The 118,210-nt window shown below is 36.4% G+C and overlaps 5 protein-coding genes, 1 long non-coding RNA gene and 1 pseudogene across 8 annotated transcripts; 5 read left to right on the forward strand and 2 right to left on the reverse strand.

Moving 5' to 3' along the window:
• Nucleotides 1-2,678: 2,678 nt before the first annotated feature.
• Nucleotides 2,679-11,441, forward strand: LOC113063647 (uncharacterized; annotated as a pseudogene).
• Nucleotides 11,442-13,998: 2,557 nt separating this feature from the next.
• On the reverse strand, nt 13,999-42,584 carry LOC113064122 (syntaxin-binding protein 1-like). 2 transcript variants are annotated; one of them, XR_003278776.1, is made up of 20 exons: nt 42,452-42,584; nt 32,000-32,049; nt 31,609-31,690; nt 30,840-30,916; nt 30,521-30,599; nt 27,679-27,782; nt 25,233-25,381; nt 24,967-25,051; nt 24,617-24,747; nt 24,146-24,253; nt 23,971-24,031; nt 23,573-23,638; nt 23,398-23,478; nt 22,743-22,881; nt 22,538-22,647; nt 22,348-22,449; nt 22,173-22,258; nt 20,160-20,314; nt 18,272-18,431; nt 13,999-15,229 (listed from the first exon to the last, which is right to left on the reverse strand). XR_003278776.1 is itself a non-coding variant. In XM_026234707.1 (19 exons), the coding sequence occupies exons 1-19, from the start codon at nt 42,486-42,488 to the stop codon at nt 15,147-15,149; spliced, it is 1,785 nt and encodes a 594-aa protein (XP_026090492.1). In that variant the 5' UTR covers nt 42,489-42,582; the 3' UTR covers nt 13,999-15,146. The 2 variants fall into 2 exon arrangements, 1 of the variants encoding a protein (XP_026090492.1); XM_026234707.1 differs by lacking the exon at nt 18,272-18,431 and having other exon boundaries at nt 42,452-42,582.
• A 1,114-nt stretch (nt 42,585-43,698) lies between these two features.
• On the forward strand, nt 43,699-80,785 carry LOC113064123 (niban-like protein 1). Of its 2 annotated transcripts, none has more exons than XM_026234708.1 (14): nt 43,699-43,913; nt 47,909-48,039; nt 48,977-49,105; nt 49,339-49,444; nt 49,852-50,019; nt 67,864-67,979; nt 74,263-74,367; nt 74,500-74,662; nt 76,709-76,896; nt 76,984-77,139; nt 77,681-77,794; nt 77,931-78,038; nt 78,785-78,896; nt 78,982-80,785. In XM_026234708.1, the coding sequence occupies exons 1-14, from the start codon at nt 43,859-43,861 to the stop codon at nt 79,905-79,907; spliced, it is 2,577 nt and encodes an 858-aa protein (XP_026090493.1). In that variant the 5' UTR covers nt 43,699-43,858; the 3' UTR covers nt 79,908-80,785. The 2 variants fall into 2 exon arrangements, with proteins under 2 accessions (XP_026090493.1, XP_026090494.1); XM_026234709.1 differs by having other exon boundaries at nt 49,339-49,441.
• Nucleotides 80,786-81,406: 621 nt separating this feature from the next.
• LOC113064125 (probable low affinity copper uptake protein 2) lies at nt 81,407-84,731 on the reverse strand. The gene is made up of 4 exons (XM_026234711.1): nt 84,543-84,731; nt 83,275-83,341; nt 82,642-82,912; nt 81,407-82,471 (listed from the first exon to the last, which is right to left on the reverse strand). Exons 1-4 carry the CDS (start codon nt 84,546-84,548, stop codon nt 82,306-82,308), a joined length of 510 nt encoding a protein of 169 aa, XP_026090496.1. The 5' UTR covers nt 84,549-84,731; the 3' UTR covers nt 81,407-82,305.
• Nucleotides 84,732-85,138: 407 nt separating this feature from the next.
• LOC113064126 (ER degradation-enhancing alpha-mannosidase-like protein 3) lies at nt 85,139-94,194 on the forward strand. The gene is made up of 20 exons (XM_026234712.1): nt 85,139-85,733; nt 86,734-86,779; nt 86,986-87,086; nt 87,329-87,368; nt 87,517-87,629; nt 87,807-87,960; nt 88,306-88,440; nt 88,538-88,643; nt 88,771-88,868; nt 88,971-89,096; nt 89,603-89,686; nt 89,827-89,910; nt 90,043-90,167; nt 90,282-90,447; nt 90,696-90,847; nt 90,939-91,059; nt 91,663-91,839; nt 91,927-92,092; nt 92,188-92,379; nt 92,525-94,194. Exons 1-20 carry the CDS (start codon nt 85,588-85,590, stop codon nt 92,710-92,712), a joined length of 2,520 nt encoding a protein of 839 aa, XP_026090497.1. The 5' UTR covers nt 85,139-85,587; the 3' UTR covers nt 92,713-94,194.
• A 1,010-nt stretch (nt 94,195-95,204) lies between these two features.
• On the forward strand, nt 95,205-96,130 carry LOC113063735 (uncharacterized). The gene is made up of 4 exons (XR_003278729.1): nt 95,205-95,288; nt 95,464-95,531; nt 95,659-95,761; nt 95,902-96,130. It is a non-coding gene; the product is annotated as an uncharacterized LOC113063735 (long non-coding RNA).
• Nucleotides 96,131-96,909: 779 nt separating this feature from the next.
• LOC113064127 (neural proliferation differentiation and control protein 1-like) lies at nt 96,910-115,534 on the forward strand. Its single transcript, XM_026234713.1, has 9 exons — nt 96,910-97,279; nt 107,327-107,485; nt 111,380-111,475; nt 112,509-112,712; nt 113,102-113,168; nt 113,867-113,948; nt 114,043-114,122; nt 114,499-114,598; nt 114,699-115,534. The coding sequence occupies exons 1-9, from the start codon at nt 97,174-97,176 to the stop codon at nt 114,777-114,779; spliced, it is 975 nt and encodes a 324-aa protein (XP_026090498.1). The 5' UTR covers nt 96,910-97,173; the 3' UTR covers nt 114,780-115,534.
• Nucleotides 115,535-118,210: the final 2,676 nt, after the last annotated feature.

The raw sequence follows: 118,210 nt of genomic DNA on the forward strand, positions 1-118,210 counted from the left end.
TCTTATTGTGTCTTTATACCAATTGTTTTACCTCAAACAACCCGCTGCCTTTGTTCCTCTGTCTGCTTGCCTCTTGTACAGTTTAAAAAGAAGACTACACAGCTACGGTATTTATACAGAAAGTGTGTATTTATTTTCCAATAAAGATAAAATGCATAAAAATCGACTTTGTCTTCCCTTTCTTCATCTCCCACCAGTTTCTGGTGCTTTGTGGCAGGTACATATCTCATTAACTAATCAGTGAGATGATATATGATAATGTAAAATTAATAGCCCCTTACGTCTCACTAAAATATGAAGTAATCCCCTAGTAGCATGCCTTGATACCCATTTGATCAAACCAATTCATACACAAACAAACACATGATTATCTGGACTGGGGTGCGTTTCCCAAAACCATATTTCCCATTGCCAACCAACTAAGTTGCTAACAGGTTAGCAACATATGGTTTTGGGAAACGCACCCCTGGTTAGTTATCTGCAAACAGAAGGCATCTTGTTGTTTCTCATTCATTAGGTTTCAAAGCACAGAGAAATCCATTAAAGGTGTGCAATGTAAACAGAAAGCCTCATTAACCATGTAGTTCATGGCTGGATGAGGAACACACAGGAAGTGAGGAAATAATTGATTGCAGACTTCATTTTGCATACGGGTTAATATTTTTTGTCTAGTAAGCTGTGTGTTAGTGTTAAAAAATAAACTGAGATTTTTTAAGGAATGTATGAATAAATAAAATGACTATATAAGTGCGATATGAACAAACTGTGGAACCAGTGGGTGGTAATAATGCTGTTTGATCTTTGTATACTATATTCTTGTACAATCGTATTCACACGTACTCCGTGCCGTGGTTATGATACATGGCTAAAATGTGTGGTAATACTTTCTGTCAGCTACAGGTTTAAAAAGTCGTTATATGGCGCCATCGTGTGGCTGATTACTGTTTTATTCGTGCGTGTTGGGGGTGGGTGGTACTGTCATGTAGGCTATTAAGTACAGTAGGATACGTGTTGCTTTTGGCTGAGCTCACCAGAGGCTCGCTGAATGGATGGCGGAGATTCAGACAAGCGTTTAATTAACTTATGCTGCAGAACACACTGCACTCAGGAGACTACGTTTGTGTTCACGCTGGAGGAGGATGTTGACAAGATTGCTACAGATTGTGGTTCTCTGGAATAGTTGCAACCAGCAAAAGTTGCATCCACACAAGTGGGTCTTTAACAGACAGGACGTGTTGACATGATATATAAAATAAACAAATAAACAAACAAATAAACATCAAATATTATAAATAAACTTCAAAAACGTGTGTGCTTGTCTTTTCTGGGTCACTTAAGAAAATTAGAATATGATTAGATCCACATTTTATTAAAAAAATTACTAGTATACACAATTCTGGATGTGGCAGTGACACAATTTAAGGCCTGTAAACCAAATTTAGTTAAAAAGAAAAAATGGAACGGTATTTTCATTTGAAAGTTCTTTCCCATTCATCTTTGCCATGAAGCAGTGTTCTGAATGCTGATTGGCTGTTCCGAGAATTGTTGTTGTGTGGTCACCATGGCGATATATATATATATATATATTATATGTATATATATATATATATATATATATATATATATATATATATATATATATATATATATATATATATATATACATATATTTAATTCAAGGCATTGATGTTTGCCTACAGAACTACCACTGGCTCTGCACCCATTTACCTAAATGTATTATTTCAGACTTATGTGCCCACGTCTAGAATCTGCAAGTGAACGTCACTTGATTGTGCCATCCTAAAGAAGCACAAAGTCATTTTTACGGACTTTTAAATTAAATGTTCCCTCCTGGTGCAATGACCTCCTCAACTCAATCCGGGCAGCTGAGTCCTTAGCCATCTTCAAGAATCAGCATCTCTTCCAACTTTATTTGACCCTCTTACTTTAGCACTCACTATTCTAATAATTACATTCTAATTATATTATATTCTAATTATATGTGTGTGTGTGTGTGTGTGTGTGTGTATATATATATATATATATATATATATATATATATATATATATATATATATATATATATATATATATATATATATGTATATATGTATATATGTATGTATGTATATATATATATATATATATATATATATATATATATATATATATATATATATATATATATATATGTATGTATGTATGTATATATATATATATATATATATATATATATATATACACACATACAGTATAAGACCTCTAACACTAACTCGCTCTAGTCTTTTTCTATTCTATCTGTTTTCTTTTTATTTATTATATTATTTAAAAGCCCTTGCTCACCTCCTTCTCTTCCAGCTTAAATGGATTTATTAACTGTGATTGTAAACAGTTAATGGTTGTATAACTTGGTTTAATTAGTTTGGTGATTCTTTTTTTCTTCTTATATATCAGAAGAGCATGAAGTGTTGTTGGTAATGCATCAGTCGATCAATGGAAATGATGTTTTTCAGGTCATGTTAAATCACCTTAGTGACACTTGAATGGACATTACGCAGGCTGTCCATAAAAACAATCATAAATGGTCAGCCATGAGAGATGACATCAATATCAGTGTGAAGGTGTGGGTGGCATAAGAGCTCAAGGTGGAATAAAAGAGAGCGATAAAGAGCCTGTTAATGGAGTGGAACAGAGGTGGTACCACTGCAGGGGATCTGGTGTGGACACCAGCCCTACTCCTCTCCCTCAAGCCCAGGCGGGTTGGACTTCAGCTGGGATGAAGAACAGGATGAGGACTTTCAAAGCCAGATGGATGAGAATGGCATCATTGGTCTGGCAGACAGTCAAGGGCAGCATGAGGTGAGGACATCAGAGATATTTGATTGATATCTGCCCATTTATTGGTCATTTAGAGCAGTCTCACCAGGACTCTTCATCAGAAAAATCTCATTACGCTTAAAACACTTGCCAGAGTTCAACTGTTTTTAATTAGAAAAAATGTAGTCAATTTAAATGCCCTGGTTCTAGATTAAAACTTGCTGCAACTGTTTAATAAGCATCTTATGATTGTGCCAATCAGGGAGAAGAGGAGGAGATTGCAGAAGGCCTGTTGTGCGATGTGAAGAGCCCTGAGCCTGAGCTCTGCATAAGGGTTCAGATCAGTTAAACATCCAACTGAGTTTAAAAGCATAAAGCTACATAGTAACAGTGTAATAACAGATAGTAACAGTGTAATAAAATAATTTGAATTTTGTATAAACGCATTATTCATCATACTGCTGTTCAAAAGTTTGGAGTCAGTATTCAGCAAGGATGCATTAAATTAGAATAAAAGAATACTTTTACATATTCTATTTCAAATAAATGTGTTTTTAACTTTCTATTCGATATCAAGCATCAAAATCAATATGTTAGAATGATTTCTGAAGGATCATGTTACACTTAAGACTGGAGTAATGGCTGCTTAAAATTCAGCTTGTACTTGTTTGGTACAATTGTATTGTTATTACAGTATCGTAGACCAAGTAAATTCAGCTTTGGTGATCATAAGAGACTTCTTTCAGTAATATAAAAAAAAAATTCACAACCCCAAACTTTTGAATGGTAGCGTAAAGAATCAGATCAAAGTATAAGATCAAAGGGATAAAAGAGGTCACACCTCAAATTACAGCCAGAAGCCCAGTAAAAATCTTTGGGGAAAAACACACCAAGATGGTACAAGTGGAGATAAAGTACGGCTATCCAGTAAATTTATATTTCCAGAATTTAAAACAGCATTTTTGCTAACAGAATCATACTGTGATTTGTCCATGCTTTGAATTTAGCATTATTTTCAGACTGATTATTGCTGTATATGTTTTTGTAGGAAAGAGCAGCTAAATCACCCGTACCTGATTTTTCCAAAGTGGAGCCAAGGCAACATTTGCCGAAAAAGAGTGGATATAAACCTCTTAAAGGCCGTCAACCTCCTCATGATAGAACTTACACCTGGATATTCCTGTAGTGTTCAAGTCCCCTGCTGAGATCGTGAGAGAGGTCCTTTTGAGCAGCTCTGATGGGTCTCCAGGAAGTCCCTCCAGCATGGGACCCACAAGCACCTACACAGCACAATACCAGAGGAGTTCTGCTGCCCCCTGCAGGCCAGCACACTCATGCAGCAGCTACAGCTATATAAAGAGTGAATGGGGAATCACTGAAATGTGTTATGTGCATGTCCATAAAGTGAAATACAAGTATACTATTTACTGCATAGTATAAAGTCTGTAAGATTTTTTTTATTCATTTATTTTAAGTCTCTTATGCTCACCAAGACTGTTTTCATTTGATTAAAACATAGTTACATAATGAAATATTATTAGAATTTAAAATAACTATTATATAATAACTGTTTTCTATTTTAATATTTATGTAATGTTTTATTATTTTAGCAGCCATTGCTCCAGTTTGGAAGTTCAAAAGACCAGAATTTATTTGAAATAGAAATCTTTCGTAACATGATAAATGTCTTTACCGTCTTTATTTTTGATCAATTGAATGCATATTTGCTAAATAAAAAATTAATAATTTATTTTTTTAAAAATCATACTAACCCCAAACTTTGGAACCTAGTCTATAATGTGGAAGTAAATCAAATCATACTCAGTATGCAACCATAAACATTTCAAACAGTAATATTCTAAATATTATACATATTTTCAGTTTTATGTAAAAGTAGTCTGAGATGTTAAAATCCTTGTTGATATTCGTACAGATTCCTGTTCACATTAAAGAGAGAAATTTAAGTGAATTGTATTGTGGGATGGAGTGTCCCTTTGCAGTATGCACTGGTCCTGCACTATGTTTTGACATGCTTTTCATTTTCTTTTTTTATGTAATAATTGTAGCATTACAAACATAATGATACTCAAAATGATGCTGATTTATCCAAGAGGCTAAAAGATGAAGCCATTTGTAATGTTTCTTTATTCCTCTCTCTCTTATTCTCACAGGAGGACTATATCAGGCTGCTTACCAAGCATGCAGAAGCTGAAAATACTATCGATCGACTTTGCCTTGAAGCAAAGGTTGAATTTACAGGCTTTATTTATGGTTTTATGCTTTTTTCCATTCATCTGAAGGTTGACGTAAATTCAATGCCATACTCTCCCTCGTATCAGCAGGCCTGTCTTCTTTCTGTGTGTGCTCTGATGTCGGCGAGAGCTATTTTTAGACTCCTCAGGCTGAGTCAACACAATATAAATGCAGAATCTCTTTTGTGACCGCCATAATCACAGCCCTCAGTATTAACAGCACTGCCATATTCAAGCACAGGCTCATTTTCAAACTGCGGCCTCTCTCCGATTGTGATGTTTTTTCTTCAAATAAAAAGGGCTTATCTCAGACGACACAAACCATTTTAGAGAAACATTAGCAAACATATAAACTGAGACTAAAAAAAAATATATAAAGCATAACTTATATAGTATAAGTCATTATATTATCTGCGTACTTGTATATTAACTCAAATGTACAGTGATGAGCACTTTGTTTTTTTACACAGTTAATGCACAAATTAATTATTACATTTCCTTTAAAATATGTCATACTGGTTATGTTCAGTATGATTTAATGTTTCAGGGGCTTATCATGAGGGTTCAGCCATTCCCCTCCATTAGATTTCAGACAGCACACAAACCCATTACCTCACACACACTGAAATCATGAATGTGTGTGTGGTAAGGTGCATGGATATCAGCTGATTGACAATGTACTTTCATTGTGTTACTCTATCCGTTGTCTAATCTGAAAGTCCAGCAGAGGAAAACACCATTAAATGGCGCTGTTATACGTGAGTCTCCTCTGTGCTCCTTTGTGGTTCAGTCACTAGTCTGCAGTAAATCTGAGGTTCTGTCACATGGGCGGGCAAGACAGGGCTGTATTTCTTTAATGGTCTTAGCATAATGGGTGGCGGCGACACAGTCCTTTTCGTACTTAAGATCAGATATCACCAATTATTATATCATAGTCCAGATCCAAACCTGAGATAATATTAATAAATATAATATAAACATACATTTTTTTTACGTTTTACTTTTTTAGTCTTAATGGTAGAGTATACCATGCAAACCATGAACATGCATTTAAAGACATTCTATGTAGAGCACAGAGGGGATATGCATTTGTTTACACAGAACTCTTATTGATTTTCGAGCATTATAGGGTGTTATGCATAGTGATGGGCCCGTGGATTATTGGCAGAGTAGATTTTCAGACAGATGGTTGCTGATTTCTTTTTTGCTCAAAAAAGCACTTTAACCATCCATTCATAATTGTTGTGTATGTGCTGTGTTTACAGGTGGGTCTTTCTTCTGAACCCCCAAAACCCAGTACAGCTATCCTGTCAGGTGTTATTCAGGAAGGGTCAAAGGTCATGACCCTCAATTTCCCTCAAGCACAGAGAGCAGAGTTATATATATATATATATATATATGTATATGTATGAACTAAGGTGTCTGCCAGCAATCTGTCATGCCATATTAAAGAGTTTAAAACCACATTTGTATACATTTCAAGATGCCTTAAAACAAAAATGTAATTTCAGAACAGTCTTATAATCTCATCTAAAATTACTTGCCAGTCAAATTTAATAATTGTTAAATAATCTCAAAACTGCTTTGATCAAACAGCTACAGGTAACCAACTTTAAAATAACCTATTTGATCAATCAGATTAACAGCAGTATTTTAAACCCAAAATCTTTTTTTTTTTTTCAGGTTGATGATTTTGAGGCACTTCTAAATCATGGGAAACTCAAGCCCTGTGAACAGATAAAAGTATGCTGAGGCTTTTCTTAAAAACATAATTTTTTTAAAGGCATGAAGTCTGACTCAGTCTGAATCATCTCTAGGGTTTCTCTACCTTGGCACAGGGGCAGGGGTCTCTTGAAAGGGCTTCCCTAGATGCATGAGACCAGTATCAGATGCAGGAGCAGCAACAAGGCGAGCATGTTACCTTTGACCCAGACAGGTAGCCTCTTTTTATGTGTACTGTATGTAGTGTATATATACTCTACCATTGCAAAATTATTTTAAATTAATGCTTTTATTTAAAAGAATCCATAAATTTGATCAAAAGTGAAAGTAAAGACATTTAGAATGTTACAAGAGATTAGTACTAGTAACTAAATTCTGGTCTTTTAAAATTTCTATTCATTCAACTCTTTTCAACATATCACCAGCATATTAGAATGATTTCTGAAGGATCATGTGAGACTGAAGTCTGGAGTAATAGCTGCTGAAAATTCAGCTTTGCCTCACATGAATAAATTCTATATTAAAATAGAAAACGGGTATTTTAAATCGCAATCATATATTGTTTGCACATAGATAAACTTGTCATTGTCTTTTGTTGCTGATGCAAATGATGATGCTATACTTCCTGTGTACTTCCTGTAATAAAAAGTAAGTTTGTCACAGACACAATAATGATATTTCTGTGTTTGATATCTAAACATCAGCTGTAGGCCTTATGTGGTTACCAGGTTTTTTAAAAGTAATTGAGGGTAACAGCAGTTCAGTCCACTCCACCATTATCAACACCTGGCTGTTTGCTCTTTCATTCATCTCTCCATTCTCTCTTTCTTTGGGCAGGCAGCAGCAGCAGAATGTGTCCCTCCCTCCGGCCCACCTGTCAGGTCACAGGTGTGTGACTCTATGGAAACTCACCCAGAGGCTCTGTTGCCAGGTAACTGTGCAGGGAACGGAAAGCAGCAGGAAACAGGAAAACTCAAAGCAGTAGCCTGACCAGCCTAGCAGAGAGCACAGAACCCAGAACTACGGGCTTAAAAGTAAAGGCCAAGACTGGATCTCCTCTGGTCAGTGACTAAACTTCATTTGTGATGAACAACACCACATATCATATTTGAAGGATTATTTCTTAATGTGCATGAATAATAGAATTTTTATATTATTTTAGTAGAGCTGTTACTTGTATTAATAATGCTGAAGGATGGGGGACGTCTCCAGAGACAGACAGTGGCTTTATGGGCTCTGAGAGCAGTCAGCTCGCTCCTGCTGTACACAGTCTCCTCCAGCAGAGGACAGGGGTGAGGTATGGAGCGCCTCCACTGTATACAGCACTTGACCTGGAATTTAAAAAATAAAATAATAACTGAACTTTAAGGCAGTAGTTGTGTTACGGCATATAATTAGGGTTAGGGAATCATCCTGCACTGTTTGTGCTGTGGACGTCCATGATACCTCAATTATTTTGGCTTATAGAGAAGACTCAGGAGAGGTGTGTTATTAATATTCAAGTATGACACTTAGGCCTAAATGATAAAATAGGAGAAAAAGTCTCATGAAAACAAAAACAAAAACAAAAAAAAAACACTTAAAGTTTATTCAGAAAATATGAAAATCTTGTTAACTGTTTTTTTGCTATCCTAGGAAATGTAATCTTTATATTTTTCTCTCTCTGATGTCTGAAAGCCAAGAAAGCTGGCATGGGGATAAAACACACTTTTCTTGAATAATGCTGATATATAATGGTGAACACTTCATTAACAGTGGCCATGAATTTCTCTTTTCATCCTTTCTCTCTCTGCATCCTGCTTTTATTCATCTTTCCATATTCATTTTTTTTTTTTATCAGAGGATGAAAAAGCACAGGACGGCCAATATCCACATTCAGCCAAACAGCAGATCTGCTCTCCCAGAAGCCCTTCCCTCCATGTGCCTCATCACCACAGTGACCACCTTAAAGCCCAAAGTAACGTTCCGCTAACAAATCAGCATTGAGTTTCCGAAAGGCTGACATGGCCACTGCAGCACAAACAAGCAGAGATTTATGGCTGCTCTTTTGAGCCAGGGCTCTACTGTAGAGGAGTTCTGGGAAAAACTCCAGTGGTATTAAGTGGTCTCTATGAAATCATTTTTTTTTTTTTGCTTCATGACAGCCAGAGTTCCATCTGGATAATTAGATTGAATTTTCATTCTTTCCTTTCTACGATTCAGCAGGAATATATCTTTTTGAATAGACTAGCTGAAGATTGTGCTGGTATGTACTCAGCTCCTCATTAAGAGGCCAGCATTAATCACCATTAGCTCTTAATAAAACGCAAACCCTGAGTGTGTATTTGAAATATCAGGCATCCCTACGGACCGCTAGGTACCTGAAATCTATTGTTGCCATTTTGATCTTAGATTGTCCAAAATGATATATGTTGGCTAAAAGTTTTAATTGATAAAGTGATTTTATGATGTTCCTCAATTCTTAGGTCTTCAGACAGGAGAAGGAATGGAGAACAAGAGAGAAGAAATTCAACAAGACCCACTCCGAGAGCAAAGATCAGTGTCTTTACCTCAACATCGGCCTCAAACTGGTCTGGGTACGTTTAGCTACACATGTACATTTTTCAAAGTTAATAGTAGAATACATTTGATTGCAAAGAGATTTTCTTAATGTTCCTCAATGACAAAACACTTGGATGTCATATTGGTTTTTTGAATCTGTTATGCTCGGATAGAGATATTAAATTACTTTTGTTTCCCCTTCTTCAGCAACTGATTCTGAGCTTTTCCAGTCTGAGCCACGACCATCAACATTCAGACTTGTCCTGGTGTCCCCAGTGCCATCAAGAGGAAGAAGACAAACCAGAGGATTTGCACATCACAAAGAGGACAGTACCTGTAAGGAAAGATCTTTGATGTAACTCAACATGACATGACCAGGTTTTGGTATAATGATCAAGAACAAATTGTGGTCATTTTTATTGAACATCAGCAGCTGGATCCAGCAATAGTGATGAAAGTTAATCAAGCCAAGGGCCAGAACCTGCCTGCCCACATTGCATATCAGACTGCACTGGTACTTCGACACGTAAGCATCTTATCATGGTAATTGGGGATAAAGTTTACTAAACTTACAATTTCATGAACTTTCCTCCTGTCCTTTACACTTTGAATAAAAGGTCCAGTGAGGAGGAGTAGGAGCTCTCCACATCTCACACAGCCTTCCTGCAACCATTGCCCATTGTGTGGTGCATTGCAAGCCAACCAAAAAGCCTCTCAACCAGGTTTAATAATTAATTAATCTATAAACTATTTTTTTTATAGTTCGTCCTGAAGATGTGAAGTATTCGCCTAATACAACAAGAATCATGTTGACTCTCAAATATGTGTTTTTTAGCCAATCAGATGCCATTCTCGACCCCCAAAGTGAGTCAGCCAATGAGATCCTTAAAGAGAGACAAAGGAGGTGTAAATGTGACTCCTCCCCCCACAGTCCTGGGTGGTCCTGTCATCCATCAACTCTGTGAGTACCTCAGGATAAAGTGGCTATTAGTTTAATTGACTTGCTTCTTCCTCTGCAACTGCTTTGATCAATGAATCAGACTGATGAGAATGAACGAGAACAACCTCCTCTCAACGTAATATCAACTGATGAGTTTTGCAGGCTTGATTAAAACGTGTCTGAGGAAATCTGGGATTCAAAATCTAATTTAATCCTGGAGGGAAGCAAAGTTTTACCATTTCAAAAATTAACATTAAAACAAAACAAAAACATTATGATGTAAAATGAAGAAATAATTTTAATACAATGAACTATTTTTAGGCGACAAGTTAAAATAAAATGTCAGATTTAAAATAAATCTGATTCATGATCCAAATACTTCTGAAATTCAAGCTTTAAATTGATTTTTCACTTATGTTAATAATAATGAATAATATTTATTATAATAAGATTTTTTCTTCAGTTTTCTTCAATTTTCTTCAGTGGCGTCAGACATTGAATCCTACTGTTTTTAAAAGGAATCTCAAGCCGTTTCATGTTGACATCAACATGAAACATTAGCATATTACGCGCCCACTTGTTGGTCTTTCCGAATTGGTCCAAATGAAAATGCAAATTCATTATTTGCCACTATGTGCTATTTTTTGGAGTTGTAAAAATAGTGGTTTCCCCGGTAACACTGTACAAAAAGCAGCTAACAAACACCTTGACTGCTGTTGTTGGGGACCCACAAAAACTTAAATATGAACCTTTCATTAACCATGATAGGGGCACTTTAAAAATCTTACTGACCATGATCTTTTGAGCAGTATTAATATGATTTATATAATTCTATATTTCTATTATATAGATTTATTAAACACTTTTTTTAACAATTAGTTTAAAGTAACATTCAACTAACTCCTCTGATGTAACTGACCTCAACAGATTGATAATTCTGTGTCATTTCCTGCAGTTACTTCTCCAGCCCTTCGATCACACTCTTTAACTTCTCACTCAGTCCTATCAGAAATGAGAGGCCAGGGGTCAGGGGTGATCACAGATGCTTTTTCTTTATGGGCTATCAGCAGTACTCTCTAAACAGCTCTCTGACCCGCACCATCATGGCAGCTAGAAACATGAGAGAGGGCTCACATCGCATGGCTCCCTCTCTGGCTAGACAGCACTAGCGTCCTCACCACATCCTGCACCTACTGACACCAGTGTTTGCATTTGTTCTTTTGGCACATTCTTTTATTCAAAGTGACTTTAAATGAGGAATTATACTTTTCTTCTGATGAGCTGTGAAGAAATTCACATTTGTTCATTATTCTTAGTTTACAAAAACAACACATTTTCTTATAGCGATGTGACTAATGCAGACATGCAACACTTCAGTATATATATATGTGTATATATATATATATATATATATATATATATATATATATATATATATATATATATATATATATATATATATATATATATATATATATACACACACACACACACACACACACACACAGTGCAAATAATGTAACAGATTTATTTGTACTTCCACAGTGTGAATGTGGACCCGTTCCCTTTCGATACTTCACTCATAATGCGTATGGGGAAAAGCTCCTTTTTTCCTCGATACTGAAGCCTTTTTTCAATAACGCAGTGCAACTGCACTGCCATTGGTTTAATCTGTAAACTTTTTTAAACCAATGACAGCGCTGCGTAGCTGCGCGAGCCTGTGGCGATGCAGCGCGCCAAAGCCCGCCAGAATGGGCGGGGCGAATGGCTATATAAGCAGGCAATCGCCAGAGGAAATCAGATCTTACTCCTTCAGCGACGACTTCACTTCGTTGGATCTCTGCTGAACGCTGAACCATTTTAAAACCCAGGCATGGTTACGTACCTAAAGTGCTCTCGACGCCATTCAGAGCACAGGTAATTTCCCTCTCAGCTCTGCCTCCGTTGTCAGGTGAGCGAGAGCTGGATTTACTCTGCCCAGTGAGGGCTTTGAGAATTTACATTGAGCGGTCTCAGCCGTTCAGGCAATCTGACCAGCTTTTTGTCTGCTTTTGTGACCGCACCAAAGGGTCTTCGGTCTCAAAGCAACGCCTCTCGCGTTGGATAGTTGAAGCTATCGCTCTATGTTACTCCTCTATGGGCCTTGAGTGCCCCATAGGAGTTAGAGCCCACTCTACTAGAGGGATGGCCTCTTCATGGGCCTGGTCTAGTGGTGTCTCTATCAAGGACATCTGTGAGGCGGCCGGCTGGTCCTCGCCGTCCACTTTTGTCAGGTTCTATAACTTGGATATCCCGACCTTGCATGCTCGGGTTCTTTCGGTTTGATACGACAGCCTCTAGCAGACTCTGTCATCATACCACCTCCAGGGAGCTAGCTCCCTCTCAGCAGTGTAGCGTCAAGGGTTCGATGGCTCCGGCCCTCTCACTTATCCTCTGGACCCCAGGGTGTTCAAGTTAAGTCTTGTCGTTCCCTACCATGGCACGGCGCGGTTGAATTTGTTCCCCATACGCAGTATGAGTGAAGTATCGAAAGGGAACGTACTCGGTTACGAACGTAACCTCGGTTCCCTGAGATACGGAACGAGTACTGCGTTATATGCCGTGCCACGAGGCTGCGGGTTCAGTGTCGTCGCTTCAGTCGTATGACCTGATTTCCTCTGGCGATTGCCTGCTTATATAGCCATTCCCCCCGCCCATTCTGGCGCTAGATCGCTACAGGCTCGCGCAGCTACGCAGCGCTGTCATTGGTTTAAAAAAGTTTACAGATTAAACCAATGGCAGTGCAGTTGCACTGCGTTATTGAAAAAAGGCTTCAGTATCGAGGAAAAAAGGAGCTTTTCCCCATACGCAGTACTCGTTCCGTATCACAGGGAACCGAGGTTACATTCGTAACCGAGTACGTTTTGTTTTTAAATATGCCAGTGACAGTGATTTTTTTATTTCTAACAGAGAAAATAAATATAGTTTTTATTTACATTACCATACATTTGTGCTATGTTTACCTAGAATTTCCAAACTGCATAACTGCACACACACACGCATGCACACACACACACACACATATATACACACACACAGCAAATTTAATGTCTAATAATAATACTTGTTTTTCTCTAATGTGTTCTGTATTTATAGAGCTGTACTTTTATATTAGATTTACCGCTATAAATGTTTCCATAATAATAAGTGTTTTTGAACCCCTTTATATATCATACTTTTCCATATAAATCAATGTTAATATAACAAAAAAGGTAAATCAGAGATTTTGCAGACTAATGCAGTGTAGAGGTGCGATCGGAGGCCGAAGAGAAATCATGTACGGACCGTGTCGCAAAAATGTAGTGATTGCATGTTTGTAATGGAGGCCAATTTATTAGACAAGCTTAGTACATCGGTACACATGAAGTATACTTTAGTTTGTGCTTCAACACTCGCAAACATAGATTCCCATAAGATCGACAGGTTTAGGACAAACTGCGTTCTTATTGATATTCTCTGAAAAATCAATTTAAGAGAAATCAATCCAGTCAACAGCTATACAACAGCAAACCCAAAATAAGGTAATAATAAAAAAAAAGAGAGAGAACCATAGAAGCGTTTGCATCACAGAAAACATGTAGTGCAATATACAACCTTTCTGCCAGAACAGATTAAAGAGATTCAACTGAAACCCAAATATTAAAAAGGGGTCTGCGTTTCATTGCAAAGCCATTCACCAGTGAAAGATATAACAGAGAGTAATAAAGAAACTATCAGACGGACAAATGAAAGATTGATATTACCTATTTTTTCCCCAGTTTATCACTACAGCTACAGCTAATACATCACAAACACAGTGGCTTCACATTGGCAAAGGAAAGTTTTACTACTTCACAGTCAGAAATTTGCACCAGTCAACAGTGAGACGAAAAAACAGTAACATATGGCATACAACAACACGCTACTCAGTGCATGTCCCAGTTAAACATCGTTTACTAACCAATGATAAGACAAGATACAATACTGAAATACAACTGGCCCTTTTTTTGAATTCCTTAAACATCTGCAAGCAACGGCCTTCTTCACACTAAACCATGAGGTCTCTGTGGAAGGAGACGTGAAAAGAAAAGTATATGGAGAGTAAATGATCCCGGAATTTAGACTGACGGAGGGGTGACGTCCGCTATCTATATACAGTGTCTCTTTCACTTTTACAGCTTGAGGCTTTGATCTGTTACTCCTTTGGCCTCCTTCCTCTTCATCACTGGAGTCCCAGAAGATGCTCCGTTTCATTTAGTTTTTTATTCTTTTTTCCCCCCAGTGTTTTAAAACATGTCAAACGGGCCACATAGTAGCGTGCATGGCATGCACATCTAAAATGAGACAACAATTAAACCCAAGCATCTAAACTGGACGGCGGTTTAGCCTTCAGATTAGGAAGTGATATGCTTTATTTTGCCTCACTGGTCTATACAATCCAGTCCCTCCCCCAACCACTTTTAAACCATAAAAAATTAAATAATAAAGCACAGAAAAAAAAAACACACCAGGTTAAATAAAGAGCGAACACAAAACATGATCTACCATTTACGCATTCTAGCAGATTCCATAACATACAATATTACATTTGGTACTTTAAAGTTTATAAATGGCAATTAATAATGAAAACTCAGTTTGACAGTAATCATTTGCATCCATTGTAAAACAGAAGAATACTTATATATATTTAAATATATATCAATTTATAGAATATCCTTTTAACTTCACCAATTTTTTTTTTCTCAAGCAAGATGCATACACAATTTATATAGCAGTAGGTGTGATTTACAGGGCGACAGATGAAGGGAGGGAGAGGGTAACTGGGCGATGGGGTTGGGAGGGAGGAAATTGTGATTTTAGCTTGTCTGCTCCTCGTCGGGTTTGTTCATGGCCTTGAGAGCATCCAGAAGCTGGGTGGGGGGGACGATATGGGTCGAACCTGCATAAATGAGCACCGAGGAAAGAAACAAAGAGGAAAAACTCATTCAATTTGTACATTAACTGTAAAAATGTTAAAGGTGTTTTCAGCTGTGTATCTATCTGTATATAATATTGTTGAAAATATATATTATTAATAATATATATATCATTTATACTGCTGTTCAAAAGTCAAAAGGGTCAGAAAGATTGAGCAAAGACACTTTAAAGTGATCAAAACTTAGAGTGAAGAACTTTTCTATTTATCGAAGAATACTGAAAAAAATATATATCAGTTTCCACAAAAATATTAAACAGCACAACCATTTCCAGGTGTGATAATAATAAGAAATGTTTCTTGCAAATGCAAATCATCCTATTAGAATGATTTCTGAAGGATCGTGTGACACTGAAGACTGGAGTAATAAATTCAGCTTTGCCATCACAGGAATAAATTACATTTTATATATTCAGATAGAAAACCATTATTTTAAATAATAATATTTCACAATAGTAACTGTAGTTTTAATCAAATAAATGCAGCCCTGGTGAGCATAAGAGACTTTAAAAAACATAGACAAAAAGAAAAAAGAAAACTTGCCAACCCTTTTTAATGCTACTTTATGCACATATATTTAATTGTTAAGATTCTTCTTTGCATCTAAAAATAGAAAACATTTCAAAATAAGGAAATATTTAAATTTGATCAGATATTTAGCTGAAGACACATTTTTAACACATCAGAAATACTGTACATTCAAACTACCCAAAACGTTTGTGCCACAGGGTCACCTTTAAAATAAAATAAAAACACATGGGTACACACTGAATTATTTTTGGTACCCTGTGGACCAAATGTTTATTCCACTCCCTGTTAAAATACAATATTTTTAGCAAAGCTGCATGTTCACACTTATGCAAGTAGTCTTTTCCAATAAAAAGTGACTAAAAATTGCTTGATAATGAATGTCACATTAACTTAACAACCAGTGAGGTTTGCCTACAGAAGGAGGCAAATGTATCTTACATTGCTATGCAAGTAGAACTGAATGTGTAGTTGCATGCTCAGCTTTGATTGGTTCTGAACAGATCTTATATAATCTACTGGGCCAACTAAATGCAAACATGCAGTTTGGCTAATCAGATTCACAATGTGATTTGTAGCTCTTCAACTAGATGAACGGGTCGGAACTAAAGATCCATGAAAACAAAGCATATTATTGTTCAGTAATGGCTGGAACAGTCAATAAGTTTTTCATGTTGCAGTATGGGTTAGGACTGGCATACTGCTTATGGTGTGATCATTTACGAACACGAAAAACCAACAGAAAAAGGGGAAGTCAAAAGGGATATAGCTTTAGCAGCCTGACACTTGAGTGATGGATACTTGATAGGGCTAAGCAATGATCATTCTTCTACAATGGTTTAGTCAGTAAAGGTATTTGGAAGGACGCTTTGTGTAACAGGACCTCCTCTGTGTGCATTTGTTGGCTTATAAATGTTATAGTTACTCTTAATTCTTCAGAGAAGATCATAGTTGGGTTAAATGAATATTCCATGATCAATACATGTTTATCTCTATCAATAGCATCTTTGATTACCACAGAAAACAACCTGGCGCATCCATTTCTGTGTCAAAACCTGAACAAATTTGTGCTGTAACGCTCTTACATGGAAGTCTATGGGGGAAGGTATTCCTAAAGGTTTAAAAGACTAAAATAAGGAACTAAAATATTGTATGTAAACACAGACAGACAAGGTATACATATGATGTTCCAATCTTATGGCTGTACTTAAAGAACTGTGTGTACAGTATCTGAATATTATTAGAGTACTATACCCCACAGACTTCCATTATAAGAGCATTACTGTAAACATGAGTTTAGCTAGTTCTTCCAAACAATCAAATCATTTCCTGTGGTAACTGAGAGCATGTCATAAACTTGTATTTAACCCAGAATATTAACCCTTTAAGAGCTAATGGTAGGTTTTAAACAAATTACAATGAGTAATACATTACATTTAATGTAACCACAAGCCTTACATTACAGCCTTGTAATATAAAGTGTCTTCAAAACATCTTTTATTTTTAAGTACCAGTCATGAACCACAAATTGCATTGATTTACTAGCATGAGGCTGTTGTGGTCAGCTTTATAATCAACTATTTAAAAGTCTAGAAAGCAATTTTTTAATGCCAAAAAAAAACAGGACCTGGGGTATAACATGTAGGGTTCTGAAAAATTATGTAAAGGGCCCAAACAAGTTAGTTTCAAAAATGTTAGTGTTTGGGAGAAGCGTTAGTGCTAAAGCATATCTGAAGAACACAGCTACATTTCAAGCTTTGGCATCTGCAGAAGAATAATAAAGAAGGAAAAGAGCCAGTCACTCTCTGGCGGAAGTCATTTAAGCATATATTCTTTGCAGACGGCCACTTGGTCATGTAGACGTGATGTGAGGTAGTTTGAGGAACTAGATTAAAAACAAAATCAAATGATCCTGCAATTGGCATCAATTACCTCTCCAGAGTGGGGGGGGGGCAAAGTTAATATGAGTGATTATTATGTTATTCAGAAATAATCGCAATATGGTGAGTCTTAAGGGTAGATTAAATCTGCGGGAAAATGAAGCTTTAAAAATAATGATATTTGGGAGGGCAAATGGAGGAAGCCTTTCCTCGTCGGAAGAGGAGACTCCATTGAATTAAAGGGCGCATTGTGAGGAGAATGCAGTTTAATCCACCCAACTGAGAAGATGTGGTCAACTAGGGATGGGGTCAGGACTCCTACTGCATCTGTCACTCAGAAAAGGCTCCGCCCACTGCAGTTCTGAATGAAGCATTGAGCCGGCCAATCGTTTCTCATAAGTGGAGGCATGTCATTATTGGCAGGTCCCAGTAGAAGGCGGAGCCTGAGTGAGACTAGCCGATTGGAGGCAGGAGCCGGACACTCATCCCTGAGACGTGGTGGCGCAGTAAAACGGTAGAGTATGGTAAAAGGAGCAAGAAAAGAAAACCCTTGTGCTGTGGGGGTTCAGAAAGGGTTTCTTTGTTCGGCTGCCTTTACTTTGTCAGAGTGTGATTTCTCTCTCCCACCCTTCCCTCTTTCTCTCTCTCTCACTCGTCTGAGGGGTCAGGGTCCTCAAAGGACCCACTAGTGGATTCTCGGAAGTCGGGGTGCCGCAGGTCCATTAGAAATTTGGTTGGGGTGAGCGTGTGGGTAGAACCTGCGGAGGAACAAAGGTGGCTTCACGCTCAGAATGAATCTCACACTGCACTTCACGTTCTTTCACCACCATTAATCTTTATGGGGACAAAAAGATGGTCAAATACCATTTCCACCATCTGTAGATCGTGATGTTTCAGAAATATCATCCTAGAACCCCGACAACAAAATGATGTTTGGAAGCTCTTGGTGGATGTATCAGTGATGGAAAACTCAATAACTGTTGGGACTCCTTCAATCAACTAAATGTAAAATATTCATTCCATGACGGTTCACAATTAGAAGTTCAGCCAATTGACCCATTGAGGTCCTTCAGATGCATTGTTCATCTCTAATAGACCTCATGCTTGGACAAAATTGTCGCCCAAATCCACTAGTACTAAATTCAGTGTTATTGTAAAATCTTCAATGCTCAAATTGTTTCTGGAAAACAACAGACTGATACTTTACTTTACTATGTACTTTAAAATTCACTTCTAAAGGGGCACTCACACTGACAGTAATTTGCAGCAACAACGTGACCAAAAGTCCATAATCTTAATCAGAACTTGTCATTCCTTTAAAATAATAGTTCACATAGTGATGTTTTTTTTTTTTATTTGCTCACTTTCATCAAAGATTTAGCATTACATCACTTGCTCACCAATGGATCTTCTACAGTGAATGGGTGCTGTCAGAATGAGAGTCCAAACATCTGATAAAAACATCACAACAATCCACAAGTAATCCAATAAGACTCCAGTCCATCAATTAACATCTTGTGAAGTGAATGAAACAAACAAGTGTCTGTGAATAGCAAATCAATTGAAGTATTTTCACTTTAAATTGCTTTTGGCCAAAATAAGCCTAAAATCCATAATAAAACTCCCTCCGGTGAGAAGAACTCCATCCCCTGTTGTCCTCTCATCAAAAACCACCAACATATTTGTTCAGTTCTATTTGAGACTGATTTGCTTGTAAACAGTACTTGAACTGTGCATATTTCTATCCAGACAAGACAGCTTTTTCACTGAAGAAAGCAATATTATGGATACAGGTCTAGTGTATTAAAAACATCTTGAATAATTTGTTTCTTAAAAACATGCAGCTTTTTACTTTACAAAATGTTAACTGATTGACTGGAGTCCTGTGGATTGCTTGTGGATTATTGAGTTTTTATCAGCTGTTTAGACTCCTATTCAGACGGCACCCATTCACTGCAGAGGATCCATTGGTGAGCAAGTGATGTAATGCCAAATCTCTCCAAATTTGTTCCAATGAAGAAACAAACTCATTTACATCTTGGATGGCCTGAGGATAAGTACATTTTAAGCAAAATTAATTTTTGGGTGAGCGATTCCTTTAAAAGCAATGTGAACACTCACTTGTTTTTGCTGCCATAGGCCTTAAAGGTAAGTTTAAAAGACAATTCTAAACACAAGTGCACATCTTAAACATACCTTATCACACGCACACAAGACACACACAAAGAAGAACTTACGAACATAGACTTATGAACACAGCAGAGGCTCACGACTGCAATTTAAAAGAAGTTAAAACATGACAGGCACAAAATACTGTACAAGACAATAGCACAGGAAAAATATACAAGACAGATTTGCCAGTCTGATTAAATGTATCATAAAACAAAAACGTATTGTTAAAGCTAAAGATACCAATCTTTAAAGGGTGGTTGCTTAGTAACTCTTGAATTTACAGTGACTTTTAGCAGTATCCTCTGCAGACTCACCAATGATGGCCTCCCATTTGCCATTGGCCTGTGTGACCTCATAGGCACAGCGCATCTCGCTAAAGGACACGCCCCCAAGGACGAAGACAATGACGCGAGGTCCTGTACGGTACTCTCCAGGGGTTTTATTCTTGTGCCAGTGGCCATATCGGGCACTGCCATGAAAAGAACACATGAATGCATGTCAACTTCTTTTTCAAACCAAAAGACTGAAGTATCTTGGACGTTTTTGCAGGGTCATTTGAAGGTATTTGTTGTTGCATTACCATTTATGGCTTTCTAGTGGCAACAATAAGAGACTACACTGTTTTACACAACATCTTTTTTCACTTGGCCACTGAAGGCAAGACACCACAGGCAAAAAAAATTTTATACAATGGTCTGTTTTGAGACTTAGGGCTATTTAGCTTTGCATAATGTGTGTTTCAGACTAGTGAAAAGAAAACATCCAAACTACACTTTATAAAAGTCTTTATATGTTTGCATCTGTAGATTTCAATTACAGTAAATATCTTTACAGGCTTTTTTTATTTTATTTTTATACTACACCAAGTATTAAAGTTTTATTCCTATCTATATTCGTAAGTTTTTTACAAATTGGTTTAATCATAAATTATTTGCTTTATTTTATGCACGTTTTATTTATTTTATATTTAGTATTTGTGTGTGTGTGTGTGTGTGTGTGTGTGTGCGTGCGTGCGTGCGTGCGTGTGTGTGTGTGTGTGTGTTGATGATAAAAATTGATTTTTAAAAACATTTGACTTTGATAATATATCAACAAAATCCTTTTGCATGTTTAACTGTTTAGAAAACTTAAAATACTAAATTATGGCATATATCTAAGTACCATGTTATTTGTATATGATAAAACCATTGTAAATTTTATCATAAATTACTCAGAGACACATTTGAGGTAGACATTGACTTCCATAGTATGAAAAAAAAATAAAGAATACTATGGAAGTCAATGGCTACCGGCAGCTGTTTAGCTACTGTACCAGCATTCTTCAAAATATCTTCTTTTGTGTTGAACAGAAGAAAGAAATTCATACCGGTTTGGAATAACTTGAGGGTGAGTAAATGATGACAGAGTTTTCATTTTTGCTGGAGCATAACTTTAACGAATGGCAGAGCTATTTGCTAGCATAATGAGAGGGGAAATCAGTGTGAAGTCTAGTGATCTCGAATCTAATCAATAGCTGACCCATCAGCTCCCAGCTCTCCCTCTGTGGGAGTCAGGGACATCCTGCTTTGCCTCTGCTTCTGTTTAGCTTGTTTGTCATGAAAGCAGAAAAGTGCAGTGGGATCATTACTGCTGACCCTGAGGAAATATACCAGTTTCCACTGCTTCTGAAAGAAACTTGGTGTTCGCCCTCACCCCACGTCGCTCCACCCACCAATCACGGTATTGATCTTAATGTTCTCCTTACCCCTTGGTACACAAATGATTATTGATCCAATTTGCTTCTATCTTTTGACTTGTGCAATACAAAAATGCATGAATACATGGGATTGTGTGTGTGTGTGTTAGAGTTGCCTTTGAAATTCAAATTAGAATTTGAATGTAATGAATTGTAATTGAAATGGTTTGATATTTAAAGTCTTTGGTTCTTTTAATTGTGATGCTTTTGGCTCACAATTAACAAAACCCCACCAATTAATTATTTCAACAAATACTTCATTGTGCAATGTGCATTGAATTTATTTAATACACGAGTTTCACAATTTGAGTTGAATTACTGAAATAAATGAACTTTTCCACGACATTCTAATTTATTGAGATGCACCTGTATCTCTAATTCATAAGTCATCAAAACAGACCCGAATAAAAAAAGCAGGTTTACAAGAAAATAAAAAAAAAACCCTGCAGAATAATCTTTTTTTGCGCCTTTTGTTCAGTCAACATAAACATTTTTTTGTAGTTGGTGGATTCCCCTCCTGTAAGTGTGGCCAATTCAAATTTCTCATTATTTGAAAGGGATCCTGAAAACCAGAGTTGGTGAGTGTGTGTACCTGACTGCAGAAGTGCTGAAGGAAGAAGACGAGCGTGTTGAGATGTACGGATAATATTTAGTGTCCAGCTTGTCTTCGATTACATCCTGCAATCACATTCACAAACAAAGTAAAACCACACATTTCCACACAGTCTGCACAGTTTCTCTGTCAAATTCTATAGCTCAGGTCTGACCTCCATTATATCTTTGACGAGTGGGGTCCAGCGAGAAAGCTGGTAGGTCTGCTCGCTCACACGCTCTTTACGATCAAGCTTCTTGCCTCTGCGGAGAGTAGACTGCAGCGTACAGAAACAAAGCAGAAGTGTCAGTGGCAATGGCCAAGCAGACTTAACCATTTTGTAGGACAAGAATCAGATTGCGTACATCGGTGATGATTGGGACACCCAGGTGAGCCATATTGGTGATGATCTCACTGTCCTCAGGAGGGATCTGGGCATGTTGAATTAGCTTGTTAAGGTTCTCCTCCGTGATCCCTGTTTTGCAACACATGCACACGCAAAGCCACATTACAAAAATGCCTGTTTAGGGCAATGAAACCCAAACTGAGATGTGCCAAAGACTCTCTAACCGTTCTTCAGGAAAATATAGAGCAGGATGATACGGATCTTGTCGTAGGTGGTGACGTTGGCGTCCAGCAAGATTGGAACGATGGCCCTCATGGGGTCTTTAATCTTTTCGCCCTCTGCGTCTGTTCCCATAGCGAGATCCTGCCGGGTGACAGAGCACAGGAAGCATTTGCATGAATTTACCATAGTTTTTGAATAGTCTGTTTTTGTCACCAAAGTTTAGCTGCTGGTAAAACCATGGTTTGCCTTTCATTATCATAGTTAGATCGAGGCAAGGCACCGAACCCCCAACTGCTCCCCGGGTGCCACAGCATAAATGACAGCCCACTGCTCCGGGTGTGTGTGTGTGTGTGTGTGTGTGTGTTCACTGCTGTGTGTGTGACTTTGGATGGGTTAAATGGCTCGTAAAATACACCCACGGATATACATTTGCAAGTTTAGTAGGTTTATATATAATATATATATATATTATTTCACGTATCTTGGCAAACCAACGAACTAGTTAGACCATAGACACATATTATAAATAATATAATACCACATTTTGTGAATGTTAAATGAAACATTGGTGCATACACTACTGTTTTTCTCAGTCTTTTGTTTTGTTTTTCACGAACCCTGTATCCTGCAGCAGTGATGTCTGTGGTGAAATTGTACCTGCTCTACACGGCACAGCTTGTCCACGGTTCCCTGGTAGTTCTTCATGCAATCCTCGGCCAACTGCAGATGGGTCGAGTACTAAGGCAGAGATTTTACGTAACAATTAGTTAAATATCGGAATTGCATATCCCATGAGGAGTCCTGACAGCACATGCGTTTTGACCTCTCTCACCTTGCTGAGCTCTTTCTGGTACTGTGGCATCTTCTTCAGCATTTGAGACAGGTCCCTCATAGTGGTCTGGAAGAAACACAGGACTTTCTCAGAAAGCAAAACAAAACGGGTCAGATGCTGCCTCAAGACATGTCTCAGATCCAGTAGGCCAGACTATTTACTATTGCAAATTGTACATCACAGCAAAAATGTGTGTGTTTGCTTGTGCTGTGTCAGTAAGTCAATCAATACTAATCCCGCTGTAGCCTTGGAGTGCTTTCACATGAGTCAGCCGACACAGTTTGGATTTGGCTGCCGACGACATAATTTCATCTGCCAAGGTATGCTCCTTCGCCTACACTACACTATTCTCTCTGTTCCAGTATTTATTCTTTCCTCCAACCCCCCACCCAGCGTACCTTCTCTCCAGTGTTCATCCGTTTACTAGCAGAAAATTCCTTCAGGGAGCGCGTCACCTCCCTGCCAGCAAGGAAAATGAAAAAGGAGGGAGAGAACAAGGATGTCACTATATACAGACACAGAATATTACAGAAAAACCATAGCTTAAGGCCAAAAATGTTCGGTTTTACTCACTGAGAGACCTCAGCAATATGTTTGTGCCGTAGCGCCACCCAGAGGTCATCGTCTTCATGCAGTAGCACTTCTTTCTCACGAGAGTCTCCCATCCCACTAGTATCATACCTACCAGACACAAAACAAACATTTATATATTATATATTTATATATGATATACAGTACTCTATAAAACCTTTGCAGATTAATGAAATGATTTGCTAATAATGATTTTCTATAATATAATAATAATTATTATTATTTAATTACATAATATAAAATAATATTATAAGTTTTATTTTAGTAATTATTATTTAAGAATATTTACAATTATATATATAATATTTTACATATTGTATGTATTGTAAATATTATTTTACATTGTACTTTATTATAATATATTTATAGGACATAATATCGTATAATATAATAATTGAATATAGTAAATATTATTTTAAGAAAAGTGTAAATATTTTCATTTATTTCACTCACTTGTAGACATCATTCTCAATGGGCAGGAGGTCATAGGCCATAGCCTGGAAGGTGAGCTCGTGCAGGACAGGAGAGGCAGGGTCGAAACCTCGGTCCAGAATAATGAGCTGGGAGCGAGCCTTATCTGGGCCCTGCATAGTGATCAAAAAATCTAAAAATGTACTCCATGATCAGCACAAACCGTTCTTTGATTTATAAAGCCACCCACATACATAATATTAATGTGGGCAGGAATAAGGCTGAAAGAAGTGGCTTTAATTTCTTAATATGGAAGTCTTGAAGTCCTTTCAGAGGAAGAATAAGTTATTAAATTTTTTTTTGTACACATCAATAAGTGATGTGCCGCTCACCTCCCCCATTGTGGGATCATCTGCCTTGTAGGCGTCCAGTTTGTCCTGAAGAAGCTGAGCCAGAGTGGCGTTATCTTTATACTCCCTGTACATAGAAAATCAGTGTATTAGACAGCTCTGTTGATCCTGATGCCACTTCCTGAAATCTGATTCAAGGATTGCATATGTGAAACGGCACCGTCAAAACAGATCAGATAAAGGAACAGAAGACTCTGCAAAATATTAAGGGGGAGATGCAGTTCCATCGTGGCCCCTCATTGCCTTACCCTCTGTATCGGACGGCAGGGTATTCCTTCAGTGTGGCACACAGAGTTGCCAGCTGGTCGGCCAAGCGTTCCATCACAGGGTTCTTCAGCTGTGTCTTATGAGGACTGTAGAAACTCTGGAAGGCATCAGGATTGTCCAAAGAGAACACCTAAACCAAACACACACACATTCATACTTCTAATAGAGTAATAATGTGGACAGGCAAAGTGATCAGCTGACATTTTGAGTCTTTTTGCTTTGTTTTTATCTAAAACTGTTATCATTGTTGACTAAAACTATAATTGAAACAAAATTTAGAACCATAAAAATTGTTTTACTTAAAATAATCATTAACTTAAAATAAATGTTGCCGAAATATACTGTTCTAAAATATCTCAAACTAAAACCGAAATAAAATTTATAAAAACGACACTGTAAAAAATTTCTTGTTGTTTTTACAAAAACTTTTTGGCAGCTGTGGTTGCCAGAATAATTTTGTAAAAATACAGAAAACTGTAAACACATTTACGTCAAAAACTGTTAATTTTACAATATAAAGCTGTAATTTACAAACAAGAAAATGTGAATATAAACCAGTAAATTCAACAACACACAAAATTAAATCTGTTTTGTACCTTGAAAATACTGACAACCACCATAATAATAAAGATGGTACTGTATAAGAGAAAGCCACATGAAGTATCAAAGCTCATCACAAGTAGCTTCACCACAAGCAGAAGTATATATTAACATATAGAAGGTGCACATTTATGGAAACACAAAACACCATCATGGTAACACACGTGATACTTAAATAATGCAAAACACTTTCATTAAGCAACAGAAGATGTAACATAAAGCTCAAATGTACATAACTGATAACAAGAACTATTTAAAAACATGATTATTTAAACAAAATACTTTCAAACGTGGAGTGTCACGCAGGGAATTCTGGGAATATCAGTTTACAGTTTTAGACTGTAAATTATACATTGATTTGTTCTTTTTTTACTTCTAAAAGCTGTATAATTAACAGAATTTTACTGTAAATTTACATTAAATGCTTTGTTAGATCTTTAACAGTTTTTCCCTGTATATAGTACGGGAACTTACTGTTAACCTATTATCAGTTTTTTTCCGTAGCGTTTTTACAAAATTTTACAGTTAAAATTACACTTATTTTTTACAGTGTATATAAAAAAAGAACTAAAATTACAAAAACCCAATAAAATTACTAAAACTTTAACATTAACATGAACGAAAAACTATAATAGTATATCAATTATACTAAATTTGCACTGTTATAGTAAGCAAATCTGATATTGGTCCATGATTTGCACAGAAACCGCCAGAAAAAAAAAGCAGAAAACTAAATAAATTTGATATGGTAATAAATAATGCTTTTTCTTTTTTTATAGTTTCTAAGTTTTGTTTTCTATGTTTTAGAATTTGCTATTGTATATAGAAATCTGTAATACTCACCAAGGCTGCATTAATTTGATCGAAAAATACAGTAAAACCAGTACTATTGTGAATTATAACACAATATTAAAATAATTACTTTCTGTTTGATATATTTCAAAATGTCATTTATTCCTGTGATGCAAAACTGAATTTTCTGCAACCATTCTTCCAGTCTCCACATGATCCTTCAGAAATTACTCTAATATGCTGAAGAAACACTGGTTATCATGAGCAGTGATCAATAATGATCACTTTTGATTAATTAAATGCATCCTTGCTGAATAAAAACATTCTTTTCTATGTAGTCACCCAAAATCTTTGAATGTTAGTGTATGTTTTTCCATATTTTTCTATGAATTAATAGATTATAAATTTCTATAAATAAATACATCTTTATGATTTTGTCTGACAGACAGAATGTGACAAAATGTGTTCCTCTCTACTTCCTGTTTCCAAACTAGCCTGAGGAATGAGCCTTGAGTAAGTGAGTTGTCTCCAGTCTGTACCTTTCCTTTCTGCCTTTGTGTTTTCTGTGACCAATCCGTGCTATATCTCTGAGTGTGTCAGACAGTCTATCTGTATAGGTCTTCACAACCTCCCCTCCCCACCCTCTCTCGGCACACACAGGGTCACATGACCATCCTTCTGTTCAGCAGATGGGTTCCCCTTGATGCTTGTTTCCTCTCGTAGGCTCCTCTGATTGGTCGAGGCTCTCTGTGGATGATGCGTCGACCAATTACGTGTGAGTCTGTGAAGCATTGAGCTGCAGCATCACACCAGGAGAAACACACTGCTCCTCTGACTCCACTGAATTAATCATTGCAGACAGCCTAAGCAGCAAGGCATTGTGGGCCAGACTGCATCCCCCCAGCATCAGAGCTGTTCTGCAACACTCTATTTCTGCATTCGCTTAGTTGCTTCTAGATAGTTCTCTATACGGATAGTCATTATTCCGAATTTTTTTTTATCTCTCCCTTCCTCTCCCGTCCTGAAATGGCTCACCTGGGACTCGTAGGGCAGGAAGGCGATGTTGATCTCATTTAGGGTTTTAATGGTTTTCGAGGCACGGCTCTTCACCACTTCATTAAAAAGGGGGTCCGGGCAAGCTGGAAGAAACACATTGGTAGTTGGCATAACATTTCGAGCAATGATGGCAGTTTACTGAAGTTTTGACATGTTATACATAAAATATTTCCAAAATCACCTGCAACACTTCAGCAATAAAATCTCCAATAGACAATCAGCTGCAATATTTATTGCATATTTACACTTTTATATACAAAATATTTTTAGATTTTTATTAAATGATATATAAATGTATAAATAATTTATACATTGTGTGTGTGTATATATATATATATATATTGTGTATATATATATATATATATACACAACACACACACACACACACACACACACATATGTGTGTATATATATATATATATATATATATATATATATATATATATACAAACACACACCCATATGTTGCATATTTACGCTTTTAGATTTTTTTAATGTATATATATATATATATATATATATATATATATATATATATATATATATATTAGTGCTGTCAAAATTAGCGCGTTAACGCATTCGATTAATTTGAAATATTTAACGCGTTAAAAAAAAAATAACGCAATTAACGCGGTTGCAGTTTTTTTTTATTTCTGGTTGTGGCCTATGTGTGTTCAACGTGCAAAGAAATATGGATAAGACCAAGGAAGGACTTTTAGACGGAAAGTTTCAGTATAAAACTCTGCCGGATTACTCTTCAGTCTGCCACAAGAAACATTACTCTTCATTTAGTCTGCCACAAGAAACAGCAACATTAAAATCATGAACTCAAATGTCACTGTTTAAAAAAAAAAAAACAATGACTGTTGTAACAGTGCGTAAATCAGACCTTTCTGTAACGCTAACGTTAATAAGCTTAAACGAAAAAAACGAAATAATTGTGTAGCGGAGTATTTTTTGTAGACAGTGCCGCGAACTGTCAATCTCTCCTGTACGTGTGCATCACTGTCCTCCTCAGCTGCAGCAACTTGCGCTCTCTCTCTTCATCAAGCTTTAAAACAAAAAGGGGACAAAAAGATCATATTGTCTTTGTGCATAGGCTATAGATTAATTAGATAAATGAATATCTAAATTTGTGCCTTGCCGTCTACGGTATTTTTTTAGAACTTAGAAAAAAGATGCTGCAGCCAATGAACAGCCAGCTGGGGCTGCAGGACGACTCAACCTCCGCAGACAGTTTTTAATGTTTATCAGACAATAAATACTCAAGATTTTGCTTTAGTATAAGTTCCGGGACAATTAGGGCCAGATTCGAGAGTCGGGACAACAGTTTAGATTTCGGGACTGTCCCGAATTTTTCGGGACGTCTGATCACCCTTCCTGAAAGAGCTGCATTACTTAATTAGCTTGAGTCTGACCTGCAGTGATAGGATTCAAATTTGGTGAGGTGTCAGTCAGCGAATCATCAGATTCTGGTCTTGTTCTTGCAGTATTCAGAGTCTGAAGCCAAAAAAACATATTAAGTGTTGTTGTTAACTGTATTTGATTTTTAACCGAACCGAGCGTTGTGTACACTCATAACGAGTTTCACACACCTTCTCCGGCCACGTTGAGTTGTTGATACTTAACAGTGGGAAAAGCGACACATGCGCTATTCACTTGTATAACTTAAGGGTGAATGGGTAATGTAGTTTCTGCTCTGGGTGGGATGAATTAGGAAGCTTGCATTGTGAAGGGCGCTCTGAAAATCGGCAGTGCAGGTAAAAGATTAAAACCTCTATTAAAACAGATGCCCAAATGAGCGTAGCGGTACGCTACAAGCACGTTCTGGGCGCACAGAGAGGTGGCGGTACGCTCAAGAGCTATATTTGGAAGTGGCGGTACTGAGTACTGGTGCATACCGGCCCACTTAAAGCACTGGCAATGACTATACTTTGGAATTTTTTTGCAGTCCACTTAGAATTCAACATGGAAATCATTTTTGTTTTTTATTGACATTGATTGTTTTGAAATTCAAATGGTACTTACATGCCTGTGTTTTTATTTCTGTAATAAATATGGCTTTCAAGCCAACAGTTAATTTGGAGGATATTGATGGTTTATTGCAGGTATGTTGTTTACATGAGAAAATCTGTGTTACAAGTTAAACAAAAATTCCAATAAACAATCATATTTTGAATTTAAATAGTTTCTTTGTCTTGAGTTTACATTAATTATTTACATTTTACATTTACATATGCAAAAAGTTTCAGTCTTTTAATTGCGATTAATCACGATTAATCGGGATTAATTTTAAAAAATTGTGCGATTAATTAGTTAATTTTTTTTAATCGATTGACAGCACTAATATATATATATATATATATATATTTTTTTTTTTTTGCTTTTTTTTTTTTTTTTTTTTTTTTTTTTGCTTATACAACATATTATATACAAAATATAAAAAATACGTATCATGGATGCAGTTTTTTATTTTGTGTATGTATCTTATTAAGGGCTTCATTTTTTTATTTTATATATTCCTCACTTTTTTTTCCTTTTTATTTCTAACAAAATCATTTGTCAGACTAATTGTGACAGCACATTAATTTATGATTAACCACAAAATAAATCAGTTAATTTATACTTGTCATAGGAAAGCGCTGATTTGCCTTTATATCTGATGTTACACAGCATTGTGTTTAAGTAAGATTCATTTAAAACATTGTCTAGCTGATTGCTTGTGTAGTAGTCTAGTTTTGAGTGTGGTCCCATTAATACTGTAGTGTGTATTATGCTTGCAGGGCCCTTAAAGTACACTGGAGTACCCTCAGATACTCACAGTCAGTAAAGAAGACATGAGCCGCTTTATATTTCGCTGAATGGGGATCTTTGAAGTCATTGATGAGAGTCTGCACAGACTGGTAAGAGACATACAACAAGCATTAGATAACACTGTGTTTGTGTTTTGTGTTGTTATAGTAACCACAATGGTCAGCAGAAATAACAAGAGTTTCAGGCTGTTTGTGTAGGCTGTGTCAATACTGTGTGTAAATATACAGTTTATATGTGTGTGTTAGTGAGTGACATATGTTTAGTGTGAACTGAGAGATGAAGTCTATTCTAGCATCTTTTTAGCATCTTCTAAAATCAGTGAGTACCTTCTCAGTTGGGGTTATCAGGTAAATGGACTCCAATGAAGGGAGAGGCTCTCTTCGCTTGTTAATGTCTTCAACAACTGCAGAGATAAGAGTAGAAACAGCAATTCAGTCACAGAAGCAGCTTCTCTGATACAGGGTTATATTCATTAACCTTTTGGTTAGTTGAAATAAAGCTGAAATAAAATCAAATATAATTAAAATATTTTAAATGTTGCCTTGGCACCTAACTGAAATCAATCTGTGTTCAAAAACCAAATTATTAAGTCTAAATAAAAACATTATAATAATAAAAAAAAATACATACATACAACTTAAAATAGTAACATAAAAAACACTTAATGAGAGTCAGGAGTCAAGTCTCCCATGCATTTCTTTTATAACGATGGTCATTAGATATTTTTGTGATGTTTATGATTTAATAAGATATTTTTTCACCTATTGTTAATATATTCAGAGATGAATGGGGTTGCAACTGTTAACACCTTTTACCCATAATATATTCATAATATAGCAAAACATCTTGTAACCCATTGCTAAATTAAAGCTAATATGATGCTTTCCAGATTTGTTCTTTTGCAGACATCTCATTGACATAAGTGTGCTTAGCTAGGTTGTTGATATGAGATGTTTATTTCCATCTGGTCACCATTTTCCAGCATTTATATGAACGTTTCAGGTTTAGAGACGAGTGCTGAATTGAGATTTTTGTTTTCTGTCCTTTTCTGTCGTTTTTACTTCACTGGTGGTCAAAACCTGTGGATTGACTTACTAGTGATGCCCTCTGTCATGATATCAGTCATTTTGCAGCAAGAAGACAACATCCTCATGCTGAGCTGGTCCACTATCAAAGCCTACAGAGAAAAACAGAGAGCAGGAATAATGGGAGAGTCTCAGAAACACATATTATTGCAACAGTAAGGCCTGCGTTTCACCCACAGTACCACGCTGCTGATGCAGGCAGTGTGAAAGCTGTCATTTATTAATATGGGTACCAAAATAAATATGCATGTGGTGTGATACAGGCAGCATATGATGGATGAAATAGTTTGGCCTTAATTATTTACACGGATTTCCTGTGCTGACTCTATGAAAGAGTAAAACTGAGGTGACCTAAGGATAGCGTGGTTGCTATGATGGCGGCTTGAATGATTTTGTCTTACCTTCCATTCTCCCTTCTTCTTCACCTTCCTGATGACATCATTCATGATCTCTGCAGAAAGAAGAGAAAAGTTCATCAAACATCTGATATTGATGATTCATACACATCTCTGTCATTTCCATATTTAAACATATAAATATATTTTGTAACATTGTAAATTTCATTTTGGATCAATATAATGCATTCTTGCCAAAAAAAAAACAATAATTTTTTTTTTTTTTACTGACCCCAGATGTTTGAATGGTAATGTATGTATTTTATTTTAGATTTAGTGTACATAGCCGCTGTCTTAATTCTTTGTCTGTTTAGAACCACTCTAGATTCAGCATAGGACATAAAATCATAATGCAATTAAGAGCTGCATATGTGTCTGAATCATACACAACAAAACACTGCATTATATTTACATTATAAGTGTAGGAGGCAGATCAAAAATATGAAGGTATTAGTGATGACACAATGTATATCTCTATCCATCAATCCCGTTGTCATCTCACCCACCTGCTCCATGGCAATGCAAAGGCCTCTAGCACTGTTGTGTGTGTGTGTGTGTGTGTGTGTGTGTGTGTGTCCGTTCTGTCCCCGTCACACCTGAGCATGACTGTACGCACTCTCTCTTGCTTTTTCTTCAGCAGAGATTTTTTTTGGTATATGTTACATCAAAATTCATAGACACGCCTCTCTATAAATGGACACTCTGACTGCTGAAAAAGAATCATATTTAGTTTATTACCTGCATGACTTTATCTAGTCATGCAGGTAATATTAACACTGATCTGCCATGTAACTCCAGGTGGGCAAGACTGGCTGAGCTCCATCCAGCTGGCTCTTATGAAACACTACCCATCCAATCACAGAAATAACTCAGTGTTTGGAGATATAAAGACACAATTAAGAAAAAGGCTAAATGCAATGCAAAATGTGAAATGCAAAAGTCAAATTCTCAAATATAATGTCAAAAGTGCGAGATCTTCAATCCCAAAATTGAGAAATAAAGTCAGATTGCCAGAAATAACTTATTTTTTTAAATGGCAATTTTTAAATGGTCAATACTAGAGAAAAAACACCAATTATGATATAAAAATAATGTAAAAAGAGCACTGACTATGAAGTATAATCAGTAATTGCAATTGTGAGATATAATCACAATTACAAACAAAATGAAAAAATATGCCATTTGTGAAATATAATGTCAGAGACTGGCAATCTGACCAATTACATTGGATCTGCCATTTTTGTCAGACAATAAGCCAGACAGGAGAGTAGATTAATGTCGGTGGACTTGAACTTGACAAATGGTGTGTACTGACATCTTTCTGCAGTATAAACAACATACCTTCTGATTTTCATTCATGTTTATTTCGTGCTATAACTAGTAACGGAAAGAGATGATCGGTTCACATGCTGCTTGAACTGAGGCGCTACAGCGATCTGTCACCACACCAAACGGTATTTATTGTTTGAATTTATTAAAAAGTGACAAAATCTGAAAGCTTAGACTTTGTTTCATTCCAAAAGTAAACTGTTCTGTCTTGTCTGTTGGCGCACTGTCAGTGTCCTCTTTGCTCCGCAATGTATTTTTCACTGCGTGAGAACATAATGTGTGGCATTACAGCGAAACGTCTTGTCCGCCATAGCAACAGTAACTACGGGGATTATATTTTGGTTATAAAGCTCTATATTTACATAAAAAGGGAACTTATTCGGTGTGCACCATTCCCTGTAAAGTGCATTTGTTGCAGATTGGGAAGTCGGGGAGCTATCAGATGTGAGACAGAGACAGTTTTTTGCTATGGCAGCACACTTAATTAGTATATCTTCAAAATCTCTGTTCAGATGCCAAGATTGTGCTGCTTACAGACTATGTTAAATGAATGTAGCCAATCATTGAGAATTGAATCTCTATAGACCAATGTTTCTGCTCTGTGGCTGATCTATTTTATTCACTCTGATGTAAGTAATCCCATCAAACAGGGATTGGGTGGAGGCGACCATGTCAGTGTGTTGGAGCCAAAATTAGCATGATTGCAATGCTAGCCATCTGGCTGTAGTGTCAGAATAAAGGCGCTCAGGGTGATTTGGTAGTTTTGACATTTGTGCTGGAGCAGTCATACAGAGTTAAGCTCCTCTGTGGATGAAAACACTGAATCCTGTCTGAATCCAGATGGATTATGCCTGTTTAAACAGGGGGTATGTTTTAGTGAATCTCAACAGATTAGCGGCCAGCTAACGGGAGATTAAGCATTGATCCAACAGTAATTTATGTGAATGAGGGTCAAAGCTAATCAAACTGAGAGCAAACCAAATGTGCCAGTGAAAACATATTTGTCATATTTCTGATATATTGGAAAGGAAAATGTTTTTTTCATCAAAGACACGTAAAAAAAGTATGACTTTTATCATAGAACATGCAAAGTCACAGATTCAAGCAAAATCTACCAAAAATTGTAGGATGTTTCTCTTTGTAGCCAGCAGAGTATCTTACGTCATTCAAATTCTTAGCAGAGCTTCATTAATGTCTCATTTTAACCTTTTTTTTTCACACAGAGATTATACTTGGTGCTGTCTAGAATAGAAGGAGAATTGTGGCAGATTGTGTTTAATATAAAATAAAATGTAGCAAATCAATGATTTTTAAATTCCTAATTTATATATATATATATATATATATATATATATATATATATATATATATATATATATATATATATATATACGTATATATATATATATATATATATATATATATACACGTATATATATATACATATATATATATATATATATATATATATATATATATATATATATATATATATATACATATATACATATATATATATATATATATATATATATATGTATAAAACATTTTTTACATTATTTAGCTTCAAAATAACCACTTACTGAGCAGTGTTATATTGTTAAGCAAAGCTATAAAAATTACAATGTAGAAATGTTACTAAACTAAATCTAACTAAAACGTTTCATTAATTGAAACAAAGTTTAAATGAATATTAATAGGCTATAAAAACACTATCTATTTCTCTCTTTCCACTATTATCCATTAAATAAGTTTTAATAAATATGTATGCTTTTTTGTGTCTTTTGTGTTTTTATAATATTACTTTAACAGAAAATGACACCAAGCGCACACCCTTTCAGAGGTGACCTTTCTGGGTCACGTCTTTCTCAGCTGTCTCCAGAGGACTCTTCATCCAGTCATGTGACATCAGCACAACCCCCATTGGCCTCGGTTCACTACTGCCATGTTCAGCCTCCAGGACTGAGGTAAAAACCATTTTACTGTACAAATTAGGGTCACTGATGTGAACGAAATGGGAAAAATACAGAGAAGGATAAAATGAATGTCAAACTGCCTCATCCAAGGCTTCTGCAATATGCATTTAAAAATCATCAGAAATAAAATCACAGTTTCCTTCATGCATTTTATAAATTCCCTTACAGAGATTTCTCAATGTATTGATTTTGTTTCCTCGCTGATCTGTAACCTTTTCAAGAGATTAATTCTTACAATGCAGTAGAAATGTACTGTATTAAATCATACTGTAAACAGGCCAGGTCTCAGTTAATGAACTCCATTTATTTATTTTCCTCCTCATATTGGGTAATAAAATGTACTGCAGTCTATCAGCTATTTGTCACTGCATGCTGGATCGCTGGAATGATGATTTTCTCAGAAAGATGCTGATAATGCGTTTGGGTTTAACTGATTTGGGATCAGTCAGATCAACTAGATTGGAAAATGAAACTAATGCAAGATAATTGTTATTCAAACAAACAGTACATTTAATTTATGTGCACTCAATTAAAGGTCCAAATGGGGTTTTCTCCAAATGATAATACGTACACTGTAGTTAAAGGAATAGTTCACCAAAAAAGGAAAATTTGATGAAAATGTAATCACCCACAGGCCATCCAAGATATAAATGAGTTTTTCTTCATCGGAACACATTTGGAGAAATTTAACATTACATCACTTGCTCACCTTCTGGAGTGAATGGGTGCCGTCAGAACAAACAGCTGATAAAAATATCTCTACAATCCACAAGTAATCCACACAACTCCAGTCCATAAATTAACAAGAGAAAAGTGTCATGTTTGTAAAAAAAAAAAAGAAAAAAAAAAGAGGATTTCCATTTTAACTTTAAATTGTCGCTTCTGGTCATAATACAAAGCCATAATCCATAATAACGCTTCATCCAGTGAAAAAGTTCATCCCCAATTTTCCTCTCATCAAAATACACTGACTTATTTGATTGGAACTGTTTTGCACAGTTTTTGCTTATAAATGGTGCTTGATTCATTCATATTTCTCTCCTGATTCAGACAAGATGACATTTTAACTGGAGAAAGCAATATTAAGGATTAAGGACTAAATTGAATGATTGGATGATTTGAAGTTAAAAATGTCTTGATGAATTTATTACAAACATGCAGCTTTTCACTTCACAAGACGCTAACTGATGGACTGGAGTCATGTGGATTATTGTGATGATAGGACTCTCATTCTGACGGCACCCATTCACCGTAAAGGATTCATTGGTGAGCAAGTGATTTACAGCAGCCTAAACAGAACTCTGTTTAGATTAAAACTGAGCTAGACTTTGAAGCAGATAAACATCATCTTCTGGTTCATATCAGGCTGATCTCTCCATCACATCACAAAGACGGTAAAGGACACTGCAGATGCCCTCATACTGTAAGATCTCTCATTATATTGCACCCAGTCTGTCTCATGCTCTTTCACTTAAACTCTGAACCTCTCTCGAGTGCACCAACTAGAGTCTCATCTCACTCCAGGACTTCACTCTTCATATTTAACCTTAATGTGGATGTCTTAATTAAGCAAAAGCTCTAGTTTGAATATTAAAGTAGATGTTTGGTTGAATGAAGCTATATCTTACAGCTGTAATCAAAGGTGGCTTGAGCAAGGACATTTTGATATGATACAATCACTGTGTTTGACTGCGGGTTAAGTTTAGGCAATATACTTGTTCATTCACAATATATTCTTGACGATTTTGCTGACAATATTCAAAAACAAGATTGTGAGTGATGTTAATGTGAATGAATGCATGACTATTTAAATGAATAATCAATTTGTCGAATCACTCACAGATAGACATTTTTCATTTATGTTGTCAATTTTCATTTTTATTTTTCATGAAAAATGTCATCTGTAAACATTTTTGAGCATTTAAATATATCTGAATTAACTATGGATGTACAATACATGAGCATCATATTGATTATCAGTTGATATTGGTTATTGGTATTGGTTGATATTGAATTTTTAACTTTTACTGTATTTTACTTTTGAATTGTACCAGCTATTTGTTCAAAATGATGGTTCCTCTATTTAAAAGATCTCCCATTAAGGCCATTTCAGAGCAAATACATTATTAGATAAATACTGCAATCAAAACGTAATATCACCCAGATGTGCTACTGGTCAGTACAAAAAACTGTACAACTACACATCGCTGCAGATTTAACCCTCCATATTCCTAGGCTCCCTCAGGGCACTCTTTCATGACCCACTTTTACGCTCAGTCTTTCTGGATTGTTTACGACCATTTATCTTAAAGAGACAGTCTGTGGTTTTCCTTCTCCTTGTGGATCTGCTTTGATTTTCTGATATAAAGACTAAACCTAGAAACCTTTTTTTTCACGATTTATATTTTCTATTTATGTTGCTTCACTTGGTTGCATCAGTGACCTTGGTGTTTGTCTATTATTTTTCAGCCAGGGTTTACTATTAATATCTGCTGCGTAGGACTGCACACAGAAACCATTTATTTCTTATTGAGGAGTTCAATATTAATAAATATATAGAGCCTTTTTGAAGAGAACTGGTGGTGTCTGAGCATCTCATCCATACTGCTGTGCGATCTATGTGCAGAGTGTCAGATAATATCCAATATTGTCCTTGTGTAACAGACAGAAGATGCTCTGCTAAACCCCAACCCAACGTCACAGAGTCCAAGGACAGAACACACACACACACACACACACACACACACTGACTTGAATGCTGTCTCGCTGGTATAGAATTTCAGCATGCTGACTCACTACACAAAAATACACCCGTTCAATGAATGCACATAAATATCCATATTAAACCGATACCAATAAATGCCCAAAATTCTCTAATATCCATTAATAATGGCCATGGCACTATTATAATCCCTAACTGAAAGTAATTTGATACATATATATATATATATATATATATATATATATATATATATATATATATATATATATATATATATATATATATATATATATAATTATATATTTTTCAGAAATACACACTGCATATGATCTCTAAAACATATACTGTGGTTTGCTTGTAAATTTGATCAAGTAAGTTTCAAAATGAAAATGCATGCTTTATATTTAACAGCATGTCTTGTACTATTGTACTTGTACTCAGCACTCCGTTTGTCTCATTGGGACGGCATCTTTTATCTGGAGGTCTGATTTATCTTTCCCAGAGCCCTCCACTCGAGCTCATTTTCATAGGAAAGCAATAAACCCGGGGCTGAACTGGGGGAATTCTGGATAACGTATTCCTGGAGACCCAGCAGAGAGCTTGAACTAAACATTATCTTTATGCTTTACAATTAACTTAAATATAAAAGCATCCTAAACCAGATCATGCCATTAGGAACCACCATGGAAAAATTATATAAACTTCATGAATTGCAGGCTCATGTCTGATCTAAACAGAAATCTAGAACTCATTTAGACTGTTGGTACATTGTGCATCCGCCGGCAGAGATTGGAGATGTTACACTGGTCTGTGCACCCTTGCACAAAGCTAATGCAACACCCAAATGTCAGGGCGAGTGTAATCATGGATAATGACAGGCTAGTGGTGCATTTCAGATATGGAGACAGCCATGCTGGTGTACAGTAGACTAATAGACAGCGTGATTTATTATTCAGCAATGTCTTTAACACATCTCACGGCTTGCCAGAATTGGTCTTTGGGATTAAAAATATTAGAGTCATTGTCAGCAAATATCAAAAATATCTAGAATACTACAGAACCCTATTTCTTTTGATAATGCAAGCAATGAATTTTAATACTTTTCCACAATTGTTCCCTGACAGGTTATAAAATGGAAGGAAAAACAAATGTAAAGAAGCAGAAAAGCAACCTTTAAAACACAGTTTTAACCAACCTAAGATTGCTTGCTAGTCTTACTTGGTCTAAAAATCGCTCTGGACCACTCTAAAATCATCCTAGGCTGGGTTAAGATGTTCTTAGAATATTAACGATCCAGTTTGTATTGCTGCTCCTTTTTTAATTTCACTCTGCCCTTCATTTAACCCCTCATTATTTTTTTCATCCACACTAGAATTAATCATCATTAAGTGCTATTTTTATCTAGGTGTTTGTCTGTTCGATGTGTTCTTTACGTGTATATGCTATGAAGGCAGGTTTGCTTGTGTACTGGATTGGAGGAGAAACCTTGATCAGTTGTTACTGAATGCAATTCTGAAACAATAAAGAGCTACATACTGGATCCATACAGTACTCCCTGGCTCTGTTAATGAAGAGCAATAAACTGTCCATTGTCACAAATGTTTCTTTATACATACCATGTCATTTACGCTGACGTGAAAGGCATGGAGTTTTGTTTGAGCTTTAAAGGATTTATAAATGTCCTCCGCTCAAGCTCAAGCATGAATCACACACTTACAGTTTGCTGCAAGGCACACTGACTGTCTTCACTGGTCATACACAAGTATACACACTGTGATCAAGGACTCTCATCTCAATTTTCATGTTTGTGCGTGTGTGTGTGTGTGTGTGTGTGTGTGTGTATATATATATATATATATATATATATATATATATATATATATATATATATTCCCTGAATGTTGAATGTAATTTGGCTTAATCTGGTAAGTAGGGCATAGTATACGCTCAATTCATGAAAATGGATCAACAAATAGGCAGTGTAACAAAAGAACTGGTTCATTCAGAGGCAGAGCTAGACTAATGTCTATGAAAGAGCCTCTAGACGAATACTATCATTCACAGAGATGCCGTCCATGTGTACTCCTGCTGTCCCCTAACATTACATCCTACAGCGCATACGTACAACTTCTTGTCAATATTGCATATTTTAAAGGTGAAAACAAATCAAAGCAGACAATGACAATGCAAGCAATGATGTAAGTGTATATGGCTAGTCTTCCTTTCATGGCTTTGCTCTCTATTTGACCCTGTGTTTGATCTTTATTATGTGTACTAGATTTCATATCCCTGGAGAAGACAGTGAAACCGACACACACACACACACCCACGACACGTCAAACCACAGGAAAACCAATCCATCTTCCTGCGTGTGAGGAAGACAGAATCCAGCGCAGGTGTTCGAAGCGTTTATGCTTTTAAATGATTGGGTTTCAGTCAATATTGATTATGCGCATGAGTGCATATTCATTTGGCCTAGACAATACAACTATCATTATCACTATTGTTGTTCTTTCTGTGCTTTCAGTTGGCAGTTAGCATAAGGTGTTTCAGCAACATTAATATATTACAAACAAACAAAACAAAAATGTTTAATGCAGTTCTGTTGAATGATGTGAGCATAATAAGAGTCAATGACAAATAAGGATATTCAATATGATGAAAAGGATAAATGGTTTAGCAAATATTTAAATCATTTTAGTTGAAGATTTTTCTCAATCATTTAAAAATATATATTTTATAAATATTTTACTCCCTTTGACCTTAACAAAATGACCCTTTACATAAAAGCTCAAAATATATGATTTCAAATTCCTTCTTTTATTTGAACTAACTTTGATTTAGTGGACAAAAAAAAGTTTGGGCCTATTAAGATATTTTAAAAATAAATTGCTTAATTTGCCATTGGTTATTTAAAAATAATAACAATATTGTACTGAATTTTATGATGATTTAAAAATAATATGCTAATATGGCACACATTTTTTGAATTGGACTTTTTATGTATTTATATAATTTTTGTATAAGATTAAAAATTACTTAGGCTATATACTTTTATCTGAATATATATATATATATATATATATATATATATATATATATATATATATATGTGTGTGTGTGTGTGTGTGTGTGTGTGTGTGTGTGTGTGTGTGTGTGTGTGTGTGTGTGTGTGTGTGTGTGGTAAATGGCAGGAAAATAACAAGTATATTTAAATGTGTTAGTCCATTAATATGAAAGAATATGCCTGAATGGGTGTTTGCCATGATATTTATTCATTTATTTAAATGATGAAATGCTTTTTAGAAGCATTTCGTGTAGGCAATAACACTGTAAAATTTTAAATAAAGTAAAGTAAATAAGTAAATAAAACAAACATAACTGGAAGACATTTTACAAAAAATAATAATAATAATTAAATAAAAAATACTGTTTCAATCTTAAACAATTCATTTAATTATGTAGGCTATTCCTTTCCTTTTTCTTAATTAATTGTGAAATTTACAAGCAATTTTTGAGTGAAAGTACAGCCCCCAATATCGAAAAGACAGAGTTCCTGTCGTAGTAATACATTTCATTAACCTTTCAGAATCTCTTATTAAACAATTCTCTCCATATAATGCTGCATAAGCAAAATGTTTCTCTAAAACGAAAGCACTACAACCGCCATCATTCTGCTTTTACTAAACGCTCTTCTGTTCCTGGACGCTCTCTGTACTAGTATGCACTACACATGACAGATACAGCTGACCATCAGAGAGATGCGCATTCGGTGCTCTCCTTTTCCCTTATTCAACCGAACGTGAACCACTTCGCCATTTAACCATCATCTGGAGATGCGAAGCAGCTGCATTCATGTTAAAAGCACGGGCACTTCCTGGGCAGATCAGTTCACCAGCTGGGGCTTAACACTATTGAATATTATACACTGGTGATCAATCACAGGGGTGAGGCTTTGCCAAAACGCATTTATTAAGCTCATCTCTAGAACTAGAAGGAAGAGTTATGCAAACGTCCCTCCAATTCTGTTTTCATCACGCATATAAATAACAAACCGAGCAGAGTAATATAAAATCGCAGAAGTCTGTCGAAAAAGCCCTGCGTAATTCCTCAAACGTCCGTGCAGAATAAGGGCGTTCCTGTGATGGACCAGCTTTACCTCAGTGCATCAAGCGTTTTTTGGTGTTAGTCTAGTTCTCGTGCCACCTATTAATAATTTAAACAACATACAATGAGAATACCACCTATTCGTGTCATGAAGCACAATGCGCATCCGCAACATCCCGAGAGTATGTCCTCCCCGTTCAGCGCAATGGCAGGGAAACAACCAGGATGAACACTAATGACACATGTAACGGGAATGTACCATAAAATAGCACCTACATATGAATATTAAACCTCAGTAGCCGAGGGTTAACATTATGGTCTTACTTTCGCCAACGACCGCCTTTAATCCAATTGGTGCCATGATGCTCCTGAGTGTTCGCCCGTGTGCTGTATCTTCTCCTCCCTCTCCTCCTTTTGCTGTCTGTGGCAGAGTGGTGCTGCGCGCTCACAGCAGCTGACTGCGGAGATTCGTCACTGCACCGCCCCTCCCTCGCATGCGCGCGTGCTGACCGCCAAACACAGAAGCACAAGTGAAAGCCTTTCTTGATTTCACGCTGATTTGTTCATGCCATGATCAGTGGAGGCTGTGAAATATCCTTGCAACTGTTCCCACTGTTCAGGCCGCTACGTGACAAAAAAAGCAGGTCGCTCAATTAGAGCAACTAAAGATACACTTAATTATAATTTCACTACCAAACAAAACAGATTTAATTTAGTTAATAAAAAATTGAACATAAATTGTTGGCATACTAAGTATACATTTAAATCAAATAAAGCTATACACTGTAACAATATTTTACATTTTACTGTTGTAACAAGTGTGATGAAACTTCTGGATCTAATGCAGCATTTAGTCACTTTGACCGCATGAGGGCGATAGACGTCTACTAATCAAACCCTTTATCGAAATGTAACTTTTGCCATTTAACTTTAAATTAAGGTAGTTATTTATAAATAACATTATTTTATGCAACTTGTATTTATTATTATGTATTATTATAGTTGTGAAGTGATGTATGCAATATAAAGTGTTGTTGTCATGATTATTTGTATTGTTTCTGTTGAGCCTTTTGTCTAAGGACAATTTTCTACCTCATTTTGGGATAATAAAGCTTTTGAAATTGAAATTGGAAACAGTAATCAATACATAAAAATATTTTGGAATGTATTCATTTTAAAACAGTATTTTAGGAAAGTATTTTTTATGAATGATATGTAGGCTTATGTATGTATTTTAAACTGTTGTTTTAATGGAACTTATATTATTTTAGCAAACAGTTGTGACAAACTTTAAAACAATACAGGCATATGAATATAAAATATATAAATATAATAAATAAATAAAAATACTTCATTAAAGATTTCGAGACCAAAACGGGTTCCCTTTCTATAAAATAAATGAATACATCAAGGAAAGCCCATCATATAACAAAAGCAAATCCCTGATCATATCATACTCTCTAAAATTAGCCGTGATTAAAAATACAACGGGGGTTTGTTGTGAAGTTGGGTGTGTCAGGCGGTGTAAACCACGCCCTCTGAATGTCACTCATTTGACTCAACAGGTTTAAATGAACCTTGTTTCTCACACAGAGGGCGTCACGTCAATGCAAGATGAACGCAACACTCTGAAGTGACCAGGGATGGTTTATTTGGAAGACACGTTTCTGTAGTGTTTCAGGTCTAGAGGAACTTTCTTCAAAAGCTGTGACTGTCATTTAAATCGCTATTATGGGTGATGTTATTTCTTCCAACCTGGACGAAGGCAAGCGGGATATGATTACAGGTAAAACACGTTTGTATTATATTTAAAAGGTATAAAGTCATTTTCTGCACAACAAAGCTAAGGTACTTTAAACGTCGATGGTTTCAAGTAAAAAGAGGGTTTTAGTCGACGTGGACAAAACACTTTAAAGAATCCTGGACGCCTTCGCGCGCTTAGTTTTTCACTGTCATCATTTACTCAGACTGTCAGTTCATAACTTTCTTCCTAACTTCTTTTAGGTTCCACGGAAGGAATAAAGAAATCCATACAGTTTTGCGCAAGTACATGAGGTTGAGTAAATCATGATAATTTTTTTTTTTGACACGGCGTCCTAAAAAAAAAACGCGACGCAACACAGACGCTCGCATGTGGTCACTAACCAACAATTAAACATAACTCAGACTGAACCTAAGAACGCGTCGCGTTTAAACGCCCCCTTAAAGACACGTGCAGGCTTTGAGGCAGAATAGAATAATATTAATCTTAAAAACATTTTTGATTTTGCTAATCCTCTTGTAAAATTGATATTATACCATTCTATAAAAGTTTCTAAGGCTTTCAACGCGTTTTGCCTACTCCTAAAAAAATCATGAATTTTGTGTCCACAAATTATATTTTCTGCTATAATAAAACAGTAAAATTTGAAAAATGTCCTTCAATTTTGTGTCCATGAAGCTTCAAGTATTTGGGCTGTATTATGGCTCCTCTAGTTGATTTGGAGAACTGGTTATATCCTCTACCTGTAAACACCCATCCATAACCATGTATAATTTCCTCTCCAAAGCATGATGGGTAATAATCACATTCCTTTAAAGAAATACGCTTTTGTCATTCTTAAAGAGCTTTATTCTTTGAGGTGTGGAATACCAGAATTTTATGTTACAAAATTTGCTTTTGTTTAACCAGGCTTTTAGAGTTTTCCTAGAAACTTCCAGGTGCTGCCGAACTAACCCGTGGGAAATGTAACCAGTCCATAACTTGTGACATCAGTAGTGGTTGTGTTTTGGAGCTGTCTTATCTTTTTCTGTCTTTTTTTTTCTCTGTTCTTTTAGAACAATTTTCAGTTGTGGAAAACTGTTGAAAAACCAGTTTGAGTGAAACAAACAAACATTGTGAGATAATTTCCAAAAAGTTATTATGGGAAAACAAAAGCTCTTTTGGCTGTGACTGGAAATTTTGGATCGCTGTAACCACACATACTCTAAGAACAAGTCAAGACTAGTAAAGAAATATAGGCTTCATTGTGTTTTAAGTGCCAGTCCGGATCTCACTGATGATAGACTTGAGTCACTTGATGAGTTGGCACTTCATGAAATAATTGTCTTGTTCTGAGCTTTTTTTGGAGAAATATTTCTGAACTGAATGGAGGTGGATCTCGTGAAGACGCATGTGCTGATGTCATAAAATACTGAGTAAATTTGCTGATTCCGTGCTTTTGAAATTCCACCATTTAGAAAGGAACTGTGGGAAGATGTTTAGTCTTCAGAAGAGAAAGCCGCCCTCATGGACTCTCTCTTTATGAAGCCCGGAGCAGTTCTGAAGATGTTTGTGGTAGATGGACATGAGGTCAGGAGGTTGAAGGGAGATTTGAAGACAGGAAATTCCTCTAGGGATCTCTAGACCTCCCTCGCGAACCATTTAACTAATAAGGCTGGATGTTTTCTGAGAGAGTGAGAGCAAGTATGAACATGTCTTGGAGTAATGGGGAGGATCTTCTCAAGGTGTCCTCATGCTCTCACTCAGACTTTTGTTTTATCTGTCTCCCCCTTGTCTTTCCCTCCCTTCCTCAATTTCATAGACAGTGAAGAGTTCATCTGCTGACTGTGCATGCAGGAGAGAATGTTTTGCAGCTTTTGGTCATCATAGTCTATACTGTATGGTCAGTGGATAGATAGCTTCAACTTGAAGTCAACCTTTTTTTTTTTTTTTTTTGTCTTTTTTTTTTTTTTTTTTTTTTTTTTTAAGCTAGTCACTAAGGTAAAATCTTACAGGCAGTTACATTTTTGTTGAAATTGCCAAAATGACTTATGGCAGCGTTGGCATCAGTAAATGTTTTATATGACATAGTTTATTAAAAGTGCCTGAATTATGATACTCTTGGTGTCTGGTCTAAAAAACTGTTATTATTTAAATTTTTGCAAATGTTCTTTGTAAAGATTAACAACTAAACCTTGGGTGAAGAAAAAAATGACATGCAAAAATCTAACATTTAAAAAAAAGGCTAATCGATCTATTGTATGTATATAGACCCCATTTATACAATAACATATGGAAGTGTAAATATTATTTGGGAAATATTGTTTCTATTATGTTACATTTATTCAAAAAATATATACTTACTATGTACTGTGTGCTGTTAGGGTTAAGTACTTTATTATTTTATTTATTATTATTATTATTATTATTATTATTAGTTTTTCTCAGTTTTTCCATGGACTTCGTAGCATTCTCTTGCAGCTCCCTGAGGGTCCAAGTCTGAAGACCCCTGCTCTAATTATGCGTTTAAACATGCTCCGAGTGGAACCCATCTTAAGATGTGATGAATGATGTAATGTGCAGTGTTCACAACAGTGTTACATTTCTGAGGTTATGCTGATAAGAAGTTTTGCAGCGAAGCGTCTCCAGCACCTGTTCCACCTGTGCTGACTAAATGTCTAGAAACACTTTCTGCATATACATGTGAATGAATACAGTGGAATATTCAACACCGAGCCAAAGCAAACTGAGTCTACAAGTTATTCTAGTTTAAAACAATAGTGAGTCTGCTAGAGAACGGTCTGCCCTCATTCGTGCAAACACCACAACATGCTTTCATGTTCAAATGTCCTGTAACAAGAAGCTTCTAATCTGATGGATTGCTTGAGAAATGAGGTGTAAGTGAAGAGATCCTTTCCTGTGGAGACCTACAGTAAATTGGAATACCCAGAAGGCCATGTGTTCTTAGAGTGCTGTACTGGAACTTCAGTTGATATCAGATGTGACCCTTCTTTCTTTTCCGTTCCTGTCAGGTGGTTCCTTCCTGTTTTTATGAAAGTATATCCTTTCACATACTTTCAAACGCATGCCAATATTCACCAGCATCCATGGATAATGTTTGCAGTAAAACCAGACCAAGATGCTTTGAATATGGCATTCAAATGTGATTGCCTCCGATCATGTGTCACTTTTTCCATTTATTGGCCTATTTATATAAGCAAACTATTCGTAATATCACCACCACCTTTTCATAAAGCTTCGATAAGCCTGCAGGCTCCGGCCTTTTCATTTTTAATGTTTATTTTGATACTGTGTCCATGTGTTTCTGTGTTTCCACACTTGGCTGTTTTTGCAACTCTTTCTCTTTTTATCAAGAATTCCCGTTGATTGTTGACCACCTTTTGTGTTGTAGCCCTATTGTTTTCAGTATCAGCATTTTCACAGATAATAACTGTTACAATGGAAAACATGGTTATTTCTAAAATATATTTTATAAGAATAGAAAATGTGCATTTATTATTACGATTAGTTTTTTTATAATAACATTTTATTAGTAGTATTGTATAAGACTAAAGCATGCTGACTATATATTTTACATAAATTGCATTGAGATTTAATAACCTCCCATGACCAAATCATGTTTTCCATTTGAACTTTCATACCCACACATGATGTGCGGTTGACCGTGGACTTTCACTTGTTGTATTTCACACTCTAGTTCTACTCAACTGAAAATCTTGGATCAAGTTACAGCTCTGTGTTGTTTGTTGCTGTAAGAGGCTAGGTTTTTCTGTGTTTGCATGTTTGTTGTTATCTTGCGTAATTGCTTTTGGGAACAATTCTCAACTAAAATACTAAAACTAACCAAACCGGTTTATAATATTTCGTGATAGTGATTAAATGTTTATATTTGACTTAACGTAACCTCTAAATGCAGCCTTTAATTTGCAGTGTACTCTGCAGTTGTAAAATAATCATTTCATTCCTGTGCTGTGGTTCTTCGTTAAATCTAACATTCCTGTATCTCTGTTCCAACTTAGCCCGCACCAGTGCTGTGATGGCAGAGTTTGGGAGGTTTTATGAGCAGCAGTATGCCGTGGCTTTGTTCAACAGTGTGCGCTATGAGATCGAAGGAGGAGGGAATACCCAGACACAACTACTACACCGAAAGGTAAAACCCCCTATATTTCACCTTTGTCTGTCCTGTGATGTAGATCCCAGAGGGATGGGGAAATATTATCAAAGAATGGAAAAATAATGGGAAAGAATATTGGTCACACCAGGTTAAAATGAGATCAGAACTTAGCATCCATCAACCGAATGCACATCGTCCAGAGCGTTCCCAGTTTAGAAGACTTTGATTATAATGGAAATTATCTATTTGTTCTCCCACCCTCCTGGCTTCTGAAATTATTTGCTTCTGGGTTGAGAAGTGGAAAAAATCTGTCAAACAGTTCCCGATCAGACACCAGCACGTTGTTAGCGGCAGTGGTTTGATTCCATTAGGTTTGATAGATGTCCTGTGTCCACCGGATATCTTGGTTATCGCAACAAATGCATAGAATGTTAAAAACTCATCAGCCTTTAGTTGTGAACACTTTTACTTTCTTATTGGTCTCCAAACTCTCCTGGTCTCCCCAATTATCAATTGTCCATGAAGTCATTTGATCTCTACTCAATGTAGACCAAGGCCAAGAAAAACGCTTGACTTGTGCACCCTCCTTTTTGAAGTCCCTCAGTAGTTATTATCCGGAACAGCTGGACTTGAAAAATATCTGTCTGTATTTATTTGTATTTAGTTTCAAAGATTAACCGTGTTCAAAGGCATGTGCACCCACCAGTAGTAAATTCAGCATCCATTCGCAGAAAACGGTGATTTTGACTGTAGACAAAACACAAGCTTGAATGTCCTCTATGTACCAGTTGCTTCACCCATTTCTTATTTTAGGCTGAATCGCTCCGATTTAGGTTATATAAACATGTCTCAAGCTGACCTTTTTGTTATTCTAGACTTTTTATTATTTTAGTTTTTTTTTTTTAGTCTTGCTTTCATCTAGTAAAATGATTTTGATTTGCATCCATTTAAAATATGTTTGTTCCCACCACAGGAACCTCTGAAGAACAAGTCCATCTTCTCTGGAAGTCTGTTTCAGTATCTGGAAGAGAGCAAAAAATGGAGGAGCCGCTTTTTGTACGTGGGCGACTCTTACAACATCAGCTTGTTTGAAAGCAAAGCAGTAAGTGTAAACAACTGAGCATGTTTTTATATATATGTATATGTGTATATATGTATCCTTTCACCACACACAACCCCAGCTGAGATAATTAAATGTAAACAAACGAAAAATGATCTGAATGTTAATCTTGCATTACTGGACCTAACTGAAATCTAAAGTGTTCTGCTGATAGTGGACAAGCTTGTCATTTCCTCAGCTGCAGAGTGATTCTGAGCTGTGTGTTTCCTCTACAGGCACATGATCGAGGGCTCCACTCCAAAGGGGTCATTAACTGTGCCGGGTACAGAGCCCTGACCTCTATGGAGGAATACCTGGGACTTCTCAACAATAGCCTGGGTGGTGAGAAATTAATTAATACGATAAATAAATGGATACAAAAGTAGCATCGTCAGAAAATCCTACTGGAATCCTGATAGATCCCAACTGAAATGTAGTACAATATTATTGTAATAAAGTCCAAATATGAACACATTATATCCATTTAAGAATAAAAAAAACATGTAATGTTTAAAAATGTAGTATTTCACATTTCAGTTGGTTATTAATTGTATTTATTTTTAAGGTTTTTGTATCTCATTATATCATTTTTCAATTTATTTTTATTTCATTTTATGTCTAGAATAGACAGGATAAATGTAGGATGATTTCTCTTAACACTGTATACAGTGGTATATTCTGTATTCAGTCTAAACAGTGTAATTTGAAATAGTTTGTAATCATGTTCTTGTATTATCTGTTGTTTATAGATACAAAGGCCAAATCATCCAGCGCCCCGTTTCTGAAGTGCCCCACACAGTTTCCCCTCATCCTGTGGCATCCATACGCCCGCCATTACTATTTCTGCGTCATGATGGAGAAAGAACAGAAGAAGTGGCATGCTGTCTTCCAGGACTGTGTGAGACACAGCAACAACGGTGAGTCAAGGGCAAGCATTTGTACTGTTTTAAGATTGATGTGTACTTCATCTATATCACAATCGCAGGAAACAGTAGATCACATGTTCATTTGTTGATTTGTGTGCACACTGCCATGAGAAAGTTGCTGTAGCTTTTCGACGCAAAGCCGTTGGAGGAGTAGATTTTGCCTTGTATATTACTTTCCTGTGATGTTAAATAAAACGGAACTCCATTCCAGAACATTTGCTGCATAATCGTTTCTTTTAGATTCACTCAAACATAATCTTAAGAGCATTTCTGGCTAAATTTGCTCAGAAATCTCTGCATGCGTTTGTAAAAATTCATAGTATTGAATAACCTTCAACTCCACCCTCACATATCACTTGTCTTCTGGCTTATTGCCATATTTCAAATCATACAGCAGGGTGTGTGTTTGTGTCTCTCTGTGTGTGTGTGTGTGTGGGGTGGGGGGGGGGTGGGGTGTTTGTCACATCTTAAAAACTTGAATGCTTTTGAAATTAATTTAAGGAGTGGAGGATGTTCCTTTTGTTATTTTAACTGATATCAAATATCCCATTCAAGAACCGTGAACTTTTAATGCTCCTTGATTGACATCTGTATAATTAATAATATTCTGTCATTTTTAATTCCTCATTAGAATCCATTGATATTGTTTTCTAGGAATTTTACTTAGAAATCCATTTCCAAAATGGTTTAATGAAGTCAAATTTAATAGAAGGTACTATTTTTAGATTGATTTCTGAAGTATCAAGTTATACTGAAGACTTGAGTAATGGATGCTAAAAATTCAGCTTTGCCATCAAAGTAATAACATATGTTTACATTACAAAACAATTAAATATATTTAAAGTGTTACTGTGCTTTTGATACAATACATGCAGCCTTGGTGAGCATAAGAAACTTATTTGAATTGTGCAAATAAAAGAAATAGGATTATTAATAAAAAGAGCTAAAGGTAATTACTGCATTTGCATATTAAGTTTAAATCAGTGTTAAAAGAGTGTCTGAAGAATGTCACTATAGAAGTTGACAAACAACAGGAGGTATTGTATTTATTGGCTGATATAAGAATTGCGCAACTTGCAGAGCTGCATAGCTCTCAACATGTTGCCAGTTGTTGACTGCTAACTGAACATCCTCTGACCATGTCAACACCTTCCCATGATGCCTTGGGGCACTCTCATTTAGGCTTGTCAAGGCATGACAGCAAATTACTAGTTTTGTGGATCACAAATGATATTGACGTAAGGTTTCAATAACTAATACCATTTTATTAGGGCTGTGTATTGCCAAGAATCTAGCGATATGATGCATATTACGATACACAGGTTGCAATACAATATTTTGCAATATACTGTAAGAAAGGCAATATATTGGGATATTTCTTATTTTAGGAATAGTATATATTGTAAGGAATGCTGTCATTAAGAACACTACCATATGCAAACCTTAGTAATACATTTATTTTTTATTTTTTAACCAGAACACACTGGGATCTGCTTTGCAATAATCAGTCCCTGTAACATTCTGTTATAGAACCACTGTTTGTGCAGTATGAGTAAAGGGGGATAAATTAAAGTGCTTGCAGGATCCTTTAATAAAATTAAAACAATATAAAAACAAAGGCATAATCTGAAAAACCAAGCCTTGTGCATTGTACTGAATAATATTCTGAATAGATTACAGTTGGTTTGATACCTTTGTATCAAATGGTTTTGTTATTTAATGGATTTGTTATTGCATACATAAAAATTTGTAAAAATTATAAAACAGTAATACTTTTGTGCAATAACAGGGATGTTTTTCTGAACATTTTAGTATTCGTTTTATATTATAATGTCACATAGTTAAATTGTTTAATTTAAATGGTTAATTTATTTTACTTTTTAAGCCTTGTGCAATGTAAAAGGCATATACCATATTTTTCGGACTATAAGTCGCATCAGTCCAAAAATACGTCATGACGAGGAAAAAAACATAAATCGCACTGGACTATAAGTCGCATTTATTTAGAACCAAGAGAAAATATTACCGTCTCCAGCGCCCTCTCTCGGCTGTAGACGGTAATGTTTTCTCTTTGTTCATGTCTCTTAGTTCATTTCTCTTGGTTCATGTCAAATTAATTTTGATAAATAAGTCACACCTGACTATAAGTCGCAGGACCAGCCAAACTATGAAAAAAAGTTTGACTTATAGTCTGAAAATATGGTATTTATGACTATCTGATTTAGTTTGGGCTCATAACATAAAAGCCACAAAGAGTTTAATGAAAAAAAGAAGAGAAAGTCTAATGAATGTCAAAATAACTTAACCGCCGTCGGAAACTGTGATTTCTGTTTCTGCACAAAACGCCCCCAAAATAAGAGAAAGCTGCAGCCGCGGGTTTTTGTGACATAAACTGGAGAAAATACGTTGGGTTGGGCTTGATTCTATCCATTGGAAATTGAAAAATAGGGTTTTGAAGACTGAAGTTTAGCCTAGAACAAATGGGTATGCTTCTGTTGGTAAAGCACAAACACAAGATTAAATGGCTGTTTCACTGTTGCTTTATATTAACTGATCATCTTGTGACATCACCAAAAACAGAAAAGAGAGGTGAATCAAGTACATTTTGATGAAAGATTAAGCTATTATTTTCTTTCAAATATCTTATTGTGCATGAATTATAATTCAAGTTGAGTAATGTGCTTTAGTTAGGGTAAAAGAAGTGCTGTTCCTCAGTCTGCGTTGCATATTGGTTTAAAATGAACCGGTAAAAAGGGACTTCATTCCAGGTCAATATGCACAGCAAACATTGTGAGATCTCTAGTTTGCCTCCAGACTTTTTAAGATCCTAAAGGTGAGATATAGTGCATGACTTGGTAACAGCCCAAAACAAAGTCACAAGTGCTAGAAGTTATATTGGGGAATATAATTTGCCTTTTGAGGCAGCTGGGAAAGGCACTGCAGAATCCATGAGACCTGCCTGAAGCCGAGGGCAGAGAAGACATGAGGTAGTTGCTCCACATGCATGAGAACGCAGATCTGTGTTTTGGCTAGAGGGTAACCAGAGGGCAAAGAAAATAAACCACATGCAAAGCCTGTGGTATTACAGCAGGTGATCAGAGTGCTTGGGTTTTATTGCATTGGAAAGTAATCAAGATGAATTATACACAAAGGCCTTTCATAGAGCTGAGATAAAGCAAACTGCAGATACATACTGTTAAGCTATTTGAATTTGAACTAAGGCTGTGTATGAACTCAGTGCATGTTTTAATTGATCTCTTAGGCTTCTGGAATGGGACTAAACCAGTGGAGAGATTCAAACTTTGTTTGGAATGCAAAATGTGCAATCAATCACCATTTTTGTTAATCTAGTAATTGTATTAGTCATTGTTTTGACAGCCTGTGGTAATGGTTAGTCATTTGATCCTCTTCAGGAACTCAAGCTGCGTCGAACACTTTGGGGAAACACCTTTGGCAAGACCGACTCTGAATATCATGTGCAATCTGTCCATTGGAAGGGCGTGACGTCACGGGCGGGGTGACATAGACCAGGAAGCTATAAAGGCATGTGCCACGCAGCTGGCTTCAGCTTCGCGTCATTCAGCAAGCTCTCTGTTACCCCAGTATGAGGAGTTGTTGGAGGTGGTTACTCATGCAGTAGACAAATGTTGCTTGCCGAGAAACATTCTGAGCCACAGGTTAGACGAACGCTTTCTGCAGCCGAGGCAACCACCTCCATGCCAGAGCCTTCCCTTCTTTCCCGATCTCCATGATGAAATCGCGAGATCGTGGAACCACCCCTATTCTACCCGCCTCTTTGGCCCCGACTCACAATATTACGGCAATATGACGGGGCTCGAGTGGGGTTATAGAGCGATGCAGAGGCTCAGGGACACAGAGGGCAGCCCCTACTGGGGTAGAGCACGGTCCATCTCAGTATACGGTGCCCGCCTCACCTCAGTGCCCTCTGGAGGCCGGCCTGCCAACCCTGCAAGAGTTTCAGGGTGCAGCGGTCTCGAGCAAGTGCTACTCCCAGTTATTTCCACCCGTGAGCATAGCAGATCTGGGACGCTAGCCACTCCTTTAGTGGCCTCTTACACCAGAATGTGCAGTATCATCAGCTCCTTGGTTCTCGAATCGGACGCGTCCAAGAAAAACGGTTCTCGGTTCAGTGTACTGGTGATCCGAAAAACGATGCAACCGGTTCTTGACTCGAGAACGAGAAACACTCTGGCAATGGGCGTGTACGTTCGTTATCTGGCTCTGCTGCACAAATTTTCCCCGGCCTTTATTCGTCCGTGTTGACCACGCCCCTGGCCACTATAAGAGGCCTGCCGTTTATTTGACTACTGGTTTTTATTTGAGGAATTATGGTAATCAGTAATAGTTAAAGGTAATAGTTGTTACTATAGTAGTTAAAAGGGTCCTTTTATGCCTTTTCTCTTTTTGAATTTTAGTCATTGTGTAGAGAGTATGTTTGGGTATAAAAAAGATCTACAAAGTTACTAATCTCAAAATCTATTCCAAAAGGAGATATTTCGTTTGGAAAAAAAAAAATCCCTTTTCAAGAACTACAAAAAACAGCTCGTTTGGACTACAGGGTTGTTTTCCAGGTTTTGTGAGATTACAAAGTGGCCCATAAGAATTTAATTAATTCCCACCTATGGAAATTCAAATGGTTGGGGGGTGGGGAGGGGTGAGGTCATGGTTAGAATGATTTCATCAGACAAGACTATGGTGAAGAAGTGCTTCATGTTTTGTAATACATAAATCTTTTGAATTTCTGAATTTTTGAAATAAACAATACATATTACTAGGGGTGGGCGATATCTCTATTTAAAATATATAGAGGTATTTTTTAAACACGATATGGATTTTGACATATCGATATATTGTTTATTTAATTCTGATTCTGCCACTTTGCTTGTTTGTCTTCTCTGTGCTGTGCTCGCCCCCGCCTCCTTGATTTTGTTCCCCCTCCCCTCGCGTTGAAAATGGCGTCGTCCTCAACCAGACCGGAGGCTGCAGAACTAGTATGAAAAAAAGGACAACTGGCTCCATTATATGGAGATACCTCGGTTTTAAGGTGTCGGGAGAACAGCAGGCAGATGTCTACTGTAGGGCCCTATGATTTCCGCGATGTAGAAAACGCGGACAGAATCGCGGAATCCAGTCATGAAAACGGAATTTAGTTTATCGTGGAATGTCACAGAAATTTTAAATGAATTAATCAAAAGTAGGTCATTGCACTCACATCAAATCGCGATATGGACTAATATCTGTAAATATTAAGCCGGAAAAGTCTATTTAGGGCTCAAGCCCAAAGGGCGAGAGGCCTATTGTTTTCCTTAGGATTATTTTTTATTATTATTATTATTATTATTATTATTTTTTTCCAACGTCTCGGGGGCTTTTGGGGCCCTTAACGTGCTTAAAAAGTCTTGAAAATTGGCACACAGATTGGAACCTGCGGCCATTAGGGCCGGGCAGAGACTGATACACGGGCGTGGCACAGGGGCTCTACAGCGCCCCCTGGAATATGGAGGGCCATATATCATACATTCTTGCTCGTAGACGTATGAAACTCGGTACACATATAAATCTCATCAATCCAAACAACTTTTGTATTGCATATCATGGGCTCCGCCCAACAGGAAGTTGGCTATTTAGGGTTTAGTATTCAAATTTTTCGTCAAAGTTGTGGGGGCTTTTGGGGTCCTTAACATACTCAAAAACTCTTGAAAATTTGCGCACACTTTGGAATCTGTGGCCTTTAGGAGCCTGCAGAGGCTGGGACCCGGGCGTGGCACAGGGGCTCTATGGCGCCCCCTGGAACACAGTCAGAAATGTTGATGTATAGCTCACACATACTTGCACATATTCATATGAAACTCAGTACACATATAGATCTCATCGTGCCGAACAACTTTCGTATTGCATGTCATAGGCTCCACCCAACAGGAAGTCAGCTATTTAGAGTTATGTAAAAAGCGCATGCTCTGGAATTTGAAATACTTGTCATAGGTTTTTTTCTCGATTGCCGCCAAACTCGGTCAACATGATCTCAAGACATTGGGGATGAAAAATTGCCAGGGGATTTTTGATATCTCGAACGGTTTGCTCGTGGCGAGGCGTTGAAATTATGGCGAGAAATTAGAAACAGGAAGTGTCTAATACCATCCACATACATTTCCTGATTTTAATCAAACTTCATCAGATTATTCGTTGTATAATGTCGATCGCATATATGTGACTATTAGGAGTCAAAGTTATAGCGCCACCAACTGGCAGAAGGAAGTGTGTCATTTTCAAAATGATTTTAATTCAGCATCTTATTATTACTCGATTTGCTTCAAACTTCATCAGAATAATGTTAAAACACAGCTGATATAAATCTGCAAGGGGGATATTGATATCTAAAAAATTGTTGCCGTGGCAACATGTCAAACTGGAATACTTCTCAGGTGATTTTGAGGCAAATAACATACTTAGAATTTCACAAAACTCTGAACACACATCAGTATTTCTGATAGGAACTTAAATTGTGAATGGATTTTGGATAGCTTGAATGGTTTTGCCGTGGTGATTTTTTTAAATGACCTTACAAAGGGAATCATTATTGTATTTTTAAATTGCAGCTTCCAAACACGTCAAAGAATTTTTTCATACAGATGAAAAAGTCATTCTGAGGAAATATGCATAGTTTCACGACTTTACAACACTGTATGGATAACAGAAAATTAAAAAACTGTCAGACATCTCATCTCACTCTGTCCCTCTGTTTGAGTATATGTGCTTCAGACTTCCATTGTCTGAGAGAAATAGCGCCCCTACAGGTTCAATTCCCGGACTTTTACTTTCACTTTTAAATCGGTTAAAAATACAAACAAATACTTAGATTTACTTCACACTGACAAGCTAAACCAACATATCTGATTATTACCGGTTCAGGGCTCATGGATAAATTATTTCTGGCCAGAGATACGTGAGAAATAGGAGAGATGAATCACCGCTGTGATCACGAGCGTCTGGAGTAAAGAGCTCAGAGAAAACGAATTTATTCCTGTTTTAAAGCTTTTAAAAATAAATTATTACAGCGATATCACACAATCAACCAATTAGAACACACCAAGAGCTAAATTCAGATGTTTTTGAACTGTTTGTGTGAAAATGAAATATTTGTGGCTGCCTATCTGAAATCACCGCTCCGATCAGCGCGTACAGTGTCCAGCTCAAAACAAACGAATTTATTCTTGTTTAAGAGCTTTTTTAAATAAAATATTACCACAAATGCACACAATAAACCCACTGTAACACAACAAGAGGTAAATGCAGGTGTTTGTGACCAGTTTAAGTGTGCAAGACTATTTGAAAGCGCGACTGGCAGAATAACATATATCTCTCGAGCTGCAGGATTCTGCCTTTCGTCGTACGAACGAACACATCACGGACAAGATTATTTCAAAATACATAATAGCTTGGCGAATATAAACGAAAACAGCCACGTGAACATAAACTGGATCTACTGGATTTGAATATTAAAGTGACCACATTTACCACTTGCTTCTGTCTTCAATTTTAATCTATATAAAAAAGGAAACTCATTCGACTTGGCTGCTTTTTTAATGTGTGCGTATTTATTTATTTATCTTTTTATACATTTTGTATAATTTCATAGTTTGTGTATTACAATTATAAAAACAAAAATAAAATTAGCCACTCACATAGAAATAGCTTAGGCCTTAACCTTTTTCTGACAGTTTTAGGGATTTTTAAAAATCCTAAAAAAAACCTTATTTGTGCTGCAAATAATAATTTCAAACTCATTTGATACTGACCTATGACATCCTGTGACATTATATTTATTTTAATTTACATAATCTCATGGATGTAACAGTAAATCTGTTCAGCTCACAGATCAATACTAAGCTGTAATGCAAGCAGAACTTTCACAAATGCTTATGAGTCATTTAAGGATTTGATAACACTGTAAAATAATGTCTAATTTGTTAACATTAGCAAATTCATTGATAACACTTTATAATAACTGCACTCATTATTAAATAGTCAGTTCATGCTTTATAAAGCCTTGTCCCAATATTAATAGTCAGTAGTAAGCAGTTTATAAATACAGCTATAAATAGCTTGTCCTTGGTTTATAAGCACATTTATTAAAAATGAGAGTAAGTTATCTTCCTATGAAAAATAAAAGATAAAAATAAACAAACAACAACACAGATTGATACAGAACTCAGAAATTTTATTGTGGATTTATGATAAAGCCTGCAAATGAATTCATACTCCTACTCATACTACTCCATACTCCTTTTTCAACATGATGCCAATATACTGAGATGTTAAATTGTGAATGGGTTTAGGATAGCTTAAATGGTGTTGCCATAGAGATTTATTAAAGTAACATAAAAAAATACAATAGTTATTTTACTATATCTTTACAATTTTTCATTCTAAATCTTCATAATTTTTTATATAAGTAGAAGTCCTCATTTGAAGGAAGCACAGTAAGTTTCATAGCTTTATCACTTTCAAGAGCCAGCATAAAATTTAAACTATCATAACTTATAAATCAAGCTTGCAATTCTTAGTACCTATAATGGCCACCAGAGGGAGCTATAGGATTACTTTTAAATAATTATTGTAGAAACGAGTATGATTTAAATCATTTATAGAAATCTTTCAAAAAAAAATGAATTGTATATATTTTACTGATAAAATGACCCTCACTTAATTAGAATAACAAGCTGAAGTATTTTGAACTGTATATTAAGAATAATTCTTTATAGGCTTTATGGACAGATAACGTTTTGAGTGACTCTTGAAGGTTCAGCACCACATCCTCTTTTACCACTGTTTAAAGAATTAATCTTACAGAATAGTTGTGAATGAATTTTGCATAGCTTGAATGGTTTTGCCGTGATGTTTTTTGAAATAATAGTAAAAAAGGAACCAGTAAATGTCTTTTTATTTTTTTAAAGTGCAGCTTCTAAACACTTTTAAAAAAAAAAATGTACACATAGAAGACCAGTCATTCTGAGGCATATTTCCTCAGAATGACTGGTCTCATGACCATAGTTTCATGACTATACAACACTATATGGATGATAGAAAATTAAAAAAAACTATCATACATCTGATGTCACTCAGTCCCACTGTCACTGTGGGTAATGTGTGTGTGTGTGTGTGTGTGTGTGTGTTAAGTGAATTAGGTGTGAAACTATCAGGGTGCATTTAGTCTCCAGCGCCAACATTTTACAGAACTGCCACTTTCCTGGAGTCTCCAGAATTACTCGGTGTCAGGCTCTGAGAGACTTAAGATTCCAAAAAATGATTTAATTAGAATACCATGAAGTATTGTGAAATACTATATATTAAGTCTTTATATATAGGCTTTATGCACAGATTAGAGTGACTAGTGAAGGACCAGCACCACCTCCTCTTGTTCGATGGTTTGAGGAATATATCTTCCAGAATCTGGGATTAAGATTTAGGAGCTCATTTTTATTCCACCTCCTTTCCTGAAAAGTCTGTCTTGCAGAATTGACTAAAAATTAATCTTCACATTAATTACTAATTATTTTGCAATTCTTTTTGTCAGTTCTTCTTGACCTGCTTTTTTCTTCTTCTTTTCTGACCTCATGACCCAGTCAGTATTTTTTGTACAATGGTCAAGTCTTAACTTATCCATTTCTGTATTGCATTTGTGTTTGATATTTCTCATGGGTATTTCATAATTTTCGACTTTACAGTTTGAGTTAAAAGTCTATTTTAGCACATTTCATCTGTAAAAGAAAACATGCCTAATAATTTTGCACACATGAATATAAGGAGTTTTTCTCTTCCAGCTTTCCTGGACTATTGTATAGCACTCATAAATGATTAAATAAAAAAATAATGGTAGTTATTAAGATTTATATGGTTAGGAATTGGTAAAATGTGCTTGGAAAAAAATCACAATAAAACAATGTTTTCATGTTTAAGTTTGGAATATTAACTGACATGAATGAATGCTATATAAATATTGTTCATGTTAACATAATGTTTATAAATGAAATCTTATTGTACAGTGTTACTAATATATATATTGTTCTGTGAATGTGATTTTAAAGTCTAGATGATTCGGATTAACCCTTTAACTGCCGTATCCTTTAAAACCTCACTGCCAGAGGGATATTGTGAATGCATGTGCCCGCTGGGCACAGTTTACCTGATGCCACCGGGGTGGTGATGGCATTGGTGGCTTGAGCCCGCCATCGCTGCTTGCAGCTATATTTAGGGCTCAAGCCCGAAGGGGCGAAGAGCCCTATTGTTCTTCTAAGGATTATTCTTCTTCTTATTATTATTTTTTTTATTTTTTATTAAACCTTCCGGGGGGGTTTGGAGGCCTTAACATGCTCAAAAACTCTTGAAAATTGGCACACACATTGGAATCTGCGGCCATCAGGACGCCACAGAGACTGGGACCCGGGCGTGCCACAGGGGCTCTACAGCGCCCCCTGGAACACAGTCAGAAATCTTGAACCATAGCTCACACACACGTTCATGTATTTATATGAAACTCAGTACACTTATAGATCTCATTGAGCCGAACAACTTTCCCACTCTATGTCATAGGCTCCGCCCAACAGGAAGTCAGCTATTTAGGGCTGTTTATAAAAAGCATGCTCTGGAATTTGATATACTTGTCATAGGTCTTTTACTTGATTGCCACCAAACTCGGTCAACATGATCTCAAGACATTGGGGATGGAAAATTGCGAGGGGATTTTTGATATCTCGAACGGTTTGCCCGTGGCGAGGCGTTGAAATTATGGCGAGAAATGAGAAACAGGAAATGTCTAATAACATCCACATACATTTCCTGAATTTGATCAAACTTCATTGGTTTGTTCGTTGTATGATACTGATCGTATATATGTGACTATTAAGAGTCAACATTATAGCGCCACCAACTGGCAGCAGGAAGTGTGTCATTTTCCAAATGCTTTGAATTCAGCATCTTATTTTTACTCTATTTACTTAAAACTTCATCAGAATAATGACAAAACACGGCCGATGTAAATCTGTTGTGGGGATATTGATATCTGATATAGTGTTGCCATGGCAACGTGTCAAACTTGAATGTTCTGTTATGGTGAGTTTGAGGCAGACAACAAGCTCAGATTTACATAATACTCAAAACACATATCAGTATTAGTGATAACTAGACAATGGCAAAAGCTTTTAAAAGGGCGTGAAGGAGGCACTCTATAGCGCCACCTTTTGTCAAAAGTGGGGGGGTTAGTTTTAGCTACAGACACCAAACTTGGTACATAAATTGTTCTTTTCAAGACGGACAACTTTCTAATTCACAGTCATCAGCTACGACCAACAGGAAGTCGGCTATTTTGATTTGAATATTTAAATTGAGCTCTGATTTAATGCATACTCCTCACAGGGGAAGTACACTATACACACCAAACTTTGTCTACATGAAGAAAAACCATTGAGGAACTTAAATTGCGAACGGATTTTGGTTAGCTTGAACGGTTTTGTCGTGGTGAATTTTTGAAATGACAGTAAAAAGGGAAACATTAATTGTCTTGTATGTTTAAATTGCAGCTTCCAAACACTTCAAAGCATTTTTTTATACAAAGATCAAATCATTCTGAGGAAATATGCATAGTTTCACGACTTTACAACACTGTATGGATAAAAGAAAATTAAAAAACTGTCAGACTTCTCAACTGACATGATCTCACTCTGGCCACCCTGTCTGTGTGAGGGAAGGGAGGGGGAGAGGGAGGGGGAGTGTGAGGGGGTTTGTGACTGTGACAGTGTGTGTGGACTGTAGGGAGGGGCTGTCTGGCAGAGAGAGAGAGAGAGAGAGACCTAATCATCCCTTTAATAATCAGGAAAAAAAAAATCTGTATTTTAAATTGTTATTGTTTTTGTTGTTGCTAATGGTGGTGTTTTTTCCTTTCATTACAGGTTAAGAAATCTCTTAGGCCTTATCCTTTTCTGACAGTTTTAGGGATTTAAAAACATCCTAAGAACCCTAATTTGTGCTGCAAATAATAATTTCAAACTCATTTGATACTGACCTATGACAACCTGTGACGTGACATGACATTTATTAATCTCATGGATGTAACAGTAAAACTCTTCAGCTGACAGATAAAGCTGCAATGCAAGCAAAACTATTTCACAAATGCTTATAGGTCATTAAAATCATTACAAAACACTAATACATTATTTAAGGATTTGGTAACACTGTAAAATAATGTCTAATTTGTTAACATTATGCAGTATAACATAGAATGCAGTCTTCGTAGGGCACCAACTCCCAGAGGGGGCACCATCCCAGTTGCTCAAAAAAAAAAAAAAAAAAAAAAACATGCGCCATTCTCCCATCCGCGCTCGCGACCGCTCACACCTCATGTTTGCGGCTGAATGTTCGTAATTGATGGATGGACATCTATGCCTGGGTATAGGACATCAGCAATCCGGCACAGAGAAAAGAAAACTAAAGAAAATAAAACAGGCATAAAGTTGTCTTGACATTGGACTTTCTAGAGTCTCAAATTTAGGGCCGGTCTCTAAAGTTACATGTGATATTGTTATACACTTTTCTAACGTCAGTAGCATTTGAAGAGAATGACTTACAGTCATAAAAACAACTGTAATTGTTCATCTAGGTGACACCTATAATGCACAATTAAATTGAATGTTTGATATTTATTACAACAAACTGTAAGTCATATGTAAATTATGCAACTTTTTCACATGGGCTCAAATGCAAATTTGAAGCTCAATAGCATTTGAGAAGAAAGACTTGCAGTCACAAAGCAATTGTAATGTGTTCATATAGGTGTAAGCTACAATGCACACCTTATACATTTTTTATAAATATTAAAATAAAGTGTTACTAAAGTTATATATATTGTTCTGTGTATGTGATTTCAAAGTCTAGATTGGTCGGATTAACCCTTTAACTGCCGCATCCCTTAAAACTGATTGTCAGAGGGTTACTGTAAATGCTTATGCCCGCTGGGCACAGTTATCCTGATGCCACCGGGGTGGCGTTGCACTGATGGCTTGAGCCCGACATCGCTGCTTGCAGCTATATTTAAATATGAATCCCGAGTGTCTGTGTTATGGATGGCACAGAAGCGCTTCTTCGTTTTATTACACACACGGAAGCGCGTGTGACGCTCGCTGTGATTTCAGTGTCTGTCTTTTCACTTTAATGAGGATGTGAACACATGAACGACATCTCCAGAATTCCACTGAGAGTCACTTCATGAGCATCTGAACATTTGTTTTCAGTAAAACTAGCGTCATATCACATCATAGACTCTAGTATCACATACACAGAACTGTAACGGTAAACCAGTCAAAATAAAAGTATTTGCCAGAAATCTATTACTAGCCTATTGTTCAGCAGAATGTACATAGCCTACTACTACCATTATGAAACGAACAAAATTTAAGGAATAATCACACAACATTTCTTCCATGTATTATTTTTAACAGTAAATCCCCTTTTGTTTACCAAAAAATAAAGTTTGCTTAATTTTCAATAATTAAAAGATAAATTGAATGTTTTATGCCTTCATTTGATAACCAGAAAAATGTGAATACACAGAATTTCAGAGGGGAAAAAACATTTCACATGAGGCTATTTTAAGAAAAAAATCACAGATGCTGGCTCAACATTGTGATGTCTATCAGCCATCGGTGACGGATGATGCCATCTTCTATCGGCCCAACCCAAGTTACCACTAATGTCTTGTAATATCTGTGCATGCAAAGGTTCTTGTTCAATATTCTCGGGGTCTGAAACCGGCTCAAATTGATATGTCAATATTGACACCATCCTTAACTATACCAGAGCAGACAGAACTTGCTGCTTTGGCAAGGGGCGGGGCAGTACTGAAACCCCATCTAAGCTGTTCACCCACTACAACGTACAGCTAACCAATCGCATCACATTCCATTTTTGGCAGGCCTTCATCAATCCTGGAATGAATTGAGCTGGTTGTGCCAGGCTGGGTAGAAAGGTATAGTGTAAATTATGTGAAAAATAATGAATTTTTTTTAACCACCAATCATGAGAGCATGTTCTAGTACATCCTCAAAACAAAAGACTTTTGTAAAAGAGCATAATTTTTTATTAGCTAATCATACTTTTCTTGAAACTTGTGTAGTTCTTAAGCTTTTAGCCCAAATGGGAAATGCTCCAGTGAACGGAACAATAATGGTAAGAGTGCACACATGCGGTGACAAAGGAACACTGGGAACCAGCCATCCCAAGAGTCTTGGCTAACCACCGTGCAGCCCCGTGCCAGAGGCGGCCCACACTAAACTCTACCATATGTACTATTTTTGCTCCAGACTCTCACATTGAGTTTCTCAGGCCTGCGAGAGAAAACGAGTGCTGCTCTTTATTTTTATTTTTATTTTTATTTATTTTTTTTCACCTGGCACTAAACACACACACACACAATGAGCCACAATCAAATTAACTTTTGATGTTAGCGGTCTCTAGTTTGTTAGGACTGCTGTTGGTAATACTGGTGGACGTGTTCGAGGACAAGAGGTTTTAATACTGATTTGAGGTTATTGTTATATTGAGCACAGAACTCTAGGGACTTTTTCCAAGCAGGCTGCTGACAAACGTATTTGGTGTTTTCTCATGGGGCTCATGCCAAGAAAAGCTAGTTATTTTCTATTTTCCTCCAATCTGTGTGTGTGTGTGTATCTTTCTCTCTCTCTTGGAAATGGACGTTGAGTGGATTTCCTGTTCCTAACAGACTACTACACTCCATCATTCTATCTCTGCTGATTTCCTGTCTTTGTGTCGGCCAATCTGAAACTTACTGCAGCACGCAGATATACACAGCTCCGGTTTTGTGAGTGTTTGTGCAGCTTGCCATTGCTCATGTCCATCATCCTCTACATGGCAAATTTGAATTCTTTCATCACCTCTAATATGCAGCTTTTACACAAACAGTCCGACATCGAGCACATTATCCATATTCACTGCAGTGCCATGTAATTATATCTCCATTTAAGTGTTTTTTCCAAAAAGTTAGGTCTTGTGGATTCTCTGTTTGAGTGGTGGTAGCTGTAGTTTCCATCCACAGACTCTTATTGAATGTTATTGACAGATCTCCAATTGAAGATGAGGTCTTTTTTGGTACAGGTCTTTTTCTTGAGCACAACTTTTTTTTTTTTTTTTTTTTTATCTATTAATTTTCCTTCCTGAAAAAAAAAAAACAGGCTGTGCCAGCTTTACATGATTTAAAGCTGGTCCAAGTTGGTATACAAGTCGTCACCAGCTTGGACCAGCAAGTAAAAAATCAAAAGCTGGTTAGGATTGTTCAGACTTCCCCCTTAATTGTCTTGAAATCAAATTCAATGGCACAGACCAAAATTTAATTAAACAAAAATAATATTGTTAGTGCAAATTTTAGATGGTTTAGATTCTATTTAATGTTTTTACATTAACGATAATAAATCAAAGTATAAATCTCAAGTTAGTGTTTTTAAACCTTTTACATTTATTCCAAAGTAATAACTCAAGGCAGTAACAATTTAAACCAATACATCTATAAAACTTCATCTATTCTTTTTAATAGCTAAATATTTTCTTCTTTTTTTTATCATCAGTCATCAAAGCTCTGTAAATATTGATCACAGACACAGTTTTTTTATTTTAAATTTCACCAATTAAACCAAGCTGAAGCTACTCACTAAAAACTCCCACAGATCATGTTTTCAGGCCATATAAAGTCTCTTTTAACAAAGTGTTTATATCTAACTGTGCGAGTTGTTTACTCATAACTAATCCTATATCCAATCCAATTCCTATCGTGATGGAGGCATTGCCTGAATTTCCCCCATTCATTCTCAGTCACCCCCCACCAAACTCAGTGCACACTTGAGGAGGTCTGCTGGGCTCAGGGGAGGCAAGAGAGAAACGGACTCCCTCTGTAACTGTATCTGCTGTTGTCGTTGTTGGACCGTGTTTCTTTAGGAAAAACAAGTAATGTTTATACAGGTGCCGGTCATATAATTAGAATATCATCAAAAAGTTTTTCACTAATTCCATTCAAAAAGTGAAACTTGTATATTATATTCATTCATTACACACACTGATTTATTTAAAATGTTTCTTTTAATTTTGATGATTATAACTGACAACTAAGGAAAATCCCAAATTCAGTTATCTCAGAAAATTTGAATATTGTGAAAAGGTTAAATATTGAAGACACCTGGTGCCTCACTCTAATCCGCTTTTAACTCAAAACATCTGCAAAGGCCTTTAAATGGTCTCTCATTCTAGTTCTGTAGGGTACAGTAGTCCAAAATACGATCATTGACACCTTGCACAAGGAGGGATAGAGACAAAAAAGGTCATTGCAAAAGAGGCTGGCTGTTCACAGAGCTCTGTGTCCAAGCACATTAACAGAGAGGCGAAGGGAAGGAAAAGATGTGGTAGTTTTTTTTATTTTTGACATGCAATAGGGATAACCGCACCCTGGAGAGGATTGTGAAACAAAACCCATTCAAAAATGTGGGGGAGATTGACGAAAAGTGAACTGCACCTGGAGTCAGTGCTTCAAGAACCACTATGCACAGATGTATGCAAGACATGGGTTTCAGCTGTTGCATTCCTTGTCAAGAGACTCTTGAACAGCAGACCATGTCAGAAGCGTCTCGCTTCAAAAAGGACTGGACTGCTGCTGAGTGGTCTAAAGTTATTTCCTTTGGAAATCAGGGTCTGGAGGAAGAGAGGAGTGGCACACAATCCACGTTGCTTGAGGTGCAGTGTAAAGTTTCCACAGTCAGTGATGGTTTGCGGTGCCATGTCATCTGCTGGTGTTGGTCCACTGTGTTTTCTGAGGTCTAAGTTCAACACAGCCGTATACCAGGAAGATTTAGAGCACTTCATGCTTCCTGATGCTGACCAGCTTTATGGAGATGCAGATTTCATTTTCCAACAGGACTTGGCACCTGCACACAGTGCCAAAGCTACCAGTACCTGGTTTAAGGATCATAGCATGCCTGTTCTTAATTGGCCAGCAAATTTGCCTGACTTTAACCCCATAGAAAATCTATGGGGTATTGTGAACAGAAAGATGCGATATGCCAGACCCAAGATTGCAGAAGAGTTGAAGGCCACTATCCGAGCAACCTGGGCTCTCATAACACCTGAGCAGTGCCACAGACTGATCAACTCCATGCCACACCACATTTCTGCAGTAATTCAGGCAAAAGGATCCCAAACTAAGTATTGAGTGCTGTACATGTTCATACTTTTCAGTTGGCCAAGGTTTCTAAAAATCCTTTCTTTGTATTGGTCTTAAGTAATATTCTAATTCTCTGAGATACTGAATTTGGGATTTTCCTTGGTTGTCAGTTATAATCATCAAAATTAAAAGAAATTAAACATTTGAAAAATATTGCTCTGTATGTAATGAATGAATATAATATACAAGTTTCACTTTCTGAATGGAATTAGTGAAATAAAAAAGATGATATTCTTATTATATGACCAGCACCTGTATACTACTTAATGTTATATTTTGTAATATTTGTGGTGTTTGATTTTTGTACTACAAACGTTTTTGTCACACAATATTTTGAGGAGGCACTGCCTCCCTTGCCTACTTGGAGAAAAAAAATCTCTGGTGGACAGCCTTGAATAGTTGAGCAATAGCACGATTAGCAGTGTGATATCGCTCTTCATCATCATGGCTGTGATTTGGCCATAGGCATAAGGCACAGACCAAGTGCCATAGGTTATCATATGACACGTTTCTATAACTGTCATGTTTCTTTTCCTCTCTAGGACTGTCAGAAGAGTGCAAGGTAGCTACACCAGCTTTCACAGATGCCCTGCGACTCTACAGACAGGCCAATGGTCACTATGGCACCTGGGACATGATGTGTGGAAACCAAGCACAGGTTAATTCATATTCATTTGGTACATCTGACAAATGTCAGAATTATAACATAAAGGATTATATATATATATATATATATATATATATATATATATATATATATATATATATATTCTTATATACGTGTGTTTGTAATATGTGTGTGTATAATGTTCCATTGTTGCATTTCGTCCTACCACTACAGTATATTTAGTCATTGCACAGTCTGAAATTTTCGCATCCGTTTTTTCGTATTCGTGATCCGAAAAATTTCACACACAGAGACCTTGCACACGGAGTTCGATGCGTATTAATGAATGTTATGAAAAAAATGCAAAACAATACAAAATGTTGTCTTCAAGTAGTGAGGATAATTTTTTTCTCTCTCTTCTTAATAAGAGAAATATTGTGTCCATCCACTTCTGCGAAAGGAGAGTTCCACCTCCTTATCAAGGAGCTACGGGATTATCAAGACGGATTAAAAAAAAAAAAAGTTTACTTTAGAATGTCACAATTTACAGGAACTTGGTGTGCTATAATTATAATTAATATTGATACAATAATAGTTGTATATAGGTAGGTATCTGAGGTGTCTCTAAATTGTCAAAACGTCTCTCTAAATCTGTTTTTATACAATCTATGGTTTTTACGGATGTGAAACGCAGAAAACCGAACCTTTTCTGAACTTTTTTTTTTGACGTACGAAAGTAACGGAAGCAGTGTGAAGCGTGATTGACATAACGTGAGGTCGAATTTATTTTTTGACATGCGAAAAGTTCGCATGCGAATTTCAGAGTCCGTGTGCAAAGGTCTTTAAGGTGCTTCTGCTGCCATCTAATGGGCCTCAGACAATGTGGGAATAAGTATGTAGTCTAAACCACAGCTTCCCTTAAAAACAAAGCGACGGAGAGGAGGAAAGAACAGTATATACATTTATCCCTGTGCACTTCTGTTTTCCTTGAACATTAGTTTTGAGTTTCCTCTACATCAGTGGTTTTCAAACTGGTCCTGTGAGCACCCCCAGCACTGAACATTTTCTGTGTCTCCCTCATCTATCAGACCTGTTTCAACTCATCAGCTCATTAGTTACAATTGCAAGACCTGAAATGGGTGTGTCCGATATAGGGAGGCATACAAAATGTGAAGTGCTACGGGTGCTTGCAGGACTGGTTTGAAAACCACTGCTCTACTGGTCCTCAATCCAGGCTTTATTCTGTGTCCCAGACAGGTGGAAGGGGCACCCAAACTTTGGCTCATGTGTGGCTAACACTCTTACAGTAACAGTATTAATTTCACTGAGAACTTCGGTAAAAAATTTAGGTAAAAAAAAATCTTTGTGGTCTTCCAGCCTGACCAAGATGTTTTACAAGGCTAAACTTGACCCACCAGCTTGTATTTGGCCCTGGTATTTTGGCAATTGGCTATTTAGACCAATTAATGACCATAAATGATCATCTTAACTAGGGATGTCAACGATTAATCGATGATCGATTAATTGTCGATAAGAGATGCAATCGATTAAGGCTATCGATGGTCGGTTAACCGATTCAATGTTGGGCTGCGTGCGGCTCATGCGCACTCAACACGTGCGAGCGGCTGTGAGTGACGGTGACGATATATAAAAGCATCATCATTCATTCACAATGTACAAATTAAGCTTTTAATGTGATTTAAACTTTAAAGTACATTAAAAGAGAAACAACATAAAAGTTCTTCAACATTAAATGCAATAGAAATGTAGTTACTAATCATTTCATCAGATAACTGTTTTATATCGTGCGCTTTGCAGGGCTGCGGGACACAGTGACAGGACAGGTAGTCTATTCATTCCTACAACTTGTTAATTCATTCCTACGAATTATTATTGTGGCAATTGTCCATGTTTCATTAATTTTGTTCCCTAAATAACCCATGATTTAAGTGAAATAAGGGAACAAATTAATAAATCGAACGAATTCTTAATTCATGAAATCTTTAATTTCCCTTCCCATGTTTACCACAGTAAGAGATGCGAAAACAGTTGTTAAAAGCGAAAGATAATAAAATAAACCTGGGAAATTAGAGGGTTAGACTATAAAGATTTAGGAAAAGAAACAATGCCTAAATATACTGAATTTGTGGAAATTCGTGACCAACCGGCAAACCAGAACAAAGCCGCGTAAATGAAGACTATGGGGTCCAAAAGCATGGTTGCGCTCTAACATTTTCCAGTTAACCTATTATTCCTCTAATAAACAAAGCTTTTATACCACACTTGTCATAATCCGATCTTATCATTTCTAAATAAATAATTGCTGGATTCAAAACAGCGATTAATAGGCGCTGTGACCGACACATTCCTGGAGCATTCAGTTTAAATAGACTGTAGTATATCGGTCCACTCTGCTGTTATGCCAAGGACGTTTTTGCTCATATGAAGAGGATCATCTTTTCCGTCTATATGCGAATGCGTGTTAAGTACAAGCCTAGTTTACATTATAAATAATAGTTTAACATTCAAATACATTGCGAATATGGAAACATTTCGATTTGTGCCGAATGAGACATGAGCAATAACCTCCAAATAAATCTAGCCAAAGCCGCGCTCGCTCATCCTCGTGTGCACGCATGCACTGTCACGATCTAATGCGCTGTATGCCGGATTTTTAAAAATCTGGGACAGATTTCTAGGACAGAATCCAGCAGGATCAAATTAATGTGAGCAACTGTGTTTTGGTGCAGCAGCGCCGATGTAGTTCACTTAATGTGCAGCGCAGTCACACGCGCTCCACATTTCGGATAATTTTATACAATAATGTCAGTTGAAAACATTGCAATTGTGCTTTAAAATACAACAACGAGCACCACAAAACCATTTAAAGATGCGCGTTCAGCGTTCTCCGTGCGGGATTGGAAACTGTCAACAAAGTAAAATGACCTCAAAAGTATGGCGCGCTCTCTTCATTTTATCAAATGATCATAATCGCATCTATTCATTTTATAATCCTGCTACTAGCATCATTTTATTCAGACTAAAACCTCTTTAATTCAAGTGAGAAAGCGTTTTGTGTGTGTGTGTGGCTTTTGCACATCCTGTCATACAGCTGACTGCATGCCTGCAATAGATGCATTTCGCAGTATTATGGTTAACGATTAATCGATTAATTGATCGTTAATTTAAACGACGATCGATCATGGAAATAATCGAAATTTGACATCCCTAATCTTAACCGTGGCTAAACCAAAGGGCCAACCCAGGTGCCACTCCAAAATTTAAAATGGTACTATCTTATTTTCTTTGTTTAGTCGTATAAAAAATCATTTATTTTAGACTCTTTATCAAATATGCGATGAAACTGGTGCTTCATCATGTCCGGTGTACCTTTCAGCCACTGCTATCTCTCATGTATGAGCGCTCATGTCACATGTTGGACCCAAAACGTGCTGACAGTCAAGACCGAGAAGGTTACTTTGAAATAAACATGAATGAACATCCGATGACATGTTCAAAGGCAGACTACAACTTACTGAATGTATAGTGTCTCATGTAATCGCTCAATAACTCTTTCAACCACAGAAAGACAGTAGCTTGAAAACATTGTCCCATGACCTCTGAAAATCCATTCAGTGTCCATGAACTAACAAGAAAAATCTACACTAGAAAGGAGATTTTTGCAAAAATTACATGTAGTGGTTTTTTTATTAACTTTTTTAACATGTAGTTTTTACTCCAGTACTTTTTATTTTTAATAATTAATAAAAATGAACTTGTATAAAAAACGAATTGTTTAACCTTTAACCTTGACATTAGAGATCTCTGTATAATTTAGTTTAGATGTACTTAATTACAAGCTTTTTAATTAGTCCTGAATATTTCACTCCTGGCTGAACTCAATTGTTGGCAGCCAGCCTTGTTTGAAGTAAGCTGAAGTTTTAGGTTTCCTGAACAACATTTACAGATTTCCCTGTACAAGTTAATGTTAGATGTTTTGCTTCAACCACTGGTTAGTCAGATGATAGAAATTAGAGAAATAAGTTCTAATAGACTAACATTACGGTAGGAATGTGTATTTAATGTGGGGTAATATGAAATAATCTGAGATTGTTTTATTTATTCATACTTTTGTATGCTAGGTTGGAATAATACACTGACGGACCGCCTGAATTAGCTTTTTCCACCTCATGTATAAAACTTTAGCTCCACCACTACATCTTAGAAAAGCTAGAAAACATGCCAAACCAACTTCCATCAGGTGTACATTTAGGCTGTTTTTAGAAGGTAAAGTCGGGTGGAAGAGTATCAAGATTGGCTGTCATTTAAGCTCTTAAATAGACCATATTGTAGCTTATTATTTGTCTTTTATTTACACTGTTAGTCATGTCTTCATGCACCAATAAAAAAAATATTTTCCATTTTATGAGCCTTAGAAACTCTGTGACTCTTAAAGGGATAGTTGTATCTAGCTATTTTAAAGCTTTATCTTGATAAATCAGACTGATCACTCTGTATTTAAGCTCTCTACTGTGCTGGAGCAGCACAAACCCTCAATAATGTCTAAACCGCAGAGCAGAGAGACAGCTGAGAATGTGTCATTAGAGGGGTGAGTTATGCTCAGGTCTCTGTGGTTTATCCTGACGTCTCATTTTAGTCCTAATGTGTTAGAAATAACTTTTAGTTTCTAATAGATTTAGGAATTTATATCTCACTCGCTTTCCTGTGTACACACACAGATTTGAATAAAATGCAAACAGGCAATCATTAAAATTGTGTATTAGTGAATATCTACATGTTTTTTAATTTCACTTAATTCAAAAAAACTTTTGATAGCTTTCAGTGACAAACTGACCAAAATGTATTAAATACTTATGTAAATACAAAGTTATTAAATACTATTGAATTAAACACTTTTTTTTCCCCTCCTCTGCTCTAGCTTTGAAATCCCTTTTATTGTGTACATTTAAGTGTGCATAAATATTAGGGACCTTAATTGTTTTTTTGTTTTTTTATATTGTTGTTTTTTAACCAACTGAGAGAAGACATAAAATGTATTTTTTATGGTAATCAGTGGCATCAGGAGTGTTACGTTTTATAGCTTAGGTTGTATTAAACCAGGAATATTCCTTCAAAAGCAAACATAAATCATCATAATAAATTGTTTGTTTTGGGCTTTAATTCCTGGAGGGGGCAGGTTTGCTTCCTTCCAGAACACACCCTGGTAATGTTTCTTATGAATGTGCTTTTTGTGTGTTTGCATGTGTATAAAGCAGATTAATTTAACCAGGGAAAAGTACTACGAGTTGTATATAAAGAAAGTATTGAAACTGCATGTGTGAGAGGCATGGCCATTCCTCTTCATTCTACCCTCAGCAGTCTTTTAGGGCGTCACGGTCAGCCTGGATGTGACACCACACTGGAAACGGCTGCGTGGGCTGTTATTACTGCTGGGTGTGGGACGTCTGTTTTTTTGTTTTTCTGTCATAAGGTCTGCATGATGTTCCTGCCCACCTGGCCCTTGCATTGCTATGGAAACTGGGCAAGGGGAGGGTAGAGCAATTCGGTGCTATTTACCGTCAGAAGCTCATGGATTTTAGAGGAACTTGAACTCAATTGTCACTCGCCCAGACAGCTTTAAATTAACTTCTTCATATAGTTATTGATACCAGTGTGTTCTTCCAAGCCTATAGCAGCATTTGAGTTCAATTAACCACAACTCACATTAATTGGTGTGACCTAGAGGTGCTTGATTGTATGTGCTTGATTGTCCCCAACCCCCACCACCGCTCTCTCGTTTTTTTTTTTTTTTTTTTTCTGTTCAACAAACACGTTATTTGATACAAGGCAACATTAAAGTGTGTGCTAATCCTAATATTTAGACAATGAACCGGTTGTGGTGTGGTATTTATGCTAAATCAATTGTCTCATCCCTAAAGACACACATGAAAAGAGCGGTCTTGTTCATGCAAACACGTTTCTCACCATCAAAGGTTGTTTCTGTTTCGGCTGTCATTGCATGCACTGCAGTGAGCATGAACAAAGCAGCCATCTGTGATAGGCGTCTATGTTGTGGATTTGAACGATAAAGCATTGTGCTTCGGGAGTTTATAGTTTTGACATTGTACAGGCAGCAGTCGGTGATGGTGTAGAACCTGAAGAAATGCATGCAAAACCACTGAGCAGCAGGCATTAAGTTAATGATACTCTCAGAGCGGACTTATCAGTTTCTTAAGCACTATTCAAATACTGCCATCGTTATTTAAATGGTACTTCCAGTTTCTGTGTGAACACTAGCTTTTTCATCTACATGTGTGTGTGCTTGTGTGTCTAGATTCTTGCTAACCTGGTGATGGAGACTTTGCACCCTGAACTGAAGAATCTGATCGTACCTCGGCTGAAAGGAAAACTCCAACAGAGACAGAAGGACTGGATGCTGGTTGGTTCTCATATGTAAATTCTGAAGCTGTAAAAAGAATCAAAAAGAGACATTATTGAATTGCTTTTGTCATTGGACTAATGAGTTAATTTATACATGTGTGTATCTGCTGTGGTTTGTTTATCCGGTCAGATCTCCGATGCAGTATACAGACAGGTGCTGTCACAGACAAAGACTCAACACGAAGCTCTGGCTCAAGTATGTGAGATGGAGCGCCCCCGTCTGGACTCTACTCTACGCACAGATATGGACCAGATCATCACTTCCAAAGAGCACGTTTCTGGAAAGATCCGTGGTAAGAGAAGAGCCAAGCAACCTTCTCTTTGCAGATTACAAATGTTCCCACTAGCATCTGTCCTTCACTGCCAAACACTTTTGATGTTGCTTAAAAAAAAAAACTCTCAAAAAAACAAGAGCAACACATTGCCTGATTCATTACAGTTAAGTTCTTAAAGGGGGGGTGAAATGCTCGTTTTCACTCAATAGCCTGTTAATCTTGAGTACCTATAGAGTAGTACTGCATCCTTCATAACTCCAAAAAGTCTTTAGTTTTATTATATTTATAAGGGTAAGATAGTCTGTACCGATTTTTTCCCGGAAAAACACGAGCCGCTGGAGGCGTGACGTGTGGGCGGAGCTAAAGAATCACGAGCACGAGTAGGCTTTTGCATTGAGAGCGTTTGGAAGCTGTGACATTACCGTGAGGGGAAAAACCATCATCCAAAACAAACCATGGCTAACAGTCAGATTCAGCGTATATTTATGATCCAGAATCAGATCCAGAATCAGATCCAGAGGCTGAAATTTAACAAGAGCAGCATCAGCAACCACGTCTCTATGTGGTATGTACTGAAACTGTATATATTTGCTTAGCGGTTTTGGAAAATGACTAAGTTCCACTTTATGTCGTCTTTTTTTGTTTTGTTTTTGTTTTTTAAGGTGTACATGTGGAAAGTGCAGTTTGATGACAACATCACATGTTGTTTACTTGATGTTCTTACGCGCCGATAGCTAAGTTAACAACACCGAGATATTTGAAGCAGTTTTACTCACCGCATGCGGTTCCAACACACGATCGTGACCCTTTTTCGTTGGGACTGCATTATTCTTAAGAAATAAACAATGTGCAAATCCGGCGTCAAACTGGGCCTTGTTTGTAAAACAAGCATCTTCGAAATGCAGGGAACAAACAAAAACACTTGCACAACTCCGTTGATGCTCTGTAAAAATAAACTCCATCCACTGGTCCCTTAATGCTGTTTCTCTTTTGGTAATCTGTGCAGGGTTGTCTTACCCTGGCAACCAAAAACACACTTCTTTTGTGACTTTTCGCTCTCTCTCGGATCAGTGAATGTCTGTTGTGCTCCGAGTGCTCTGCTATACGGGAGCGCGCGCTCTTCCGGGAGAAGTGCCCTTAGGACCCATATAAGGAAATTCCGCTCCATCTAACGTCACACAGAGCCATACTCGAAAAAAACTTTCCGAAACTTGTGACAAACCGGAAGAGGTTTTTTTGGAACAAAAATACTCCTTCAAACGTACAACTTAATTTGTACGTTTATCATCAGTGTTTTTATTGTGTTCAAATGATTTAGTATTACTGCTACTTTTCAATCTGCACAGATTATGAATTCATTTAATCCACAGATTATGGCAACATTTGAGTTTACCCTATTCATAGCTGCACTGTTTCAGTCTTGCATTCTTCCACGTGATCATTTTTTCATTGGAATTCAGTCTCGCTCAACATAGTTTGGCTTTAACCTAAAAAGCTCAGACCGTCCTGCCCTAATGTAGGTTTGGCAAAATTACTACATTTTTCCTGTGTCATTTGTGGCTAGGATTGTTCCACCCATAGCACTTTTCAAATAACATGAGCAAAATGATCTTGATGGCATATATTTTTTTTTTTTTTTTAGGATTTTTTACAAATCTCTAAATTGCTTTAGAGTCCATTTGTGTGTTTGTGATGGCTCCGTCTCTGTTCTTACTGAATAATAGTGGTTGTTTTGACACACAGACAGGTGCTTTGCTACAATCACTTGTTCAATGATACCAGGGCCCATTATGTGACCTAGAGTCAATGTGATCAGTCTTAAGCTTAGAGTCTTTTCTAGAGCATTAATTTGTTTTGAGACACAATTTCTGGAGTGAGACAACCTATGTATACATAATAGTCTCTAGTAGATCAGGATGTCTCTCACAACCTGAAAACAAACACAAGTTTCACATGTGAACTTTCACATGTGCTCTAAATATTTTACATATATTTAAAACTCTTTTCCCCCTATAAGAGTGGGTGTTCTAGTCTGCTAATATTTGTCTTTTCCTCTTCTTGAAGCATTGGTTTTACCCCGCATTGAACAGCTTGTGAGAAGCAAGGTTCAGCCCTACATCCACTCCATCCTGGAGGCCCTCATGGAGCCCACCAGCAGAGGATTCTCTGAAGTGAGAGAGATCCTCTTCCGTGAGCTGGTGGAGGTCAGCAAGAACACAATGAACGATAGCAGCAGGGAGAAACTGGGAGAGGTGAGGCAGGACCTTGATTAACAATGTTTGCAGAGCCTTTTTAAAGCAATAGTCAACTCCAAAACCTCTCTCCATACTCATTCCTAGCATATGGACAAGATTTCCATGTTGGCCTTCCATCCGGTGAAGATGCAGAGTTGTTATGAGAAGATGGAGGCGCTGAACCTTGAAGGCCTCCAGCAGAGATGTGACGTGTCCAGTCCCTCGGTGTTCATCCAGAGAGCTCAGATCCTCATGAGAGAGGTGTCTTTCATTAGACCCACACAGTTTTTGTCATTTTCTTTTTTTTAATATTTCATTTGAATATCTAAAACTTCTTGAAGTTTTGCTGTACTTGGTACTAGCACTTGAAATTGATTTGATATTAATCATTCCATAGCCTAGATTCATTTTTCTGGTGCCTACCAACAAATTAAAACAAGCATTCTCATTGATTTAGCTGTGAGATCAAGAGCATCAATCAATGAGAAAAATTGCTAAAGAATATTAAAGAGAAAGCAATTTATTGTTAATGAGCGCCACCCAGAGGTAATAACTGATATTGCAGGTATATTTGTAATTGAGACTCAAACTTAAAAAAACTGAATATCTATCAATCTATCTATCATCCCATGGTAATCTGGGTATTATTTGCATGCAGAAAATGTGCATACGGAGTACTTTTACGATGTGGTATGTTATTCCGAAATAGCCTTTGTCCTTTTAGAAATACAGAAAATGTACAAATAAACCATTAGAGTTGATGACGATCTGTCCTCTTAATGTCCTCTGTTGATGAATGTAGCAAATGGACAACGCAGTGCACACGTTTGAGCAGTTGGTCCATCAGAGTCTAGACGGCCACAGCGGGGAGGATCTCTGCAAGACCATCCAGCACTGTCAGGACCGAGTACTCAAAGTACGTACGTTAGTTGGCTCTTTCCTCTGCCTTGTAAAGCTGAAACAGGTTTTGTGACACAGCTCCTGGATCCTTGATGTATTAAAGCATTTTTTAAGACTTCTTGGTTTTAAATCTGTTTGTTTGTGTCCTGCAGAAATATGACTATGACAGCAGCACAGTGAGGAAAAAGTTCTTCAGGGAGGCTTTGCTTCAGATTATCATACCGTACATGCTGAAACAGCTCTCCCCATCATGTTCACCGGTTGGTACAAGGAATCAGCCTTTCTTAGTGCCATTGTTCTATTGTTTTTTTTTTAATAGTTTTTATGCTTACAGGTCATTTTTACTACGGTGTTGCTCTTTCAATATTTCTCAGATGTTAATGGGGCTCAGGCCAAAAGATGCCATGAGAAGAGATAAAATTATAAAATATATAATATTTGTAACCAGATAATGTGAATTTATGTAACTTGATAATGTATAATTTGTAATTAATCTATTATTTAATTTATGATCTTGTTGCCAATAATAATAATAGTAGTAGTGGTGGTGGTACTAATAGTATTTGTAACCAAATAGTGTTAAATATAATTGTTTTTGTTCATAATGATACAAATAATAGTAATAACAATAATGACTTAATAATAATAATATTATTATTATTTGTACTAAAATGATTATAGAATTAAATAAATGATATGATGACTGCAGCTAATAATAATAATTATAATTTTCTGGTATCATCTGGTTGTAAATATTACAACCACCACCATTATTATGTTTATTATTATTATTTGTAATAGAATATTTATTATTATAATTTATTAATTTATTATCTTGTTTCTGATAATAATAGTTGCATTAGTCGTTAATGTTTGTTCATTTACAGATGGGTTTTAAAGATATAGCTTAATTATTAAGAATTTATTTTCATTGATTGATATAAAAATGTCATAAAATGAGGAAACGTTGTTTTAAATGGGGGGGGGGGGTGTCTTTGATGCCTAGGATCTGCCCAAGTTCAAGGAGCTCATCTTTGAGGACTTCTCTAGATTCATACTAGTAGAGAACATCTTTGAGGAAGCCGTCCTGCAGTCAGTAAGCAAGGACATCATGATGGGTGAGTGTCTGCACCCCCTTCAGCACAACAGAGCAGTCTCAACACCTCACGGTGTGTTTTACACTCATTCCTTTTCACTTTTCAGCTGTGAAGGAAGCTGCGGTCCAGAGAAGGCACAACTTGTACAGAGACAGCATGGTCCTGACCAACAGTGACCCCAACCTGCATCTTCTGGGAGAGAACACCATCGACTGGGCTGGCCAGTTAGGAGGAGTAAAAGGAGAGAAGCAAGGTGGCGACAAGACAAACAGGAAACGCAAACAGATCGTCTCCATGATCCACTTGGACGGGATGCCTCTACCATACGAGTCCTGCCAGGAAGTACCAGGAGTGGACGGCATCCCAGAAGAATATGAAGGACAGGAAGGACAAGATCTTGAATCAGAAAAGCCTGTGAACCCACTACAGCACGTACCTATCGAGAAAGTGCCAGGTTCTCCTGACAGCATCAATGAGATCCGAGACCTAATAAACCCAGTGCTGGAAGTTGTCGAAAAAGACAGCTCCCAGTTGACCAATGGGATCTCGCCTTTTGAAGAGGGTGATGAGGTGAAGCACATCACAACAGTAACAGAGATTGTGTCAAGGGAGCCGCCAAAAAAGGTTGACCGAGAATTAGATACCAAACAGATCGAACAGTCTTTAGAAGAGCAGCAGTGTGTATCCGCCATTGAAAGTGCCATTCAACAGATCGAGATCGCCATCCAGGAAGACCCCGGCGAGCACCTGAGCCAAGGCGCCATTGACTCCGAGGGGGAATTCGCTCAAACCTCTACCAACTCCAGCCCTCTTCGTCACGATGACAGTGGGTTTCAGTCTCCAGCCAATGAGAATGTAGAAGAAGTGGAGCCTCGGCCTGACACGGGGGACGAGGTGGTGGACGCAGAGCAGGTGATGTTCACTCTGGTGGAGGGAGTGAAAACTAGCATTGATTTCGACGCCAAAGCTCCTTGCGATGCTCCACAAAAGAAAGCGCAAGTTGAAACCACAGCAGCCGGATGCTTGCTTTGAGTGAGATCTAAAACATTTGTGTTTGCCGAGACACTTTTGTTTGCTTTCCATCAGCAACACTTTATGGTTGATTTTTCAGCCAATTCATTGTTAATTTTATTAGAATTTTTTTTTATTCGTTTTATTTTGTTCTTGCATTTAATGTAGACATTTTGTGAATATTTTCATTAAGTATCTACACATTTATATGATCTTCTGTGCCCACTTTATTTTTTTTCTTTACTCACGACTCCCACACTAATTATTATGTGGCATAGGTTTCATAAACTTACTGTCATGACTTGGACCGTTCCATTTCATAGGGGCCGTCAGAAACGTTAAGTCTTTTTTGCGTTCCTTTTAATTGTGGAATATATTCAAACACTAACTGTACATGTATTAATGCAGCGTAATTAAGCACTTAATAACTCTGCAAAATCCATTCAAATAATTTAAAGCTTGCTTTTTAATGCTTGCACACTTTTCTTTGTGGTTTTAAAAATATTTAAAGCTAGCTTATTTCTATAGAATGCATTAACAATCTGTAATGTGCGTTTAGTGCTCACAGACATCCTCCACCTGTCCGTGTGTTATGGAGGATGGAAACTTCATTACCATTTCCAGATAGATCCTCAATCTTCAAGGCAAAGCATTACAGTAGGTGTAGAAAAAAGTCAGTTCACATCTTAGTTCAGTAGCTTTGTGGAGACCAGAGAGGAACACTTTGGGAGCTTAACTCATGATGCTCAACATATTTTAGCTCCATACATATTTCACTGTTTTTTTTCTGTTATTTATTTTAAAAGTGTTGATTTTATTTCCTGCATCTTCTGTTCTTTTTGTAAGGCAGCAATGGATAAATAAATGACTATTATTTTGAAATGTGTATGTTGTACAAGTTCAAGACCTTACTATATAATGTGTAATAGCATTAAAAAGTTTGGAGTCAATTTATTTTATACTTCTACTTATACATTAATTTGATAGTGACATTTAGGACTTGCATTGTTCTTTTGAACATTCAACTCAAATAATCAAAAAGTATCATGGTTTCCACAAAAATATTAAGAACTTTTTTCAACCTTGATGATCATTTCTCAAGCATCAAACCAGCAGCTTAGAATGAGTAATGATGCTGACAATTCAGCTTTACCATCACAGGAACAAATTAAATTAAAATTAAAGTAAATTGTTACAAACTGAATATTTTTTTAATCAAATAAATGTAGCCTTAAGCTTAATAGCTTAATTTTTTTTACTAAGTCTAAACCTATAACCCTTGCATGGTTTACATAATACATTCCTTTCCATACTAAATGTTTTGTCCTCTAGCCTTTATTACAATTGTCTAAACATTTTTAATAATTTAAACCATTCTGCAAATATTTTATAATATATATAAAATTACATTCTTAAATATATTAGTGTTTGAAAGCCTTTGGCTAAAGTGTAAACTCCAAATTTATGTGGTGCATCTTGGTATTCATCTTATTAAAACACAAAGACAATTGACAAAGCTGTAGACCGTAATCAAAACCTTTAATACATTCTGCAATAAAACTAATTCATCTTAAAAACAAAAAAGAAAGGATGCCTGGAGGAACATTAAAAATAGTGCATTTAAATTATTGTGTGAGGATTGTAGATCTCTGATTTCTGTTCTCAGTTCTGTTCTCAATCAGTCATGTGTCTGTATTGCAGGTGAACATTAACTAAGGCCACATGATTTGAATTTCTATTTACAGCCAATAGTTTTTCAAATCATTGTTTGTTCTGCAATTCAGCAGTAATTTCCAGCATTACACAAGAACGCCTGATCTCGACACATGCAGCAAGTTTCCAACGACCCATCGCAAAGGTTTAAAACTAGTGATTTCCCAAAATGACAAAACCACCAGCTAACCTCAGAGAACAGAATTTAAACATTAATTGTGTAACCGAATATTAGCTTATTAGTTACATCAGTAGTTGTAGAAAGTATAAAACTTGTCAATAAGACACATCTCCATTTTGGGGAACGCTGACTGTTTGAACAAAGTCACGTCATGCAACCTCAAACGTAAAATCACATGCGTTAAACACACCATTCTTCACGTAAGATATTGTTTTCCCAATGAGGTTTCAAATCAAACCTCTGAACACTTCTGAAAGCTGATTTTAACCAAATCGGTTATCGCCAAACTCCCATTAATTAAGATTTCATGCATGATCTTTAAAATACAACCTTGAACGTTAAAAATGAGAATCATCCCTGTTCAGTCCACATCACAACATCTCTCGCAAGTCTTATTGATCATGGTCACACAAACCTGCCATCATAAAATCGAAAATGTTTCCTGTTGCTCCTGATCTAGAGTCCAGTCAACTTCAATGAACATTTCGACATGCCACCTCATGTTTTCGTTCTCTCATATTCTTCTTAAATGTGCTTCAGTAGAGGAAAAGCCAGAAAGTATCCCAAGACGGATCCCATGATAACCCCCAGGAAGATCCACACGTTGTAGGACATGACGCAGAGCATTAGCATGTAGCCTAGCGTCACCTGCAGGATGTGTATAGCAGTCTGGAGGCAGTGCAGAAGCCAGCTAAAGACAGAAAGAGATCAAATGACATTTGTTGAGGGCAGAAATTCAATAAGCTACAATGCTAGAGCCATACATGATCAACTCTAGCTAATGTTGATATGATTGAGATCATAACAGTTCTTGGAAAACACTTTACCGGTCGTGTGTTATTAGTCTCTTGTGAGCATTACCTCTTCTTAGCAGCGGTGGCGGTGTCTGCGGTAGTGGCCGTATTCTCGGTGGCAGCTAATGAGATCTCAGAGGGGCTGCTGGTCAGAGAAGAGCTTCCCTCTTGACACTTCATAACGGGGGCGAAACAGGATGGTTCAGGTGAGAATGACACCGGAGCAGATGGTTGTGGAATGAAGGATTGCTTCTGTTCTCCAACAGTGATCTTCCACACTTTCAGAAGCTCGTAGATCACGGTGAGCAGTAGAACTACAAAGACCGACAGCACCATTCCTGTTCACAGAGAAATCAAGGAGACATTTAGGCTTTTCACACTTTAAATTGCTAACCCAACTTTTAAAATGAAAGTAAAACAATGCCAGGATCAAAATGTTCATATAAAATATAAACCCTGCAGGTTTATATAGCTAAAATTAGTGGTTAAAGGTATTAAACAATATTCAGCAAATAACATTCAGATATTTTTTTTACATTTAAATGAAAATAAGAGCCAATTATTTAGATTTAATCAAATTGTTATATGATGCTTTTTTGCATCTAGCTGATAAAGGAAAGTAAGATTGTCTGGAGGGACATAATCTGTCATTCTGCAAATGTATGCACATGTTCAGACTTGTTCGTAAAACCCCATGTACCTGCAGGCCCACGTACATCCCAGAAATTAAACAACAGCGTGACGCTGCTGGAACCTTCAAAGTGCATCTGCAAAACACAGAACACAAGAACATAATAAGCAGGCTTGTAATAAGTGACATGTTTCCATTGAGGGTTGACTGTTAACCCATCCCATGGGAAGAGTGTATATACAGAAGTTAATGACACTTCCATTACCTTGTCAAAACAGGTAATACAATCCTACCAGTCTATGATGTTCAATCCTGGACGTCTGATTAAATACGATCATCCAAATTGAAAGAATCCAATGCCATCAAGCTTTGCTTTTTGCTTGAATTGCTTAAATAGTATGTCAACTGCTGTCAGAAGACACAATACCTCAATTCTAGATAAGAATCAGAATGGAATGATAGCTGACATTTTGGTCTTGGCTTTTCACAGTACTTCTGCAGGTGTTTATGTAAAAAAAAAAAAAAGTCATAAAAGGGTGGAAGAGGAAGCCTTGCCATTTACTCGTGACTGTCACATTACGCTAAACAGCACCTTAAAGACTGCCTGACACATTAAAACTTGTACTAACAAGTGTTCTACAGGAACTACAGAGGGAAGAAAAGTATACAAGGAGGTCCCGGTTACGCTCCAGAACAACATTTCATGACTTGCTATAATCATGTGTAAATCTGCTGTCCTGTCTTCAGACGCTAAATTTAAGAATTCCATCCAATCTATTCCAAGCACTGTGAAATGCTGTGGCCTGGTCAACTTGAGTGGACAAAATAGGTCAACAGAATCATTTTAGACAATTTTACTAAAGTGTACTACTTTTATTCTTGCAACACAAAAGGATATGTGATAGAATAACAGTTAGTAGTCACCTTCCCTTTTATTTTAAGGAATAAAAGTAACTGCTGAATAAGGCTGTTAGTTTCCAATATAGAGGTTTGGACCAACAGGAGGATAAATGTAATTTCCATGTTTTGAAAGAACTTTCCTTTTAAATAACTATTAATATAACACGCCACTGATGTATTAAAATGAAATCTGCATGTCCATGTATGTAGTAAGAAACAGAAACAATTTTACTTTGTAAATATACAGTCTTAGAATACAAATGCATTTAGTTAACGTTATATGTAAATGACAGCATAAAAATGCAAGAACAATAAAAGTAAAAAGGTTATTAACTAAACAAGTCCAAACGTTATTTTGAAGTGCACTGCTAAACTACCTATAATTTACATGCATGAAATCAATAAACTTACATACATGTAGATAGAGTCGAACTTACATTCATGATGAAGCCGCGCGCGGTCCACTAAAGATGAGTTCAGGGAAATTTAACACCGGTAACACGACTCGGTTGCGGCACAAATACAACTTTTATTACCACCTGCACCTCAACAGCCAAATTCGCCACATTTTAATGTCCCCTTACAGCCCAACAGCTGAGAAGATCTCAGCCCAAACAAAAGAGAGTGGCAGTACGTCACGAGGCTTTATTTATCCAACGAAAAGGATTCTGGGAGTTGTAGTCCTCTCGATGCGATGCGGAAATGACCAAAAACTAGATTAGAACTACATACCAATCTGAATTACTTTATAAATGCAATTTATCGGGCAAGAAGACGGAGTTCACAAATATAGAGGGTTTGCATATTTACATTAAAGATACAAAAAAATAAAAGCTAAATAATATAATACAAATTTTGTACAAAATATCTATTTGTTTATTTTGTACAATTTTACATACAATTTTAGTATAATACAATAATACTAAATTAATAAAGCAATAAATAAATACTGCTTTAATGAGCGCTGTGCCCATAGACAGTAAAAGAAAGGCTGTGCCCGACGGCTCTTGGTGATGATATCATCAGCTAGCGCCCGGATGAGATCAGTCGGCTAAACCAAACTCCGTCCGCGAAATGAGGGGCTAAATCTAGGTGGGATGGAGTTTGTTAAGAACTGGACGCAGTCAGTTCGACGGGATATATGTCCAGAAATTTCAAGAGGGACTAATGAGATCAACATTTGTACATCCTTGGGCAAGTTTGCTAGTTAGCCTTCGGTAGCTCGACAAGTTCAGTCAGTGTTGTAAATAAAGAAACTGTCTGACGCTTATATCCCAAGTACATATTCACTTGTTTTCAGTTTTTCTGGACATTGTTAAATACGACCAGTACGGTAGGACAATTAAATCAACTAATGTCAACGAACTGCACAGGAAGAGATAAGAAGTGATTAAACATTGATAGGCCTGTTGTTACATAAAGTGTTAGTTATATTGTAAGGGGACTTAAAAAAAGCAGGTTTCGAAAACCATACCTATTTAAATGGGGGGAAACTGGATCAGGAGAGAAAAACATCGTTGTGGTGGATTTGTCATGGCTGTGGTAGCTGTGATCTTGTCTTACATTCTGATTGGAGTCACTGGTCAAGATGGACAGACAATGACTGCAGAAGAAAAGTCCAGAATCAGGTGAGTTAACTGCAGTGGCTAGACTAACATTTCTGTTGCCTTATACTCAAACTGTGACTTACAGATGCCCAGAGGATGATGACAGTCTGTAATGCTTTATGTAATGGTAAACATTATCCTCGTACTTTAATTCCATGTTATTTTGGTTTTGTCTGACACTGATTTTATTAGTACACCAATTATGTGTTCTTGGATTGTAATTCTATACATGACCTCATTGTTTCAGTGGTTGTGTCTTGTACTGTTTGTAATGGGAGAAGATCGCTTCAGAACACAAAGATGCTGATGGAAAGGATTACTCAATTTAACTGATTCAGCCTAATGTCATGCTAATTCCTGTTTTAAACCGCTGAGGTGTGGTTCGTCTTCAACCAAGATGAAATACCGTTTTCGTAGCATCAGGGTGTTGACATACAGTAGCAGACATTGGGTCTTTGGGTTCACCATATACATATATCTACATTTATGTTTTTTGGGGTCTATAAGATTTTTTTTCTTTTTCTTTTTTTTAATGTTTTTTAAAGGAGTTTCTTTAAGGGTGCATTTTTTTTTTTAAATAAAAAATTCAGTAAAACGTCAATATTGTAAAAAAATAACAACATCAAGTGTGTGTTTTCTGTTTCAGTGTTTTAACCAGTCTTCAGCATCACGTGATCCTTTAGAAATCATTTTAATATGCTGATTTGCTGTTCAAGGAACATTTCTTATCATTATTTCTTATTATTATTAATGTTGATAACAATTGTGCTGCTTAATATTTTTTGTGAAACATTTTTTATTTATTTATTTTTATTATTATTATTATTATTATTATTATTATTTTATTCTTCTGTAATTAGAAAGTACCAAAGAACCACATTTATTTGAAATATTAATTTTTAAATGTCAAACTGTGGGGGGAAATTAACCCAAATTTTGAACTTCATATGCACATATGTTCATAAACACATCACACAAAACAGCAGTGAGATAAATTGATTTATTTAATATTTTTTTGTAGGGACCAAATCCTAGAGATGTTTGATCATGCCTATAACAGTTACATGGTGAGTAAATACCTATGCTTCAGAATTGCTTTGAATTAGTTCACTAATTAAAAAAAAATAAAAATTGCATTTATTGGACCTAAATAACTAACATCAAAGTAACTCTTGTACCATAGTTATTGTACTTGGAATTGTGAGAATGAACATGCCTGTTATTAATCTGCTATCATTTGAGATGCATCTTTTCTTCTCCTATCCTCTTTCAGGACTATGCTTACCCAGCAGATGAGTTGATGCCCCTCAGCTGTAGAGGAAGGGTGAGAGGGCTGGAACCCAATCGAGGGGACATCGATGACTCTTTGGGAAAGTGAGTCAGGCTCATAAAACCTTTACCATTATTATTAAAACCTTTGCTGCACATGACCCTTGTAATGACATGCTAGTTAGATTCTGGAAATATGACTAATAATCAGTTTGCTATACTTCCTTTCAAAGATTAATAAAAACATTGATGGGACATCTGAAAAGTCTTGGGTCAGCTTTTCAATAAAGATGTTCTGTGTTGAATCTTCGGGATATTAAAGGCAACCTCTCTTTCTCTCTTCACAGGTTCTCTTTAACATTAATAGACACTTTAGATACTCTTGTGGTGAGTTAAGTCTTTAATATAAAACTTTAGTATTAACTTGATCCAAAACACTAGTGATTTTTAAGCAGCCAGACATGTTAAGCAAGCTTATTCATATCAATACAAATAATAAATGCCTCTAAACTGTTGTTTTGTGTGTTTTGAGCAGCTGTTAAACAAACTGGATGAATTTGAGGAGGCTGTGAAGAAGACCGTGCAAGACGTCAGATTCGATAATGACATAGTCGTCTCTGTCTTTGAGACCAATATCCGTGTGCTGGGGTACGGATCATGATGTTTCTCTAGCTTTGGATGCGTTTATCTCGTGTTAAAAGACTGTACATTTTGGTCAACTGGTCATCTAATTAGGTTTAGAGGCTTTATTCTCTCAAGTTCATTGTTCTTATTGACTTCCTCTATGAAATGCATTGTTGATTAAACTTCTCCCTGTTCTTCCAGTGGTTTGTTGGGTGCACATGTCATGGCAGATGTTCTAAAGCAGCGTGGAGAGAGGATGCAATGGTACAGAGATGAACTGCTGCACATGGCTAAAGAGCTGGGCTACCGCCTCCTGCCTGCCTTTAACACCACCAGTGGCCTTCCTTATCCTCGGGTAACTCCAACAGTGTTAATTTGAATATTTCAAACTCTCCTTCTATTCTATTCACAAAGTGCTAATTCACCACTGGCAAGAAAGTGAGTTGATTCATTTTGCCGAAAACTTCAACACACATAATGCACTTTTGATTTTGCGCTGCCTGTCCCTCAGTCCACCTGTCCATTAGTGGAAATTAAAAAAATGCAGAAGTATGATTTGTAGTTTTAACAAGTACACCGTGTTCATTTACATATACTACTGACATTGTATCGATACAGCTTACATCACAGTCAATTAGCATTTTTATGCTAATTCAAATGTTGTTATTCATATTTAAATCATTTTCGTTTTTCTCTCCAGGTAAATTTGCGCTATGGAGTCGTCAACCCCCTTTCTCGTACAGGAACGGAGTCAGACACTTGCACTGCTTGCGCAGGCACCATGATTCTGGAGTTTGCAGCTCTCAGCCAACTGTCCGGGGACCCAATTTTTGAGGTAAATATCCAGGATGTTTTCTGACTAATAACCTATTTTAAGACTCCGACAATGAGAAATGTGTTCTAGGAAGTTATTCAACATGTATCCTATGTAGGAACATGCTAGGAAAGCTATGGATGTCCTCTGGGAGAAGAGGCAAAGAGGAAGTGACCTTGTCGGCACTGTGATCAACATCCACAACGGAGACTGGGTTCGCAGAGGTGAGGCTTTGCACTGGTGCTTCGATGTCATTTACACAGTAAAAACTTTCCCACACAGCTATTTTACCACATCTAATCCGACTTTGACTCTTACAGAGACTATATTAATATATGTTTCTCATTACAGATAGTGGTGTTGGTGCTGGAATTGACTCGTATTATGAATACTTGATGAAAGCTTATATTCTTCTTGGGGACAAGGTGTACCTTGACAGATTCAACACAGTAAGGGCTCTTTATTCTCCAGAAATAATCAAGCCTCTATTAGTCAAACGGAGCTTGTTTTGCATCTATTATCTGCACATGTGACTTTGTCTATTGTAACAGCACTACAGTGCCATTATGAAGTACATCAGCCAGCCTCCTCTGCTGCTCAACGTCCACATGCACAACCCCACCGTAAACGTGCGAAGCTGGATGGATTCCTTGCTCGCCTTCTTCCCTGGACTACAGGTTCACCTCTTCATCCACGTCGCCTCAAAAAATAGAATGTGAATTTAGATCAGTTTAAGTTGGAGTCAGGATCCAAAATTAATTTTGATTGAGGAAAAAATGGACATTGTTGGCCAGTTAGGTGCTAAGTTCTTTAAAATTACATCATTGTTGTTAAAAACCTAATGCTATATGAATGGTATAACGAGAATAGAAGTCACAATTTAAGGTTCTTCTGTGATATATTTAAATATACAAACATTAAGAAAACAAGAAGCTCATTGATTGTCAAATGACTTTCAAAGCTAGGACTTTGTTTAGCTAGGAAGCCAAATGTTGTTTCATTTTGTAGTATGAAGTATGAAACCATTGGCTGGCAGGACAAAGTTACATTTGAATTCAAGATTAGATTCTACTCACTTTAAAATAAAAGAAAAGAAAAAAAAGACACAAGCAGCTGTTTTTAAAATCAAATGTTCAATTTGAAATTCAAAATGAGTAATGAAATATACCATAATGTCTTTCAGGTGCTGAGAGGAGACTTGAAACCTGCTATTGAGACGCATGAGATGCTGTACCAAGTGACTAAACGGCACAATTTCCTCCCTGAGGTGATTAATGGATGACTACATTGACCCAAGTCAAATTAAACCTAAACACCCTCAATCTGCAGAGAACACTGCCTAATATTACAGTATTTTCAATACTAATCCTCCATATAAATTGACTACCAAATGATGTTGTCCAACAGGCCTTTACCTCTGAGTTCAGAGTTCACTGGGGCCAGCACCCGTTGAGACCAGAGTTTGCTGAAAGCACATATTTCCTTTACAAAGTAGGTATACCACCTGATACAGCCGAATATGAACGCCTCCTAGCAACCAGCAGCACAGTGTGAACAGTGCTTAAGGTCATCATTTTGTCTGTCCTCATTGTTTTTAAATAACATTTTCCGCCTCATTTCTAGGCAACAGGTGATCCTTACTACTTGAAAGTAGGCCAGTCTATAGTGGAGAAGCTGAACACTCACGCCCGGGTCCCCTGTGGCTTCGCCGCCGTACAGGATGTGAGGACAGGAACACATGAGGACAGGTGAGAGTCCTGTTCGTAATTCTTCCATATTGTTTGCATCATTGTATATCTAGATTAATTTTGAAAGGCAGCACTAGTAAAATCATTTTTATGTTTATGTTTGTTCGTTTTAAGGATGGATTCCTTCTTCCTAGCTGAGATGTTTAAGTACCTCTACCTGCTCTTCTCAGAGAAGAGCCAGTTGCCTATAAACATTGATGATTATATTTTCACTACTGAGGCTCATTTGCTTCCAGTATCTCTGTCTACGATCCAACCCTCCTGTCATACCAACAACACGGTAAGAGTTGACCTTATTCTCCCTCCGGAGTTATTTTCTGTCTACGACTGAATGTTTCTCAGACTTTGGTTTTGAAAGATTTAAATCCCCACAATGTGATCATCTCTGCAGCTGCAACTTGTGGTGTTTATTTTTTTGTCTGTAATTGTCTAAAATAGCGATGTTTCTATCCAAAATTGGAACATTACATAAAACATTTGCGAATAAAACTGTTTCAGACGGTCTCATGATCACTGTGTATCTTTCAGGAACCTCAAGCTCATGAAGACGATTTATTTTCCTACTCTTGCCCTAGTGCTCAAACCCTGTTCCCTAACAACCCCACCTTTGCCAAGACTATCAGAGACGGTTATAAATACCTCACTGGTTTGGGAAGAACGCAGCAGCCCTCATCTGTCAGGTGGGTCACATGTTACAGGTTTATCATGGAGCAGCATGTATAAGAGAAAAAGACCTAACTTCCTCTTTTTTTTTTTTTTCTCTCAACACAGGGGGATTGAACTGCCTCTTCATGACACAGGCCTGGAGCCAGTTGAGTTTCTGAAAAGCATTGGCATCTCTTTGACGCCCCTTACTGAGCTGGTCTCCGCCAGCCTAAGCTCAGCTTCTCCGGTGAATCAGCGAGAACGATTCCTTTCATTGGACCAATCAGTGTTATTTTACTATTATTTATATACCGTATTTTTCAGACTATAAGTCACACAAGTATAAGTCGCATCAGCCAAAAATCCGTCATGATGAGGAAAAAAAGTCGCACTGGACTATAAGTCGCATTTATTTAGAACCAAGAACCAAGAGAAAACATTACCGTCTCCAGCCGGGAGAGGGCGCTCTATGTTTTCAGTGTAGGCTGCAGGAGCACCGAGCAGCATAGAGCGCCCTCTGATGGCTGTAGACGGTAATGTTTTCTCTTAGTTCATTTCTCTCGGTTCAAGTCAAATTAATTTTGATAAATAATCGCAGCTGACTATATGTCGCAAGACCAGCCAAACTATGAAAAAAAAAAGTGCGATTTAATAGTCTGGAAGATACGCTACTGTTTTTATACTTATACAATATTTATATGTCCAGAATAACAATTTATTTTACAGTGTCCTTTTTACTCATTTCATCTACCTAATTATTATTTTTTTAATAATAGTTTCAAGTGACACTGGGACCACCCGTTGAATACCTGTGATTTATTTCTTCTTTCATCTGTCTCTTTCTCCACAGGACTCTCAGAAGGGTGTGTACAAGTTAAAGCTAGTTGCTGAGGTGAGCCAAACACCGGAGCATGAGGAAGTGGTGCCACTAATTGTGCAGCTCATTTCCCCTCCGTTTTTGGGTCGAACTGTCCTCACGGCTGGTCCAGCAAAGTTTGGAATGGATCTTACCAAACAAGAGCATGGGGTGAGCAACTGTATGGAATCTGCTTGTGCTGGGTATGCCGTACATTTACCACATTTAATTATTGTCTCTTCTGTGTCTTTCTCTAAGGTGAAAGGCAGTATTGTGAAGAGTGTTCCATATACAGCATGTGGCCCGATTGAAAACGCAGTAGAGATGCAGGGACACATAGCTCTGGCATTGAGAGGAGACTGCATGTTCGCTGTCAAAGCTCGGCGCCTGCAGGAAGCAGGAGCCACCGGAGTCATCTTCGTTGGTGAGATCTAGTTTAGCATTACTTGCAGACTAGGCATATGATTTCTTCCTAACCAACTTAAAAACTGGATCCTTCTTTTTTCAATGTTCTCGTAGATCACAGAGAGGGCAGCAGCAGTGCTGAGACTCCATTGTTCCAGATGGTTGGAGACGGAGAACCTACAGATGACATCACAGTTCCCCTGGTGTTCCTCTTCAGTAAAGAGGGAGCTACACTTAGTGCCGCTCTGCAAGAACATCACAATGTGGATGTCCTTCTGCTGCCCAAAGAGAAACAACTAGGAAAAGGTAACTGACTTGACCTATATTAGATATATATATTAGATTATAGCATTTGCACAATTTATAGATTAAACATGCCTGACCATTTTTGAGATGGTCTCCAATTTTGAGTTTCTTCAGTATATATATATATTTTTTTCTTTCCTTTTAGAAAAACCTGAGAAGTTAAATATTAAGTTCCGTATAGCAAAGGACGAGTTTGCGGAGGGTGAGATTGAAAGCACTACCATCCAGCTGGTGCTGGAGCAAAGCGAGAAAGACACTGAGGCTGCATCGTTGACGGGTGAAAACCAGGAGACCTGCAGCTCTCTGCAGAAAGAGCCTGAGAGCAGCCCCTGACTGCGGGATCAGCGGTGACCACGGTCCCCTTCACAGAACACAGGGCTGTTGCTCCCTGTCACCAATCTCAGATCAGAAAATGCGGATTGTGCTAATGAATATGTTTCTGCTAAGCCTGGACTGTTCCACCTGAGCTGTACTGTCAGTCTTCCCCTGGTTAAGATGGTCTTATCTTGCACAGTTGGAATTATATTGATCTGAACAGTGTGAGAGCTCCTGTCTCGCTGATATTATGGTAGTTGCAATACATTCTTCTCAATTGTCTACAATTGAAAAGAAGTCGGTTTTGGGTATTAAAGAGGTGTACAAGAATCTCTCACACCACTTTATGTGGATTAGACTTTATTTAAATGTTTTTCTTTGTCTTTTTCTTTCGGATCAACGGTTTTCAGTCCTGTGCATTTTTTTTTTTTTTAATTATTCATCCTTAAAGTGTAAGTGGCTTGAAGTCTACATGACATCTTTAACACAGGGCTCCTATGACCAAACCCCCAAAAAACAGTGTTTAAATGAGGGAGAATGGACCAGTAAAACACAGTTTAACATGTTTTCGATACATAAACATCAGGGAAATCAATGATCTATGACTTGAACATGTATGCATGTGTATGTGGAACGCATGGATGGTGGCCTTTATCATTATGTCAAAGACTCTGTGCATTTCATAATGTGCCTATACTAAATCTGTGCATTTGTGTATGTGTGTGCATATTTGCAGCCAATGCATTCATCCTGCTTTCAAGCAGTGACTGACCAAGGGATGATTTTGAGAGAGTTGCCCTTTCCTTTACCAAAAACATGCAACTGTAATGAAAGCCCGGGATGCAGGCAGATCATATAGTGATATTTACATGTTTTTGTGCAATAAATAAATCATTTGTGCTGTCAGGGGGATGATCACTATTAGTTATACATACATGTAAATTAATTTAGCAATTTTTGACAGCCTCCATTGTCCCACGTACAACTTCAGCATCACACTAGAGGTGCTGCTTACACTAGATTTGTCACTTTCGACATATCATCTGAGAATATTTCAGATGCCTCAATGTTATTAGTCTAGCTTCTAGTGTCACACAGCCATAATGTAGCTCAGAGATGAATACAATCTGTCACTTTATAGCATGCTGTTGAATGATTATATCAGCCCCAAACCTTTCCATTTCAAGTCTTAATTACGATGTACACCTTGTATTGTGTCGCTGATGGCTGTTTTCAAACGGATGTCAACCTGTGTACCTCTTGTTTCACAAAGGGCTTATGACTGATTTACTTCAATATGTGGGCATAATACAGATGGGATTATATTTATTTCTTAAGATATTTTCTATACATTAATTTGAGATGAATCTGAAGAATTTCTTGAGGGCCAAAGTGATGTGATATTCTGTTTCTGTAACAGAACAAGATTTTCATAGCATCTTTTTGATAGCTGTTTTGTATTGACTGACTTGCCATTAAAATCAAGTTTATGACCCTAAATTGTCTATTTTGCTGTGATGTAATTTTTTTTTTTTTTTTGATTATAGATATAACTAATATCTAATCTAATATATATATATTAGAGATTAACACACATACATAAATTATAACAAAGTAGCATGAACAGGATTTTAATCAAACATTTAATGTATTTTCCCTGGTGTCTTCGAATAGATTTTTTACGCTGAGGTGACGTATTCAGTTACTGTGGCGTCATACATAATTTAGAAGCACACATTGTCTTGGTTGTAGTTTATCTGAAGATTCATATTTTTAAGATTTTGTCTTTGTAAGTCTTACAAAGTATCCGTATACAGCTTTTACTCAATCACACAAACCGCATCAGAACATTTTGCTTTTTTAAGAAACAGTCGGAAGTTCAGGTTAGTGTCTCTTCCTGATTTATTTATTTTTGATTTATTTATTATTAACTTTTAAACTGGATATTTAACACTTAGTTCGATTAGAAATATATCAAAATCTAACGTTATTTATCTATGATTCTATGATATACGTTTTTTGATAACTGTCCCATCGAAATCGTGTCTTCTTGCAAACGAGTCCATCTATCGACTCATGCACATCAGCTCATACTCCATATCAAATATTTTTTTTCAAATTGTACTTTCAAAGGAATGATTTGCTACGGAGTTGGTATCAGAATTCCTGGTAAGTTTTTTTTTTTTTCTTCCTGTTTTTTAAGGACAGTATGTTAAAATTTTAACTTGTTGCTTTTTTTTGTTGGTTTAGCTTACAAAAGGCCTGATGTGGAGAGAAGAGCTTGCAAGGAAAAGGCAAGAAAGTGTAAAAAAAAAAAAAAAAAAAAAGGAAAGAAATCATGCCCCTCTCCAAGTCAGAGGATAATAAATTGTGTAAATATAGTTCTAATGCTGTTAGGCTGAAAGTTGAACTTAATATATAATTACTGAAATAGACGATTACATTTATATCGTTGATATAAATAAACATGTTTAGAGTGAATCCTCATGAAGTAATCATTGTGCTTTTGCAGTTGACACTCCCAGAAACTGTCAACAGAGGGCCACAGGCCTCCACTGCGCGACCTTCTTTCCTGAGTCTGCATCAAGTCAGAGGTGATGGGATCCACATATCTTATAACACATATATCTATAACATTCAATTTTAACATCACTCTGTTAGATGTCACTGCGTAATCTTACATGCCTCCTTAAAATTTAGAGTTGCACTTGGTGCAAACAAACAGGCAATTAACTTCCTTTTTTGTCTTGAATCCATTATGTTTTGTAGTGGCTCTTCCTTTTTTGGCCAAATTCCGACCATCCAGACATCTAACATCTTGTCCAAGCAAAACAGAGGTATCTTGAAACACTTGTAGGTCCCACTTTGGTGGTAAAAATCTTTATTGGTTTATCAGTGAAAGTTACAGTGTTTGACACCTGTTTGTCTAGCATTGAATTTGTTTCTGGCGTCATGCTTTTGCAGTTGACACTACCAAAACTCACCATAGAAAGCCCTGTAGAAAAATCACAGACCTCCTATGTGCATCCTACCTGTCCTTCTGTCCCAGGACCGGATCCATCCACAGGTAAGCAAGCGGCACAAATCTCCTTACATGCTGAATGTTTCAGCACTACAACATTTAGTTTTAACCTCACTGAGATATCAGAATACAGACACCTTGTAAGTTTTCCTGTCTCTATTGTCTTGAATCTCTTTGGTTCGCAGTGGCTCGTCCTCTGTATAAATTCCCGCCATCCAGACCGCGCACCTTAAACCCAAGCAATTTGAAGAGGTCTCTCAGATCTGATGTATCTACTTCTTAAAACACTTGCATGTCTCACTATTAGTGTTACATTTGATTTCACCTGAGTCTCAAAGGTTGTGGATCTCTGAAAACGATGGTGATCAAAATAAATAAATAAAAATCTTTACAGCATTTAATACCTGTTTATTATTTCTGTCAGTACTCAGGTAAGGACATTGAGCCATTTGATGGCCCTGGATACCACAGATTGTGAGCAAGAATATGATGCATAATAAACAATGCAGAAAAAATTTCTTTGTACCTGTACATTCAATTCGTTCATTCATGTCATCAAGAGGCAATGCATGATGGAAAAATGAACAATTTGCATGTGGAAACTTTAGCCACTAGGTGCCTCTATCAGTAAGCATGAATTAAAAAAAACATGAAAACATGATTTCTAAATTTCCTTTTTATAAGTTCATTTTCCTACTCCTAATTTATTTCTAATGTTATAGTCTAATACAGTAAATTGCTAAAAAAAATTATGCCTCGGGTTTTATATTATATGTAATACTTTATATTTCACTAACTAAAGTTTAAGGACACAAAGCCCAAATTGATTTTAAAAAATGTGTTCTTTCTAGCAGTGGCTTTGATTAAAACAGAAAGTTTGCATTTCTCTCCTGATTCAGACAAGATTACTTTTTCTTTTACTGAAAAAAGCAATGGATGTGAACATGGAACATGAAATTTCCAGCAAATATTCATTTTGGGGTAAATAATTCCTTTAATGACAAGTTCCCACTGTGACCATTTATGATGACATATGCCCTTCTATTATTTTTTTTATGATCAAATAAATTATTATATAATTGTGTCGTTACAAATAATTATTTATTTAAAACTTAAATATATTTTATTGCGTTACAAACAGAATGTCCCCTCACCTGAGAGAAGAGTTATCCACGTCAGCGTCATTGCGTCACGAGCTCATTCATCCTCGCGCTGCTGCATGTAGCTGTTCTAATCTGTCCTGTAGCGTGTCTATCAGCCTCCTCCCTCCTGCCGCTATCTCCTCTATCTTTAGCTCTGTACAACGCGGGCACCGGTTTAACGCTCTTCTTGAGTTAAAGCTTGCATCTTTATTCGGGCCGGTTTGTCTCTGTCGGTCGTGTACGACCCACACAGATGTGAGAATGACACTCCGGAGCTCTCATCTGGTATCCTGGACTTGAGAAGCGCGGTGAAGGATGTTGTTTTGCCCGAGCCGGAGCGCACGGCGAGCCCGGGCCTCCCTCATTCTGCCCGGGGTGTTGATCTGCGTAAGCCTCGCCGCCGTCGGTGCGACTGTGCCTGGTAAGATCATCCGTCTATCTGACATATGGTAGTCGCTCAGCAGCTTTTGTGAGCTCCTGTTTATCATACGCCTTTTGTTTTTAAATATTTATTATGCATTTCATAGAGTGTGATGTGAAAACACTATTTAAAGTGGTTCAGATTCTACTATTTAAATGTTATCCTTGATTTCCAAAGCTGATTTTGAGTTTATTTATATCACGGTGAAATTTTTTTGCTTATGTATGTGGGATATTCCTTATTACATTTTGCAAATGATATTTGCCAATTAGAATAAACAAGGTTTAGACTATGTAAACCCTAATCCGGTTAAACAAGTGGAGGAACAAACATGAAAATGGAATTTCCATGTGGCTGATTTCCTCTCCTATTAAAGTGTTGTTTATGACTGTTTTAAACTCAGGGACCCTTTTATGGATATAGAAAGTTACACTGTCCCTACCACGTGTTAAATTTAATTACGTAAAATGAAATGTCAAGTGCAAGACTCTATGTTAACGGTTGTTGCATTGTAAGCATCACATAATGAAAGCGTGTAAATGGTGTTTTATATCATGCAATAATTGCCAGTCGCTCATCCACCATTTTTCAAATTTATATTTTATAAATTTAGAATTTAAATCAGCTTGTGGTGAGTGTGACCCATTACATTATTAGAAATATGACTGAAGAAAGTCTGTATGATTACATTTTGTTCCACGCTCGTCGAGTCAGTGTCTGATTACTGGATCAAAAGTTCATTGTAATAGCCTGACAGGTTCATAGTTGGCTGTGTGAGCTGGATTGTGGGATGTGAGTGCAGTAATTATGAAGAACACGAGCAGAGATTGTCTTTCCAAGCTTCTTTTTCAGACCCCTGTGGGAATGACAACAGCTGGACACTGGCACGACACTCTCAAAGTTGAAAAAAATATAAAAATAATTATTTATTTATGTGATAATTTTGTCCTTTATTACCTGCCATATTGCTCTAAGGGTTTTTAGTGTTCAGAAACATTTCCAGAGGCTGATTAGTCTCTCTCTCTCTCTCTTTCTCTCTCTCTCTCTCGCCCTCTCATCTCATATCTCAGTGCCTAAACATGTTTATGCATTTTTCCATTGTAAAGTAGATTGTTTGTTGTTCTCTAACGTGTGACTTCTGAAAAGAGCTGCCACATTGAACTCCTCCCTCAGGCTGTTGATCTGATCGCCGCAGAATAGCAGGTTGTACTCACAGAGAAAGACCGATCTGTGGCTAGAGCTGCTAGCCTTGCAGTCGTTTCACAGATGGTGAACAAAGCAACCTGTAGACTGTTTATGAAAAGTAAACCCCCAATTGGTTTGTTTGAGGAGCGCATTTATGAAATGTATCATCATAATCTCAGTGGTGGGTGACGAACTTGGAACATTGTTCTGACTTTGGGATTTAGTTTTTTTATCCAAAAGAAATTCAAGTTCCATTTCCATTAGATGTTTTCAGTTTTCCAGTATACAAAGCCAGTGAAGCAGCATTTAGTTAACATTTAGGACAATTAACAAGTACCGGTAGCTAAAATTATAACTGTTTATAACATTTTTAACTTTCTATTCATTAAAACCAGGTAGAAGGTCCCATCAAGTGTGTTTTAAAACATTTTTAAAAGCATTTCCAACAATAATATCTACAATAATATGAAAGCAAAATATTTATTGTATTTTTAATGTGTTATTTTATTTAGTTTTCTTATATTATTACATAGTATTTATTTTACTATTAATAGTCAATAATTATTTTCTGTAAATGTTTTCATTGTCATAAAAGTTGCAGTCATGAATGTTCATCTTTAATCTAGTCTTTTTTTTCACCAATTTTCCCAATTCAGGCTGATTTGTGGACATTATCACATACAGTGTTATTCTATAAGCTAATATAGTCTTTATTAATATTTTGAATTAACTTTTTTTTATATGCTTTCCTTTTTCATTTTTATTTTAGCTGTAATAATTTTTTACTTTAGCTTAAAATGATTTCTTTCCTTGGGTGTCAAGGCAACAATTTCTAGTTGTAAATCTTTTCAATGTTTTTTTTATTATTGTTATTTAGGGTAAACGTACTTATTAAGCTCATGTACCCATTAAGCACACTTCCATATTTGAGCTCAGATTATAAAAGTAAAAAAGTTATGTATTATTATACTTGATGTCTAAACAAATCGATGTGTTTGTTACTACATACCTCCTATGATTTCAAATCAGTCGCATCATTGCACACTGAGATATGAGTCTCCATGTGTTCACACTGTTATTTTTAATAACACATGATGTGAGCTTAATGGACCAGGGGTGTGCTTAAAGGGTACAAACATATTCATTAAGCACAGCCAGACCTTTTGCATTTAATTATGTATATCTTAATTGAAATGCTTTTGTCATTTAAAATAAAATTACATATTTTTGTGTGAGAGATTAATCTTTTATTTTAACATAACTTTTTGTAGTGAAACCATCTTTTGCTCTAAAATGTCTCCATGTAGATTTTGGTGAGCTTAATAGGTACATTTACAATATTTCATTTATTTTATTTGTATTTCATTTCAGGTTTATTTAAATTGTTAGTTAATATATACCCAGGGTGTATATTTTGTTCCAACTTGTCCTGCAGTCATACAACTCAGTCAGAACAAGGAAATGTTTTGCATTTATATGTAAGGTTTGAGGTACAACAGGGCTAGGTCCTGAGCCCTCTTTTATTTTGATTTGTAAGCTCTGGAAATTGCTGCCTTTTGAAGCTGCTTTGGCATAATCAAGTGGTAGGCTTGAAAATAGGTCTTTTAGTTTGTGCACTATAGCATACCAATCTGAGAAACACTTGAGTTCTTTAAAATGCCACCTTAACCCGGCTTCTCATAAACCACAGGGTAAAAGAGATATAACAAATGGACCCTGCTGTTTCACATATAGGGAAATTCTCTTTCCATTACGCTGCAGTTCTCATCACTGCTCACTTTGTAATGCACTTACATAAGAAGTGTTTGGGTAGTGTGAGGTGTCTGAGTGCGGCATTGCTCTCTTCATAGGTGATGGTATGGATTGAGAAAAAAGGTTAGCATTGTTGCTGTGGTAACCGCACAATTGAACCCTGCACTTGTTGTCTCAGGGGAACATGAGGATCTAAGGCCATACAGAGATCTGGAAACAGCTTGTTGTTACTTGCCACAATGATGATTTTGCAGAGCGCACTTTGAGAGCGACGGCTTATCTCTGCATCCGATCCCTGAATCAGTCCACGTATTGTATACAAATCCCACCATGTGAGAACCAAGCAGCTGCGGCCATGATAAGTTAAGGCACAAACAATCATGGTTTACATGTTTAAATATACACTATAAAATACAAACACACCCTTGAGAACTTGAGCAGCTTGTAAGCAAATATCCACCCTTAAGTCTTCCCACATTGAGTACACAGGTTGCCAGCTTGGTTGCAGAAGTTACATCTTGATCAGCTGGGACTTACACAGGTACTTTCTGAACTGTACGGAAGCTTCCTAAACCAAAAGGGTGGTTTCATGGCAGGTCTTTTTAATGTCTTAATGTGGCTATTGAAAGATGTGGGCGTAATATTTACAGGGTTCTTATTTCCTGTGCTCCACTGCACTTCTCTCACTAATGAGGGTGTTTTTTATTTTTATTGGTAATTAGGATCCAAGCCAGGCAGATTAGAAGAGACCCTCAGACACTTGAAGCACAGTCTGATGTAACAAAAACTGTGTGGCTGTACTTAGAAATCCCACAATCAAATATTTTATTGCTGTAGAAATGAAGTATTAAAATGATCCTACAATAAACTGTTATCAGTTACTCTGTGCAAATGAAGAGTGAAAGCCTGCCTACTACATTTCTTCACTCTCACACATTCATTCAAATTATTAATTGAAATAATTTAAAGAAACTGCATGAATTTTCTGTCAACAAAACGTGTTGTGATGTATGTTTAATTAGGATACATAGTATGTATGTAAAGTGTGTGTAAGCATGTGTGTGTGTATATATGTATGTGAGTATAATGCTCATTACTGTACAAATATTTGGGTCAGTAAAGAAATTGCTTATTTCATTCAGCAAGGATGCATTAAATTAATTGAAAGTGACAGTACAGACATGTATAATGTTCTTTTGAACTTTACATTCGTTTTCATTGGACAGTTTGATAATATTAAACTCTGAAAACTGTTGATGATATCAAAAAGACCAATCAGCATATTCGAATGATCTGCTGAAAATTCAACTTTGCCATCACAGGAATTAAATGCATTTTAAAATATGTAAAAATAGAAAAATGTTGTTTTAAATTGTAATTATATTTCACAGTATTCCTGTTTTGATTGTATTTTAATCAAATAAATTCAGACTTGGTGAGTGTAAGAGTCTTCTTTTAAAATATAAAATAAACAATACCAAACTCAAATTGCTATATTAATTAATATTAATAAAAAAAAAATAGATTTAGTACCACATCAGAGTGATGCAAACATAATTTTTTCTTTCTTTTAAGATATACCATTATATATACAATAATCATATTCTTGTACTATGATATTTACATTTTGCATTTGAGTGTAACAGTGTGTTTGTGTGAAACTGAACCCAGTCATGGTGATCGTTGTGCGATCCAGATGTAATTTCATTAATAACTTGCAACATGGGTGTTAGCCGGACAATGTAGTTTCCACAGCAGCAGGGATTGTAGACTATTCCCTGAAGTTAATAAGTGTTGAGCGTGAGAAGGAGCCAGATGGATGGAAACAGGTGAGCACATTGCCTTTAAAGCTTGGAGTGTCTCAGAGTCAACTCTGGAGGTCTATTTTCAGATCAAAGATATAGGATTGAGTATTTGTTTAAGCACAATGGCGCAAATATTAATGATACATCACATTGTGTGATATTACTGTTTTAAGTGATGAAAACAGGTGAAAAAACTCCCAAGCTGTATTGAGATCTCTGACTATCATCAAAACTTGACAATGTGTTTGTTAGACTTGGACCAGAAAGCAGCCACCTAGTAAACCTAGTAACTACATAGCAGGGTGCTGAAAAGAAAAAAGCTGCAAATGCATTATGGTGTCTAAACACATTATGTGTTTTGGCAGAAACTTTTGCATTTGCATGCATTTCATCTTCAGAGAATGTAAAGAATAGGTTAATAACATGACTACATCTGAAACATGGGTATCTACAGCCATGGAAGAGGGCCAAATTAAACAGGCAAAAGAACTGGCACTCAGCTTGACTTTAAGTGGAGCAACAGGAAATCCACACAATGAGAGTTTCCTTGCAACCACACTTTCCTGTTCATGGATGGCATCTCCTATCACAACTGCAAAATTTTTATCCAGTTGCAACGTCCTACCTCACAAAGTAAATGGAAACGGTCAGTATTTCCACGTAAGCGTGTTGCTGTTCTGCAGTTCTGTGCTGATGTTGGCTTCCTTCCCGCTCAGAGTTCAGTTAATGATTTCTGAGCCAGCAGCAGATGGTCAGAAATAGGGATGCTCATATTGACCGTTTAACCGTTAACCGAAAGTAAACATTTTGACCGATTAATACTATCAGTTAAACGGTTTAAAACGTTTTTTTAAGGTTCTTTTTTTTTTTTTTTTTTTTTTTTTTTTTTTGCTGCATGGTTTAAAAATAAAATAGCCTACTATATAGCTTATATTTATTAACTCACGGAGCGCGTCGGCACCCGAGCAAGGGAAGCAAAATGAAGCGAGCGAAAAGAAGCACTGTGTGGGATCATTTTAACAGAAAGGGCGACAATGTTACCTGTAAATTATGCGGCGCTGTATTAAAATACAGCAGTAGCACAAGTACGATTTACGAAGCAAACACCCACGCGCTTCGAGTGATGAAGGGCAACAAACACTGCCCTCCATGTTATCAGGGAGAAGATGCGATGCACGGCGATCTGAGGAGATAACGCACTGATTATCCAGAAGCAGAGGTTGACATCTATATGAGAGATGATCCTCCTTCTCTGGATATTAATCCTCTTGACTGGTGGAACGCAAATGAAAGGCGCTTCCCGAAGCTGGCCACTAGCGAGACGTTACCAGTGTATTCCCGGTACAACTGTCCCATCGGAGAGGGTGTTTTCTGCCGCGGGTCTAACTGTCAAAAGGCTGCGCTACAGACTGACCCCACATCACATTGATATGTTGCTTTTTTTAAATAAAAATTAGACAAGGAGTTGAGGTAGGGCTGCTATTTTTATTTAACGATAAATCTTAGTCTAACGAAAAAAATTCCCGGTTTTTGAAAGCTTCATTCAAACGGATTCAGTGTTTTCTTTTTGTCATCTTAATTTGTTAATTATTTAAGTTTAAAAAATATATTTAGTGTAGGCCTATTGTGTTTTTTATTTGTAAATTTTTTATTCTATTTTTCTCACTGTCAGAAATGCTGCAGGTGCGTGGACATTTTAACTGAAACCGGTTCTGTATGCTGCTGCTGTTTGCACGTTAAAATAAACCCTTTTATATATATAAAAAAATGTTTGTATTTTTTTAAAGGGTCACAGATACGCGTCAATTTTATTTGTATTTAATGCCAATTCAATATTATAATCTTATCAGTTAACGGTTAATAATCGATTAACGAGCGGCGGTTGTCGGTCAGGAAAATTAATCGAAATGAGCATCCCTAGTCAGAAATATTCATTTTAATCCACATTTATGATATGCTGACCTTCCTGTAATTGTGTGCACCTTTTCTTTGGCCGAGCTAATGACCAGAGATGTTTGGACAAAATCTTTCTTCATAGCCAACTTGGAAGATTTGAAGTTTTAGTGTTATTTTAGGAAAATTACAGATGTTTTGAACGGGTGACAACAATGTGTTTACAACCAGTTTTATTTCTTATTTCTAAGTTACATGATGGTATGTCTGATTGTAACACAACAGCACAACCAAAGAAGAATTCACCCATTTCTTTTTCTTGTTTAAATGAAACCAATTCACCTATTCTAAGACCAAAATCCTATACTACATTTAAAACCATGGTAAAAGTCTGTTTTGCAATCTAGTTCATAATAAATATTAGGAAAAACATCAACCAAACATATTTAGTACATTACATAACCATGTAGGAATGTTTTATTTATTTATTTTTTTACATTTTGTTTTATTTAATTTTTAAGTATTTTATTTTAAATATTTTACAAATAGAAAATACCGAATCACATTTATTTTATTTATTTATTTTTTATTTTTCTTTTCTTTTTCTTTTTTTGTGCAAAGTGCAAAGTTGATTTAGCTTCAGTGCCAATAAATGCACTTATGTAGCATATTAGTTTGTTTAGTTTTATATATTATATTATTTTATATGTATTTGAGATATATACATAGAGAGAGAGAGAGAGAGAAAGAGCAAATGATACTGTAGTCAAGTAGTACTTAAACAGAAGTATATTTACTGCAGTGTAGCTTGAAAAACCTGTTGCTTCCAAATTCCCCCTTATTTCCAAGCGCAGCTTGAGCTTGTGGTTAATTGTGTAAATTAATGTCCATGACCGGCTGGAGGTGGGCGGCCCAGCGGGGTGTTTAGAAGAATGTGCATCTCTCACATGCACACATACAGTTGCACCTCATTAGTCAGTTAATCTCAGTTCTCATGACTCCTCGTCCAGATTTAAAAGCAATCTGGTGGTGTTTTATAAAAACTAATGAGAGAAGAGGTCTGTACCCTGTAACTGATGAGCAGAAATCAATGCATTTTGAGCAGCACAATGGTGATCTAGTCAAAACTGATGGCAAGATCCTTGCAGGAATCAATAAAAGCTTTAACGAGTATGTCACACCACCAGCACACAAGATTTATGTATATATATACAATGTTTCATATAAACATTAACGGGGAGACAGAAAAATGTTCCCTATTTTTTGTCAGTTTAAACTCTATCATATTTTTGGCATGAATTCATCTGTCACTTGGTAGAAACCTGCCAAAAGCCAACAAGGTGTGTGACAGATTATGGTTGTTTTGGGCTTGTGCAGTTTATGCTGATATTATATATTTCAGTTACTATTTTAAAGACACTACTAGTCAAAAGTTTGGGGTCAGTAAAAAAATGAATAAAAAATAAATTTATTCTTCAATTCAGTGAGGGTGCATTCATTTGATCAAAAGTGACAGTGGAAGGATTTATATTGCAAATAAATGATGTTCTTTAGAACTTTCGATTCATTCATTAAAGAATTAAAAAAACAATTATCACGGTTTAAACAAAAATATTTAGCATGCACTGTTTTCAACATTAATAATAATACATTTTTCTTTTGCAGCAAATCAGCATACTAGAATGATTTCTGAAGGACTGTGTGACACTGAAAACTGGAATAAGGTTTTAAAAATTCTAAAAATTAGGCTTTGCCATCAAAAGAAAAAAATACAATTGAAGAATGTATTGAAATAAAAACTGTTATTTTAAACTCTAATCATATTTCACAATATTACTGTATTTTTGGTTAAATAAATGCAGCCTTGATGAGCATAACTTATTTTTTTGATTTTTTTTAAATCTGACCTCATCTTTTCAAAGGGAGTTTCAAAAATTCTGGTGTCTGTTGGGTCACCAATTGAAATGAAATTGTTTCTAGTTTATTAAAATGTCTATTAGAATACAGAGTGTGTGTGTGTGTGTGTGCGCGCGCTCTTGTTTTTGTGACATCAGGACACAACTCTGTATAATGACATGGGTATGACACAGGTATTACGAGGGTGACTTATGAGGATTTAACCCATGTCCCCATTTTTCAAAACGCTTATAAATCATATACAGAATGAGAAAGTAACAATGCACAAAGTTTCCTGTGAGGGTTAGGGTTAGGTCTAGGGTTAGTATAGGGCCATAGAATATACAGTTTGTTCAGTATAAAACCATTACACCTATGGATGTCCCCAAAAACAAACGTGTGTGTGTGTGTGTGTGTGTGTGTGTGTGTTTTTATTCCTGCTGTGGTGTACAGAAGCATAAGCCTTGGCGGGCACTGCTATGCTTTCATAACAGCTTTTTTTAAAATACGTATTGTTGCCTGGAAACACATCGTCCTCAAGGAGGCCTGTGAATAAAATGCCACTGCAACAATAAAAACAGTTTTTGTAAGCCATTTGAAATTTAAACAAGTTTGTCTTAGACCATTAGTCCAGTTAAGCTTCATTCTCCTTTAGGAACTAGCCGTCAAATCATGAATGATTGTTTGATTTAAATTCTTCCGGATGGAACATTTGTTATTAGGTTGACACTCGGCTCTGAGTTCCTACTGACGTCCGTAATAACACTACGGACGGACATAGTAACACTTTAAATATAGTGTTAATAAAAAAAATAACCCTTAACCAGAATGAAATCCACAAGCACTATCACGGCACACACACACACCTGCTGCTGACTCCGTCTCCTTCTGCACCCCACAGTGTGAATTACACAGAAAATGGAGGGATTCATAGAGAATAGGAGCACATATGAAAAAGTATCATTGAAGAGAAGGAGCTGAGATTATGATTGCATCCGTGGACCGATTTGAGTCATTCAAGGGTGTTTGTACCGATGACTGATTTTCGAGTCTCTCTGGTTGAGAGTCAAGAATATGAGGCAGACTCAATTCAATAGCATTGATATCATTTGCTACTTTCTACAATTGAATGTTTTCAAGCCTTCAAGGAATTTTCAGGTTCAATGCAAGGAAAGCTCTATATCAACAGCATCTGCGGGAGGCTTTTATTTCATTTCCTTCTGTTCTATCCTTATACATGTGATGTGAATCAGAAATAAAGAAACAGCAACACCAATAAAAAACATTAAAGGTGACTATAAATGCAAGCGTGGTTTCAGAGGAAATGATGACTTTGAATAAACAACATTTTCTTCACCTGCCTTTAACACCTGGTGCACTTCTGCATAATGATTTTAAGGCACATTAATATTCAAACACATGCCACGTGACATAGCACTTCAGGGCACTAGAAAAGTTAGACTGTGTCATTTGTTTTAATTATTATTCTTTCAACATGTCTTTTCTATTTTCTCAGCAAACAAGTGCCCCGATCACATAGACTGTGCCAGAAAGGGGCGGCACTTCTGCAAGCCCGGCTCCTCCTGCTGTGGCCCCTGCCTCACCCCGTTGGAGGAAGATGAAGCAGGACGTTGTGTTTCTCACCGTACACACTTTCCCCGGGACCACCATCACGGTACGAAGACTAACCCTAACACTACTGTGTCAGGATTTACTTAGCAACTATTGTCTAATCTGACCTGCACTTTGGTGCTTGTGCATCAACAAACTGTGAGTCAGGTGACACACACCCGTTTTCCTCGAGCTGAATACTGTGCATTCATTAATCGAACCCTCAGCTGGAACTTAAGCCACTGTGAAAGAGGAGATGATGTTGATGGTTTAGACCGCAGATCCTCCCATTATCTGTTCTGTGCTTATGCTCTCGTTTCGCTCCTCTCTCACTGTTTCTTTTGGTTTTGTGGTGAACATAATGCTTAATCTCTCTCTCTCTCCCCCCGTGTGGTTGAAGCACATGGCTGATTTTAATCAGATTGCTTGGAAGCGTGCACGCGTGTGTCTGTGTGCTGCCTTGGCTTTAATGTAATTCCATGTGAGAGCTGCTATAGCATAAAGATAAAAATAGCACTGTTTTTTTTTTTTTAAGTCTATTGCAATAGGTTTTTCTTTTGTGCACAATATTATCATTTTTAGCAATATATTATTCTTTTTATTTTTATTTGTGTATATATATTTTTTCATTATATATATCAATTATAATTTGTATTCATTTTTTTTATTTAATTATATAATATAATTATAATTTAATAGTGCATTTTACATCATTATTGATTTATAGATATATTGATGAAACATTTTCCGCTCTGTATTCTCAAGTAGGATAGTTTACCTTGATTATCGGAGCAGTTTTGTCTCTTCAAAGAGCGTAATTAAAGCGATAGTGAATGTTAGACCAAGGTGGCACCTGCTGTTAAAGAGTTTACTGATCAAACAGTCCTGTGTCACAAGACTCTTTGCTTTAATATTGTCATGAGTATATAACACTTGGCGTTTTTAGAGTTTTAAAGAACAGTACAAATTCATGTGGATTTTTATGCCCCATAATATATTTGAAATCCTGATTTATAAATTTTTTTCCAGCCATTGAGTTTGGGCCACATTGGCAAGGTATTTAACAGCCATCAACTAAACCGAAGCATCTGGGACTAATCGTCATCGGTCTATGTAGGTCAGCAGTCTCATCTGATTGGACGGAGAGAGATACCAGAGACCAGGATAGCAGTCAATAAACACCTTCCTGATTTTAATCACATTGACTGAAACAGACTGTCTGGTTGTACAATTTCGGTGTTAACTTGCATTTCAGCGAATCACACAATACATAATAATTGTGCCTTTTTTTTTTTTGATTTGAGTTGTATTGATGTGTCATCACTACATTGTTTTTTATTTGAACAGTCAATCCTCTGTCAAAAACACTTAAAAAATCTCTGACCAATGCACTTAGCGAAGTCACAACTAGATGGCAGTATAAACACGTCCAAAACTTAGATAAAACTAAAATAGCCTTTTTTTTGCCGTTTGGATTTAGATGAATGTCAGAGCTTTTGTATGTATAGTTATTGAAAGCTGCATGATAAACTAACAAAACTCAGGAGTCAGACAAATTCATGCATTCTTTTTATTTCACGTTAAAATGCTTGTTTTAGCAAGTAACACATTGACTTAAACATGAAGTTTTGAAGTAGAAAGACTAAAACAGTGTTTTCCTGCGAAACGCACTCCAGTCATCTTTTAGTTTTTTTGTTTACAGCTTAAAAAACCGCTTTTTTAAAAGTGTGAATTTTCCCATCAGTACATTCTTGTAGTGAGCAATGAAAATCGAATAATGTAATCTTAGTTTAAAATTAATCTTTATTTATTCACTTTTCACAAATACTCATTTGATTTCATAAAAGTTTGATTCATTGTGGTGTTTACAGATTAAATTACATGTAAAATTGTGAAAACAGTTGCTTTTTTACATCTAGCACCTGCTGAGTCTTTATGAAATATTTAATTCTGCTGCTCGTACATCATCTCTAGTCAGGCTGGACTGTTATGTGTAAATCACAGATTTACAGGTCCACTTGTCCCCTCATAACAAGTGCAGATGGTTTGATCCCCCTCCTTTGACACCTGCTGTGGAGACAGTGATATGTGCGCTTCTGTTCTGTCACATCAGGCAGATGGCCAGTCTTCTGTAGACTAAACACAAACCTGCCTTCATCACAGTCAACGTTCTGCTTTCTAGTAGCCCCGGTCTGTTAGCTCTCTGTGGTACAGTGCTGAGGAAAGTTTGATGTGCATGGTTGATGATCAACATAATGTTGCTGTATGGAAATGACACTATTTTTTTCCCAGCTCTTTGCAGACACAAGCTTTGTACCAAATGCAACACCTCACCACGCATTCTCATGGCTGTTAACTTTGTGTGTGCGTGTGCGTGCTTGTGTGTGTGCGTGTGTGCGTGTGTGTGACTTTTGTCGATGTGTCAATGTGTGTGTTTTAAAGGAAGAGGAAAAAAAAAACAGGGCTGGGTGATATATTACATTATGATCTATTCGATATTATTTTGTTGGAAATACAAAGAGCCTGCAGACACACACACACACACACACACACACACACATATTTATTTATTTGTTTGTTAGTAGTATTATTCTTTTTTTTTTATTATTATTGGACTGTATAAAATTAACCAAACAGGGCTGGATAATATAGTTAATATTTATAGTGTATTCAATATTATTTTATTAATCTCACATTAAGAAAGATTTGTATTACTCCTTGTTAGTTAATTCATTGATATTATTTTATTATTATAATTTTATTATTAATCTTATTGTAAAGTGTTACTGATATATTTTTTATAATTTTATTAAAAATAAAATAAAATTAACCACTAGGACTTGTTCATAATGTACAATGTATTGTATATAATATATATATATATATATATATATATATATATATATATATATATATATATATATATATATATATATATAAATTTAATCAATAGGGCTGGATGCTGTAAATAATATTTACAATATATTCTGTTATTTTTTAATTATAAAAAAAAATTATCAGGTGTGTTTGAATGAAGTAATGAATATTTATAGTTTATTCAATATTATTTTGTTGATTTTTATGTTATTATTTCCCTAGGGCTGGTTGATTTACCATCTATTACGACATAATGAAGTTTGACCATACATATTATATTATTTTGTTGCTGATAGATCATGTTCTACCAGTGCTGGATAATTTAATGAATATTAGTTTGTTACCATTATAAATGCTAAATTATTATGTTGATACATTTTCTCTTAAATAATGCCGTTGAGCATGGAAGTGCTAAGACTGAATTATTCTCAATATTGCCTTCTATTTAAATTGATTCATTCAAGAGTTTTGATTCCTTTCTTTGAATCAGTTCTTTGGAATCAGTTTCCTGATTCACTGGTTCAACCCTCACAGCTCTTTCCCTTCTGAACGTTGCAGGAGTTAGTGTTGTGTTCCAGTGTGTAAGAGGTTACGAGCGATCACACACACCCTCAGATTGGCCACACACACACACACACACACACACACACTGGCTGTCAAGAGAGATGATCTTCCATAGTCTTGGAATGCAGTTACTGTCTGGCCAAACAAACAGCACACGGGCACAGCGTGTCAAACAAACAGCACACGGGCACACTCTCACTCTCAGGACACACACAGTCCAGTCATCACACTTCTCTCATAGACCAAAGTTTCATAATATACTCCCAATACAATTGAGTAAGCTGAAATAAGTTTGGGATAAAGTACAGAAAAAAATTAAACATGGTACTTTTGTGCCTGTTAAATGGCAGAACCATGTTTGTATTTGATTTTGTATATATATATATATATATATATATATATATATATATATATATATATATATATATATATATATATATATATATATATATATATATATATATATATATATATATTGCTGTTTTTACCATGTCACATTCTATCTTTATTTCCACAGGTATTTCCACAGCCTCCCATCCTGTCGTTGATGAAGAAATCGACTATCTGTCCTCTGTCATTGCCAAGCAGCAAATGTTACAAGTCAAACAGCCAGGTTTGGACTGTGTGTTCTTTAAATCTATGTGGTTATGGTTAGCGAGGTAGTGAAGCGGTTATAGCGGTCATGATTCATAACAAACCCCATCTGAACTTTGCCCCTCGCTCGCTCTTTACTATGTGTGAAGTTTCAGTTTAAATGTGGTGTGCTTCGCCAGTGTGACAAATAACGGTACATCTGAATCGCAGAAACATTTGCTGCATAGTTAACAGTGGAAAGATACTGCAAACAGGAATGTATTGCCGTAACATTAGAAACATTAGATTAAAAAAATGTAATGCTAAAATAATGACAAAAATGAATAATGTCCTATATCATATTTGTTGAATCAAATCCAGTGCTTGTTACAATACTTACTCAATTTTTTGATTCCAAAACTAGTGGCTGTTTTACTGTTGGACGTCACACCCTTTCACAAAACCTGATCTGATCTGGATTTTGTAGCATTTTTTCTTTTCAACAACTATTTATAAGGTGGAGAAGTGTTGTCTTGTCCCTTCATCACATGAAAAACTGCCACAAAGACAGACCTCTGAGCCAGATTAGAACTCTTTGTTTAACTCTCAGCCCATTTGTGCATGTATGAATGATTCTGAAAACATGAGTTTATTCCAAATTCTGATTTTAAGGGGTAGAAATATGGCCAGTGAATGCATGATGCTACATCTGCAGGTGTTTTACGTCATCCAAAAAATTTCAGATTTTGTGAAAAAAGCATGTTTATTTATAATCTTGTGTTTATGTAAAGCTCGTTGATATTAAATGTAATATTTGAACATATTTTCAACTCGTGTGCAGATATATATTGTTTTTATACATTCTTTGTCATTAAAACTTTTTGATGTTAGACTGCTTTTTTTATTTTGATAAGTGCATTAAAGCTGAAACATTATATAATTTGAAAAATCTACTTACTTTGTATGAAAAAAAAACAGTGATCATCAAACTAGGTAATATTAGGCCTTTTTGCAAATCAGCTGAAATTTTGTGCCATTTTTTCTTTCTCTTCTCTGCCTCTTCACCTCTTTAGACTCTCGCTCTCAGTCTTCTCCGCAATCTCAGTCAGAATCGAAGCAGAAGAGTCTGTACAAAGCCACAACTGTAGAACCAGCGACCAGTGGACCTTTGATGCCAACGCACCAGACCCCTAAATCTCCCACACCAGTCACAAACTCATCGGACCGCCACGGGCCGATCATCTCCCCCCACTCTTCCAGGGACAGCCTGCTAGTCTGTATGTGTCACTAAGTTTTTTCTGTTTTTATTTAAAGCCTAATTATGATTAGTGTGTTGTGACTTGATTTTATTTTTATCATTACAGCATGCTTTTTGACCCGGTTTCCACAGAAATCTTTCTATGTGCTATTTTGAAAGCCATTTTAACAGCAGGCTCACCACATGATGTTACTTTTATAATTGGCTTGTCCTCAGATGTTAGTACACTGTGAGCCTTTCTGAATTGTATTAAAATGTCTCTGGCATGTGTAAGTTTGCACACTTGATGCACATGCTGTTATTGACAGTGTACCTCATTTCAATCTGTTTATGACAGTCCTTCTCATAGTTTTTCTTGTCTGTCTGTTTTTCTGTCTTGTAATTGTGTGTGTTTGTAACCGGGAGCAGTGATGATATCTTTATGCATCATCATGGGATCCATGGCGCTCATCATCGCTGCCGTCTGCTGGATCAGGTAAGTTGAATCCTTTTTTATTATTGTTATTTCTATTTATCCGTGATTCAGTTTGTCAGCTTAAACCTTTATCATGCCCTATAGTGTGTTATTAACAAACTTCCTGTTCAGTCTAATGACCTGATAAAGATAGAAGCTTTTCTAAATTTCAGTTTTCAATTTCACTTTTATTGCTGAAATTGTCTTGCAACCCCTAACGTTTTTTTTTCAATTTAACAACAAAAAGTACAAATGAATTCTGTGGTATTTAACTATTTTATTGAAGGCTCAAAAACAACAACAAAAATGGCCAACTATTTTGTATTGCATATTATAAATATTTATGTATAATATTTTTAATATTCTGTTTAATATTCTGTTTTGTGGTTTTTCATAAAATAGTTTGAATATTATTTATAAATTTAGCAAAAACATTTTTTCCATGTATGGATTCTTTTAAATAAGAAAAATGCATATTTGAGTATATAATTAATTTTTTATATTCTTTAAATGTCTTTTTTATATAATTTTCAGAGCCATTAAAAATATATATTATAAAAATATTCTCATTTTAATTAATTTTTTTCTTTTTTACGTTCTGTGCACCTTTAGTTGACAAATAATTTAAAGAAATTAAGTGTGTATTTCTTTTAAACAATCTACATTTCAGTGTAAATCTCAGTGTTTTCTGTTGCCAACTTTAGCCTTTTTATTTACAGGGTACAGAGAGAAACTCGTCTGGCTCAGAAAGTTGATTACCCTGCCTTTCATGCTGCAGGCCCTAATAATAATCATACTTCAGTAAGAGCATTCACTTTAATGCCAGTCCATACATCCAAAAATAAAATAATCACTTTGACACTTTTGTAATCGACCGTGTCTTTCCATGTTTCAGTCTGGGGATGCAAATCTGGCTCACAGTGCTCAGATGTATCACTACCAGCATCAGAAACAACAGATGCTTTCAATGGACAAGTAAGCACAAGTTCTCATCATCAGTTTAGTCGCTTTAGCTGCATTATCTCTTCTCAGCTCTCTCTCTCTCTCTCTGTCCTGGTGATTTCCTTTAACATTATTTGTGCATTTTTATCATAAGTCACATTCAGAGAATGCTGACCAAGAACATGAATGTGAAATTGCATGTAATATTCCTTACTCGTTTCCTTCCTTTTTATTTGCTTCCACTTTCATGTACATAATACATTCCACTTCCTATAACGCAATGACAACGGAGTTGAAACGGCCTTTACTTTGTGAAAGATATGTATTTACTAATCTTTGCATGCAAGTATCATAAAATGTGTTATACCTGTTATAGACATTAATAGAATTGTTTTGATTTTGAACACAGACATAAAGCAGAACCTAAAGTCTCCGAGTCCGGGGCCACATCAGATGAGGAGAATGAAGTGGGAGATTTCACTGTGTACGAGTGCCCTGGACTGGCACCGGTGTGTACACATTTTTGCATTTAGCAGTTCTTCAGCATGTTTAGCATGTGTTTTTATGACCCTATTAATTCAAATAAGTAATATATATTTTATTCTCTAGACTGGAGAGATGGAAGTGAAAAACCCACTGTTTGACGACTCCACGTTGCACTCCCAGAGAAATGGACACTCCCACAACTGACCTGGACACACACACACACACACCTGCATACGTTTAGAATAAGTCTAACACTGCATCCGTTACACCACACACAAATGAAAAAACTATGACTGTTTTTTTCTGGAAAATCTCAGAACAAAGTGAGAAAAAACACCCAAACATAAGATACTGAAGAAGATGGTATGTAGTCAACCGTAAATAAAAGTAAAAGACAGCAGTGGTTAAACAGTTTTCTTTTTACTCAGATGCACATATATGAAATCTGAAAGAACTCCTTCACCGCAAACTCTCAGTGGAAACTCAGACCGGCCTTTTAATGCGGTTTCTTTGCACCACATCTGCATTCTTTAAATCTGGGGTTGGTTTTCTCATCTTTTTATGTCACCTCCCTTTTAAAACCGATTCTCTATTATCTCTATCTTTTTCAGCTAGATGTCATTTTTGAACCAGTCTTCATGTTTTTGGGCAAAGCGGCCTCCAGCAGCACCTCTTCTGATTATTGTGTATAAGAAATACACAGTATTTCTTTCTCCTCATCTGAGAATTATTTTTTATTTAATTATATAATAGTAGTGTCAGGAAATTAAATATTAGTTAAACTAAAACAGAGAGACATTGAGGTTCCTGTGCTCAAATCACTTTAGTGTAAATAAATAAACTTAAATGTATTATATTTTACTTTCTTAAAGTGTATGGGTGAAGATGTTATTGCATATGAGCTATAAAACAATCACACTTTTTAAATACATTAGCTGTGATTACGGTTAAGATTCATGAAAAAAAAAAAAAAATATATATATATATATATATATATATATATATATATATAAATAGACTGCATTCAAAAGTTTTCGGTCATGAAATATGTCCCTTATGTTTAGCAAGACATTTATTTGATAAAATAAAATATAGTAAAAACAGTAATATTGTTGCTATTTATAAATATATATATATATATATTCTATTTCCATATATTTTAAAATGTAAAGCTGAATTTTTAGCAGTCATTACTATAATCTTCAGTGTCACATGGTTCCCCATAAATTTTAATAAAGTGCAGATTTTTATTATTATAAATGTTGAATACAGTTGTGCTGCTTTTTTGTGGAAACTGATACTTTTTCATAATTCTTAAATGAACTGAAAGTTTGAATTTAAAGCATTTATTTAAAATTGTCTTTTTAGTCTTACTGACCCCAGTTTTTTTAATCATAGTTTTATTTCCAAGCAATTAAGATGTTCTGTATCACATAAATAAAATCGGCTATTAAGTGTATATTAAATAATGAATACATTTGACTATTCAGTTTGATTACTTTTTTAGTTTATTTTGTTTTATAAGATTTATATTGTATTATATTTTTAATTACTTCTCTTTAAATGCACTGGGGCAACTACAGTATTCCATAAATCAAGTTGGATCGTATGGATGGTGTTGCACCAGCTATATGAATATCAAGGACTTTGATTGTCAAAAGTGTATGCTTTATCTCAAATCTTGGATTCTTCTGAAACACCTGTCAATGTTTAATTTCTCTTAATATTCGTTTTAGGTTGAAGCTGAAAAAACTTGATCTCTGAAAGAAACTGAAGCTGAAATGCTTGTTTGTCCTCTCCAGCTCATCTAAACAGAATGTGGCAAGGGGAGACACGAGCTCCCCCAGTAAAGACTCTTAACTGCCCCATAAGGTGTGGTTCAGAGGAACGCATCACAGATCCAGCCTCAATGAGGTGAATGTGGGGGGAGAGCCATTAAAGGCCATTGTAACAGTGAATGGTGAGGAAGGCAGCCATAGGCCACCCGATCAAGATATGAGGGGAGAGAGGCAGTAGTCGTCAGCAGGGTGTCAAGAGCAATCAAAAGGCCATCGGACAGATTGTATAAGTGAATGGGGCAGAGGGAAGAGAGGCCACATACCTGTTTATCAGATACTAAAACCTCCCGGTCAGTGGTACGAAAAAAAAAAAACCGCAAATCAGCTTCCGAATTGGTAATAATTTGATATCTGTGATATTGTAGTGTCACTGCTATACTATTAGAGGGTTGTTGTTGTTGTTGTTTTTGTCTAAATATTTATTATTATTAATTTTTTTTTTTATTATTTACCTTTAAAGTTTTTTTATTTATTTTATTTTTTACTTATTTTAGCACACCAAGTAACTATATAAAATATAAAATGCACCTTTGGCAAATAGTTTAAATAAAATACGTTATTTTTTATATTTCTTTTGAATTCAGTCAATGTGTAAAAAACTGTTATGGTATTTTTGGTTAATAACACCATTTAATCCTTCGAACGCCACGATATTTGATATATAAGTGGAATCAGAAAGCAACTGTGAAATTCTAAACGGTAATTTTATACAACTTTTTTCCTAAATATTTTGATCAGATATTTATACGGTTGTTTGTAAAGACACTTTTTAAGAGCTTCTTGTTTGCTCTCCCTGTATTTCCTTCCTCGTTAGATTTTGATCTTCAAACACAGAGCCATCATTTCATCTCAACACACACTTTACCACATATACGCCCTTTTATCAGCAACAACATTTGGTTCCTGCATATAATGCATAACTCTGATCCAACTGATGCAGGCATAACCTTCTTCTGAAATGTCCCAGAATGCATTATGTGTAAACAAGGGTGTGATGCTGTTGCACCATATTACAGAGCTTCCGATTCAATAATATTCAGTAATATCACTGAATAAAAAGTTTTGCCGACTATAGATTTTACAGTACACAAGCCTGAAAAACCGAGCCACCTGGGGGTGTTTTGCAGCCTAATCCTGGTTCTGACATCCCTCACTGGGCCTGTGTCATCTCTTTCCACTTTCTCCTCCTCTGTCTGCACTTTACATAACAATTCCCAGCCAAGTCCATGGGCCAGCACAATGCCTGCAGCAGTGGTTTGATGTCTTTTAAAGGCTTTGACTGGCCCCAGAGGCCTCCTGTGTGTCCTTTCCTAGTCTTTGTGGCCAGGAGAGATGGACAGCTCAGTTGTGATCTCGAGCTCCTGGTCTGCGAGAGTGTGTTTAAAGGCAGGGGGTTGATTGTTGTAGATTTGAGTTGGCTGTGCTTGTACTGATGGTGTGTGATGCTCTGGGTGGGTGGCGAAACATCACTGGAGATCAGAATGGCAGTGAAAGCTGACTGCTGAGGTGTATATGCTGCCGTTCAAAAGATTGGGATAAGTTTGATTTTTTTTAATGTGCAGGTTTTAAAAAAAAGTTTCTTATGCTCATCAAATCTGCGTATATTTGATCAGAAATTGGCTACAGAAACAGTATATTTATTCTTTAAGTTATTCATTTATAATAAAAAGTTAAAAAGAACAACATTTATTTAAACTGGAAAACTTTTGTAACAATATACACTAAAGTTCAAAAGTCTGGGGTCCGCACTTTTTTTTCTTTCCTATTTTGAAATAAATTAATTATTTTATTCAGCAA

The sequence above is a fragment of the Carassius auratus genome, chromosome 46 (assembly GCF_003368295.1).
Source record: "Carassius auratus strain Wakin chromosome 46, ASM336829v1, whole genome shotgun sequence".
Lineage (NCBI taxonomy): Eukaryota > Metazoa > Chordata > Actinopteri > Cypriniformes > Cyprinidae > Carassius > Carassius auratus.

What these genes read in the sequence shown, in the direction of transcription:
- LOC113064126 (XM_026234712.1), top strand. Translation starts at nt 85,588, where the DNA reads ATGGGGGGAAACTGGATCAGGAGAGAAAAACATCGTTGTGGTGGATTT. An exon ending in ATCGATGACTCTTTGGGAAA is followed by an intron (nt 87,087 to 87,328) that starts GTGAGTCAGGCT and finishes CTCTCTTCACAG; the next exon opens with GTTCTCTTTAACATTAATAG. An exon ending in CGGAGACTGGGTTCGCAGAG is followed by an intron (nt 88,644 to 88,770) that starts GTGAGGCTTTGC and finishes TTCTCATTACAG; the next exon opens with ATAGTGGTGTTGGTGCTGGA.
- LOC113064122 (XM_026234707.1), bottom strand. Translation starts at nt 42,488, where the DNA reads ATGGCACCAATTGGATTAAAGGCGGTCGTTGGCGAAA. An exon ending in TTCAGCACTTCTGCAGTCAG is followed by an intron (nt 20,315 to 22,172) that starts GTACACACACTC and finishes TTTTCATGGCAG; the next exon opens with TGCCCGATATGGCCACTGGC. An exon ending in CAAATGGGAGGCCATCATTG is followed by an intron (nt 15,230 to 20,159) that starts GTGAGTCTGCAG and finishes TCATTTATGCAG; the next exon opens with GTTCGACCCATATCGTCCCC.
- LOC113064127 (XM_026234713.1), top strand. Translation starts at nt 97,174, where the DNA reads ATGTTGTTTTGCCCGAGCCGGAGCGCACGGCGAGCCCGGGCCTCCCTC. An exon ending in GTTACAAGTCAAACAGCCAG is followed by an intron (nt 111,476 to 112,508) that starts GTTTGGACTGTG and finishes TCACCTCTTTAG; the next exon opens with ACTCTCGCTCTCAGTCTTCT. An exon ending in CAGATGCTTTCAATGGACAA is followed by an intron (nt 114,123 to 114,498) that starts GTAAGCACAAGT and finishes TTTTGAACACAG; the next exon opens with ACATAAAGCAGAACCTAAAG.
- LOC113064123 (XM_026234708.1), top strand. Translation starts at nt 43,859, where the DNA reads ATGGGTGATGTTATTTCTTCCAACCTGGACGAAGGCAAGCGGGATATG. An exon ending in TGTGAGACACAGCAACAACG is followed by an intron (nt 50,020 to 67,863) that starts GTGAGTCAAGGG and finishes TTTCCTCTCTAG; the next exon opens with GACTGTCAGAAGAGTGCAAG. An exon ending in CGTTTCTGGAAAGATCCGTG is followed by an intron (nt 74,663 to 76,708) that starts GTAAGAGAAGAG and finishes CTCTTCTTGAAG; the next exon opens with CATTGGTTTTACCCCGCATT.
- LOC113064125 (XM_026234711.1), bottom strand. An exon ending in GGATGTACGTGGGCCTGCAG is followed by an intron (nt 82,913 to 83,274) that starts GTACATGGGGTT and finishes CTCTGTGAACAG; the next exon opens with GAATGGTGCTGTCGGTCTTT. An exon ending in GCCACCGCTGCTAAGAAGAG is followed by an intron (nt 82,472 to 82,641) that starts GTAATGCTCACA and finishes TTCTGTCTTTAG; the next exon opens with CTGGCTTCTGCACTGCCTCC.